This window comes from Macaca thibetana, chromosome 11, assembly GCF_024542745.1.
Source record: "Macaca thibetana thibetana isolate TM-01 chromosome 11, ASM2454274v1, whole genome shotgun sequence".
In the NCBI taxonomy this organism is placed as follows: domain Eukaryota; kingdom Metazoa; phylum Chordata; class Mammalia; order Primates; family Cercopithecidae; genus Macaca; species Macaca thibetana.
The window spans coordinates 99,100,852-99,245,030 of NC_065588.1; the positions used below are offsets into that span (position 1 = coordinate 99,100,852).

Below are 144,179 nucleotides of genomic sequence, written 5' to 3' on the forward strand. Positions count from 1 at the left end.
ATTAACAGTCTGTTATGATTTCTTTAGTAATGTTTTCTTTTCTTGGAAACTTAAGAATCCCATCTCTCAGAGAAGCACATCTTTTTAAAAGGAAGTTTTAAAATTCACACATACAAATTACATATATTTATGGTGTATAATGTAGTGTGTGTATATATATGTGCAATACATATATGCATATATACATATGCATATACATATATGTGCACACACATTGTGAAATGATTAAATCAAGGTAATTGGCATATCCATCACCTAACATACTTATATTTTTGGAGGGTGAGAACATTAAAATCTACTCTTAGCAACTTTCAAGTTTCAAGCAATTTTACTTTTGAAACTTCACAGGAAATCTATTAAAAGGCAGTGACCATCTGTGTGTGTGTGTGTTTGTGTGTGTGGAGGGGGCACGCACACTTTACTGGGAAGAGTACTTTAAACACATTTTTAATCTTTCCTTTGCCAAATACATTTTTATTTCTTTCTTAATTTTGTTTCCTTGATTTTTTTTTTTTTTTTTTTTTACAAATGTTAGGGAAGTCACTCAATGCTTTCTGAGCATTTCAGCCTGACTATGGACAACAGTGAAGTTTTGCTGGTGCAATTTTTTATCTTTATTTATCAACAAACATTTATTAAGCACTTACCATAGTGCAGTTATTATCCAAGCAGCATAAATACAAACTATCCATAATCTAGTCTAAACTGGATATAAGGGGTAATATCTTTCTTTTTAAAAAATCGCAGTTTTGTCTGGGTACGGTGGCTCATGCTTGTAATCCCAGCACTTTGGAAGGCCAAGGTGAGTGGATCACTTGAGCTCAGGAGTTCAAGACCAGCCTAGTCAAAATGGTGAAACCCGTCTCTACTAAAAATACAAAAATTAGCCAGGTATGGTGGTGCGTGCCTGAAATCCCAGCTACTTGGGAGGCTGAGGCAGGAGAATTGCTTAAGCCCAGGAGGCTGAGGTTGCAGTGAGCCGAGATCATGCCACTGCACTCCAGCCTGGGCAACAGAGCAAGACTCCGTCTCAAAAAAAAAAAATCACAATTTTGACTAATTTATAAATTTTCTTTTTTTAATTATACTTTATGTTCTAGGGTACATGTGTACAATGTGCAGGTTTGTTACATATGTATACATGTGCCATGTTAGTGTGCTGCACCTGTTAACTCGTCATTTACATTAGGTATATCTCCTAATGCTATCCCTCCCCTGTCCCCCCACCCCACAACAGGCCCCGGTGTGTGATGTTCCCCTTCCTGTGTCCAAGTGTTCTCATTGCTCAATTCCCACCTGTAAGTGAGAACATGCGGTGTTTGGTTTTCTGTTCTTGCAATAGTTGCTGAGAATGATGGTTTCCAGCTGCATCCATGTCCCTACAAAGGACATGAACTCATCCTTTTATATGGCTGCATAGTATTCCATGGTGTATATGTGCCACATTTTCTTAATCCAGTATGTCATTGATGGACATTTGGGTTGGTTCCAAGTCTTTGCTATTGTGAATAGTGCCACAATAAACATACGTGTGCATGTGTCTTTATAGCAGCATGATTTATAATCCTTTGGGTATATACCCAGTAATGGGATGGCTGGGACAAATGGTATTTCTAGTTCTAGATCCTTGAGGAATTGCCACACTGTCTTCCACAATGGTTGAACTAGTTTACAGTCCCACCAACAGTGTAAAAGTGTTCCTATTTCTCCACATCCTCTCCAGCACCTGTTGTTTCCTGACTTTTTAATGATCACCATTCTAACTGGTGTGAGATGGTATCTCATTGTGGTTTTGATTTGCATTTCTCTGATGGCTAGTGATGATGAGCATTTTTTCATGCATCTGTTGGCTGCATAAATGTTTTCTTTTGAAAAGTGTCTGTTATATCCTTTGCCCACTTTTTGATGGGGTAGTTTGTTTGTTTTTTCTTGTAAATTTGTTTGAGTTCTTTGTAGGTTCTGGATATTAGCCCTTTGTCAGATGAGTAGATTGCAAAAATTTTCTCCCATTCTGTAGGTTACCTGTTCACTCTGATGGTAGTTTCTTTTCCTGTGCAGAAGCTCTTTAGTTTAATTAGATCCTATTTGTCAAGTTTGGCTTTTGTTGCCATTGCTTTTGGTGTTTTAGACATGAAGTCCTCGCCCATGCCTATGTCCTGAATGGTATTGCCCAGGTTTTCTTCTAGGGTTATTGTGGTTTTAGGTCTAACATTTAAGTCTCTAATCTATCTTGAATTAACAAATTTAGTTGTTTCTAAATTTTCTTACACAATAGTTTGTTTGTGATCAACAATCTTTGCTACCTTCTTTGTGATGCAGCTCACTCAGCAATTGTTTTAAAATAAATTATTGAGCATCTATTATGTGCTAAGTGCTAATGGTTTCAGAGGTGAAAATAAAGTCAAGGTTTCTGTTTTTATAAAGCTGATATTTTATTAGTGGATTTTTTGAAACACAACTAAATTATATAACTTAGAAACCTACAATTAAAATTCAGATTCCTACTTTCAGAAACTTATTAAACATCAACGCCTCACACTTGGAATTTTTTATGTATTTCTCTGGATTGCACTCAGCAAGATCATCTGTCAGTAAAGACTGATACTGTTTCTAAAATATTGCTCATTTACTAGAAATTAAACAAATAAAAACACATATTGGAAATTTATTAAATCCCATTGCTATAGACTGGGCTTTTATATCTGGATAAAAAAGAGTTAAGAACTGAGTAGCACATTACCAAAAGTACAAACATTATATTTCATTCAGTATGTAACTTCCTGTGAAAATCCTAACTTAACCAAAACTTTACCTTCAAGCTCATTAAAACATCTTTACTGGACTAAAACTCACTCTTCAATATTGTCAAAAATATTATCTAAGTTCCAGAGTCAACAATTAACTTTTCATGTGAAATAAAGAAACATCAGAATAATCCCTTTGCAGGGATTGTTTGGTGTTTAGAGTAACACCAGAGAAAAAAGTCCATTTTCACTTTTAAAATCAGTGGGTTTTACAAAGGCATGAACATAGATACAGGCATAAAATTCCAACTTCTAAACAATGAAATTTCAGACACATTCAGTAAATTCCTCCTTCCTTCCAGCTGTCTTATGTAAGCAGGTATTGTAACACCCTATTAGTGGATCAGGGATAGCTATATAAAGACACATGTGAAAACTTGAATCATATTTCAAGGCTGCAATGGACCTTGGTTTATAAAGTTTAACTCCCTCATTGTTAGAGTGACACTGAGGTCTGAAGAAGGGAAACAGCTTATCTACATTGGCATCATTGGCAGTGGCAGACTGACCAGCACAAGTCAGGTTTTCTCAAACTGAATGTACCTGATAGAATTTGGCTATGAATAATGAAAATAATAATTTTGGGGTACTTAAAATACAGGTATCTGGGCCTTATCTTTAGAGATTCAAATTGGGTGGAGCTGGGAAGGTACCCAGAATTTACTGTTGATGATACTACAGCTGATCTGAGAACTACACTTGAAGAAACACTATGGAAATTCTTTAAGACTTAACAATTTCCAAAATAAAATGTAAAGTAGTGTGAGAATTTCAAATTCAGAGCTTTAAAGACATTGTTTTTCTCCCCATTGCTTCTAAGATATTCATGTGTTCATGGCAAACACACAATCAACAAAAGTCAAAGTCTGCTGCCTGTCCAGGCATGACTTTGAATGTCACAAGGAGCCCCTGCAAAGGGTTGGAAATATAAGCCTCTGGCCATTTTCTCATGTTACAAAATTATCTAGCTAATGTATTTCTAAGGCAGTGAGAAGAATATTTCATTCCAGGAAATATCTGAAACAGCAAAATTGCTTAAACTACTAATGTTTTATTTCTAATACAAATAAAATTTTCACATGTATAGAGATTTGCTTTTCAATAATGTATTTACTTATTTATTCAATGAACATTTCCTAAATATCTACCAAGCAAGCCTTTAGTCAACATCTGCTGCATAATAAATGTCTTCAAAATGTCTCCCAAAACAGACTTGATAATTAATTGGAAAATGAAACTGGAAGTTATGGGGATTAGGTGCACAGTTTTATTACCTTATACAGCAGTATTTGTAATTACAACAAAACATACAAAAATGTTTTATATTAATATAATACTAAAGAAGTTCAATGCTTATAAATATTTTAATGGGCTTCTGAATTAAGGAAAATTTACTTAGGTACAATAACAAAGCAGTAATTGGAATCATAGTTAACTCCAACAGAAAATAAACTTCATAGGTTACGATTTATAGGAAGCCCACTAATTCAATTATAATGACAGTCTTGTGTTTTACATTTAGCCTTATATGCTCCTTTATGAATTCTCTACAAAGCATATATGAAGCTTGAATGAAACAGGTCCCAAATTTTAATTAACCTTGATGAAATGCGACAGATTACTGATTTAACTCAATTGAGAGTATGGAATTATCATGTCTAAAGCAAAGATGACCCCAAAAGATTTACCATTATGCGTTTGAGTATGTACTCATATCCTGTCATTTCAGATTATTTTGACTTATTTGTTGTTTCTCCATCTTGTTCTATAAAGGATTTAAGGCTCTTATTTCAAATTAAGGTTTGCTTTTCAGACTTTTTCTGATGAAAGAAATAGTTGGATCTCCATCAATAGATTCACAGTTGACAGACCAAGTTCTGTCCATGGCTTTACTTTATTTTCTGGAGGGCACTGCAAAGGATTCCAATTTCACCTACAAAGAAAAACACCCTCAAAATGGGCCACTCATATAATAAACAAACACTCTTCAAGTATCCACAGTGCAAAGCACTGGGGGATAAGTGGGCTTCTTGGATAAGCTGGATACCACCCCAACTTTCAAGGAGCTTTCATTATGGTATAAGTACTTGCATGTTTTAGAAAATGCCAGAGCCATTAATGTAATCAGCATCCCTTTTCCATAGGTCACTTCCCAGGGAAGGACTTAACAGGTCTCTCCCCAGGCAAATTATTAGCCGTTCCATTCCTCTTTTACATTACCATCTACAGATGCTTCAGGAAGCAAAATCATTGAACCTAATAGTATGGTTCACACAAAACTCGAGTGTCAGAATCACCTGAGGTCTATAAACTCCCAAGAGTTATCACAGATTTGGTAAATTTAGCCTTGGCTATGACTCAAAGCTATTAATTTTTAGCTAGCTTTTCATTTGATTCTGATGCACATTCAAAGTTTAGAATCCATGGTTTAAGCAGATAACTCAATTTAGATGGCAAGATCACTGGATGAAGGTGTGAGGCAGCCTTCCATTTATGCCATGTTCTCACATACCAAGTAAATGAGAATGGAAAGGAGAATATTTTAAACATAAAGAACTGCATGGGCAAGAGTTAAGAGTCAGGAAAGAGCATGAGAACTAAAAATTGATCACTGTTGCTGGAAGAGAATGTGAAGCGCTAGAGAGATAATCAGGTGATAAATGAAGTAACCCTGTGACATTCTTAAGAGCAATTATTATAATATTCTCATTACGAAAGAAGAGTGGAAGGTCAACAGATGAGCCACTGGACAGCTTATAAAGTGGATAGAACCAGGAAGAGTGATACCAACTGGTCACTTTGAGTAGAAGGGATGGAGAGGTGAAGGAGAAAAAGGAACATGGCGGTGACAGGCTAAGTGTGGAAAGGTAGAATGATGGTGGGAGGTGGAGTGGAATCTAGGAAGGTCAAAGGAAAAAGGACACAAAGGTAATTCCTATCTTTTTGTCAAGCTCTCCTCCATCAGTGAACCCATGGCTTAAATGGAGATGCTTTTCTCCTTAATTAAATATTTCAATAAATTTCTTATTTTTCCTATGGCAATGGTAAGGAAACACAGTCTTCTATTACTGAGAAACAGAGTGGCCTTGTAAGGTGTAAATTACTTACTGTTAATGGAATCAGCCAAAATCTTAAGCTGCTGGGTATTGTCCAAGACCTCAATCCTTTGGGTGTATGGGTCATAGCGAACTGAGAAGGGCCGAGGGATTGTGGCAGCAAAGTTCCTAAAACCAAAACCACAGGCTTGAGTGAAGGGCACCATTTGGAGAAAGGTAACCTTAAGAGAATTCTCAGTGACATTTTACTTCTCTTTTAGGAATACGGACACCTCCCTAGAACATGGTCTTCAACAGCCAGGGCTGAGGAGGGGAATGGAGTTTTAGTGAGTCTTCTTAGGAAGCCTTCTTGTGTGTATGCGTATGTACAAACACGTATATACACATATTTAGTCACTTAGCTCCAAGAAGACAGAGGTAGCTTACAGTGAAAGCACTGAATACAATAAAGCCACAAACTCCTATCATTAAATAAAATCAAGAGTGAGTAAAATCTAGCTAAAGAATGCTATATATAGAAAAAAAAAAAAAAAAAAAAAAAACCTCTGAAATGCTTGACAGTCAATGCAGAGGGAAATGGCTCTCAAGTGGTGAAGAAAGCACCTTCTATGTACCAAGAACTATGTTAAGTTCTAACTGCCCAATGCTCTTTACAAATATCCTTCTTATTTAAGCTTCACAAAAACCTTAGCAGAAAGGCACCATTACCATACCCATTTTATGGATGAGGAAACAGGCTTGGGAAGGCTACGTGACTACTAAGGCAATACCGTCAGTAAGTTAACTAACTGGGAAGGAACCCAGGTAGTCTGACTCTGGCCTGGACCCTTTGCTTTCTTGCCTTCCCAATACCTTACTCCTGGATCTGGGAGAAATCCACCATGAGGGCCTCTATGAGGGACATCATGCAATACCAATAACAAGATGTTCCAAAGTAATCACAAATTTCTAAGTTGGCCTCTGGTGAACATATAAGCTGCCGTACTGAAAATACAGTGTTACAGGAGACAGTAGGGACCTCCAAGTTTGGCAAGAGTGGCTCCCCAAGTTCCAAGTCAAGCTGCCTAGGCTGAAACCCTGCCTCTGTCTATTACAGCCCTTGTGACCGTGGGCACAGGGGACCACTCTTCTGTACCCCAATTTCCTCTGTAAAATCGGGGCAAGAGTAATAGCTGCCCCGGGGGTTGCAGCAAGTGCTGTTATACTATGGAGTAAGTGCCCCATCAGTGTTAGTTGCTACCTTTAATGAAGAACAAATGGCCAGGTATGTATTTCCACCTCTTCTTCTCTGAAAAGAGCGGTCTCAGTCCAGCTAGTGGCATGAGCCATGTGTTACACATCTGTAATTTTGCCTGCTCTGCACCTCTTCCTCCTTCTTCCCATAAAGCAGCTCATTTTTTGCTTTGGGTGATTTACTCCTACCCTACTAGGTGTGTATCAGTCCAGAAGTCAGTATTTGGTGCCAGCCATCCTCTGGCGAAGAGGTAGCACGTGAACCCTGCTCAGCCAATCACATCTCTGCCTACAATTTGAATCTTGAAATTCCAAGTGGTTAGAATTGGTTGCTCTTGGCTGGGACGCTCTGAGAGAATCCAAAGGGATGCACAGATTCCTTGTTTTGAAGCCTGTCCTTTAGCATTCTCTTTGACTCTCTGAACCACTTCTCAGCAGAATGGAGTTTTCATGGTTGTTTCCCTTGAGGCCTTGGTACTCACAGGCCTGTGTCCTGGCAAGCTCTTCCCTGCTGGTCTGGGACCGATCACATGCTGATTAGAGAGCTGTGTCCAGGAGGGCTCATCCAAATATTATCTTGGTATGACAGGGTGCTCATCAGCACTGCCTCTAAGCCCCAATGCCTGGGTCCAAACCTTGGGCCTTGGAGGAAGAGGAGGATGGTGCTGGAAAGTGTCTAGGCTTCCAGTTTAGGAGAGAACTAAGAAAGCAGAGCAGGAAGGACCTGAGAGCTCTGGACAGAGCTGGAGACATAGTCATTTTAGGCCAAACCAAGTAGATTTGTGGGCCAGCATTTTACCTTTAATTATCTAAAGATAGAAGTAGACATAATTTAAGGAATATCTATTTTAAAAGAAAGAAACTTAGTCCTCTTTAAGGTCTCTTTATTCCAAAGGATTCTCAAACAAATGTTAGCTGGACCTGTCTTATCCCACAATCTTACCTTGCAAATATAAGGTAAGTGAGTGAGTTGTGTCAAAGGGATAATTTTCATCTTTCCTTGTGAGGGGCCTGGGGAGGATGGAATTTGGATTTAGAAAGGAAGAACTAAGATGTATGTTCATTTGTGACTTTGAGTTTCTCCCTCATGTCTCTCTTTTCAAAAGTGTGAATTTCTTTGAGAAGTCATTAATTCTACCACCACTCCCCGCCATTCCTCCAACCTCTCAGAGTCCATAGATAGGGTTGAAAGCTAACACACTCAGCTTCATAGACTCCCAAAGGCCCGTATGTCCCATGCCTGTCATCCATCACTGATGAGATTTTTTTAAGTGTTAACATACAATGAGTATTAGGATATCCATGTCCAGGTTGACCCTCTGCCCAGTCTGTCTCCTGCTTGGGTGCAGGAACTGTGCACTCAGAGGGCCAGTAGTCTCAGAGTCCCAGCACTGCTCCATCAGCCTCTTGCTGAACTGCCTCTGAGATTAATGCCTCCACCAATTATTTATTGAGTGCTTACTCTGTGTCAGGTATTGTTCTAGGGGCCGGAGGAAAAACAGAAAATAGAAAGAACAAAATTTCTACCCTCATAGAGCTTACCTTATGTAATATATTACAAGTTAATAAGTATTACAGAAGCACTGTAATACTTGGCAGGGATGAGTAGAAATAAGTTGGTTAGAGAAAGACATACGGAGATTAAATTTGGGTAAAGATACAAAGGAGGAAGCACGTTTTGTAGGTGTTTGGGAGAAGGAAGTGATGAAAGGACTTCCTAGGTTATAAGACTTCTTTGATTTTGTGGGGAGACTTCTGTGGCCTCTCTGTATGCAGGAGGGTTCAGTATCTGGACTTGGTGGTTGCGTTGAACAGGGACCAGGTGGCAGGGGTGTGTGCAAAGGTCAGCACGCCCAACCTTCCAACGGAGAACGGAAAAAAAGGAGGGAGGATGGAGAACATGGGAGAGAAACTGTCTATGGTACAAAGTTGCAGTAGGCATTGGAGTCCACTCTCCTGGCCAACCACCCACAGATGAGTGCCACCAGCCAGGAGGCCCCCAGAGCTAGTGGCTCACCTTTGTCACCACCTCACCTTACTTTCTCCTTGGCATCATTAAAACTCTCCGCCACATAATACAGGGGCTGGAACTCCGTAACAGTGTACTTTTGGATGGCTGTCTTCTCCAGCTCCAGGGGAAGGAGCTTTGGCTTGTCTGATAAGCAGTGCTGTAGACCCCAAGTGACAAGTTATTATCACTGTTAAATAAGGATCAGTATTCCCTACTGCATCCCAGAGGCCATTTGTGCCCCTTCTCTCATCTCACCCCGATTCCTTCTATATCACGGCCCAAATGCAGTGAGCCAAATTACTTTGCACATACTAGGTTCTACCCTTCATAGCTCATCTAAAACCTACAGCCAAGGGAGAAAGGAGTAATTCATTCCAATTACTTTCAAGTAAGGTGGTCAATAGATGATGTGGGAGCCAACCACACTTTCTGGCATGTGTTTGCATACTCACAAGGCTGCATGCATAGGTCAGTCTTGGAATCAGGAGGCCCTTTCTCCCCAGAGATACGTGTACTTGCAATTCCATTTCTATCTGTAACACCCACAGCCATAATCAAATCATAGCTGCTAAGGTACCAATCACTGAATGAGTACCCAGGTTGCATGTCAAAATGGATACAAATAGGGTTTCAACAATATCGAAAGCACAATAATGGTTTTCTGTACCCACCACTTTTAAATCCATCCACCACTTTTAACCACTGTTAAGGTCATACCTGTAATTCACCAAAGGATGACAGGAGCCCAGCACCATATGCCTTTATGGAGTCTCCTTGTTTGCAGAGCCCAAATTCCACAGTAAACCAGTAAATCTGGAATAGAAAGTCAATCTGAGAGCACACTGTGATGGTTAATTTTATGTGTCACCTTGAATGAATGAAGGGATACCTGGATAGCTAGTAAAGCATTATTTTGGGGTGTGTCTATGAGGGTGTTTCTGGAGGGGATTGGCATCGAGCCAGTGTAATGAGTGGGGAAGATCTTTCCTCAATGTGGGTGGGAACCACCCAATGGGTTGGAATCCCAGATGGAAGAAAAAGGCAGAGGAAAGCCACATTCATATTCTATCCCTCTTAGAACCAGGATACCCTGTTTCTCCTGCCCTTGGACATCAGAACTCCAGGCTCTCTGGTCTGTGGACTCTGGGACTCGCACCTCATCACCACCCAGGAGTTCTCAGGCCTTTGGTCTCAGACTGAGAGTTATACCATCAACTTCCATGAGTCTGAGGCTTTTGAACTTTGAATAATCTACGCCACTGACTTTTCAAGTTCTACAGCTTGCAGCCAGCATATTGTGGGACCTCTCAGTCTCGATAACTGTGTAAGCCAGTTTCCCTAATAAGTCCCGTCTCAGATTCCCCTCTCTCTCTTTATCTCTCTCTCTATACATCTCACTGGTTCTTTTTCTCTGGAGATCCTTGACTAGTACACATCCCAAAGAAGGAGAAGGCAGCAACTGCCCCAGTGCCACGGACAAGATTGCCCACGTAGGAGCCTGTGCAGGTTTGTTCTCTAAATCAGCATGACCTGTGATCATGTCTGTGTGTCCTGTGTCTCACTCTATCCAGTCACCTGTTGAATCGAATGTTGGCTGAATGTAAAGAGTGATGGAAAATATCAGGTGGTACTAAGAAGCCCCAAAAGGAGACCTCCAACAATTTGTTCTCCATATGACAGGAACTCTTCTATCTCTTTTGTCTGTGGTGTCAACTAGATGGAGATGTTCCTCAGATGCTCTGAAGCTAGTAGAGCTCATCAGGCACAACAGTGGGAGGTAGCAGATTAGGTAGTGATAGAATCAATGAGGAGAATCTCCCATCATCTATGCTAAAACTTCGGGGTGTTTCTGAAGTCAACTACTGCATTTATCTCCCCAAATAACCAAGTATTTTTCTTTCAATAACCCACAGGCCAATATGTCCTAGAGAGTTGGCCTGAAAAAAAGAATATGGGAGTTCTGGGACTAAGAGGAACCCAGAGCTCAGTTAGCTGCTAGAGACAGTCACAGTTTTGGAGAATTAGGGGTAGGTTATTAGTTACATCTGTTTATTGGACTAGAATATGTTAAACCTGGGAGGGCTGTCAGAGCTCAGTCAGTCTGACCTCCTCACATACAGGTGAGGAGTCTTCAGCCCAGGAAGGTAAGGCAACATGCATGTAGTTACACAGCAAATTAAGGGCAGCAAGAATCCAGAACTGTTCCCCAACCAACCAGTAACATTTTTCCAATCAGTAACAATATTTTAGAGAAGTCGAATTGGTGATAAGTCATTTTAATATTGTTATGGTAGATAACATGATGCTTTGAGTTCCAAATTTATTTTCTTTGTAGAAATGAGAAATTCTATCCAGCTCTGTAGCTTCTTTGAAAGCCGCTCCTTGTATCTCTGAAGCCTCTGGCATTTAAAAACCCATGTTCACAAAAATTTAAATAATTAAATTTAAATAGTTAAATTTTTAGTTGCTTTTGAGATGGGCAAGATATGAGCTATTGCATTTCATTTTTAGAGATAAGGAAGAAAAAGCCACTTGTCCAGGGCCTAAAAGCAGCTGTCAGTGAGAAAATAACCTTCTGGGAGTTTTTAGCCTTTCTGACGGAACGAGTTCATAAGCTTCTAAAACTGATATATCTTAATAATAGATTTGCACTCATTGGCAGTCCATAATTCAATTATAAACGTTTATTTTTCAACTTCCAGCACAGGCAATGTGGCTAGTGGCTGGGGTGGGATGTAGTAAAATTAGAAATGAGTATGAAGGAAGGAAATCACCTGCTATGCAGAATTGCTGCTTCTATAGCCCCAGTGGACAAGTGTCATCAAATATACTCAGGAGAGGAAAGTGTTCAGCAATAACGGGAAAGCCCACCCCTGTTTCTCCCTCGTATCTGAGAAAGAAAAAATCCTAATGCATGCTCTGGTGTGAAAGTAGAGATGTAAACATTCCCTCTTCAAAGTTCTGGATCCAGATTACTTCATACACACACTTTATGCCAAAGGTTTTCAAGGGCTACTGTTATAGCCTGTTGGTGGGTTCAAGATACCGCTTAAAATTTAAGAGATGTAAACATCTGCAGGTAGCTGATTTCAAAATCAAATTATTAAGGAGAAATCAATCAAAATGTGAAGTTTCACTTGTGCAAATGTAATCCACCACATTCTGATTTTTTTTCCCCAGATAACCTGGCTTCCAGGGGAGTAGCAAAGCTTCAAAGACCTGAGGGCCATAGCCTATAGCACTCCCACCATCCACCCAGGGAGAGAAGGGACTTACTGTAGCGAGCTTTTCAATGTACTCATCAGGTGCACCCAGAGAGGCAAGGCCAATTTCCTGTAATTGGGGGAAAACAGAGTCACTGGAGTAGCTGGTGTCTGGCTGTCTTTAACATTCACCCATAGAGCCAACCTGGTACTTGGCCATAAAAAGGTGATGGGTGGCCAGATGCCTTCAGAACGGCCCACATGGACCCTGAGTGTGGTGTCAAGTCTTTCCTGCCCACATGTTATAGAATCACAGATCTCCAGGGCAGGGAGACCCTTTCACCCTCACTTAGTCCTTTGTTTTCACTTTATAAGTGAGGAAACTGAGGCACAGAGACGGGAAGTGACTTGCTCATGGTCACAGGGTTGGTTAGTATCTAAAGCTTCTTCTCTTGACTCCAGCTCAGTGATTATTCATCAGCAGAACATTCCTGGAGTGTTAAATTAGTCTTAATCATGTACCCTGGAAACTTCACAGGAGAACTGCAGATAAGTGGTGACATCGGTCCAGGCATACATATAACTGGAGAGTCTAACACGTCATCGATTAATTCTCACCACAGCTTCTGTTGCAGAATTCCTCTATTGGTCTCTTTGTCTCTTTTACAGCACTTACTGCAGCCTGCCTTGTGCGTATGTGTCTTTCTTACTGTATACACTAATGCATTCTTGAAATATTAAGTTCATTCGATGTGCCAGGCAGTGTATAAAATCAGTAAAGGCATCTTGTGAATTCTAGTGGAGACAGACAATAAATAATGAACGTATACATAACTATGTTAGAAGAATACAAGTTCTTTGGAAAGAAGAAACAAAAGAAGAAATAAACAAGAGGGACTAAGAGCTCCAGGGGATTGAGAGGAGGCTTCGATTTTAAATAGGGTTCCAGGGTAAGCATTGTTGAGAAGGTGATATTTGTGCACAGACTTGAAGGAAGTGGGGTTGTTGGTTATACTGACATCTGAGGGAAGAACATTGTAGGCCAAGCATATAGCCAATGCAAAAGCTTGCATTTCTTTCCCAAGAAAAGGAAGTGTTGTTTGGGTCAAGAAACAGGGAGGAGCCAATGTGGCTAGAGCAGGATTAGTGAGGGGGCAGTGGCAGGTGATATCAAAGAGGGGTCCAAAGCCAGATCATGTAGAATATTTTTAGACATTTTAGGGCTTGAGCTTTTCCTTTCAGTGAAACAGGAGCCATTGCATGGTAATGAGCAGATAGAAGGTCATGATCTCACTTGTGTTATCAAGTACTCCTTCTGGCTGCTATGTGAGAATAGATGGTAGGAGTTGAGGGTAGAGGCAGGACACCAGGAGACTGGATGGTAGACAGGGAACCAGGAGACTGAAGGGGCTGAGGGTAGACAGGACACCAGGAGACTGGAGATGTGGAGGGTAGACAGGGCACCAGGACACTGGAGAGGTGGTGGGTAGACAAGACACCAGGAGACTGGAGAGGCTGAGTGTAGACAGGACACCAGGACACTGGAGAGGTTGAGGGTAAACAGGACACCAGGCCACTGGAGACATGGAAGGTAGACAGGAACCAGGAGACTGGAGAGGTGGAGGGTAGACAGGACACCAGGACACTGGAGAGGCAGAGGGTAGACAGGACACCAGGACACTGGAGAGGTTGAGGGTAGACAGGAACCAGGACACTGGAGAGGCTGAGTATAGACAGGACACCAGGAGACTTGAGAGGTGGAGGGTAAACAGGACATCAGGAGACTGGAGAGGTGGATGGTAAACAGGACACCAGGAGACTGGAGAGGCTGAGTGTAGATGGGACACCAGGACACTGGAGAGGTTGAGGGTAAATGGGACACCAGGAGACTGGAGGAGGCCAGGGTAGAGACCACTAGATGGGGCCAATGAGGAGGCTACTGCAGTCACCAGGATGAGAAATGATAGTGGCTGAGACCAAGTTGGTAGCAGTAGACATAATTGAAATGGTCAGACTCTACACATATTTTGAAGGTAGAACACACAGGATTTTCTGAAAGATTTGTTGTGGGGTTAAGAGAGAAAGGAGCTGGTAATGTCCCAAAGTACTTATGGTTTGATCAGCTGGAAGGGTGGAGTTCCTGTGAACTGATAGAGAAAAAGCTATCCTGGAGAAGGTTTGCGAAGGAAGATCCATAACTCAGTTTTGGACAGTATGATACAGATTTCTTATAGACATCCAAGGGGAGATGTTGAATAGGCAGTTCAATATGTAAGTCTGAATTTTGGGATGGAAGTCCTGGCTGGAGATATAAATGTGTCCATCATCAGAGTAGAGATGGTATTTAAAGCAATGAAATTGAGTGAGATCACCAGAGGAGTGGGTGTAGACAGAGATGAAGACTATGATTAGACTCACTTTGAAGCAAGAAGCTACATGGTCTATATCTGTATCACTCCCTGGGCCAAGTCCAGAGCCTGGTTTGGATTAGGCTTATAAAATGCTTTCTGATTTAGAGTGAACCGAATTCAAATTGTTAGCCTGGATCTGCTCTGCTGACCCTCAGCCATCTCCAATCCATCTACCCGCCCAGACATACCACAGTCTCAATTCAGCTAGAAACCACTGATAAATCCAAGACCAAAATGGCGCCTTGTTCTCTTAGTCACCATTCTTTGTGAGCCTAGAGCTTGCCTACAACAAGGGGCCCAACATCCCTGTGCTTCAGTTCCACTCCATCCTGTACTGTAGTGGGAAGCAAGTCCTTCCTCTGTTTAACAAGGAATGTTCTCAGGAAACTTTCAACACGTCTCACTGCCTTGGGACCATCCAGATCAAAATTGGAACCATGTGACACTGATGCCCCCAGGAGCTCCTGTTTGTTGACTTGAGTAACCATCCACTCTTCTGTGGGGTTCCCCAAGTGGAAATGGCTTAAGAAGGACTGCCACTTAGCCTCTGACTTCATAAACTAGCTTCTGGTGGTAAGAATAAAAGTTTCCTATTCTTCAAGGAAAAACTGATTGTTTTGGGGCCATAGTAACAAATCCAGATTTTAAAACTGTCCCAAGCAATCAAAGATATCTTGGCAGCCTAACCACACTTCTGAATGTCATTGGTGATCCTTCTACAGTTAAAGTTCAACTAATCCCTAAACACTCCCACTTCCAAAAGTCCAACAATCTTTGAACTCCATAATTCCTCAAACCTCACATAAAAGTAATTTTTCCTTTTGTTTAGAGAGGCTGCATCTTACAAGTACAGTTTTCCTTCACTTAGCAAGCAATAAATTCCAGTTTTTTGTTTGTTTGTTTCAAATATTTACTGGTAGCTTCCTTATTTGACCGTGGGAATGTTTATTTCTTTCAGCTAAGGGAAAATGCCCATTAAATTCACACATGATCCCATTATTCTGAAATCCCAATACTTGGCTCAGCATTTGCTCATAGGTCATTCCATTTGATCCTCATGCTTCTTTGTGAGGAAGCTGGCTGGTGCAGAGGGCTTTTGACTGATCCACATTTATTAAAAAGGAGGCACAGGGTGGCTGATAATGTAACTCCAGGTCATACAACTGGTTAGTGGCAAGGTTGGAGCCTTGGTACATCAGAACACCATTCAACCTTCTCATGATCCCAGCTACCAAACCATGGTTTTAGGCTGCCTCTCAGTGCCTGGAGAGAATTAGTAGAATTATTTTACTGAGCCCAAAACTTTCTTTTTTGGCCAGGTGTGGTGACTCTTGCCTGTAATCTTCTCACTTTGGGAGGCTGAGGTGGGAGGATTGAGGTCAAGAGTTTGAGGTCAGCCTGGGCAACATAGTGAGACTCTGTCTCTACAAAAATTTAAAAATTCAGCCAGGCATGAAAGCACGTGCTTGTAGTCCCAGTCACTCAGGAGGCTGAGGTGGGAGGACTGCTTGAGCCCAGAAGACTGAGGCTGCAGTGAACCATGATTACTCCACTGCACTCTAATCCAGCCTGGGTGACAGAGTGAGACCCTGCCATAAAAATAAAAAATTTTTTTTAAAAAAAGCTTTTTTTTTTTTGAGCTTGTTAACCACTGTGAAAGATGAATGAAATTCTAGGTTGCAGGGTTGCAGCTTTGATGATGGTGATAAGATATTCAGCTCATTTTTATTTCTTTGTTAACTGTAAGTCAGGGTTTCAGCATTGAATTCTTGGCAATGTCATCTCACTTAATTCAAGCATATACACAAATAACTGCCTGACAAGGCAGAAAGTTACAATGGCCCTGAAAAGGTGAGGGGAATGCACTAAGAGATTGGAAGAAGGTGAGGTAGTTCCTGCATGGGCATCAGGGAGGCTTTCATGCATGAAAGGCTCTAGCAGGAAAAATGAGATTAGTATATTGAAGAACACACATATGATTCAGAGGATGAGTGATGCACCAACACCATGCTTGATCTCTGAAATGGGTATTTAGCTTCCCAGAACCACTCACCCATTTCAGGTGGGATCATAGAACTGTACCTGGTTTCCACTCTTGCAGAGGGCATGAGGGCCCCTCCCTGGGCTCAACTCATTTGAGAAATTCAGGTCACAGACCTATAATTAGAAGGCTAAAAAATCCATTCCTTACCTGGGAAAACTGGGCAAAGCTGCGATCTGAAAACAAGGGCACGTGTCCCAACAGCTCATGGCAGATGTCACTGAAAGACAGAAAGCACAGAGAGCTTGGAGGGGAGGAGGTTTAAGCCAAGCCAGACTCAGTCTTTCCATGTGAGGAATGGGTAGAAAGAATGGAAATAACTCTTTTAGGCTTATAATCTCTCTCCCAGGAATAACTGATATGCAGAGGTTGGGATCAGAAAAGGTAAGGTAAAAGATAAAAAGAAGAAAAGGAAGGAAAAATAAGAGACAGGTACAGGGCAGGGCACAGCAGCCAAGGGTCTTAGGAGTATGCCCAGTGGGGTACAGGGCAGAAGAGCTAATATTTCTGTGGACATGCTCCCATATACCTAAGCAAGCTATGAGTCATGAACACTTCTCATCCTGTCTTCTCCCTGGTATTGACTTCCCTGGGCAGATACAATATGCTCAGCTATTCCACTGGGAACTAAAACAAAAACAGTGCTGCTCTTCTCTTAGTCTGGAGGTGGACAGCAGTGAGGGAAGAAAACCTACCTTTACTTAATATTTTATGTGCTATGTCCATTTGGAACAGGTCTTTTTGGATTTGTAGCAATGAACTTTATGGGCAAGGAAAAATAATTTTGGATGTTCTACTGAATTTTTTATAAGTTGCATAAGTTTTATCAGACTAAGGGGATAACTAAACACCCAAGTAAGAAGCATAATGGCTGCCATTCTCTCCCTCTACCCAATACACAATCTAGGCAAAGAAAGATAAGAGTAATCTAGATGTATACTTAGGAGGTATTGAGATAGCTTGGCTGCCACTTGTTCCTGTTCTCATTTGCCATTTCATAGCTTTGACTTTGGAACTTGATTGGGATCTCTCATTCTCACTGCCAAGGGAGTTCTGAGTTATTGGATCACAGGATGCCCAAATCTCTAATCAGTCTGGTCTATCTACTTGGATGGAGAAAATCTCCAGAATAGATGAGTTGTTTTTAGTACTATCAGCAAACAGTCTAGACAACTAGTCCTATGGACCAGCCAGTAATGAACCCAAATCTCATTCTTGCAGCAGGAAAGGATGGTGCTCATTGTGCCTGGTAACTAGTAGCTGGAGGACAGTACTCACGGTTCGGGGGTGTACATGGGCTTGGATCCATGTCTGATGTACTGTGTGCAGTGGAAAACTCGGAAGGCCAGGCCACCCAAGAAATCCCGAGAGGAAAGCAGGCCAGCCACAGGTCGGAGGCGGAAACCAGTGCAAGCTGGGATGCAAAGAAGAAAGAAAACTCAAAGCTCTTCACCACTGAGCCAGAAGTACTAGGAGACCTTCAGGTAGTGGAGTAGCACACATAATTGCCCAGGGACATAGGCTTTGATGCTAGGCAAACTTGGCTTCAGATGTCTGCCTCGCTGCTTTCTAGCTAGGTGATCTGATCAAGTAAATTCACATTTCTGAGCCTCAGTTTCCTCATCTGCATAATGTAGACAGATACCTCTTAGAAATGTTTGAAGAATAAAAAGAGCTAATGAATACAAAGTACTTAGCACAGAGTCTAGCACATTGGAAACATGCGATAAATTTAGCTTTCATTACCATTTGTTAGGGTGGAACAATTATTCCCTACTTCTCCTGCTTCTAGAGTGAAAAGGGAATTTGTACCTCATTTCCCAGAAGGTAAGAGTATGGATAGAGTGCTTCCAGCTTCTGTCCTGCACCTCACACAGTCCACCCCATGAGTAGCAGTGACCTGTCTGACTGGAGCATTTGGGAAGAAAATATGAATATTATCAATTTAACTCTTTCTGTACTGCTCTTTCTCTTTTGATTGCTCACAGAGGACCTCATTCCAGTCTGCTCTTGGCCATGCAATGGACTGTGCTGCATGAATTGCCAGGTAAGTTTACCTAATTAAGGGGGTAAAATATTAGCAAGTCCATTTGTGTGCACATCTATATCACATTCTCTAAATCGCTCAATTTTAAAGTTGACCTCTGATCACCATCTCTATGGTTCCTGTATCTGTCTCTCAATTTGTTCCAAACTTTAAAGGATAAGGACAATGACAGTGATAATGGTAATAATAGCTAACACTATATATTACCTACTGTATGTAAGACACTCTTTTAAGCTACTTTATGTGTGCTACTAATCCCCACAATAGCCCTATGAAGTAGACACTCTTATTATGCCCACTTTACAGATGGGAAAGCTGAGACAGAGATAGGTTAAAGGTTTCATTCAAGGTCACAGCCATAGGTAGTCTAGCTTCAAAGTCTGTTCTCTTAATTACTATTATATAGCTTCCCAACTGCTAGTATTACTGTTTTATTACTCTTATTATTGGCCATGGCAATGGGAGTAATTAGCTAAAGAAGTCTTTGAGATCTCCTTGCCTCTTGCCCCCTGTTCTCTATGTCTTCAGGCTGAAGCACACTCTGCTTGGACCCTTACTCCACTCTTTATCTAAGAAGCAAAGACTTTCTAATGGAAGGGACCCAAAAGGTCATCTAGCTCACCCCCGATCTGTCCTGGCTACAACTTCCCTTCCTGCCAAGTAATTTCCCTGGCTCATTGTCCCCAGAGTGGCTCATCTCTGCACAGCTCTGATGTATAGAAACTTTTGTAACCTGTAGTCTGTCTCCCTACTTTTGCTTATTCTACCTGGCACACAGTAGGTGTTCAATATGTGTTAGTTCATTGTTTTGTTTTTGCTAAATTAACATCCTCTTAGCAGAAAGAATAACACCTATTTCCCCTGAACATATACTGTATGGAGAGGCCTGCGACTCAATGTATTTACCTATTGAGCTACTCAGGTTTCAATTCAGTCCAAATTCACTGAATACCTGCTGTGTATGCAAGACTGTGCTGAGTGTTTTCATATGCAGCATCTTACTTCATTCTCGTAATTTCCCTATGGGAAAAGCTAAAGCGTTGATACAGTGTCCATTTGACAGATGACAAAACTGAGGCAGGTTTACTCAGCTGGAGGGTGTCAAAGGCAGGATTCATACCAGATGCACAGACTCAGAGCTCAGGGCTCTTGGCACCATCCCCAAAAATAGCACATTTCTTACACAAACACACACTCCTAACTCATAACACAGCAGGAGCTACAGGGAAAAAACAAAAAACAAAAAACTCAGTGAAACAGCTTGGGCTTTAAGTGTGAAAGAAAATACTTTTCAGGGACATGTACACAGCAAAATCCACAGCCTCAGGTGTTTGACTGAATGAAAGTGGATAAACACAGTAGAGACTGGAGGGAAGGTAGAGCACAGTGAAACTGAGTTCTTCCTGGAGGAATCAACCTGCATGCATTTCTACAATCACATGCTTTCATACTCGCCTCCACATACGTCTTCCCCTTCCCTCTCCTCTGCTTCAATCCTGCCCCCACTTTCTGCAGGGTCATTGACCCTCATGTGGACCTACTCTGCAGAAATTGAGAAACGTCTTCCAGCTGGGGAATGTTATCTTCACGGAAGCCACAGTACTTTTCAAGAAGTGGAAAAATGTGATTGTACTCGTAGCAAGCATGGGTTTTATACAAGGACTTCAGAGTCTTGAACACGGTACCCCATGTTTTCTTTTCTTCCTCTGTGTATTCCACTCGAGGAATGGGCTGCCCACTAGAATACAGACAAAAATAGGTGTCTCAAGCAGGGCAAGGGCACAGCAGAATGCATGTTAGGTTAGCAGAGGGAGTCGGAGGCCAGAACCTGTGAGCTGCCATCACTTGCTCCAGTGAATTTCATACATTATTTGAAAGAGAAAAATTACACATCTTGATACAGGAAACATTACTGTTTTGATTTCCCACATGAAATTGGCTAAGCAATGGTTAACCACTTTGATTAAGCAATGATACAGGCTGCATTGAGGATTTGCTCTCACTTTCAGGAAATCACTTGGTTTTTCTACTCTTCCAATTCTCTAACTGCTTACCTAGGGTGGAAATTCACTTACCTGCATGGGCCAGTCAGGTATCACAAAGGTGTAAAGTTTCAGAAATAAGGCAATAAGGAGAATGGTGGCCAGCTGGAGAATGCATTGCCTTTCTAAACCAGGGCATCTAAGTCCAGTTAAAGCAAAATAGTGTATTTTTATGGTGTTAACTAAAGCAATTATACCAGTGGGCTGAACTGGATTTAATATGTAGGCCACGAATCTGAGATCCCCTTTGTTTGGTAGGCATGCACTTATTGGGTTTGATATTTCTTCTCCTGTGAAGTTATAAAGGTATTTAAATACAGGCTAAGTAAGAGTCCACATTGTATACATATATCAAAACATCATGTTGTACACCATAAATATACACAATTTTTATTTGTCAATTAAAAAAACTAAATAAATAAATAAGTTCTAGATCAAGGATAATAAATATTGGAACAAAGGAGAGAAAATTTTATAAATCCATGCTAAGGTATAAAATGCCTTACACCTTCTCTACACTGAGCTTGTTCAAGTACATATGCCAGGCCCCACAGATTCTGAATCTCTTGGGGAAGGGAAGGCTCACGTATCTGGAGTCTAGTAAGCTCCCCACGTGACTCTGATGCAAACTATAGTTTAAAAGTCATTCGTTGTAAAAGTCCTTTTGAAAACCACCTGGGAAGGAGCTGTGTTCTGAACAGCACAAACAGATGAAAACCAAACAAAGCCTGACTTCAAAGACCAGTGACTCTTCCCTAGGCTGCAGGCCTATTTCTCTAACAGGAACACAGAGTCTGGGACAAAGTGAGACTGTTTATCTCAGAATTATGGATCATGATTAGGCTCCAGATTAGGTCTTTCTTGCCCTTTCAGAATTGTACCTCATCTAAACGCATTAGAGCACAGTCTTCGTTATTGTCTACAGATGAGTGACAGGGATTAGGCAAAAAGATAGCATTTTGCTTAAGTATTGAAAGCCAGACAAGTTCAGAAGGTCTTGTGGTAACCAGCAGTGATGGTGAAAAAAAAAAAAAATCAGGTAAGCTCTTGCCCAAGAACGTGCCATTATCAAGACTAAGAACTGATACAGGAGACGAATAGACTTTGGAAACAGACAGAGACTGTTCAATCCTTGGCCCTGCCATTACCTAGCTGTATCAGCTCAGGCAATTCAGCAAAAATCTCTAAGCCTTAATCTGCAGCTGCTACATGGGCTAAACATAAGTAACTATTTAAATTTAAGTCTAATACTATGTATAAAGTACCTAGTATTAGTACTGACAAATCCTAACAATTGGATAATTGATCATTACCATTATTACTGATTCTAATTTTAAAAGAAAGGCATCTGTTATTCCTGGCACAAATTTCAAGAGATGGTAACATCCTGAGCACCAAGATGTTCTGCTGGTTGACACCTGCTGTTCTAGGGACTCAACATCTGTTCCCCATTCATCAGTAAAGCACCTTTCTGCCCTCTCAGTCTGTGAGGTTCGGGTGAGGAGAGACTCCATTCCTACCTTCAGAAGTGGGCATGTGACCAGGCTAAGCAAATTGAAATCCCTCATTCCCCTGCATTGTGCCTGGCTGACAGATGGGCCTATGTCCTAATCAGAGTCAGTGGACTCAATGCTAGAACTGTGATTGACCTTGTTGGAAATAGACAGGACCTCTAACTGAGTTGAGGTATCAGCCTAGAGGTGCTAGGTTCCCTCTCCAAGAGAAATGAGGCCAAAGTCTGAAAGCAAGGCCAAAGCAAAGGACACCAGAGTCAGAGAGGCAAATAATGAGACACTGAATCCTGGACCTGCCTGAGCCTAAACGACCCCCCTTAAACTCTTCATTTATAGTATCCAGTAGAGCTTTCCTTTATGTTTGAATTGTTTTGCAGCTGAAAAATATAAGCTCCTATGATCCATTTTATCTATTCCTAGATAAAACTTAAAAGCCCAACCTCCACTCCAGTAATATCATCAAAACCTGCTGTAGCAGTCTTCCATATGGTTCTAGACACAATTCCTGGCTCTGCCTCCAATTCACCATTTTGAATCTTTACTCTTATATGGTCTCTTGGATTAATTCATTCGTTCAACAAATGTTAATTGAGCACTGTGACAAAACAGTCAATTACCCCTGCCCTCATGAAGTCCACATTTCCAGTAGAGGGAGACGGAAAGCCAACACAACTCCATTAGATGGTGAGAAATGCTACAGAGAAAAAAAGGACAAAGGTATAAAGAGTTTCAGAATGGGTTTTCACTTTTACATAGGGTGTAGAGAGGGGCATGGCTGAGAAGGTGACATCTAAATGAAAACCTGAGGAGATGAGGCCTTGGTGCTTCACTCTGGAGTCTTCCATTTAGCTTGAACATAACTATTTGAGATTCTGATTCCACTTTTCTGCAGGTTAATCTGGTTAGCACCAGTCCCTGAAGTCTAAAGCAGTGACAGCTGTATCCCCTTCATGCAGGTATTGGGGCTGCTCATCCCAAGCTTGATAGCAGTGGCTCAGCACTCCCTGCTTTCCTGGGAAAAGCAGGAGAATCTCAACTCTAACTCTGCTGCTTCCTAACTGAGTGAGACCTTGGTCAATTGTTAAAAAGCAAATCACAAACGAAAGCACAAAAATGTTAAAAATGTGACACTAAACAGACCATGTAAAGGACACAGGTTGACAAAATGAGGGTAGAAACAGAAAGGTAGAGTGTTGCCTTGTTTGACCTCAGTTGGAGATATACACCTCAGTAGAATCAAATTTTTTCTCCTGCTCTGTGCAAGTCCGAGAATGACTGTGAAAGTATACAATTTTGGGGTCACAAATACACTTAAGTAGGCAAATTCACAAAGTAGAATCTGCAAAAAAAAAAAAAAAAAAAAAAAAAAAAAAAAAAAAAAAAGGATGAACTATATCAGACCCTGAAGTAAGACTATTTACTATTTTGAGACTAATAGACTCTAGTAAGACTAGAGACTATTTTGAAGAAGAAAGACATAGTAAAAACAGCATCAAAAGCTTAAATGACATGAGATAAAGTAAGATCTGAAATAGGCTTTGAATTTTTTAAAAGGCGAACCCTTAACTAGCTACATGACCTTTGGCACATCAGTTAATCATCTGGGATTCATCTATAAAACGTGAGAAATTGACTAAAAAATTTTAACGTACTTCTGAGAGTCCAGCCATCTATAGATGATTTTCAATAACCAATGCAAATGATTAACATGCAGGATTGTGAGGTGATTCACCAATTTCACTCTTCTTCATAAGGTTTCACATTTCTATGAGAAGGAGGTTGAGGAGGATCTGTCTTCGCTCTCCCCAAGTCCCAGCAACCCAGAAGTAAGTGAATGTACTTTCTAAGCACCTCCTCCTTGATTATATGAAGTGCAGTTTCTAGACTCTAGGAGTCCCCAGACACTCAGAAGAGTGGCTAAAAATACCCTTAGAATTCAACAAACCTGAGTTTAAAACCTGATTATGTCACATACTAGCTACATGATGTTGGCAACTTACTGAACCTTTGTAAGCTTTGATTTCCCCATCTGAAAAATGAGAAGTTATTATTATTAAGGCTGAACAAAATGATATATACAAAGCATGTACCAAAGCCCCCAGACACATAGCAAGAAGATAACAAGTATGATCTGTTATTGCTGACTATCTGAAGGACTCTTGCCTGCACCCGCTTTGATGGTGTCCACCTGACTGTGCTGGGGCAAAGGTGGGGTCAGGAGAGGGAGGTCACCATCTTCTGTGAATCCTGCTCAGCAGGATCCAAGGCCCAGATGGGCTTAGATCTGACCAAAGACAGCACATTTTTTAATCCTTCCACTACCAAAAGTCATTCAGAAAAAAACTTTCCCTCTCTTTTTCTGGAGGTTTTTCCATGTTGAAAGTAACTTTGTATTCAGTATAGAAAGGCCCATCATCTTCTCCATCTCCCTGAGATTCTATCAAAGCTGTCAAAGTACTATGCCATGAGCATTCTGGACAACTTTTACGTTTCTTCTTGTGTATGTCTTTTCTTAATCCCTTAACTCAATAACGGCACTTGTCAAAACAATGTTTCCCATGGTGGCATTTCTGTAGTTCCTTAAGACTCAAAAGAGCAAAGCTGTTGTCTTCTCAAACATGTTTGATACTTGCATTTTCTTTTGGCTAAAATAGGGTAGGAGAGGAACACAGAACCTCAGACAGAAACAAAACAAAACAAAACAAATCCTAAAATTGTCCTTCACAGCTGGGTCAGACCAGATAAAAGTAGAAAGCTGAAGTTTGGCTGGCCTGAAATCTTGAATGATTCATTATTTCAGTAAAGCAGCCAGCTCCTTCTTGAATGTAAATGATTCTCTTTCCTTCTTCCCTGTTTAATGTGCAGAAGACCGGAGGCTGTTTTATTCAGGACTGAGGCCTTTTCTAATTACTGCAGACACCACTGAGTAATTAGACAACAAAGCTTGGGAGAGAGCAGGGCCCCAGCACAGTGGGTAATTTTGTTTTGTCTAGCAGCAATCGTTTTTTATCGTATGTTATTAAAGGGAGGGTTTAAACACACCCCCACACACATACACGCATGCACGTGAACACATGCACACACAGAAGGCAGGACTCTTCAAGCTGGTATTTTCCATTCTCAACTGGGTGAGGGCAAGGGAGAAACAGGCTAGGGGTGTGTTTTTCTCTCTTCCCTGCAACAAGCAAGGCAGACTTACTGGCGGTAATTGTAGGCAGTGTCAGCAAACTGCTTCCGTCTTGCACGGTACACAGGATCTTTAAAACCCTAGGAGAAAAGAGACACCTGATTTTCAAGGCTTCATAGAAAGAGGTCTGGTACCTTTGTGAATGCTTTGAACGGGGGCTCTTGAGCCATGACAGTGCATGTCTCCTTCCCTTGTTTATACCCTAAAACTAAAGTCTTGGTTAAACTTAGGATAAGCTCTCCTGCCAGATATTGTGAGTGACACCTGGTTAGTAACTCCTTTGATTTAGCATGAGCCTCCTTGCTGTGGATTCCAATGTGCATGCTCCGTTCTTAAAGAAACCTCATCTACAGCATATCTGACTGACACACTTGCTAAATTAGGCAAAGTTCATAGGATGGATGTCTATGATGAAGATATACAATATCCATTTAATTCCTGATTGAGGTATGTGTCTAGCTCTACCTTTTAATTTCTTGATAGAAAAAGGTACATGCTTATTGCTCTTGCAATTTTTAAAAATACGATTTATTAAATATATACTATGTGCCCATCTGTGAGTACTAGGAACTGATTTTACATATAATTCTCACAACAAACTTGCAAGTTCGACGAGTATGATTATCCTGTTCTTTCCAGAATAAATGGTGGTTCGGAGAAGTGGAGCCATAGTGGAGGTGAGGCTGGGATTTAGATCACCATCAGTAATTGTCAGCCTTTACAACCTGGCAGGGGCCTAGCTAACTGAGAGTCTGTCTCAGGACCTAAAAAGGATGATAATGGCTTCTCCTCTGAAGCTGACTCACAGGCAGCCTTTTCCCAGTGATTTGTAAGCTCATTTCTTTTCACTCATTTCTGAGTGAAAAGAGGCTAAGTGTGTCTTTGAGTGTTTGGGGTGGAAGTGGGATTCCAACTGATTGAAAGACAATTTTCCAAAAAAAGTTGATTGCAGTCTAAATTTCAGTAAGACAAGAGACTGATGTCATTGCTGTAGAACTCTGCTGTGGTTCTTCCAAGCCTTTCCCAGTAAGCCATGCCATCCACCACTTTAGCTCACAATTTCTCTGCTCCACTCTCCCTCCAAACCAAGGCAGTAGTGAATTCAAAACAAAAGCTTATATCACAGAGTGTAATGTTTAAAGGAGCTTTTAAAAAGAGAAATATTCCCTGATTTTTAGATATTGTTTTTTGTTTTGGTTGCTTGATTGGTTGAATTTTTATTTTGGCAGAGTTTCTCTCTCTCTCTCTCTCTCTCTCTCTCTCTCTCTCTCTGATATATATATATATCAGGGCCTACCAGTAATTGTAAAGACACAGAGGGCAATGTAATATAATGTAATTTCTTCTGAGAATCTGCAGCATTGATTTTGGCACACAGAAAAAACTACAGACACTTGTTGGAAGAAAGGAAGGGAGGAAGGGAGGGAGGAAAGGAGTTAATTAGTTTATTTCCTGGAATATATTTTGAAAAATAGAAATATCCAAATGTTTCACACTTGAAAAGTGAAGTAAAACTACTACACATTTTTTTTTCACTCCAAAGCTAAATCCCAGATAAATAATGTGATTACTCTGTTTAGAAAAGATTTTATGACGCGGTTATTACAAAGTATAACTCTTCCTTTCCCTAGAGCACTGAATGGTTTTTAATCATTAATTACAGATTAGAAAGCTTAGGAATCTGAGGACTTAAAACTACTGTTGTGCCTCATTTCTACTGGGTGAAGATAAGTTGGTTTGAGATGATGTGGTTAAAAAAAAAAAAAAAAAAAAAAAACAAAAAAAACTGGGCAGCATGATTTACTTTCCAAGCATCAATAACACACCATTTTAGAAACCTGTCTACTGGACTAATCAAAGAACATTTATTTGTCCACATCTCTATACTTGGGGCTCAAAATAAAAATGTAATATTGGTCAGTCATTAAGGTTTGATTGTTACAGTCATTCTCACTTGCCATTCTTATTGAATAGTTAGTAATGAATAGCCTTCTTCAGGCCCTGAGGATAATAGGTAGACTTCTGACCCTGTAAGGCACCTTGGAGAAAGGTCCATTTCTATATTTTGGTGTCGAATTGAAGAATATAAAGCCCATGGAGCCGTTTGCCTAAAGGCCCTAAACTACAGAACTAGCACCTCCATTTGGATTTTGTGGCCCTGCCTAGGCTGGCAAGCTGAGATTTGAGCACTGAAGTAGGAAGCCAGGAAGAAAAGAGAATTCCTTCAATCCATGGATTTCCACTTCATCATGCTGCTTCTAGGAATGAGATGTCCATGAACAATTCTTACCCCCATTTGCCTTTATTGTTTATCTTTCATGTACCTTGCCTAGGTGGTTTAAAGATTTTCCACTTGTGAAAATAAAAGCTAATGTAATATTGTATATCCAGTTGATATTATCAGTTATGTCATATATCAATTAGGTCAGAGGAAATATGTAAGTATATAAATGAAATGACTAAAGAAATACACCAAACTCTAACAAATGTTACCTCCAGGTAGTGGGAAAAATAAGTAACACTAACAGTTGTATTCTTGAAAACTATTTATGCTTTTCAAGTTTTCTAATGTGAGAATGGGTTTCTTTTAGAATAAGAAAAAAAGAAAATAGTATTAAATATCCATCTCAAATCATTTTAGTGAAGTAGCAGGAGATTCACATGAGAATGTGAGAATGGGTTTCTTTTAGAATAAGAAATAAAGAAAATAGTATCAACATCCATCTCAAATCATGTTAGTGAAGTAGCAGGAGATTCACACACTGGTATACAGGAACACACACACAGATAATGCACTATACAGATCTTCCATGTGGGAAGGCTTCTAACCATGACCCTTTCCAGCTCCTTGTTTCTAAGAAGTTCATTATCAGCCTGCAAGGGGCCCCCACCAACCAGGTTGCAAGGAGTTTTGCTTTCTCAGTTACCAGTGGTCAGACATCTCTGTGGCCTGAAGCCCAGCCTCTTGGGGATTTGGCCTCGCATCCCTTGGGCTACCAGATGATCACAGGGCCTCTGTAGCTGTCCATGTGGAGTACATTCTGAATCAAATCACAGTTGGTGATGACTGATCACCCTGTCTCAATTTAGACTAATAGCAGCAATTTCAGTAGCACTGCATGTAATTTATTTATAATCACCCTGTCTCAATTAAACTAATAGCGGCAATTTTGGTTGCACTGCATGTAACCAAATATGTTTTGACAGGAAAATATATTGTTGGTGAAGGAGTGGTGAAGGGGAGGGAGAGGGGATAGGAAAAGACGGGAGAAAGTCGAGAGAGTTCTACAGGACGCAAGTCATGACATCAACTGGAGTCTGCATGTATTCAGAGGTATAATTTGTGTGTGTGTCGGTTTAGCGGAGAGGGTAACTACATATATGGAAAAGTGTTGAGTACTCTTGTAGACAGATATTTATCCCATCATTTCCTAATATCATAGTTAAGGTTAAACCTCAGAAGTGCTCTCTTTAGGCTAGTGAGAACACGGGTTTTAAAGTCAGAAAAGCTGTGTTGGAATACTAATTCATTTATTCATTAGGAGCATGGCCTGGGGGCGGCCAGGTTATCTCTCAGCCTTAGTTTCCTCATCAGTAAAATGAGACTGTCAATCCTACCTGCTTCACAGTGTTGTATAGTTTAAGTCAGGTAATGTCAGCAGCACATTAAGTAAAATTCGGAGCACATCGTAGGCGCTCAAAGAATGATGCATTTGTGCAAAATGGCGGGAAATCCAAAGACAGAGAAGTCTGGCTCAGAACATAAAAATGATATACTCTGGAATGGGTCAGTGATCCCCACCAGCCACATGGGGCTGTTAAACCAACATCTACAGAATTCTTACCTTGCTGTGTATATTGGCTAGGCCAATAACAAGAGGCATTTTGCATTTTCCATAATGTTTCATGACAACTGGGGGAAGGATGGAACACAGAAGACAAAAGGTTCAAACTAACTGGCATTTATTAAGTAGCTGCCATTCCCATCCTAGAGATACTGGTCAAGGAGGACTTGCAAACAGTAGACTAGGGGACTACCGACTGTTCCTAATTCCTTTGCTCACCCTACAATTGGCCAAGAAGCCTATTTTGGAAAAATGTATGTACCTAGTTGCCCAAGCCCATAAGCTAGGAGTTATTGTTTTACTTCCCCCTTTTCTCTTCCTTCATATCCAGCAACCAATTTCTGCCCATTCTACCATTCAAACATCTGAGTCTGTCCTTCCAACTTCATTCTCACTGCTGCACCTGCATTCGACCACCACCATTTCTTGCCTGACTATTGTAGCTGCTGTGTAAGTGGCCTCTCAACCCCGCCACTTCAGCCCAAATTAGATTTATAAAGCTCAAGTCTGGTGAGGCCACTCACCTCCTCAAAAGTCCTTCAATGGCTTCTCATTGCTGTTAGACTATTGTCCAAAATATTTAGCATGGTCCACAAGGCTTTACATGATCCAGCTCTGTCTATGTGTCCAGCCCTGTGCTGACTTACTCTGGCCTTCCTAGGATGCTCCAGAGTAGGACCCTCTTCCCCACTTGTTTAGACCAATAAGTCACTACCTGTTCTTTCTGTCTTCCTGGATTTTTCCAAAATTTATTGGTTTCCCTCAGTGTGCTGTATATTTCTCTTTTCAGATGGTCTCACATGTGTTAATAATGATTAAACTCAGGAAACTCTCTTACATATCACTGGATTTTTGGGGCATAGCACATTCAGCATACCCCCAAGCAGAAGCTGTTGAAAAAATTATGCAAAACAGGCCAGGTGTGGTGGTTCATGCCTGTAATCCCAGCACTTTGGGAGGCCAAGGTGGGCAGATCACCTGAGGTCAGGAGTTCGAAACAAGCCTGGCCAACATAGTGAAATCCTGTCTCTACTAAAAATACAAAATTAGCCAGGCGTGGTGGCGCATGCCTGCATTCCCAGCTACTCGGAAGGCTGAGGCAGGAGAAAACCTGGGAGGCAGAGGTTGCAGTGAGCCAAGATCGTGCCACTGCACTCCAGCCTGGGTGACAAGAGCAAAACTCCGTCTCAAAACAAACAAACAAACAAACAAACAAAAATATATATATATGCAAAACCTAGGAAAAAGGGCAAACAAATTACTGTGTGCCTTTTAAATGTCATATGAGATCATTGTCTCACAAGCTCACTCTGTGCTCTAAGGGGACATATATTTACTACTTATAAAGTTACAACCACTTCAAAGTAGATACTGGCTTCCTAGAAGACCAATAAGTTGTAAAATATTCATTTGATGATCAAATTGTAAGTTGTTTCTGTCTAGTAGAAAGGATAAGACACATGATTATGGCTTTATTGCCTTATGGAACATTAATCACTTGTGCATCCATCTTTGTGATCTTATTCTGGCTTTCTATTTTCCAACGACCACATGCACTTTGGTCTCTTGTATCTTTTCTGCACTATCTTTGTCATCTTGCTGGTTCCCTCAATAATGAGCTAAATGGATCTTTGACAGGTGTTCACTATATACCTGCATGACAGTTAGGTTTTTAACTTTTTGCAAATTATGCTTGGATAGAGAAACTTAGTAAGAATGCAACAAGTCTTTGATGACTCAACTAGCTGACTGACTCTTAGAATTAATTCTGACAAGGTCTCAGGTGGAGAAAACTAGGTGGGCAAAAGGAAAAGAAAAGGAGAAAAGTATTGAAAAACATAGTCTTGTTCTTGGACAATTTGCTGGAGAACAAATTTCCTACGGGAGAGCAGGAAAACTTGATGTCCACACCTTGAAAGATTAAAAAGCAGTTTCAGGCCTGGCGCGGTGGCTCATGCCTATAATCCCAGCAGTTTGGGAGGCCGAGGCAAGCGGATCACCTGAGGACAGGAGTTTGAGACCAGTCTGGTCAACATGACGAAACCCCCTCTCTACTAAAAATACAAAAATTAGCTGGATGTGGTGGCACAGACCTGTAATCCTAGCTATGCGGGAGGCTGAGGCAGGAGAATCACTTGAACCCAGGAGGTGGAGGTTGCAGTGAGCTAAGATCGCACCATTGTACTCCAGCCTGGGCAGCAAGAGTGAAACTCCATAAAACAAACAAACACACAAACAAACAAACAAACAAAAACAGTTTCAAAGACTTGGGTCAAGAAGTAGAAATATACACAGAAGGACAGTTGTGTTGGCTGATATTTTCTTCACTAAGAAGCCCCCGCTATTGCAGATCTGTAGCCTAGACTCCAGTGCAGCTGCCAGGTAAACTGGAATAGGTAGCTCTGGAGTTGGGGTCTATGTGGCAGAGGCTGCTAGTGCTCCCCAAGATCTGTCCTCTCTCCTTTGTTCAGAGAACATTGCTAAACTATTTTCCCCCATCTCCTTTGCAGTTAGTAATGGGCATGTGACTGAGCTCTACTCAATGGAATTTGATTGAAGGGATGTGAGTCATCTCCAGACATGGCCCATGAAAACTTCCCAGAAGCAATTCTCACTCTTTCTTCTCCCATCCACTGGCAGAATGAGTGGGCTCCAAGGAGTTGAAGGAGGGTACAGCCATCGGTGGAAGGAGCCTTGGTTCTGAAAGACCGTGTGGAGCAGTTTCCTTACTGACCCACATTGGAAGTGAACTTTTATTGGGTTAGCCATGGAGATCTGGGGATTGTTTGCTGAGCAGTTAGCTTGCTCTGGTTGCTGGAGGGCTAGACTCAGATCTTCCTCTTTCTAGAAGACCTCCCTAACCATTCCAGTCCACAGTGACCTTAGAAATGATAGCACATGCTATCTGACTCACGAAACCTGGCATTTATGCACTTTTTAAAGTTATTATTTGACTAATTATTATCCAAACTGTATTCCATGGAAAACTACCACTCAAGATAATGTTGCTAGGCATTTCATTAAAAAGAGTTCCATGGGTAAATACGTTTAAGGAAACATTACATTGACTGGGTTTCATTTTTGCAGGACTTTCCAAAGTTTCTGATGAGATCATGGAATTTGCATATTTGAAGTAGGGTTATAGAATACAGAGTTTCTCTCTTTGATCATGGGATATTTTTCATAAACTATAGTTTGGGAAACATGCATATGGCCCTTTCACTTGCATAGAGTATCTTGTGCCTCCCATGAGGTTGTAAGTCATAAAGAAGTAAACTTACTGTGATCTGATACTCTATACCCAAAGCATAAAGCACAATGTGATAGTTGCCATCTCTGCGATAGTAACAGAGTAACAGTGTGAAAAACTTAAGTCTGGGAAGAGACAGGAAGAAGGCTTTAGGGAGGCAACATATGTGATTTAGACCTTAGATGAATACAGGTTTTCAAGTGGGGAAAGAACAGGTACGTTGACACGAGAAAACTTCTTAGGTAAAGGGAACAACATGGACAGAAAGGGGAGTACGTTTTGGAAATGGAAATTAAGTAGAACCGGTTAGATTCTGCCTGCCAAGTTTACAGTTGCTATTCCAGCTCCCTCCTGCACTGCTTTGAGAACAATCAACACCCCTTCTCCCTCTACTGTACAACTGCAGGCCCCTGGGGGGCAGGGATCATGTCTTATCCGTCACTTCAACCCCCTGTCTTTTATATGGCCTGAGACATAGTTCACGTACAGGTGATGCTACACGGCCCTCTCCCTCTGAGATTTCTCATCTGAAAATGAGGTGTACAGCCCTCGTAGGGCGGTGAGAATATTCAAACTTAAAAAGGAATGCCAAGCATTTAGCATTGTGCCTGGCACATAGACCATGCTGAAGAAGCATTAGCTCCTAATATCATTAGCTAAATAAAAGCTTGTGGAAAAAAGCAAGCAAGGTGGGAAAGGGGAAAGGAAGGAGACTGGGAAAGAACGGGAAAGGAGGCAAGCTGGTCACTGGGGAATCTCGCTTTCCTATTTCATTTTCTCACTTAGCTAAAACTGAAAGGCAGAGGCCGTTTTCCCTCTATCTTGGAAACAATCCTTCCTTTACTTCATTTTTCAAAGCAGGACCTGATGAGAGATATTGGGTCACACATCCATGCATACTGCCAAGGGCCGGGTTCAGGGACGAAGAGATTACACAGGATGCAACGGGACAGAGAGAACAGAGGGTCCTTTGGAGAAGAACACCCGCTGCCTGCGCCACTCCTTGTGCTGGTTTCTGTTTGCAGTCACACACTGAGGCCAGGCGTGTGGGCCCCGGGGTCTCTGGGAAAGCACGCTGGAGGGTTTGCTTTGTCCTTGGCCCACCTCCCTGGGATCTGATGAGAAACCAAAGGAACAGAGAGAGCCTGGCGCCTCGTCTTCAGGGAACTGTGTACCTGATATGTTGTATTTTTACAATAAAATTCATAACATTGAGAGGGCAGGGAGTCAAAGACGTGGCTTTTAAAGCCCAATGAATTCCAGAGACTTTTAAAGCCAGTGCCAGCAGCTTTGGAGGGGACATGAGGATACAGGGAGAAAAATGTCAATCTCTTTGTGCTGGCGTCTTCCACTGCCCCAAATGAAAAGGGAGTGAGACCAATGGGAAAAATGCCCGTTTGGGGCAGGAAGACAGGAGTTTGGTAAGAGGAGAATAACGCCCTGCTGGACAGACCCCTTGGATGGGGTCAGAGGTGAACAGATAGCTTTTCTGAGAACCGGTATCTTTGGAGATGCTTTGTGGACAGAGTTGATGGCTAAGAGGCCCCAGACAGAGACCTGTTGAACAGGTACACAAAGCAGAGTCCCACGTGAGCAACCTTGGCACCCCAGGGCTCCTGGGAGTAGGCTACATGGTATACAGGAGGATGGAATGGGGGCCAAAAGTCCCCAAATTTACCTTTAGTTTTCAGAGAGGGAGAGTATTTAAGTAATATATACTAAGAGCCTTAAATGTAATTCCTATCCTTAGTTTAAATATAACTTAGTTTAATTTCACAGCTAATATTCAAGGAAGCCATTGGAAGTTCACATGAACATGCACAGGCGAGACTCAAACTTCCTATACGTTTGCAATTGGGTGCTGGTTAGTAAGTTGTGGCACGTATACACACACACACACACAAAATTGTGTGCATATATACATATATATATATATATATATATTTAGAGAGAGAGAGAGAGAGAGAGACAGAGAGAAAGAGGAAGGATGGAGGCACACCCAAATATTAATATTGATTTATTGATTATTTTAGAATAGTGTGATAATGGGTGATTTTTTTTTTTTCTGTTTTGAAGTCTGGGAGATGGGAGGAAATTCACCTTTGTTTCTGTTTATATATGCTTTCTCATTATTTAAAAAATGCAGAATAGGCCAGAGAGAAAAACAGAAATAACTAAAATTATGGTTGCTTTTCATTTTCCTCCTCATGTTCTTCTGTGTTTTCAAGCCCACTATAATGGGTTTTACAATTTGAATTAGAAGAAGCATCAATCATTCATATTTCAAAAGGCCAGCCTGCCTCTGAAATAGTTCGCCTTTGGCCTCTGTAAAAGAGCCTGAATTTCTGCCACTAGCCAGGCCTTTGTCTCCAGGCACCATGAGCTCTCAGGATTCACAGTATAGCACAGGGCCTTAGAAAAGTCATCAGGCTCCTCAGGCCTCACTAGTTCTGTAAGATGGAAGCATCTGCTTTGCCTCCTGAAAAAGGCCTTTGCGAACATCCTTTGCTGATTGTAAAGACCCACATAAATGTGAGGAGAAAACAAACTCCTGTGGAAGTGTAGACGCTTCCTCTGGGTTCTGCTAAACCTTCACCAATGTAAATGGCTGCAAGTCATTTAAAGATCAAGGAGTCATTTGCCTGGCAGAGAATAAAGGGCAGGCAACAGGATGGTGGCCCTTCCCACCAAAGGAGGCTGTGAGACCTGGCCCCGAGCCACCGCAGCCTGGGCTGTTCCTTCCCAGACCCTCTGCCCCAGAGTAGAGGGAACGATGAAATTTCCCCTACCCAGTCCTCTACTCAAAAACCATTAAAGGACCTGCCTCCATGGCTGCAAGACACAGGCCCAGTCCGTGTTCCTCTTTCTGGTCCATCAGACCTTTTACAATCTGATCCCAACCCACTGCCCCAACCGCATCTCTCATTCTCATACTTAATGCACCAACCAGTCATTCCCACAATATTGTGGATGCTTCCAGGACTCTTGGTATCTCATACACTGTTCTTTCAGCCATAAGCCCTCTCTGTTCCTTATCTGACCAACATCTCCCACTCAGTTTTTAAGATCCAGTTTCAATGTTGCCACTCCCCCCTGCCCCCTGCAGTTGGCAGAGTTGTTAGTACAGGTTGCTGTTTACCAAGCACTTGATTTAAACCTCCATAGATGTACACAGGCAGAAGCAATGATGATTTGCATCTATGTGTGTGTTTGTGCATACACAGATCTAGTATATAGAGACAATAGTTTCTGGACAGTGATTTATATTTGCTCCTACAATAATAATGGCCATGATAATGATGATGACAATAATGTCTTGCTAATTTTTCCCAGCCCTCGTGTAAATAGGAACACAATAAGTGTTTGTCGAACAAGTGAACAAGCACATTGCTCCAGGTGGAGGAGGTAGGAGGAGGGGAGGGAAGTGGAGGAGAGGCACTGAAAGAATCTCATCCTATGGGCCATGGACTCACAGGGTGGTCAGCATCCAGTTCCGCTCCATAGCTGAGAATCTGATTGGCAAATCTGTCCAGTTCTTGAATGGTTCTTGGGAACCAGGGCACTGAAACACAGAGAAGGCAAAGTCCTGAGTGCAGATTGGCAGGACATGGCCAAAGGCCTCGCTGAGATCAGAAGCGGGAATCCCAGTCAATGGTGATGGCAAGTGGGCTGGCTTTCAGATAACCCCCAAATTACTATCATTTAAAAGTTAAACTCCGTTTTCCTTAGAAACCAGTTTTAAAACCCATTCCCAAATACATTATCTTTCATGGAGATGTTCTCTGAATTATCTCAAAATTCATCTCCCTCCCACCCGTCATGGTAGTTTTCTTTGATGGTTTTCTTTAGTAGCAGAATTTTTTTTCCCCTCTGTCACCCAGGCTGGAGTACAGTGGCACGTGATCTCCGCTCACCGCAACCTCTGCCTCCTGGGTTCAAGCGACTCTCCTGCCTCAACCTCCCGAATAGCTGGGATTACAGGTGCGTGCCATCACGCCTGGCTAATTTTTATAGTTTTGGTAGAGGCAGAGTTTCACCATGTTGGCTGGTCTGGTCTCGAACTTTTGACCTCAGGTGACCCACCCCCTTGGACTTCCAAAGTGCTGGGATTACAGGCATGAGCCACTGTGTCCGGCCTTCGCAGCAGAATATTACATATAGGCTCAAAATATAAATTATATAAAACCAGACTGTTCTACTGTAAACAAGTTCATGAGATCCCATCTTCCCATTATGTGTTTCCCTCCCAAAGGCCCCAGGCACTGCAGCAAAATCTTTTGATTGCAAAGCCAGTTAGAAAGCCATTGCGAAGCAGAGCGAACGGAGTCAGGTAGTTGGGATCTGAAGATGCCTTGCAGCACCTAAAGGATTTCAGACTTGCTTCTGAGCCAGTGTAGTGGGGAAGGGGTTGGGCTTGAGTAGGGTGAACTACAACACCTGGGTCTTGCAGAGAGAGGGGCCCAGGAAGAAGGGCAGGTGGCAGCACCGACGTCCCTGTAGGTTACAGGAAACAAGACACATTGCAGGTGAAAATTTCCCAGGAATGAACAGAGACAAGGGCATTTTGGACTGTAAGTTTCATGAGGGCAGAAACCATGGGTACTTTGTTGTACCAGGCATAAAGAGAAAAAGAAGGAAGGAAGAGGGAAGAGAGGGAGGGAAGAAAAGGATAGAAAGGAGGGAGAAAACAAGATAAGGAAGGAAGGAAGAAACGGAGGGAAGAAAGGAGTGAAGGAAGGAACTAATGGATTCACCCTGGTTATGTTAACATTTAAGGTATTGACAGCAGTAACCACCATCCAGAGGGCCTGCTTTGGTACAGTTGCTATTTCTGAGGTACCTCCAAAATAAGGAAGGCATGATAACCCCTCTTGCGCGGGTAAGAAACTGAGGCTCTAAAATTTTAAATAGCTGGTTTAAGATCACACCAGGACTAAGAAAATGGTAGATTCAAAAAGAATCCAGAAAGCCAAAATAGATGTGGTGGGAACCCTGAAGTGAGCACAAGGCTTCCAAACTTCCCCTGAAATGAGGTTGAGGGGAAGATGCTGAACTTCCAATCAGCATCCGGTCTGGCTTAGAACCCGGGCTCCATCTGCCTACTTATCTTCTCTGTGTCTCAGTTCCTCCTCCAGGAGGAGGAGGAATAAAACAGCTGGGATACACAACTATAGGAAGAACCGCAAATGTGTTTTTGAAGCCTTCCCATGTGCCAGGCACTTCTGGTGTAGCATTTCTGGTGGAGTAGCTCTTTGAATCTGAGGACTGCTGTGGGCAGTGATGAGAAAACAGGCAAAGGGCGCCGCTCCGCGTCTGGCACATAAAACACGACTTTCCATCTGATACCCATTATTCATGATTCTGACCTACTTAGATGGGACAGGAAAGAGCATGCGTGCCATCTAGTGGCCAATCTGGGGAAATTCCATCCATGATCTAAACAGGAGCCTCAGGAGGAGCAGCAGCTGCATTACAGCAAAACAAGGAGAGCTGATTCCAGCAGTTCATCAAGGTCCATTTAGACCCTGGTTTCTGCAGAGCTGAGGAGCCTAGGCTCTCTACCACCCATGTTAGCAATAAAACTAACACAGAATGGTGTTCTAAATATTTTACCTGTGAGCTGGGTACTATTAATATTCCTATTTTAAAGACGAGGACATTGAGGTACAGAGAGGTTTAGTGCAAACCCAAATACACACACTGCTAAGAAACAGTGGAGTCAGGATTCAAATACAGGTCCAGCTGACTCTCTGGCTTCTGGTCTTGATCGCCAATCCATCCTGCCACTCATGGGAAGGTGGCAGAGCATACTGATAAGGAGGGTTGGCTCTGAAGCCAGATTTCCTGCCCAGAGGTTTCCATGGCCCTAAAGCCCAGCCCTCTTTTCCAGATTGGCTCCCTATGGACAGCAAGAACAGAAGCAGATGCTGCAGCCATCGTTCCAGGTAACACTTCTGTAGTACTTGCTGTGTATCAGACACTGCCCTAAACATCTCACATATGCTACCCCCTTCAATTTCTGCAACAGTCCTTTGAGGTAGGTATTATTATTATCCCATTCTACAGATGAAGAAACTGAGGAACAGTGAGGGCAAGTCTCTTGATAGACCTCCTTGGTCCCAACTGTTGAAACTTTGGAGTCTCGGGTGACTCAATACCATGCTCTGCTCACTTGGTGAGGAACGTGGCTTCCCACCTTGTCACCTACACTCCTCCCCAAGCTCTCCTTCCTCTGTGGGTCCAGCATTTGTATTGCACACTGAACCTCTGTTGTCAGTGCCAAGAATGGGGGTTTTTCCCACCCAGGTTTGCAAGGCCTTGAGAAAGGAATCAGCATTTCAGAGTCATCCAGGGCTCAGGATCTTCTTTAAGATCTTTCTTGTTTCTCCAGGACATTTCCACTGCGGGGTTTCAATGACTGGCACCCACCTGGACAAGGGGGCCTAACTTCTCTCCTCGGTGTTCAGCACCACGGATAACCCCATCCCCGCACTGTGGAGGTAGCCTGTCTCCATTCATTCATCATTTCTCTTTTGCCTGGGAATCATTCATAATTCTGTCAGTAACTGCTGGCCCCAGAAATAAGGCAGGCCAAGTCCTTTCTTGCTGCACCCCCTTCTTACTTAGGCGACCCTTAGAATCACCAAAGGAGATTCCACAAATATGTACTGAGTACCTCCTGCATACTAAGCACAAAGCACTGGGGGGTGCATACAAGGGAGTCTTCATCCTTGTGGTGCTTACGTTCTGGCAGGGGCAACACGAAATAAGTAAATATCAATACGTGACGATGTAAGGAAATTCTTGAAGAAGAAGAATAAAGAAGCATAAGGAAATGGAAAGTTATGGGGATGCTCTTTTTTAAATTCTTTTTTAGTCCCAAAAGGCTGAGGCAGGAGAATGGCGTGAACCCGGGAGGCGGAGCTTGCAGTGAGCCGAGATTCCATCTTTATTGGGGTCTATGGAAAATGGAACAATTCTTTTTTAAAAATTCCATCTTTATTGGGGTATAATGGAACAATAAAAAATGGATATATTTTTATAATATAAAATTACAATTGTATACAATTGCATACAATTGTAAAATTTACATGTATACACACAATTATATTTGTATATATTGCATATATTTTAGTATTTATTTATTTGAAACGGAGTCTTCCTCTGTCGCCCAGGCTGGAGTGCAGTGGCACAGTCTCGGCTCACTGCAACCTACGCCTCCCGGGTTCAAGCAATTTTCCTGCCTCAGCCTCCCAAGTAGCTGGGACTACAGGCACGTGCCACCACACCCTGCTAATTTTTGTATTTTTAGTAGAGACAGGATTTCACCACGTTGGCCAGGCTGGTCTGGAACTCCTGACCTCATGATCCGCCCGCCTCGGCCTCCCAAAGTTCTGGGATTACAGGTGTGAGTCACCGCACCTGGCCTATTGCATATATTTTATGTAACACTTATATATATATTTATATTATAAAATTATAAATACAATGTAATTATTTAATACATACATGCATCATGGTTACCATGATCAAGTTAATGAACATATTAATCATCTCATGTAGTCATTTTTCCTGTGTGGGGATGGAGTGGGACCAGGACACTTCAGATCTCTCTGAGCAAATTTCAAGTACACAGTAAAGTGTGATTAACAATAGTCACCATGCCATACATTTGACCCCCAGCACTTGCTCATCTTATGACTGAAACTTTGTACCCTTGACCATCTCCCAATTTCTCTCATCACCCTACCCCCTGGCAACCAACATTCTACTCTCTGCTTCTATAAATTCAACACGTTTTGAATTGGATATGTGTGGTATCATGCAGTATTTGTCTTTCTGTGTCTGGCTTATTTCACTGGCATAACACCCTTCGGGTTCACCCATGTTGTCCCAAATGACAAGATTTCTTTTTTATGGCTGAATAATATTCCATTGTGTGTGTGTGTGTGTGTGTGTGTGTGTGTGTGTTTGGGGGTATCACATTTTCTTCATTAATCCACCTTGATAGATACATATTGATAGATATGTAGGTTGTTTCCCTTGGCTGTTGTGAATAATACTGCAATGAATAAGGGGTGCAGACATCTCTTCGACATACTGATTTCATTTCCTTTGAATATATACTCAGACGTGGGATTTCTGGAAAGTATGGTATTTATATTTTACATTTGTGAGGGACTTTCATGATGTTTTCCATAATAGCTGTGCCAACTTACATCCCCACCAGCAGAGTACAAGGGTTCCCTCTTCTCCACACCCTTGCCAACACTTATCTCTTGTCTTTTTGATGTTAAAGGCAACATGCTATTTACTATGACATCCTCTGCCTCTAGACCCCAGAGGGAAGACCCTGGTGACTTGACATTGCCTTGGCATGGCTCAATGGAGTCTGGGATAGTCAGGATCTGGCCCTAGTCCAGAGTTGGTTTCCTATTTGTGTCATGAATAGTCAGTCCAGCAATGGTTAAGAGTCTTACAACAGCCAGACAGCCCAGGTTTGAATCTTATCTCTGCGTTTACTATCTATGAGCCCAGGAAAAGTTATTAAATCTCTTTGTGCCTCACTCTTCCTATCTTTGAAATGGTGATAATAGTAGTACTAGAAAATATTGCTTTATAAGAACAACACGATGTCAAATGAGTTAATATGCATGATTCATGGAAAACAATACCGGCACATAGTAGATAGTATTACTGCTCAGCTGTGAGTTACATATGTGTGTGTATGTATATAAACACACACACATATCACACATACTATATATGTATGTGTATATATATGCACATACATATATATACACACACACACACACATATATATATATATATAATTTTTTCTACTCTGTCCTTAGCTTATCATAGCAGAGAGCAGAGTGGAAAGTTTTCCAGCAAGCCTCGAAAGTCTCTGCCACTTATTTTGTTGTGCAACTGGCCAGTGTCTTATCTCCTGGAGTCTTAGTTTCCCTATTCACAAAATGAATTAAAATGCTCTTTCCGTATTATTGGATGAATTAAATGCTGCAGCAATACGACACATCTTAGCACAGTGGCCCATAATAAGTGCTTTGTCAGTGTTAACCATTAATATGACAACGATTTTAATGATGATGATTAAAGGAGGAGGAGGGAGGAGGAAAGAACAGAGATTGGGATCAGGAAGCTGGTTCTCTGTCCAGCTTTGATATTAAGAGGTTTCTAATCTCGGGCTTCAGTTTCTGTGACATGTGGGTATTAGATTCATCTGCGCGTCACGCCCTTTTGAGTTTCTTATTCCGAGACCCGTGGGATCCTCTGAAGGGCTGAGACTGGCCAGAGGATACTTGAAAAGTCAGCTTCACTTCAGTCAATGTGTCAACCTCATTTATTTTTCAGAAATACAGTCACCACATTTGTTCGGTTCCCAAATGCACTGCCTCATTTCCCTTTCTCCTCCCACCAGAGAAACAACATTCTTCCCCATAAACCTAAGCTAGGGTGCACCACCTTGACTTGGGGCTGTGTGGGCTGGCTGGCGCCCAGTGAACGCCAGAGGGCAGCAGAACCAGCGTATTTCCAGCTCTGGGTGACTTTTTTTTTTTTTTTTTTTTTTCCCTTATCCAAAGGAAAATTCTTCCTGGGCTACCTGGCTTCGTTCAGCTCTCTTGGTCGGAGCAATAAAACAAAATAAAACAAAACAAAAACAAAAAATTTGAAGAACTTGAGAAAATTTGCCAAGACTCAGATGATTCAAGTCTCTGTAAAAAGAAGACAAAGATCAAAACAGCTCGCCACATCCCAGACCTTTGAGCTCTGCACCTTGTCACAGAGGTCTGTGAGGGACCCCAAGGTAGCACTGCAAAGCTGCAGGGTGCTCACCTGAGTCCAGGGGCCTTTGGTGGCTTTGGGACCCCACCATCTTCAAAAAAAGGTCCAAAACACAGCCAGGCTGGAGAAGTGGCAAAGCCTGGGGGCTCTTCATACACACTTTGCAGCCAGACCGCCTAGCTCCAATCTAGCTCCAATCTCAACTTTGGAACTTTGGAACTTTGTGCAAATTACTTAATCCCTCTGTTCCCTAGTTTCCCATTTACGAAATAGCTATAATAATAGTACGTCCTTCAGAGGGTTGATGGGAGGATTAAAATGAACTCATGTATGGAGAGTGCTTAGAATGCTGTCTGGCACACAGCAAGTGCTTATAAGTATCTGGTAGTGGTATTATTATCATTATAGAAGGGCAAGTGAGAAAGGGTGAGAAGGCCTGGTGCTCACTTCCTCCAGGCAGCAGCCCAGCCCCATCTTTGATCTATTCCCTCACGTGAAGTTAATGCCCTTGGGTACAGTCTATGTGTCTTCTATGGTAGGATGAGGACCCAGGTCAGGCCTAACCATTAAGAGAAATTCACCAGCTATCATGTTGGAGAGCAGGGACAAAGCCTGAGGAATGAGACCGGGGAGAGGCACCTGGGTGCTGGGTGTTGGGGACTGGGGATCGATCCCTGATGTGGCTCACTTCCCATCTTGCAGAGTTGTGAAACAGGCAGTGCAAAGACCTCAGGAGAGACCACGGAGGACCCCAGACAAACTCAGTGCCAAGCCTTGACACATGTACTGACTCTCTACATTGTGTGAAGGGTGTGCACATCCTGGGCTTGAAGCCAGCAGGTCTGAGTTCAGGTCTCATCTTTCCCACCCACACAACATGGGAGTCTGAGCAAACTACTTAATTCCTGAGTCTCTGGCTTTGCATCTGTGAAATGGGCAAGGTGCTGAGCCCTTGCCCGCCTCCTTCTTTGGAGTGGGAAGAAACTGACCCAAAACAGGTGCACCTGTGACATCAGTCCTTGCACCTGAGCCTCATAATAAACTCCAGAGTTGCTTGTCTGACTAAGATAGTGGTCTCAGAGGCCACTAGAGGCCAAGCCAGTCTGTACTTGTGTCTGTAACCTCTGCACCTGGGCTTTTCTGATTTTTCTCAGGCAAAAAGGTAGGGCTACCCTTTTTCCTCTAAAGTTACATTTTCTTGAGAGCTTATTATGCACCAGATACTGTGCTAAGTGCCTTACTTTCATCATCTCCTTTAATTCTCAAAACAGTCCTAGGTGGTAGACATTATTGCTGTTCACTGATGAGCAAACAGGCTCAAAGAGATAAAGTGATTTGCTCAAGATCACTGAGCTAGCTGAGCTGAAAGAACAATTCTGCAGCCAATGCACTTCACCAAAAAGCAATGCTGGGCTTTGAATAAAGGTGTGGTGGTGGTGAAGGAGTGCTTTTAAATTTTAGATTCATTTTCTCCCACCTTGAGAAGGAAAGGAAGTGTGACAAACTAAAGTAGATCTCTAAAGGTGCTTGAAGAAGATCCCTAGGACAGCCTTGGGCCTGCCCCATCCTAAGCATCCCTGGATTTAGGGATAGTCTCTTTTTAACGTAAGTTCTCCTTCACATACCCCTTCTTTTCTTTACTGAAGGCTGCAGGTCCCTTCCCCCACCCAGTCTCTCTCACAAAGCTGGAAATAGAGACTGACCCCAGCGACCCAGACCTCTGTTTTGAAAAGTTAAATCAGATTAGCTCATTAATGGCCTTGCCAAATACCTCGGCCGGTGGGCTGGCCTCTGTGAGCCCCTCAACAGCCTCTCGGGTGGGCGGCTGGGCTTCACGGTTAATGAATGACTTGGGCAGGCTGGGGCAACAGAGGCCCTCTGTGGAGCGGAGGCACCCGGTGGGGGCAGATCATTAATAAATATTGATTTGGCTCCAAAGGAAGCAGCCCGCTGGAGAGCTGGCCCTGGACACCCACGTAGTGGTCCCATTAAGTCGGGGTCAAATGCTTAGCCAGGACGCCAAGGGGCGGCTGGCTCAGGAGCGTCACTGAGCAAAAGACCCCCCAGGCCTGGCCAGAACCTGCTTCCTGGCCAGTGGGTCAGAGGAGGCCCATTCAATTTACAGCAGCTCAAGGTGCAGGCTGAGTCCAATCTTACCCCCTCCCTCCACCCGACATTCACCAGCCCCAGGGGTTAGCCGGCAAGGCACCCAGGCTTGCCTCCAGCCTGTCTCAGAGAGAGCAATAAATCCTGGTTTCTTGGGTGTGAAATAGAAGGCTGTTTTCACCACCCCCTCCCAGGCTCCCGGATGTCTCCTTCTAGGCAGTGGCCTCCAGCTGCGCAGAGAAGCAGTTGCTGCGTGCTGATCTCCACAGCTCCCACAAAGGAAGAAGAGACGGCTTGCCAACATCCTGCAGGAGCAAGACTTGTAGGGGTTTTGTTTTTCTCTTTTAAGTAGCTTCTACTTTCTTTCTGGAGAAGGAATGCTCTTCAGGAAGCTCTTGGCAAGAATGATGAGCCAAAGGCTGGCTGATGGTGCCCAGCTATTACTCTCTGCCTCCTGGAGACAGCAGTGGTCAGAAGTCAGGAGTAGTGGTTTTAGGGCAAAGCATCTGTTCTCTCTGTTCACATGGAAAAATAAGAATCCCCGAACTAGACGACTAAAAGGGATCTCACACATGAAGGGTGAAATTGTGCTTAATAAGCAGAGGGAGTGAGTGAATGGATATGAGTGAAATTATGAATAAATAAAATAATAACCTGTAGGGCCATTTATTCCAACCACCCCCTAAATTACAACTACCCTCCCAATATCATTTTTAAGATACTATGTATCTCATAAACATTATCCATTGGCAGGTTGGCCCCTATATCCCCAAATATCCAATTCTGTCTTCTGAGAGCTCACCATTGCATTGAGATCTGGTTGCCTGTCACTGACAACTCTAGTTATGGTCAGCCAACATTGGGCCTAACAGAAGACACCTAAAGCCTCCTCCATGTATTGGCTGTGTCACTCCAGGGGCACTTATTTGGCCCTGCTCCCCTTCTTCTCATCAACTGAACCCACGCCTGGACTCAGTGCCTCAGTGCACCTCCTAAGACTACTCCTGAGGCATGCCACCTTCTCTATCACTGCCATGTATTATGCCATGTAGCCACAACCTACTAGATTATACAATGCATGGGTCTAGGCACCATGTCTGTCTTTTTCACTATTGCATCCTATCATGTGACTGACACCGAGTGGGCACTCAATCAATATCGGTAGCATAAATGATAACTGAATTAGGAGATAGATGTGAATGAGAGAGGAATTTGGCAACGCTGACTCTGTGCTGTTTGAGAAGGAGTAGTAAGAGAAGGAAGAAAATTCCAACAGTCAAGATTTTTAAAAGGTAAGGGCCACATAATTCATAAAATACTAAGGAAAGAGAGAATTCCTGGGGGGTATTTGTGTCAGATGCTACAAAAATGTCAAAGAGGATGAAAAATAAAAGAGGCTATTGGTTTTGAGTATTGTCAGAATGGTACAAGGAAAGGAAGAAGAGAAAAGAAAAGGGAAAGAAGAAAGAAGGAAGCAAGGAGGAAAGAGGATGGTGGAAGTAAGGAAGGAAAGAGGAAGAAAGAAGGGAAGGAGAAAGAAAAGCTGCATGAAAAGGTGACCTTCTATATCATATGCCAGTGCCATGTGCAATATAGCACCAAATGGATGATGTTAAGCACAAAAAGTATTTGGAAATGTGAGATCATTCACAGGGCCCATCATACAATCCCACACATGAAGTTGTCTCCGTGGCTGCTAGGTAAGCCTGGCTTCAATGAGGTGGTGGCTGCGACCAATTCCTTATATATTATTATTGGCCTGGTCAGTGTCTATGTCCATGGAACTGGTGGTGACAAGTAACCTGCTATTGGCTGGGGTTATAAATCATAGAGAACTCTCCCTATTGAAGCTTAAGGATGTCTAAGATCAAGGGCCTACTCAACTCAAGCAAGTTCAACTTGATCTTTAAGCACCCTAATGCACAGGGTACTCCACATAATCCCCTCAAGGAATCACACGAATTGGGAGAGTGGGTCTTTGCTCCGTTTCACAGATTAAGGACAAGGGGTCATCCATCTGGAAGGGTGTCAGATGGAATTCAAACCTAGCTGGTAGTGTATAAGATGGAGACCCAAATCCTGGCTCTTGACTCTAAATTCATGGCCCTTAGTGCGTCACGACAATACTCCCTCAATCCAGCATGATGGCAGTGACATTTAGTTACAGTCATTCCATATCCTTTTACTTCCTTCTTCAACTGAGAGAACACACCTGTCACACAGAGAAAATGTATTCCCTGTCTAATTTTTTTCTACCTTTCACTATCTTTTGGACTGACCCAAATAGCATTTTGCGGTTGCCTTTGTTTATCAGACATCAAGAGTTTTGGGAGTTTGGACTTGCTCAACCCTAAGATTCATTGTGTGTGTATCCTTATGAGAGACTTAAGGGTAAGTTTACTTGTAACCTTTTGCATGGGCCCTACATGCTAGGCACTTTATGCAAATTATATCATATAATCCACACAACCACACTGGTACCTGGATTTCTTCATTTGCAGATGAAAATATTGAGGCCTAAAGAGGGACAGCAACTTGGCCAAACAGCTAAAGTCCAGGAATTGAACTGCAAAATCCATGCAATCTTTTAATTATACCTTTCTGACTTGTTTTCTAATATTGAAAACAAGAATGTTTGCTTTAGCTATGTTTGCTTTAGCTGTCAGAGTTGGTTGTTGCAAAACTTAAATGAGACAACCTAATGTGAAAGAATTTGGAAAACACTGGATGTGGCATACCAGTGAGGGATTCCTCTTAGAATGAGAGCCTCCTTATAATTTTTTAATCTTCCTGAGCTTGAAGCTCTGTGACCTGGCAAACTAGATGGGCTACAGAAATAGCATTTGCTCAGGATCTTCCTTTGCCAATGAAGAGAGCTGCCTGTGACTGACCGCAGGGAGAAGACAGTCTACCAAGGATATGAAGAGACTCTGCTTCCCGCTCCTGGGTTTGTGTCAGCTCCCCCTGTATGGGCTGATCCTCTCAGCTGGAGTCTGCTTGTCTCAGTGAGGCAGTCTGCTGAAACGAGTGACCTCCCCAGCTGCCAGGACTTAGTGCTACATCAGCACATCCAGCAAGCATCCAGGTAAAGACTGAAAAAGGCAGTCAATCCTGTGTTTTTGCAAACATGCAGATACTTGGTCTCCTGCAGACAAAGAGCCACATATATCTACAGCTGTGAAAGGCACTCATGGAATGCACAAAGTGAAATGCATGGGAGCAGGTTTAGAACTGAGAAGAGGGCAGTGGGAAGGTGGAGACAGAAAAGCCAAGCAGACGAAAGGAGAGAGGAAAGAAACGCTCAGGTGGTGGGAGTGGAGAAAAACTCTAACCATATGGATTCCCTTCCAGCCCTAAGCAGCTTCTCTCTAAAAATTCTTAACTCTTTGGGAACCATAGCCCCTTTGAAAAATCTTGTCTCCTAAAAAATATGCATGCACACCCATGTACTATCTTGCCCACAATCCCAGGGGCTTTTCAGAGCCCTCTAAGGAATCCTATCCTCCCTTCAACCCCAATTGTTCTGAAATGTCAGCTTTATTCAGCACTGTTCTTCAGGTCAGAAATGTTGAAGCAGAAAAAACTCAAGAAGGCAAGGAGGGGCAATAAGAGGGAAGGAATGACTAAAATGATGTTGCTTTTGTCTTCTCATAGCAATCATAAGTGTCCCCAGGCAACGTAGATAGATAGATAGATAGATAGATAGATAGATAGATAGATAGATAGATACACAGATAGGTCTTTCTGCTTTCCACAGAACCAGTAGTTGTTCTGGTAATTTGAGTCCACTTTTCTTCCCCTTATAATCACCATAAATTAAACAAAACCCAACAGATATTTATCCGCTCTTGGAAAATAACTGCAAACATATTTCTCAAATGGTGATGTTCCTATAACTCTGTCTACCCAAGACATTGTGTCTGTCTGCTTCTCCTGGCTGCAATCTGTCTCCATATAGGAATTTTCTAACCCCCACTAAATGTAATGTCATGCAGTCGACTCAAAGGGAAAGGTAAAAGGATTAGTAGATTGATCGATGAAAGATATTAATGCTCTTTCATGTTGGGTTGAAGAAGGATTTGAAGTCATCAGGAAAGAGGGTAGCAGGAGAATAGACCTCAAGTATTCAAAAGACTCTCTGGATTAAAATCCTATTAAATTCACATCAGCTTCTCCAGGAGGCATTTGAGAAGGTTGGGGTTTCTTTACCATGTCGCCGTAATTAACCTTCTCTTAAGCTGTTTTGGGTGGGGAACTTTCGCAATTAAGAAACTAAAAAACTTTTATTTTCTATCACCCACATGGCTTTTTGAATGGTTTAAAAACTAGAGTGGAAAGTGGTTTAGCTTAATTGATTTCTCCTACTTGAACCTGCTGTCAGACTTGCCTCTGAGATCTGTGCCCCTCAATAAAAAGGGCATTTTGTCCGGAGAAAGAATCAAAGGTTCAGATCTACTACAATGCTTTTCTTCCTCTGACTGTTCTCCCACTGAGTCCTATAGAAAGGGCGATTTTGCAAAGAAATGGTTGTTCTCCTTAAAAAGACCTGTTTCTTGGCCCAGACCCCACTTCATGGAAACTGTCACAGAAACCCAAAGAGCCTTTCTTGGCAGATGCCAGGTTGTGGCATGTCAGCATCAGCTGTCTCATTACAGGTAAGTTAAGGTCAGGTGGGGGCAGCCACTATGGGATTGGGTGACCAATCATCTGAAGAAATAAGGGTCACAAAACACATGTTGTTTTAAAGGGTTGGTCTTAGCCAGTTTTTCTTCCCTAGGGAAAATGTCATCCCACTTCACATATCAACAACCTTGCCATTTTGAGCAAAGATGTGAGAATCCTTGCTAGGGAAATGAACCTGTGCTTCCTCCAGGTTCCAATAAGCCCAACTTTTATTACATGATGCCTCTATGTAAAAACATTAGCTTTTTAGGCTGGGCACTGTGGCTTACACTTGTAATCTCAGCACTTTGGGAGGCCGAGGTGGGCAGATCACCTGAGGTCAGGAGTGCAAGACCAGCCTGACCAACATGGCGAAACCCCGTCTCTACTAAAAATATAAAAATTAGCTGGGTGTGGTGGCATGCATCTGTAATCCCAGCTACTCAGTGAGGCTGAGGCAGGAGAATTGCTTGAACCCAGAAGGCGGAGGTTGTAGTGAGCAGAGATTGTGCTCCCGTGTACTCCAGCCTGGGCGACAGAGTGAGGCTCCATCTCAAAAAAAAAGATATCATTAGCTTTTTTTACTTTCATACTTCCTGGATTCTCAGAGCTAAACACAAGCAGGGAACAGGCCGAATTGCACCAACCTTGTCTTTCTCACAGCACCTGTTCCTCTATTCTACTTACCTGGGTGTGTCTTCTCCTTTGCCAGGCTGCGAGCTCCTTAAGAACAGGCAGTTTGACCCTTTCTCTCCTAGCACTGTGCCTGGCACAGAGCAGCTCTCAACACACCCTTGCCCGTGACCCCCTAGAACCCATTCTTTGCCTTAAGGCAAGTCCCAGCCTCTGTTTTTACAATGAAAAATGAAGGGGTCTGTAGGACTGCATGACCTCTCAGGTCACCTTCCAGTTGCCAGACTCTCTGAAAAAGGAGCTGTGTACAGGCTGCATTTCGGTAGCTCTTGTGCTCATGCCAGTGTTTATAACGATAATGATGATAATGGTAAGAATAGAGAATATCTTTAAGTCCTTAAACATGCTCTGCTCTGTTCCCAGTGCTTCACTTGTGTGATTTCACCAATCCTATAAGGCAGAGGCTGTTGTGACTCCCCTTTGATACAGTGGGAGACTGCAAGGGTGAATGATTTGCTCAAAGTCACACCAAGTGTGGTCAACGTGGTTCCTGAGTCTGCACTCCTAACTCCCCCTCTATGTCCCCGCTAAGAACCTCCTTTCTGAGCCTCCAGTTCAGGCTGCCGGCTCTCCAGCTGGTTTACTATATATTCTCTGGCTCCTCCAGGGGCTGGCTGTCTGCCTGTCAATTGCTTTGATTTCCTTCCTCATGGCCCCAGCTGGCCCAGCCTCCACCTGCTCCAACCAGAGGCTGAATTGCCCCAGGATCTGGCAGGCCCTTTGTCCAGAGGGTCTGCAGCTCCTGTTGAGAGCAGGTGGCCGGAAAAAAGCAAGAGAGGGCAGTCATTGGGGAAGCAGCTTGGGAGGCTGAAAAGGAAAGAAGGCAGATAGGAATGATCCAGGGAGGAATTCCCAGTGCCTGCCCTCCAGGGACCTGAGCCCATCTGCATGGCTGCCCACTCTCTGCAAAGCCAGAACACTGGGGTGGGCTTTCCTTACCTTGGTTATACCTACAGGAGAATGAAGGCAGAGATGAGTCTCCTAGAAAGACCACGGAGCTACCTTTTGAAAAATGTTTCAGTGGCCTATTTTACGGGGTGGATCTTGTCTCATTTTAAAGCATCTCTGCCTATTCAAATGCTTCTTTCAGCTATGGTGCCTGAATTCCTCTTGACCCAAAGTCTTTCCAAGTGTTTTGGAAAGAAACTTGATTTTACAGTAGAAAAAAATAATTTTTTAAAGAAGTTCATCTCTGCAATCACATTCTTAAGTATTTACTTGAATCAGTTGAAAACTTATCTTCACACAAAAACCTGCACATAAATGTTTATTCACAGCTTTATTCATAAGCATCAAAAATTGGAAGCAACCAAGATGTCCTTCAATAGGTGAATGCATAAGCAAACTGTGATACATCCTGACAATGGAATATTATTCAGGAACAAAGAGAAATGAGCTATCAAGTCACAAAAAGACATGGAGGATTTGTAAATATGTATTGCTAAATGGAGGAAGCCAGTCTGAAAAGGCTACATACTGTATGATTTCAACTATGTGGCATTCTTGAAAAAGCAAAACTATGGAGCTAGTAAAAAGATCAGTGGTTGCTGCAAGGAGTGTGTAAAGAAGGAATGAATAGCTGGAGCATGGGGCATTTTTAGGGCAATTAAACTATTCTGTATGACATTGAAATTGTAGATACATGACATTACGCATTTGTCAAAATCAATAAAACTACAAAACACAAAGCATGATCCCGAATGTAAGCTATGGACTTCAGTTAGAGATAATATATCAATATTGGCTCATCAATTCTAAAAAAAAAAAAAAAAAAAAAAAAAAAAAAAAAACCACACAAATGCAAGATGTCAATAGAAGAAACTGAGGTAGGGATGAAAGACCTGGGAACTCTCTGTACTTTCTGTGCAATTTTTCTGTAAGCCTAATATTGCTCTTTTAAAAAGCCTATTAAGGTCAGACGCAGAGGTTCACGCTTGTAATCCCAACACTTTGGGAGGCTGAGGCGGGTAGATCACCTGAGGTCAAGAGTTCGAGACCAGCTTGACAAACATGGTGACAGACCGTCTGTACAGAAAATACAAAAATTAGCCGGGCTTGGTGGCGAATGCCTATAATCCCAGCTACTCGAGAGTTTGAGGCGGGATAATGGCTTGAACCTGGGAGGCAGAGGTTGCAGTGAGCCGAGATCGCACCATTGCACTCCAGCCTGGGCAACAAGAGCAACACTCTGTCTAAAAAGAATAAAATAAAAATAAAAAATAAAATAAAACGTCTATTAAAAAATGGTTCACTTGAATATACTCGAGGCCCTAAAAAGCAGTCACTTGGCTCCTCTGTATTGCTTTCAGGCCAATCATAATCATAATAACAATCACATGGTATCATTTGTCCAGCCCTACAGTGCACCAGGCACTGTTCTAAGCACTGTTTATGTATGACTTCATTTAATCCTCACAAAAGCCCTATGAAAAATTGAGGTCAGGGCAGTTAAAGCAATTTGTCAGGGGTATCAAACTCAATAGGTGGAAGAAGCAGGACTTGAACCACAGGCTATTCAACTTCAAGCCCACACTTATAATTGCTACACTCCATCACCCTTCCCCGCCCCCACCCCCAATCCCGAGAGGATGGGTAGCATTTCAGTATGTAAATAATGGGACAATGCAAGTTTTGACAACTCCTTTATTAGTCATTCACTTGGAAATATGTGCAGAGCACCTGTGTACCAAGCAGTGTGCTAAACTCTGAGGATACAAATATAGGTAAGAGTGTACCTGCCCACAAGGAGCTTGTATGAGTAGAAGAGACAGATAAGAAGATGGAAAATGACAATGAAAGCCCTAGTAACAAGAAGCCAGGTAGCTCCAGCTCTGGAATTGGCATGTTATGAACTGGAGCTATATGGGGAGATCCCTCTGGTTGGAATGGAGAGATGCAAAAATCCATTCAACCATCTTGAGTTGATTTTTGTATATGGTAAAAGGCAGTGGTCCAGTTTCAATCTTCTGCATATGGCTTTCGAGTTATCCCAGCAGCATGTATTGACTAGGAACTCCTTTCCCCATTGCTTGTTTTCATGGGTTTTGTTGAAAACTAGATACTACTTATTGGGTATTACGCTGATTACGTGGGTCACAAAATTATCTGTACACCAAATTCCCATGACACACAATTCACCCATGTAAAAAACCTGTACCTATAACCCTGAATTTAAAATAAAAGTCAAAAGAAAAAAAAGAGAGAAAAATAAAAATAAATACAAATTAAAAGCTTATAAAGTTAAAGAGAGAGAGAGAGAGAAAAGAAAAGAGAAAAGAAATAGCTATCTTTAGGAAGGGGAAAAAGAACTAAAATTCATTATATGTCTAAAATATACCACGCACTTGCCCAGGTCCCCAACCTATATCCGCTCAATCCCCCAAACAGTCTTCCAAGGCATTATTTCCAATACATATATATTAAATATACATATATTTAAATATGCTGTTAAATATATATCTTGCTGTTATTTTATGAAGACAGTGTGGAGTTACTTATGTTGCAAAATTCCTCTAATTCTTACCTGTGTCTTTCTTCTTATCTCGTGAAAGCTCATGGACAGTGGCTCCAATGTCGTGCCTCAAGATCTTGATGATGTTTGTCAGAGCAGGCAGGCTACGTTTATCCAAATGGGTGAAAAATTCGTACTCATCTTTCTTTAAGCGAGAAGGTCTAGATTCAATGTGGGTCAGGTTTATATCATTCTCCTAGAAGAGAGAATGGGGAGGGTGAGGAGACAGTCACTGGAACTAACGCAGGTCAAAGATGCAGAACCAGTACAATAAAACCTAACACAACAAAATGGAGAGTTCATGAATACAATTGTTTTTATAAGAGTAGAAAAGAGTCCTTAAATTTGCAAATTTTTTTTGTTTACTTTTTCTTCTTTAAAACCAAGTACTAAGTGGCAGGAGGTGGGGCAGTTAGTTCACATGTCACAATTTAATCACATGAAAATCTGCTAAAGGCCTAGAGTTGCCACTGTAAGATTTTGATTTGGTTAAAATATTTAAGACAGTGGTTGCCAAAAATATTTACATAGGAAACCTCCCCACTTCCCAAGTGAAATTCTATGGAATTACAATAAATAAATAAGATAGAAGCAACATTGTTCTGCTTGAATAGGGGGATCAGACTTACTTGATTTATATCTAACATCTAAATTTATTGCTTGTGAGACAATGTACTTTCATGTTTCTAATCCTCAGTTTTTCCATCTGTAACTTGCTGGTCTTAATTATACCTGCTTCGTAAGTTCATTGGGAATGTTGATGATATGATACATACGCACCACTTGGCACATAGTAAAAATTATCTCATATAATTACCACTAATATGTTTATATAGGCCAGGTGCGGTGACTCATGCCTGTAATCCCAGCACTTTGCGGGGCGGAGGCAGGTGGATTGCCTGAGGTCAGGAGTTCGAGACCAATCTGGCCAACATAGTGAAACCCCATCTCTACTAAAAACACGAAAGAATTAGCCGTGCATGGTGGTGTGTGCCTGTAATCCCAATCCCAGCTACTTGGGAGGCTGAGACCGGGGAATTACTTGAACCAGGGAGGTGGAGGTTGCAGTGAGCCAAGATCGTGCCACTGCACTCCAACTTGGGCGACAAAGCGAGACTCTGTCTCAAAATTAAATAAATAAATAAATAAATAAAATAATATGTATATATATAATTACTTTCCATTCAAGCTATTCAATAAATATATACATTTGTAGCACCCAACAGTGGCCAATGATCCTTCTAGCAGCTTGGAATCCATCAGTGAACAAAATAAAGATGCTTTCCTTTATAAAGCTTACATTGAAGTTGAGGGGACACAAACAACACACAGAAACTCATTTGTGCATGTTATAATGAGAAGGTCTAAGGCAACAATGCAAGGCAGAGCAGGAGGAAGCAAATGGGCATTCCTGAGGCAGGGTGAGGGCAGATTGCAGGACTAAATAGGGCAGGCACATGGGGCCTCATTGGGATGGCACAGTTTATGTACAGTCCTAAAGGAGTTGAGGGAGATGAAGGCCGGAAGGTGGCAGCATGCCTGGCCTGTTGAAGAGACAGCCACAAGGTGGGTTGACGAGAGTGGAGGAGGTCAAGGGGAAAATAACAGGAGACAGTGTCAGAATAATCACAGGGCATTGCAGGCCATTTTAAGGACTATGGTTTTGATTCTGAAAGAAATAGGGGTCTTTGCAAAATTTTGAGCAGAGGAATAATATGATCTCATAGGCTTAAAAGGATCAGTCTAACTTCTATGTTGAGAACAAACTTTAAGGGATAAGATAGACCAAGCAAAGCCTGTCAAGAGGCTGGTGCTGAAATGCAGACAAGACGTGAATGTGGCTATGTCCACGTTGGTGGGAGTGGAAGTGGTAAGAAGACATTATATTCAGGAAATCTTCTATAATCTCCTCAAAAGGATCAAAATTATCGAAGGATATGAGAAAAGTTTGTGGGTAAGAAAACGGAAAAAAAGTTCATCATATTCCATGTCACCCTCAGATTTGACTATTACACTGATCACTATGTGGCTAAATAAAGAGAATTTCAGGAATCCAATGGGAAGAAAAGAGCACATCATATCTCCCTGAGGAATATCATCTTTATATCAAATATTATGGGCCAAGCTAGGTACTCGAACAATGCAAGGATGAATAAGATATTTCCCGCTTTTACATTAGCCATTCCTACCCTAATCAGACCATTTTTAATGGCTGCCTGATGATCTGCTGCATAGATGCAGTCATAAATTCTTTAACCAATACTATAGTGATGGATATATGTGCTGCTTCTTGTTTTTCTGCCACTAGAAATAATGGACAACATTATACATAAATTTTTGCCTACTTGTCTGATTTCTCAGAATAAATGCCTAGGGGTCAAATTGTTTAATCAGAAACTACCCTTTAAAGATTATTTATATATTGTCCCATTGCCTTCCAGAAAGACTATACTCATCTCTTCTATCTTTCCACTAGAAGATCCATGTTTCCCACCTGTACTAACTTTAAGAATTTTCAATATTCTTGACTTGACAGATGAAAACAGCAAATAACTCATTACTCAATTTTTTTATTTAATTGCTGATGACACTAAACATTTTTCCTAGGTTTAGTAGCCATTTGCATTTTTTTAATGAATTACCAGTTTATACCATTTTTTTTATCACAGAGATTTTTTACTGATTTGTAATAATTGTTTATATTTTCACATTAACTCTTGTGTGTGTGTGTGTGTATATATATATATAAAATTCAAACTGACATTTATTCTTGACTATTCTTAAACACCTCAGTGAAAAAACAATTTTTAAAATGCTCTCAAAAAGTGCTGGAACATCACAAGTATAAATAGTCTTAGAGTTTTTAAGGAATGTAGCTGTGATGTATTACCAGAAAAAGGCAATAACTTCTTTCTCAAAGGTAATAACTGCCTGCGTATCAGAGTTTGCTTGATGTCTGAAATGCTCCCTAATTGTAGAACCAAATTCCTTGGACTCTTTTGGATTACTATGGCATCTGCTGAGTGCTAGATGCAAAATCACCAGACATAGATAAGAGGCACAAGGTGGGTTGTATAATTTGTCCAAATGCATCCCCTAAAAAAATTAGGCTGGATGACTCAAGAGTTTTATTTATATCTGTCTTGTCCCTTTCTGAGAATAGGCTGTGGGGGACTGGAGCTCATTTGTAATTATGCCACAGTTTTCTTGCAAAACCTTCACTCTTTACACTGGTTCTGAAGCAGAAATGAACATAAAAAATGAATGTTGGTCAGCAGCAACACTTGGCAAAGTCTACTAAAATGCACTGAACCCCCAACACAAAGATGGCAACTTGCAGTCAGTGTTTTCCTGCTGGAAGCACTTACTAAGTATGGAAACACCCCACTCCCACATTCGTGCGAAGAGCTGGGAAGCTGCTTTCATTAAATGCCATAAAAACGTGAAAATAATGATTATTTACTACAGCTTCTCAATTTCAATGTCTTTAGATAGTGATATTTTAGTTCTTATGGTTATTACCAAAAAAGTCATTTATTTTAGTTGGTCCTCTAACATAAATGCCTAGCAAATTATCTGCTACTTAGTCAGAAAGTGTGTGATTTCCTTGGTAATGCTATTTATTATGGAGAAAAACAAGGAGTATCATATACACTTTATTAAAACAAACAGATAATAGGGGTTACTCCAATATTTAAATGCACAGAAAGTATCTGAAAATATAACTTAAATAACTCTAAAATGTCAAAAAATTAAAATTCACTGAACTTGTGGTTGAAGAGGTTTATCTATTGCCTGAATCGTTAATGGTATAAAGTTCAAAAGAACGGTAGTGATGCCTTTTCACACTTAAGTATCACTTTATAGTACAGAATTCTTTTCTATGACCATCCCAACAATCCTTTGAGAAGGTTAAAGGAGACATAAAAAGATAAAATCAGAGATGAAGGTGCTTTGCCTTAAGCAGCTAGAGAACAAGGCCCATTTTTTTTCCTAATCTCAGAGTCATTAGTTTTTTAACCACACTGCCTTTCCTGCCAGGCATATATACAGTGAGCACTCCACTAAAATACTAACTTTTATTATTATTACTACCATTATGTCAAACACAAATAATTAAAACCTCTGGATGTAGTAAATACAATAAGTAACCTCAAACAGGCTCATGGTGCAGCCATTATTTATGGCTTCAACTGCAGGCAACACACCCTTGAGGACTGTGGCTAGGGAAACCCACAGAGGGGCCCCCATTAGGGAGAGAGAGAATAGTGGGGAGGTAACGCCAGAGAGACAGCGGCAGGTCTGAAGCTTTCTCTGGCAAACACAGATTACTTGTTAAACAAAGCAAAGAGCAATGTCATCCTTCTTGGCTCAAGAAGAAAGAGAATGGGTAGGTTCCACCTACTATTTACCTAAGATGAAACTTCAAAAGAAGACATAACCAATTCCTGCCTTATGCAGAGCTGAGAGCACAGCAAATTCAAGAACCAAGAATGGACACACCTCTGGCATGCTTATTTGTGGGAGAGTTTGGGAAGGAAGGGGAGCAGGGAAGAAGTTCTGGGAAGCAGACCATAGGATATAGTGCTCTTCACTCATACCCCACCCCTGGAAGCATCCACTTCCACAGAGAAGCTTCTAGCTTTGAGGATAACAATAAAACAATTTATGTTTCATGACTCAGTTTTTCTAGTGTTAGAGATTTAACTTATGAGAAAATTCACATAGCATTTCACCAAAACTTCTAAGCTAACTAAACTCCCATAATAGAGGAATGATGAAGTGGACTGTGGTATAATCACACAATGGAAGATTAGGCAATCATTAAAAAGTGAGTAACAAAAACAACAACATGTATTAAAAAACGTGTCGGTAAGCACTTCAAGACCTGAGTGCGGTGGCGGTCTCCAGATGAAGGGCTTAGGGGTGATTTTGTTTCCTTCTTTCTCTTTTTTTAAAATCATAGTTCAACTTTTTTGTTTCCTTCTTTCTCTTTTTTTAAAATCATAGTTCAACTTTCCTAGAAACATTTATTGCTTTTTTTTTTTTTTTTTTTTTTTGAGACAGAGTCTCGCTCTGTTGCCCAGGCTGGAATGCAGTGGCACGATCTCGGCCCACTGCAAACTCCGCCTCCCGGGTTCATGTCATTCTCCTGCCTCAGGCTCCCGAGTAAGTGAGACTACAGGTGCTTGCCACCACGCCTGGCTAATTTTTCGTATTTTTAGTAGGAAAGAGGTTTCACCACTTTAACCAGGATGATCTCGATCTCCTGACCTCGTGATCCACCTGCCTTGACCTCCCAAAGTGCTGGGATTACAGGCGTGAGCCACTGTGCCCAGCCACATTTATTACTTTTATAATGAAACCTTAACTTTATTTGTTAAGTGGTTATAATGATAACCATTGGGGTAAATACTTATGATAGGTATAGGCATGTGATTATTAAAAAATGTTTAAAATATTATGCCCAGGCTAACAAATGGGGGGTGGGGCGTGGAAGTTATGATGAGATTATATGTAACTGCTACTTACTTGGCAGAAGTCTTACATGAGTGAAGTTTCTGGTTAATTACATACTGAACATAGAGCTGAATTGTTTAAATCATTTCTTTCCCATTGGAATCAATTTGTTAATAAACAACCCTCCAGTTTGGCATGTAATTTCCTTATTGGCGTCTTTCTAATTTACTAGTATGGATCCTTAGAAACCAATAATTTTGATTGCTAAGAGAGCCTCGAAAGTTAATTTACAAGCCTGATTAGGATCATACTTTTAACAAATGAATTTTTACTTTTCAACAAGTGTCTGTGTAGGTTTACAAATTGACCCATATACACTCACCACATCTTTGCTGAGGCATAAAGAAAGCACTCTTGATACTACTCCAAGTGGACATCTAGGGGAAGGCAATAAAGGCTTGAACTTTTCAAAAACAATTTCATGATTTGTCTAATATTTAATTTATGCATAAAAGATGGCAGCATAAAACCTTGCTTAATCAGGATTCAAACAGAAGATACAGGCAAGGTGAAATGAATCACCAATTTTTCTAAGTATTCACCAGAAACCCCTTTCTTCTCCTATCCTTTAACAAAGTCTTTCTAAAGGGGGATTGGTCACAAGTAAATAAAACTATAGAAACAGACTTCATAATGGTGAAAAGTTGGCTTGTCTTTCTGGATCTTCTCTTGACCAGAAACTGGGCACCCCGTCTCCTCCTCCTCCTCTATTTTATTCATTGAAAAGAGAGAACAGTATCTTGCAAGTATGTGGGCTATCTGAGTTCAAATTTTGGTTCTGCTACTCACTACCTTTGGCTATATTAATTGGCCATTCTGAAGTTGGTATTCTGTGTTTAAAATTAAGATGATAATATTACCTGGCAGCTTAATGAGAGTTTAAAAAAGCAAAAGCACCTAACAATTTTTGTCTGCACCTAACAATTTTTGTCTTCATTAATAGATATTCAGTAGGTATTCCTTACACTCTGCCTCCTCAACTTGGTATAGATGCTCATTTCACTGAAAGATGGAGCACATTACATTTTATGTGTCATTTTATTCTTCAATATTTGTTTCACCCTAAATTTTTCTCAGCTCTTTTTTTTTATTTTTATTTTGTTTTGAGAGCACACTTCGAAAAGAAGGAAGGCCTAGGCATCTTTTGAGATGAGAATAGACTGGCAAGGGAGAGCTTCTTGGACCACTATGTGCTACGTGCTGTTGTCTTGGAGTAAACCTAAGTGAAGTTATGTCCTGGCCTGTTTCAGAGGTTGCTGGGGACAATATCAAAGAAATTTACAAAAAAATGTCCTAAATCACCGGTCTTAGGTAAATAGACAGGAACGTTCAATAATTCATTCAGTTAAGCACCTTTTTTGTGTTAACCACTGTTCTAGGTGCTGGGGTGTAACAGTGGGAAAAGCAGAAAAAAAAAATCTCAGCCCTCGTGAAGCTTTATGTTCTCGAAGGAGGAGATAAATGGTAGGTATGGTAAAGAAGTAAAATATATAGTCTTCAGATGGTGGTCAGCATCACGGAGAAAGATGAAGCTGGAAAGGGACTGGCTACACCATTGTTCATGGAGGTGCTATTTTTAAACAATGTAGCGACAAAGTCATAAAAAAATAAACAGGTAATGTTTAAGCATGAACCTGAAATCAGTGAGGGAGAAAAACGTGAGGGAACAGCCAGTGCAAGGGTCCTGGAGTAAGAGAATGCACAACGTGAGGGCAGACCAACAAGGAGGCCGGTGTGACTGGGGCAGAGTGAGCAGGAAGTGGGGGTGTGAAAACACCAGGCAGAGAAGTTACCAGGAATAGATTATGGAGGGCCATTTTGGCCATTATAAGAAGCTATGCAAGGTAATTAGGCAGAAGAGAGATATCATTTGATTCATGTTTTAAAAGACGCATTCTGGCAGCTGTTTTAAGACTACACTGTAGTGGGACGAGACAGGAACTGTCTGGGGCAACAACAACATTTGGAGTGAGATATGGTAGTTGCAAAAGTTGGAGAAGTCGCAAGGAGATACTGATGGAAGTTCTTACATGTTTCACTGATTTCCTCTTCCGGGAGGGCCAACAATGCCCCAGTTGACCAACAATATGGAAATTAAACCCACTGGCATTTATAGGAAACTAGAAATATTCAAGAAAGAATGAGCAGCACAATTAAATTCTATAGGGAGCTCAAGATTATCCCCCACTCTAGTCTGGAGGAGGAGATCTTGGAGAGATTCAAGCTGGACCTTCCATGGGATTCTCACCCCAAAGACCATCTTTTGGGATCTCATTCCTGCTTCCTCTTGGCATGTCTCTGGTGTGATTCTTTGGACATTTTTTTCTTTCAGCCACCTCCCTCTTTATGAGATTATTTCTTCCTCCACTCTCCCTTCCAGGTAGTTTGGGCTGCCTAACTCAGAGGAGACTCCTTGCAGGAGAGAGCCAGGGCTGCAGCCAGTCTGAGGACAGACCTTTTGGAAGCAAAGGTCTGTCTACTGTAAAAATGGAGGGTAAATTCTGAAGCAGTTTTTGGCTCTAAGTGTCTAGTTCCTGGAAGCTTGTCTAGTCTGAGCGTAGGTGTCTTCATCAATTGAATGATGCTGTCTTTGAACCTACCCATATACGCCAGAGACGGCCTTGGAGCTCAGAGCTCTGTTTATCTGCTTGTTTGCTTGTTCCCTTCCCCAGAGAATACATGGTAAGGTGAACAGTGTACTTCCCCCAGAAGCCTGCTTCTCATTTTTTATCCCATTACTAAGCCACTTAGAGTAAAGATTCTCAGGAGACTATTTTCCTAAAAGGCACGGACATGAGCTAGCAGAGGCTAAAAATATAGAGCGCTACAGAAAATGTTTAAACCAATGCATAAATAATTGAAAAGAACAATCTACGGAGGTCAGTGGGATGTTTGTAGGTTAGCAGGTAAGGGTTTTGGTATACTCCTAATCATTTGGCCCCAATTCACTTGAACTTCTACTTCTTATCTTAATTTTTAGAATGAGGAAACCTAGCCACTAAAAAGTTAAATAATTTTCCTGAGGTCATCAAGCTTACAGGTTATGCAACTGGGTTCTGAATCTAAACAGTCTGATTCTAGATGATATATTCTTACTCCCAATGCCAGGTTAACCCCAAACCTAGGTTATCGCTGATAGTTTGGAGTTCATAACTGTAAAACAGCATAAGTTTAGTGGAACACTGGTGCCTGGAAGATATTAACAGATCTTCCCTAAACAAGGTCCCATGGTAAATACATATAGGAAATGCTGAGTGAGATTACACTGAACAGGTTTCCTCTCTGCAGAACTTCTCAGAATCTTTAATAAGTTCATGTGTACTATGGCTCTCTAAAACCTAGATGTGGAATTTTTCAGATATAATGACCCTTGGAATTCTTTTCTGATAAAACATCTACTATCATACCAATTTTGCCAAAAAAAATGTTTAGGAAACACTGCTCTAAAGTATAGTCTAGATTATTTCATTTGTTTTGCCACTTATTTCCTTTAATTTCATTTTGTAGGGTCCAGAAATGTGTTGTAAACTCCACAGCTTAAAGGTCTTGTCCGTATTTTCATATATGACTCACTTCTCCACCTCATTCACAAAGATGTTGGGAGAGGTGTAAATACACAAGCACACTATGTGCACCACAATCCCCCACTCTGCCAAGTTATTTTTCTTCTGGCAAATGGCTCCACACCAGCTATTATTGGCCATTGCCACTTTTCTATAAGTGTTCATGAACAATGCAAGTCATTCATTCTAGATTTTCATTAAAAAAAATAAAACTTTAAAATCAAGGTTTTCTACTCTCCCTAGTCTTCCAACATCTTTCTCATCTTCACGCTTTCTTGAAGATTCCTAATGGGGTTCATAGATCACACATGGAAGGGGTAAAGGAATAAAAATTGTGTGAGCATCTTCTGTGGCCTCAGAGTCACACCAGGCATAGCAAGATCAATAAGTTAATCACTGGCAGATCTGGGATTTAGATGCCCAATATCAAGCCTATATTCCTCCTACTCTTTATATCATAACATGGGGCTACTATAATGTTTGGTACCAAAGATATGAATTCATCTATGGGCAAATAGTGATCTCTTGATTCCTCATAAAACCTTGGCCCCAGATAGTTCCCTGATTCACCCCTTTGTAAGTAACAGATAGGTGATGGGGTGAAGTCACTAGTCCAAGGACAGAGTCCCAAGATCTACCAGCCATGCTTCTCTTGGCTCTCAATATTTTGTTTCAACATTCGCAGTTTAAAGATAATTCTCTTTACAACGAAAAGAGGTGCAAAATAACTGCTGTGTCCTTCTGCTTTCTCATAGCAATTGGTTTTTCTCTGATTAAAAAAATATATAAGCCCGGAGGTTTTAGCACAATAGACCTAGGTCAATTTCTGAAGTCCTACCACCTTCTCTACCTTAGACAAGCTACTGAGTCTCTGAGGTTTAGTTTCCTCCTCTCTAAAATGGGTATGGCATCTCTGACTCCCCATAGCACTGTGATGAGTATTAAATATGACTTAATTCCTGTGAAGTGATAACACAGTCTCTCATACACAGCAAGAACCCCTTCCCGGGCAACGGCTTAGAACAATGGTTCTCATTCCCGGCTGGGCATCAGAGTCACCAGTGGAGTTTAAAAAAAAATTCACAAACAAACAAAAATCTAAAACCATGAAAAAATGACTGAAAATGTTGATTATATCAGAATTTTAAATTTCAACATGACAAATTATACCATAAACCCAAGTAAAATGAGAAAGACTGGGAGAAAATCTTTGTAACACACATAACAGTATTCAGAGCATATAAAATGTCAAAAAATCAGTAAGAAAAAGGCACATTTGCCAAAAAAAACCATGTGTAGACAAATCACAATTTACAAAAAGACAAATCATTAATGTTATGAAATATGACCTACATCTCACTGATAATCAGAAAAATGAAAATTAAATAAATAAATTACTGCATTTCACTCATTATATTGTCCAAGATTAAAGGCAATAATAAGCATATATTCTTAAATCTATAGGGAAATCAGTATTCTCATGTCAAACCAGTGGGAGTATAAATTCTTACAGGACATTTGGAGAAAAACTTTGTAGTTCTGATTAAAACTAAAGATGTCCATATCCTAGGACCAGATTCCACTTATAGGTATCTACTCAAAATAAATGTTTGCATATTACTTACCAAAAAAATTGAACAAAATACTGCAGAATTGTCTGTGACTACAGAAAACAGAAAACACCATGGATGCCAAAAATAGAGGGATGATAAATAAAATATGATACACATATATTAAGAACTATACTTCAGAAGTTAAAAGTTATGAACCTGCTCTGTATGTGTCAACATGTATACATTTTTAAATGTTGCATTCAAGAAATATATATATAGTAATTCTTACTTAACAGTTAATAAACATTCTGAGGGTTTCACATGCATTGAGTGATTTAATCTTTAGAACTACCCTATGAAGCAGACACGATTACTGTTTCCATTTTACAGATGAGGAACTGAAGCACAGAGAAGACAAGTGACCCTTTCTAAGCCACAGCCCTACATACATGGAGTCCATCCTCTTGGCCACTCCATTGTGCTCACTGAAAGAGGTTGCAGACCAATGTGCACAGTATGACATTTGTTAATATCAACATACTTTTCCAAAGGCCTGGAAGGAAATATGCTAAACTCATAATGATGCTGTCTTGGCTAGAAAGTTTGTAGAATGATCAGGATAGAGGAGAGATCAGAGAAAACTGTAGCTTTATCTTCTATTTTTTTTTCTTAAGAAACAATATGTTAATTTGTAATTTTTGAAACTGCAATTATACAGGAAAAATTGAAAGTGATATGTCAAAATGTTAACAGCGGTTAATAGATGGAAGGAATATTAGTAGTTAATTTTCTTGCATTTAAATGCATTTTTCAATATGAAAGAAAAAATACCCAGAGACAGACACTCTTGCCCCCTTCCCCCAAGAATGGGAGACTGGGGCCAGGATATTTGCATTTTTTAAAAAACTCCAGAGTGATTCAGATGTTCAGGGATATCTGTATTTGGCAGAGGTGTGGGGTGTAATAGAAAGATCATGGGTTTTGGAATCTGAGATTCATAGTTCAATGCCATTTCCACTGCACATTAGCTGTGTGATCTTGAGCAAATTACTCAGCCACTCTGAACCTCAGCCCTCATCCATAAAGTGAGAGTACTACCTTCACTTAGTTTAATGCGGATTAAATCAACAGTCATATGTGCCCAGCTCATTGCATAACATGGTTCCACAAATACTAGAATTTGATTCTTTTAACGCAGCATCCTTTTTTTGGGGGGGGTGCAGGGGGACAGAGTTTCACTCTGTTGCCCAGGCTGGAGTGCAGTGGGGTGGTCTCAGCTAACTGCAACCTCTGTCTCCCGGGTTCAAGCAATTTTCATGTTTCAGCCACCTGAGTAGCTGGGATTACAGGAATGCGCCATCATGCCCAGATAATTTTTGTACTTTTAGTAGTGACAGGGATTCGCCATTTTGGCCAGGCTGGTTTGAATTCCTGGCCTCAAGTGATCTGCCTGCCTCGGCCTCCCAAAGTGCTGGGATTACAGGTTTGAGCCACCATGCCCAGCCTTAACTCAGCACTTTGAGTGATTGTAACATTTTGCCAGGCTGTTACTAAGGTGAGAAGCATACTGGCCTATACAATGTCTACAGCAACTTCTGAAGTATGCTTGGAAAAAAAATCAATACTCACTAACAACCCTTCTTCAGTCACCCACTATAGTGACCTCTGTTTCCTCTTCTGTAAAATGGGTGTAATAACATCACTTACTGACCTGTGTAGTTGAGATTCTGGATAACGCTTCAGAGAGTTCAACCAAAGTTCACACACATTCATGTGCCCCCCTTCCTGGCCCCCCCGCACCACCACCACCACATACACACACACACACACACACACACACACACACACACACGTCTTGAGTGCATTCCATCCAGTTCTGATAATTTAGTTACTTGTTGTTTATTTATTAGGTTGAAAACATTCTGTTCATTTACTATTATTTAATCTATTAACTCTGACTTAGGCCTAAGGGGCAACCTCTCAAGGAGAAAATGCTGATTATCTAATATAAAAGCTAAAAAGTTAGGTGCATTTTACAGATATATTCTTTCTCATGGACAGTTTGTTGCTCAGAAAACGCTGTCCCTCTTCTCTACCCTCATTGCTTGCTCTCACTCAGACATAAATTCTCCTCCCCCAGGTTTAATTTTTTAAGGCAATTTTTAAAGAATAATTTTGATTTATGAAAAAATAGAAACGATAGCACAGAGAGTTTCCACATAACCTGGACTCAGTCTCCCTCATTATGAACATGTTACATTAATGTGGAACACAGGTTACAATTAATGAACCAATATTGATGCACGTTGTAAACTAAAGACCATACTTTATTCAAATTTCTTTAGTTTATATCTAAAGTCCTTTGTCTGTTCTAGGATCTCATTCAAGATACCACATTACATTTAGTCCTCATGTCTCTTTTTTTTTTTTTTTTTTTTTTTTTTTTTTTGAGATGGAGTTTCACTCTTGTTGCCCAGGCTGGAGGGCAATGGTGCGATCTTGGCTTTCTGCAACCTCTGCCCCCCTGGTTCAAGCAATACTCTTGCCTCAGCCTCCCAAGTAGCTGGGATTACAGGTGCCCACCACCACCCCCAGCTAATTTTTTGTGTTTTTAGTAGAGACGGGGTTTCACCATGTTGGCCAGGCTGGTCTTAAACTCCTGACCTCAGGTGATCTGCCCGCCTCAGCCTCTCAAAGTGCTGGGATTACAGGCGTGAGCCACCATGCCTGGCCTGAATCTTCATGCCTCTTTAGGCTCCTCTCGGCTGTGAAAATCGCCCAGACAGTACTTGTTTTTGATGACCCTGAGAGTTTTCAGGAGTAATGGTCATGTATTTTGGATAATGTTCCCCATAGGATTCATTTGATTTTTTCTCTCATGGTTAGATGGAGGTTATGGATTGTGGGGAGGAAGACCACAGGGGTAATGAAACATTTTCATCCTACCAAGAATTCATACTATCAACATGACATCACTGATTATGTTAATTTAATTTTATTTTTTTACTATTAAGGAAAGGTTTATTTTAATACTCAGTTTCTTTTTGAATAATGTTGATTTTGGTCACATGGCTGAGGTGTCTTTGTCACATGTCACCACTGTAAAGAGACTTTTCTCCCCCTTCCATGTGGTACTTTTTGGGAAAAAAAGTCACTATAAAAACCCACTACTTAAATTGTTTGGAATTCTAAATAGGAGATCTCTTTTCTCTACTTATTCATATATTCAATCACAAGATTTAATTATATTTAAAAACTCAGGGTAAAAATTAACCAGCTCTGGCCAGGCCTGGTAGCTCATGCCTGTAATCCCAGCACTTTCGGAGGCCAAGGCAGGCAGATGACTCGAGTCCAGGAGTGCCAGATCAGGTTGGGCAACATGGTGAAATCCTGTCTCTACTAAAATTATAAAAATTAGCTGGGCATGATGTGCCTGTAGTCCCAACTACTCGGGAGGCTGGGGCATTAGAATCGCTTGAACCTGGGAGGCAGAGGTTGCAGTGAGCTGAGATCGCGCCACTGCACTCCAGCCTGGGTGACAGAGTAAGACCCTGTCTCAAAAATAATAATAATAATAATCATAATCATAATTGGTTCAAAAAGTGAAAAGATACTTTTAAAACATTTTTTAACTTAAAAAATGTATTAAGTTAAAAAAATTTTCTTTAGATTGAATTTCATTCTTAACTGAACACAACATATATAAAACTCAGATTCTGTTGAGGATATAAACATGACTCAAGGTTCCCTTCTTGAAGAAACCATCCTCAGGGCTAGACATAAATGTACACACTGAGCAAACAAGGAAGTGCTGCAGTTAAACATAAGAAGTGCTTTGGGAACACTGAGAAGATCGTAATTAATTCAAGGAAAGCTTCATAAAAGAGGTGTGAGGTCAGGGCCAGCTTCTGGGATGTGTAACCAGTGTCCAGTGTCGGCCCACAGGAATCACACTTGGGGTTTCATGTTCTTCATGTTCTTTGCAACCTTCTTGAAATTTGTTTGTGTTTTTTTGTTTTTTTGTTTTTTTGAGACAGAGTCTCACTCTGTAGTCCAGGGTGGAGTGCAGTGGCGCGATCTGGGCTCACTGCAAGCTCCACCTCCCGGGTTCACGCCATTCTCCTGCCTCAGCCTCCCGAGTAGCTGGGACTACAGGTGCCCACCGTCATGCCCGGCTAATTTTTTGTATTTTTGGTAGAGACGGGGTTTCACCGTGTTAGCCAGCATGGTCTCCATCTCCTGACCTCGTGATCCGCCTGCCTCGGCCTCCCAAAGTGCTGGGATTACAGGCGTGAGTTGAAATTCTTAATAACGACTTTTGAATTTGTGTTTGATAAGCAAAGTCCAATGGGACAATGAAGCACATGCTGGGTATTTGGAGACTCAGCTCATGTGTAATCACACCATTTGCCCTCTCCTTACCTTCTCAGCCATGGTTCTAAGGGCTTGCTTTCAAGCTTGTTGGACCTCTGGGCCCACGCAGCCTTCCCCTCCCTGGTCTTACCTCACCACCACTACTGCCGTTTGCCCAGCGTCATGACCAGGAGGCATGGCCTTTGCGGGGAAGCTCATATTCAGCTGCCACTCTCCCCCAACCCTGGGAGATCTGGCAGGGGATTTGGCGGGTGGTTTGGCTTTAGGCAAGCTTTGTTTCCATTCTCCATCCAGAGGTTACAATCTCTTGGGGGATAGCTTGTCACTGTGGGTTGGTGCAGCAGGCCCACGGAAATGAAACATGGATTTCCCCATCCTTGGTAGAGGCTTAACTGTCAGCCCAGCACTGGCTGCAGAGGGAACCCAGCAGTTAGAAGGCCACTGTGCCCAGGGAAGGAGAGCACAACTAAATGGCAAATCAAAAACACCATAACAGGACATGAGAGAGACCACAGAAGACAGGACAAAGTTATATATTCTAGTACTTTTAACAGCGTTGTTTCCCGTTTTTGAGGAAGAGACCCCACGTTTTCATTTTGCACTGGGCCCTGCAAACTATGAAGCCCATTCTGTCTGGGGCAGTACTGAATAGCAGTTAAGAGTGTCTGTAGGTTCTGGAGTCAGAATGCCTGGGTTTAAATGATGTCTTCAGTATTTACTAGCTGTTTGACCTTGGGTACATTTACCTAATCCCTCTAAGCCTCGGTTTCTACCTCTGAAAAATGGGAGCAGAAATAGCTCCTACCTCATGTTATTTTCATAAGACTGAATAAGATCATGTCTATAAAGTTACCTTTTACTGAGATAACTTCTCATGCTCTGCCTTCCCTCCCCAGCTACTCAGAATATTTGCTTCCCCTGATAGATCCTAAAGGAGGCAGTTTCTCTTCCTTACAATTTCTGTGTATCCCCCATCTTCCTCCCCACCCATAGTGCTGAGAACATCATAGGTTTTCACAAGATATCTAATCATATCCAGTCATGCCACAAAATGATTTGTTGATTGCATGCCCAAACACACTGAGCACTAACTATGTGCACAACCCTGACCAATGTGCTACCCCTGCCTCCCAATCAGCTAGAGAGGTCACAGGAATCTCAGTATAAAGCAATGCATTTTCAGGTGGGACAAAATCCCAGCAAAAATATTAGCATAGTACTTGGGAGGAATCTGGATGAGGAAACCTATTTGGAATTCTGTGAAGTTTGGCTGCCCAGCAAACACCCAAATCAATATTTCCTAAACTCTGTTCCAAGATGTTAATAAATGATCTTAAAATAAAAAAGGATCCACAGTCAAGTAAGTTTGGAAAATAATATATACATTTCTCTCTTTAAACGACTTAGTATAATTAGTTTTAGAGACTCTAAAAGTTCTATAATAAAGAAATCAGGTAAAATAATATGCCCAAGTTTCCCAAGTTTATTAATTATGGAACCACTTTAATCATAAAACATTTACCAATGTCTTGAAGAACATTAGCTATTTTCTAAAACATAGTTTTGCGTTAAGCTGCTTGAAGCAAGGAACAGTGTCTTGCATATTATTTTATACCTACACATAGAAGACAATCAATATTAATTTAGCGAATAAAAGAATTAATATGTATTTCTCGTTTTTGTCTAGTCTTTAACTGTAATCGTATGTGACACATGTGATTACATGTTATGTGAAATGTAATCACATGTGTCACATATGATTATAGTTAATCACACATGTGATTAGGCATTTTACAAAACACATTATTTCATCACAAAGTTCCTGTTGAAGCTGACAAGGCACATATTATCAGCACTATATTATGAATGGAAAACTGAAGCTCAGACAGATTGAATGACTTAGCTAAGGTCACACAGTTGGTTAATGTAAGAACCTGAGCTGAAATTCAAATCTGCCTGTTCCAGATCCTGTGTTCTTTTCATTGCATCTAACTAGAAAATAACATGGAAGTTTGCTACGACATTATCCAAGACAAACATGAATGTAGCACTGACCTCAAATAAGCGCAATACTTTGGCCAATGCACCAACTTCTTCTTTGAGTGAGAAGATCAGTGATATGGCACCATTTTGATTGGCGTTGTCTTCAGTATAGCTTGTTTCCTACAGGATAAGATGCATTTGGTTAAAACATTTTCCACAGTTTAGCAATTCATTCCTATTAAACCTCCATGGACAAAGCAAACATGAACTCTTTCTTCTAGTTAAATCTTGCAATACAACGAGCTATACATATTTCATACAGAAATATGTAGTGTGGTGGAAAATAAGTAAGTCCAAGGCAATTAAATGATCAATGATGCCACTGAGTCAGTTATCAACTTAAGGAAGCTTCAATTATTCATTGATGTAACCATTCAATCCTGTAAATTCGATACTTTTAATGAGCACCTACTAGGTTCCAGACACTATTTGGGCTCTGAGAAATTTAAAGATGAGTAAGACAATGCTCTATCTTTTAGGAGCTCACAATCTAATTTAATAGACACATATATAACAAACTGAAAGATCCTTAGAGGTGATATAATATGGTTTATAAAATGTCCCAGAAAGATATTGAGAAATACAGTGTGAAAAGTACTAAAAATGGAACATACACAGGCTTTTGAGTCCTAAGACCTGGATTGGAATCCTCTCTCTTTCATTTTCCAGGTGGACTACTTTGGGCAAATCACTCAGCTTTCTTCGTATTCTCATCTGTAAAAGCATGCTAATAACAAGCTCTGTCAAAACAGTATTCAGATGATGAAAAAAGGAAAAGAACAGTTTAAAAAGAATTTTGAGAAATATATAAAAATGATGAAAATATTATAAACACACAAAAATGACCTCTTGACCTTTGGCAAAGATCTCGGGATGCATTAACTTGCTCCCATATGCTGAGATCTGAGATATCCAATTGTTGAAAAAGAGCCACAAAATCCATGAAAGTATACAAATAATCCATTAGAAAATAAACTTAGTCTTAAACTAAATCTAAAAGAATGTCCAGGATCTAGCACTTACTATGTGCACGTGACAGAAAACCAAGGTTGGGGTTAGGACTGACATTCCAGAGTTTGCTAAAACATTAGCCTAAGTTTAAAAATAATACATAAAATTCTATGTGTGCCCACAATAAACAGCAGGTATCTAAAACTGAGAAGAAACAAATTTGCAGAACAATTACTCTCTTGTAAGCAAGTTAATGAAATTAATGGAATGGATGTTACATCATCTCAATGAGAGAAGGCTGTGTTAGGAAACTCTTAGTGACTCAGAATAACAAGCTCAGAATTCATGAATACTGATGACCCTTAGCAAAAAATTCTTTCAACTCAGAAAATGCAGAGTTTTGCCAAAACATCCCCATGAAACTGAGGTATGAGGGAAAAAACAAATTTATCAGCAAGAGTGATTATAGGGAGCTTCAAATGAAATGGAAGACTAAACCGTTAAATATCCCTATTTTGATCGTGATGTTATCTTTCTAAAAAACTGCTTAATACCCCATTTATTTAGAGCCTATAATTTCCGGGTATTATAATAATCACTTGATTTGGATTATCTCATGTAATTCTGGCAACAACCTAAGAGGTAGGTTTTATTAGGCACCAAGTGCCTCCTTTTATTGATGACAAAATTAAGGCTTAGAGAGGTTAAGTAACTTGCCTATATTACACAGTTAGCAGGGGAGCCAGGATCTGAAACCAGGTCATGTGATCTCTGCATACTGTCCATGAATCACAATCTCTTGCAGCCTCTATTCCCCTTCCCCCTTTTAAACCCTGCCAGAAAGGTACAGATGACTCTCTGACTTCAGTCTTCTTCCTACCAAAGAACACTGAGTCTTCTTTCCAGTGTCTGTGAAATGACAAAAGATATTCCTATTTCTAGTTCACTTGGCAACACTTTTCTCCTGTTGGCTTCCAAGAAAAGTAAGATATTTCTGATACACGTCAACAGGTGCTACCTTTGACTAGGGCAATTCAGACTTGAATGTACCTGGGCTAAAGCTGAGTCACCTCCCAATCCCCACCCCACTCCAGTGTGTGTTCAGCCAATCACAAGTCTGATCTCGTCTTCTCCAGAAATGCCTCTGGGCATCAGGTCCTTTCTTCGTTCCCACTGCCATCACCTGAATCCATTTCTTAGTGGCCTGCATGGATCCAGCCTGACATTTTTCCTCGTGTCCTTCTTCTACTTAGAATCCCTCAAACGCTCCCTCCCCATGGCTTCTTGCTGATGAGTTTCTGGGGTACCTTATATCTGGAGGCCTACTACAGAACCTCCTTTCCAGCCAAGCTGCTTTCTTTCTTGCCTTTTTAGCTCCTCATTAGAGTAATCACCAAATTTCCCTTTCCAAGATCTCACCTTCCTTAAAGGCTCTTTTGGATCTCACTTCTCTTGGGAAATGTTTGTGCCCCTCAGCCCAGGTGCACAATCACTTCTTTATCTATGCTTTCCACTTGACATTTGATGCCCGCATGGTACTTTATAATAATTAACCAACAGAAATTGATTTGTCCTTAGTGCTCATCTAGTTAAACTCCCTCACATTACAGGTGGGGAAAACTTAGAGCCAAAGGGAGAAAGTAACTCACCTGAAGCCACATAGGTAGTGGAGGCTGGTCAAGAACTCCAGCTCCAAATTATCAATTGTTCTATATAGTTCCCTTTGCTATGGACATAATATGGGAATTTAGTCCTCTGTTTCTTGCGAAGTAAAAGATTTACTCTGGTCCAGTCACCAGAGAGTTAGTCAATACCACTGCTAACAGCTTATAATGCAGTTCCCTGGGCTTTACCTCAACCTATTAAATCAGGTTGTCTTAGAAACTGCCATTTCAAAACCATCCCGGGTGATCCTTAACCATAGAAAATTTTAGAACCATTGATAAATATGCAGCCTATTTTTTTGAATCACAACTTTTCCCTAAATGTGTCTGCAAATTCACATTTACTATATAACAAGACACTATTTGTTTGTTATGAATACAATTTGTGGATTCTCAATCTTCTAAGTGCTCTATAAAGAACTTTAAAGCCCCATCCTTTCCTGATGAGATCGCTGCCCCTAACCGCTTCCTACAGTTGTGGGGACCCTATTGCCAGCAGCAACAAAACTGCGTGGAGGATGGTGCCAGGACCTGTTCTGGGATCACTCTGACTCTCACACTGTTCCTCTTTACAATAAGTTCTATCTCCTAAGAGCCATGCACCATTTTCATAAGAAGTTTTTTTTTTTAAAGATTCAAAAAAAAAAAAATCAGTCCAAAGTTGGGCAGTCTTTCTAGTTATATTAACGTTAACATCAACCATTCTTTTCTCTTCAGCCTCCCTGTTCTCTACTGACAACTCTTCTCCCTAATCCTACAGATGACAGAGCGCTGCAGACTCACATTACTTCCCGGGTCTAGCTTTATGACTGAATCTCAGAGTCCAGGAGTAGACTTCTTGCCATGGGTAGATATATAGGTCACATTAGAGAATGTATTCTGCAATTCTTCACCTCAAGAAAATGCCAACAAATCCTGGAGAATGGAATATACCTTGGGCATTATTTCCAAGTCACATTTAGGGTTCTTTCACATTCCATGCCCAGGGCTAACTCTTGGTCATTTTCCTCTCTGCTTAGTTTCTGCCTCCCTGGTCTGAGTAAGTTTCTGTCTGAATTCTCTTCATGCCTCATCTTCTTCCCATAATGAAAGGAGGATACTTACTCGCAATTTTGCCATTTTGACACCTGGCTGAGAGCCCTTTATAAATATTACAAAAGAAATCTAGAAGGACTCCACATCCCACCTCAGATCATTAGGGACCAGCCCCTTCAGTGTACAGAAAAGTAAACAGACAACAGAGAGGGACAGTAACTTGTCCAAAGACACACAACTAATTGGTGGCAGTTCTGGAGGCCAGATCCCCAACCCCCTAAAGCAATGGTCACTCATCCCTGTGAAAGTCACCCAGGACAGATGTTCTCCCACTTAGAAACAATTGTTGAGGACATTTGTCTGTTGACTTCCTGGACATTCCCATCAGCTTCCAAAGAATTCAGACTTCTTACTGAGCTTAGGAAACCAGGAAGCACCAGCAGTCTTCAGACCTCTTTCTCTGGAGGCCCAAATTCCCCTACCTGAGCAGCTCAGGCTGCCGTGGCTCACCTGTCCAAAGTCAGAGAATTTCCTGACCAAGCCTGGGTTTTCCAGGACCGCAGTGGACATGCTGGCTCCCCGGGAGTGAGGTCTCTGGCTTTTTAGGGCCTCAGGTACAGACAGGTTTGCAAACAGCACGTGGGGTTGAAGGTTTTAACCTCGCATTAGGGAGGAGACGAGAGTTACAAAGGGTGTCTCTTGCGCGGTGCATCTCCGCACAGCAACGCCCCTCGTGGGCGTTGTCCTGACGCAGGAGGCCAGGGCAGCCTGCCCGATGCTCCAGGTCACCTGCCCAGGACACGCCGGAGGGGAAGGGCTAAGGGAAAGTGTGGGGGATGCGGGAGGCACCACTTGGCTGCCCGCCCTGGGTAATGGGAAGACACCAGGCAGCGACCGGCCACCCAAGCCCCAGAAGGTTTAGGCACTTCCGGGACTCTCGGAAGCCTGGGAAGCGGGTTCTCTGCAATTGGAATAAGCTTGCGACCGTCTGGTATAACAATTATATGAATAATCCGCCCCCCTTACCCCCAGCTGAAACAGTCAGGATTCTCATTTAGATTTTTGTGGTTGTTTTCCCTTCTGTTAACCTCTAAGCACAGTGCCTTGCTGTGCGCTGACTTCAGAAAACTACAGCTAGAGGTCACGTGAACGCTGAGAACAGCAGGTAAAGAGCAAATGTAAGAGCCATCTGGGTTTAAATCCAGCCTGGTATTCTCCAGCTGTTCGCATAACTGCTCCTGAAGCTCAGAAAAGAGGGTGGTAGAGCCACCTTGCTGGAAAGTTTTAAGAATAGGAATAAAGAAATGCATTAAAATTTAGTGCAGTTCTTCCACATAAACACTCAGTAAATGGAAGATATTGTTTAAAAGCATGTCCACATAAATTTGACAACAAATAACTACTGAGACCTATACTGTGTGCTTGGTTGTGTTCTAGTCTTTGGGAATACAGCAATGAACAAAACAGACTCTGCCTCCCCAGCCATGCTGCCATTCTGGTGGGCAGAAAATAAACATATAAATAAGTTTAGGCAGGGCTAAGTCTTTTGAAGAAAGTAAAGTAGGGGAATAGTATATGAGTGAGCTGGTGGGTTTTGGCCAGTGGTCTTCAGATAGTCAGAAAGATGTCATTAACCACACTTTTAGAGGAGAAGACTGAGGTGAGGCATTAGTGACCAGCAGGTAAAACAAAGTATAAAAGAATACTGGAAAGCAGGTTCAGAGGTTCAGAAAGGATGTAAAAACTCAGTGGCCTCAAACCTTGAGTGCCTGCTTAATATTTTCCCAAGAGAAATTAATGGGCTGTAAGAAAGTAAGCCAATAATAAAGGTTGCTGGAAACCCGTCCCTCTCCTCCCACTGTTCTTTGACCAAGCATCTGACAAAATAAATAAATAAATAAATAAAAATAAACAAAAATAATAAAAATTCAGGTTTAGGATTCAAAACAAGTGGTTTAACTCTTGGTTCTACCACTGATTTGGTCAAGCCCATGCTTGTTTTTTCTTTCTTTCTTTCTTTTTTTTTTTTTTTTTTTTTTGGTCTTTAAAATGAGAATTTTAAGGGATATTTAGGATTCCTTAAGCCTCTATGATGTACCAGACTTTCTACTGTCTGCTAAGAATACAGATATAACAAGTGTAATTTCTGTCCAAAAGGAACACTTAGGGGCCTGATGAATATTTCCCATAGTAAGTTGGAAGATCAATGTTGTTAAATATTGAAGGCCAAGATCTTGATTTCCATCCTCAGGAGAATGTATTCTTTATCTGACTCCAGTATTTTTCAATGTAGAAGACATAAAACATGTTGTATTCCTCAGCCTCCGGGTTTTCTTACAAACTTCATTTCATCTCTTGATGCTACTTGAGGGCAATGAATGTGACAGCTCCAAAAATATTACAGGCATGCAATAAAGAAAAGCAAACAATGTTATCTACTTATTTGCATGCACACTCTGTCTTAGACACTGTGCCAGGCTCTCCACATGCATGGTTTCACTTCTTCCTCTCAACAATCCCATGAACTATGCACTCCCTCTTAATAGGCAAGAAACTGAGGCCCAGGAAGTTTAAACGAATGGCCCAAATTCAATCTATATTTCGCCCAACACCAAGCCACTGCACTGGCTCTCAAATACTTTTTCTTTCCTGTTTGAAATGAGGACAACATAATTTTTAGGGCAACAAAATGATAGCTTTTCTTTCTTCTCCCCATAACAGCTGAAAATGCAATTCTTTTTTCTGATTTTTAATTTTTGTGGGAACTTAGTAGATGTATGCATTTATGGGGTATGTGTGACATTTTGATACAGGCATGTAATGTGTAATAATCACATCATTGAAAATGGGGCATCCATCCCCTCAAGCATTTATCTTTTGTGTTGCAAACAACCCAATTATACTCTTTCAGGTATTTTTAAATGTATAATTCAATTATTTTCACTATATTCACCCTGTTGTACTACCAAATACTAGGTCTTATTCATTCTTTCTATATTTTTTTGTACCTGTTAACCATCTCCACCTCGCCTCCAGGCCCTCACTACCCTTCCCCACCTCTGGTAATTATCCCTCTACTCTCTAGCCCCATTAATCAAATTGTTTTGATTTTTAGACCCCACATATGAGTGAGAACATGCGATGTTTGGCTTTCTGTGCCTGGCTTATTTCATTTGACATAATGACCTCCAGTTCTGTGCATGTTATTACAAATGACAGGATCTCATTCTTTTTTATGGCTGAATAGTACTCCATTGTGTATAAAAGTACGTCATTTTTTTTAAACCCATGTTGATTGATACTTGGGTTGCTTCCAAATCTTGGCTATTGTGAATAGTGCTGCAACAAACATAAGAGAGCAGACATCTCCTCGATATACTGATTTCCCTTCTTATGGGTATATACCCAGGAGTGGAATCGCTGGATCATACAGTAGCTCTACTTTTAGTTTTTTTGAGGAACTGCCAAACTCTTCTCTAAATGGTTGTACAAAAATGGAATTTTTAATCCTATCTCACATAAAAATGCCCCAAATCTAGGTTGAGAGGAAATCACACTTAATCGTCTGCTAACTCAGAGAAGAAAATCTAATCACTTCTTTTAAAAAAATTATTCTGACAAAAAGGAAACATTTACTTATGCACTAAGATAAGAGATTGCTTGTGCAATAAACTTGCAGATGATTTTTAAGCTCTTTGTTCAATTTGGATGGAATGCAGTGTGTTGCTATAATGAGGGTAGGGCTGGATACTAAGGAAATTGAGAAAAAAAATGGCACATCTAGAAGAAGCATCCACAGTCAAATCAGTAGACCACTGAGGTATTTTTTTAAGACTGCATAGAGGTGGGCAACATGTCGCAAGATGAGAAGTTGTGTACTTGGCAAACTTAGAGCTGACCTTCACTGATTTGGAAGTTGAAGATTACCCAACCATTGCAGGTTTATCAGTTCTTTCTTGTTTATCTTCATGTGCAGAAGGTTGAGTTAATCATAATCCATGAGTTCATGGCACAGAAACAAAACCTACATGACCTATCTCTTGTTGTTTTATTCGTTCTCTTTTATCATAATTCCTCACTCTCATTGCCTTTCCCCAGAGGCAACTTCTCTAATATGACATTTGGCCTTGAACTTGTAAAATACATAGAAATGTTTGTGCATATCTTTCGTCTATTTTTCATGGATATGTGATGTGGCATTACAGATGTACTATAATCTATGGATGTACTGTAGATTTCATAGTTTCTTTTTTCTTTCAACTGTGTTCTTAGGATCTAGCCATGCTGCTGAATATTTATCTAGTTCTTTGCTTTTCTAATTGATTCAGAATATCCCAGTGTGTATCTGCCACATTTGACTTCTTTATTTTCCAGTTATGGATACCTAAGCCGTTTCTAATTTTTCACCACCCCAAACAATACTGTGATGCATTTCCTTATATTTCTTCCTTTATAGGCCTGGGGTAGAAGTTTTCTGGGATATAAGAGTGGGGTTATTATGAATCACAGGGAACATACACTCTTTCACGAAGTGCTGCCAGATTGCCCTTTAGAGTGACTTGGACCAGTCTCTATGTCCACCAGAAGGCAAAAGAGTTCCTATTGCTGGATATATCTAATATGTGGTGTTCTCCAAAGGTCAGAATTTTTGCCAACCTGATCAGCTAGAGCTGGTGTGTTTTTTTTTTAATTTTAATTTCTCTCATAACTAATGAGTCTGAGTATCCTTTATGTATTTATACCTCTTAGATTTCCCATGCTGTGAATAGTTTATCATCATATTCTCTGCCCATTTTCTACTAGGATTCCTGTCTTATAGATTTGCTGCAATAATTTCTATGGTCCAAATATTAGCTCAGTCACTGAACACATTGCCTCCCAATCACTGTCACTTAACTGTCAACTGGTGTCCTTCCGTGATTAAACAATAAAACAAGTAATTTTGAAATAATAAGTCCATCCTTTAAAAAACTGTTGTGGTTTGTAGTATAGAATATTGTTTAAGAAGTCCTTCCCCATCCCAAAGTTCCAAAGAGGTGCTCTTCTCCCTATCATCTAGATCTTTCATATCTAGATCTTTAATCTACCTGCATTGTAGATCTACCTGTACAAGCCTTGGGGATTGCTTAGAGGCTTTTCAACATGGTCCCACAGTCCAGGTAATACCACCTGACTTAAAGAGGTCCACCCTCAGTCAATTGTTTTTTGGGATTATCTCACCATGCAGCCTATTTTAACTTTCTGCTAGATATATAGGTCAAATTTCCTTTCTGTGATTTGAAAGTTATTCCTTGTATTTTTATTTTTTTGCTATATTTTTATTTTTTTACTCCAAGTTATATTATCTCCAAGTTATATAATTTCTTCCTTTTAGATATCATTTTTCTTTCATTTATTTTTGAGAAGGTGAGCACTCATATGGCTCAAACATCAAAATGTAAAACCTAGTGAAAATTATTTTACATTCCCCTGTTCATTAGGCACTTGATTCTCTTCTCCAAAAGTAAACAATGTTGTCAGTTTCTTCTAGAGATTTTTAAGCAAATAATTATGATAGTGTATGTGCATATATTCCTTCCCTCCTTTTCTTACACAAATAGTAGTGTACCATACATGATTCTAACTCCTGCCTTTTTTTTTTTTTTTTTTTTGAGATGAAGTCTCGCTCTGTCGGCAGGCTGGAATACAGTGGTGCGATCTCGGCTCACTGCAACCTCTGCCTCCCAAGTTCAAGTGATTCCCCCATCTCAGCATCCTTAGTAGCTGGGACTACAGGTGCACACCACCATGCCCAGCTAATTTTTTGTATTTTAGTAGAGACAGGGTTTCGCCATGTTGGCCAGGATGGTCTCAATCTCCTGAACTCATGATCCACCCACCTCGGCCTCCCAAAGTGCTGGGATTACAGGCGTGAGTCACTGTGCCCGGCTGTAAATCTTGCCATTTTAAACTTTAAACTTAATGATATATCTTGAGGTCACCCTGCTTACTACATGAAGACCTTCTTTATTCTTTTGTAATGGCTCCATTGTATTTTTATGTGGATTATCATAATTTATTTCATCAGTACTCTGTTGGTAAGTATTAACATTTATGTTGTTTCTAATCTTTCACATTACAAATAATGCTCTAATGAAGAACTTTGTATGTATCATTTTACATATATGTCAGAAGATATCTATGTGAAATAATACCTTAAGTTGAATTTATGTGTCAAAGGATATGAGAATTTATCATTTTAGTACATATTGACAAATTACCCTTTAAAGGATGACCATATAATTTATTATCCATGTGGGAATGTTTTGATAGTGAAATGAGGTACTAGTTATAATTACACTGAAAAAAAAAACAGATATAAATTGGACGTCTCCGTTAAACAGTTATGTATAGTCTATCAATCCATATGAGTTTTACCAACTTACACTTTACCAACATAATAAAAGAATGTCCACTTTCCCTATACTTTTCAACCCAATGTGACATTGTATACTTCACCACTGGGCAATGTCAAGAAGTAAGTTCAGATATACAGAAAGACCAGACATCACTTGATTAAATCAAGAGGTCTGCTGAGTCAAGATTCACAGCACAAAAGGTCATCAATATCACCTACGAACAAGCAGGATGTACGTTTACAGCCTGCAATCTTCAGCAGGGCATACACACTTGTGGATGACAATGCCTGCGTGAATGAGAGATGCTAGACCTTATGGAAGCTCAGCTTCCCCTTCACACACAGCCTGATGAGCATGAGACTAAATCAGTTCTGGACAGAGACTTGACTGTATACAACACACTTGGTTTCAGCATAACACATTAATCTTACTCACACATTGCACAGTTTGGTGAAGAGGATATAGCACAGGGTACCCTTATGGCTGAACAAACTTCTCATTAATCATATTCAAGCTCTTCATGCTAATGTAAACTGCTTGAACCAAGAACACTTATGAATTTATTGCTGTGGGACCAGAATAAATGTTAGGTACCCAGACATGTGGCCTATAGACCATCCATGAGAACTTACCAGAATTTTTGATTCTTACCATTCTGGAGAGGGAAAAACACATTATAGTTTAAATTAGAATGTACCTTATTTTGAGCAATGTTTGTACACATTTAAAAGTAATTTCTATTGTAATTTCTGTGAACTGTCTATACCTAAGATGGCTAAATTCTGATTATTTCTCTAATGGGGTATTTTATACATGTCTTGGGGATTTCCCAGAGGCTTTTCAACATGGTCTCACAGTCCAGGTAATGCTACCTGACTTAAAGAGGTCCATCCCACAATCAATTTTCTTTTGGGGTAATTTCCCTGTGCAGCCTATTTCAAGAAAAACATACCTTTGTCCTGCCAGTGGTGGAGTCCAGCTTCTTCTCTGTCTATGCTCAATATTCAAAGAAGTTATCCAGGTTTTTGCCTTTATACACGAGTTAGGCAGTTTCTACACCCCCAAAGTCCAGAGGACATAGGCCAAACTCTCTGGTAGGTTCTTTTTAACCTCCCTAACTTGGTATAAGGTGAAGAGGAGGGAACCCTTTTCCCCTTCCAGTGGAAGCAAAAGAAAAATGTCACAGCACACTGGTACATCTCTAGTGAAATTCTCTTTCCAGCCATTTGTTTTAGTCTTCTGGTTTGTCCTTATAAATCCTTACAGTGAGTATTGAGTCTAATCCCGCAAAATGGGATTCTTCATCTCTTAGCATGTCCTGTATAGAAAGTTTCCAACTCCAAAGCAGCAAAAACAAAACAATCACATTCAATGTACTATTAGCAGCAACTAGACTGATGGGTTTTTAAAGATTAAGCTATTTCCTTAAATATTTAACCAGTTTTATGCATTTGTACAGAATTTAGGAAATGGGGATGTTAGAGACAATTTCCATGGCATTTCCACATGTCTTGGACTACCTTTTCAAGGATACATGCACAGCAAAGACCTTTAGAGGCTAGAGATAGTTTGTCTCTTTGGGTCAGACAGCAGAATTATTTCTTGACACGTATAATAATTATAGAGAACATCTGCATCTCTGAAGACGTTCCATAATGATAAAATCTTCAACATCTCATCAGAAGAAAACTTGTTTCCATGCCAAGGTAAAGACAATGCCTGTCTTTGTAGAGGAGGATGAGGAATTTGCCATCAGCTTCTGTATGGATCAGAATGTCCCAAGCTCAGTGATTCTCGGCTGTGAAACTGTACGCTTGGCATCCACCTGGATCCACTCTGCATTACCCATGGACTTGGGAGACAAGGAGAATCAATGAAAACATGGACCTAATGTTGCTTATTGTGCCCTGAACAATAAACTGTGTGAATTCATTTGGGTCCCTGGTTTACTCATTTGCCAATGTTATGAAAGTGTGGAAAGTCTGCCTAGAAGTTACACTGATGTTTAGGAATTGCTTGGCAACTTGATATGAAAAAAAGGGAGCTGTGGCATATACAGCTAGGTTCTCCATTTTCTTTCCTTTTTTCTCATGGAAATAGAAACTCAAGGTTAGTTATCCCCAATCCTTTATAGACTAAAAACTGCCTTTCCCAGCCTTTCTTTCAGCTGAGTGTAACTCCAGGTCTAATATTTGACAAAAGAAATGCAAGGAGAAGTAGTCTGTGCAATGCCTAAGTATTGCCCATAGAGGAGGCATACCCTTCTCTTTCCATTTTCTCCTTCTTGCAGGCTGGAAAAATGCTGACTGGAGCAGGAGCAGCCATACTGAATTATAAGGTAAATTTAGGAATGGAGCCATGTTTTTCAGGGCAAAGGAGGAAAGGTTCAAGATAGAAGATGCATTAGTGGTTATTGATACCATAAAGCATCACTTCAGCAGCCTTAGACTGCTGACTTAGAATTTTATGAGAAAAATTAACTTCTACTTTGTTTAAACTCTTTTTTTTAGAGTTTCTGTCACTCACAACCAAATATAATCCCAACAATCTAAGAGACATGGAATGATATTTAAGATGGATTTACTTGTCCTAAAACTATTCTTTCTTCATCAGACTTCAGAGAAAAATGCAATGTCTCATTGCAAACACTAAGGGAACTTCCTAAAAAGTCAGCATGGCTCACGAACTTCTTCAGAACCTTGTTTCCATGGCATCCTTCTTTTTAGTCTAACTTTTCCCTCACAGACAACCCAGAAATCTAAAGAGCAGCCAAAGCCCACATAAATCCAATGCAATCAAGGTATGAAGTCATGGTTTTCATTAAAATAAGATTTCAGGCAGGCTATTCCAGGAATTCTTAGCAGAATTTAGCCTTTACGTTGAGTCATAATAAAGTCAATTAGTAAATCAAGTGCATTTGATCAAAGTTTAAGTACAAATCAATATATATATAATATACATTATATGTATGATCTCAAGACTCTGAAGCCATTGCATTATCATCCCTTCTCGGCAACATCAGAGTGAGATCACTGAGTGCTGTCATTCATGCACACATTTATTCAACAAATGTTTGTTGAAGATGTACTAAGTGCCAGACCCTGTTTGTGATGAACAGGACAGTCAAGGTTACTACTCAAAGTGATTTCACATCCTATTAGGAAACATGAACATTAAACAAATAGTCACAAAAGACAAGATAAACTCAATACTTACAGTGACCAAGAAGACATTGAGTTTTAAAAAGAGGTAAGAGACTATATGGGGATACTGGTTTAAGCTGGGTGCTGAGGGAAAATCTATTCAACAAGATGATATTTGAGCTGAGAACTGAGTGATAGAAAGGCTCCAAATGCAAAGAGCTGGGGGAAGGGATTTCTGGTAGAGGAAACACCTATACAAAATCTCTAATGTATGAGTAAATGGGACTTTTTTTGAGTAGCATACATAAGCCAGTTGTGGTGGGGGTAAAGAGAGTGAAAAGGAGAGAGATATAAACTGATTCTGGAGAAGTAGGCAGGACAAATTCATGTCACTGGTTCATAGCCAGTTGTGAGCTAAAAGTATTAGGTTGGTGCAAAAGTAATTGCGGTTTTTGCCATTAAAAAAATGCAAAAACCACAATTACTTTTGCACCAACCTGATAGTTCACATAGATGCTCCAGAGACTATTTTTCAAGAACTAATCAATAATTTTGTGAGCATATTTCTAAACAGAACCACAATTTAAAACTAAATTATGTAAATTTGTGATTAAATCAGTTATATTAAAAACAAAGGTAATAAATACTCCAAGAAGATTACTTCTAATTATTTTACTGCATTTTATTAGTATCTATGCTTTTAACATTATTTTATGCCCATTGTATCTATGTGGTAGAAATATGACATAATACGCTACTGCACGTCTCTTCCCAATTCTGTGTTCAGTGACATGATGTTGGTAACTTGAAGTCAGTCATAGAGTTAGTCTTTACATCATGAAAATTAGCAAAGACTGTTTGTTCGGGTGGGGGGTTGCTAAACCTTTACCGAAACCCCACTGACTATTACTATGGTAGCAAAGTCACAAATAGGACTGGATTGAAGTCTGATGGCTCAGAGGACAGAGCAACAATATGATTAGGAATAGAAGACACTTAGGGGCAGAGCAGGCTCAGCCATTGATAACAGGGAAAGGGACATCAAATCCAAGGTTACCAGGGTGTACTTGGTCTGAAGAAAAATTCAAGGTGAAAGCTAGGGGAAGCTGCCAAAATGGAAGGCTTAGGAGTAAGGATCAATACTCACCTGGTCAATTCGTACAGTACATCTTCAAAAACATTTTTTTTTTTTCTGACTCATTACTCCTAGTCAGAGGTGGGCACCCTTCCTTGACTCAGACAGTGCCTGGCAGTTTTCTCTGTAAACTCACACATTCTTCTTGTGATTTTGTTTCCACTCTTCTGTCTCCTCTCCTGGACTAAGAACTCTCAGGACAGAGATCAAATATTTGTATTTCTAAATTCTCAGGACTAAGCATGGTGCCTGGTGCACATTATGTGTTAAATGCTTACTAGTATAATCAGAAATGTAGAAAAAATATGCACAAGTATGTTCAAGATTATAAAAGTGTGATATTTTAAAATTTACACAATTAAACTATGAATAGTTACTGATAAAAGATATAAAGATTTGTATTCCTCATTATGTAGATACGTCAAGAAGCATACACCCCAACCTTATGCCAAAAAACAAACAAAAAACATAAAACATAAACCTAGAAAGAGGCAGTGTTTTGTTTAGATTGTGAAATCAGGAGTGATATTTTGTTTGTCACATTTATTCTTTCCCACTTACATGTACGTAAGGAAGTACAGTTGCAAGGGAAAGTATAGTTTGCCTAAAACTATATTGGATTTCTAGTTGAACATGAATGAAATATCCTTCAGCTTTATTTTTTCTATTTCATTCCTCCTGGGAAGAGAGAGAAAAAAAATTAATTCAGCACTTAGTTACTCAGTACCAGGTACATTGGAACCAAGTTATCTCACTTGATACTTTCTACAGTCCAATGAGATAGGCTTTTATTTTAAATTTTTTTAATGTTTAATATTTGCGGGTACATAGTAGTTTTATATGTTTGTGGGGTACATGAGATATTTTGATACAATCATACAATGTGTCATAATCACATCAGGATAAATGGGGTATCTGTCACCTCAAGCATTTATCCTTTCTTTGTGTTACAACAATCCAATTATACTTTTAGTTATTTTTAAATGTACAATAAATTACTGTTGACTGATAGGTTTTTAGTATTCTCATTGTGTGGATGAGGAATCTGAGATATTGTACTCTTCTGGGATAGAAAGGAAAATATCAGGTATGGTGATGTCACGGCTGAAGAAAGTCCCCATTATCTTTTCCCTCTGGTTCTCAAGAGAAGCAAAATGTTTAGTGGAAGGGGTGTGGTCTAAACACCCCGTCCACTTAGAGACCCCTGACCCTTGCAGGGACTTGGTAGGTTCGACCATTTGAAAGCTTAAGTTTTGGTGACTGCAGTCATTACTCATCTAATAAAAAAATTTGGAGGCACATATTCTGAGGTACACAGTGCATCAGGCCATATGGTGCTCAGTTTCCTGATAACACACAGACCTGATCGTGGATATGAATTCTTTCTCTAATTCCTCTGTGTCTGTCTCACCAGGGGAAAAAGCTGGCTGAGCTCTAAGGCTAAGGAGACACTTGGAGGACTAGATATGAGATTCATCCACCCAATCTAAAAGTATTTATTCAGCTTTTGCTGCAAGAGAGCCACTGTTCTAGGTTTCATGGTTACAACTGCCTTCCTAAGTTTATGCTTCTTGTAGGAAATGGAGATTGATACGGTTTGGCTGTGCCACCACCCAAATTGGGGCGTTCTCATGCCCCCATGCTTCTGTTCTCATGGTAATAAATGAGTTTTCAGGATATCTGATGGTTTTATAAGGGATTTTTTCTCTTTTGCTAGGCATTTTTCCTTCCTGCCACCATGTGAAGAAGGATGTGTTTGCCTCCCCTTCCACCATGATTGTCAGTTTCCTGAGGCCTCCTCAGCCCTGAAGAACTATGGATCAATTAAACCTCTTTCCTTTATAAATTACCCGGTCTTGGGTATGTCTTTATTAGCAGCATGAGAACAGACTAATACAGACATTAGTCAAATCACAGGAATAAATTCAAATTTGTAATCTTAACAAGAACCACGAAGGAGATGTACATAATACTCTGAGAACTTTTCCCTAGGAAGTTTTCACAATCTCAGAGAGCAAAGTTGAAATATCTAGATGAACAGGGAAGGGAAGAACCTGGAACCTTCCAGAACCTTCCAGGCAGAGGGAATAGCATGAGCAAAGGTCATGGTGTAGAAACAATGGGGAACTTGGTTGAAGATGTGAGTGGAAAGCTCCTTGGGGTAGACCATGTCAACCATGGCAAGGAACTTCTATCTTTATCCTGAGAGTTGGAGTGCCCTTGAAGTGTGTAATCAGAGGTGGCTCCATGATCTGTGCATTTTTACAAGACCACTCTGGTTGCAAGGCGGAGAGTGGAATGGAGGGGATCAAAGGCAGTTAATAGGTGATTGCACTTGTCCAGGTGAGAAATGGCCATGATGCCTTGGAATAAAGTGATACTGAGGGTGAAGATGAAGAAAATAGGATGGATTTGAGAAAAATTTAGAAATTTTAAAGAGGAGTCAGTTTAGATATGAGCCAGCATGAGAAACAGGTCAAAGATGACTCCTAGTCTGCTAAGTAGATGGAGGGAATGCCATTCTCAGAGATAGCTCCATCTCTAATTTTGAAGGAACAAAGAGATCCATTGAGTTGTGATCTTCAATCTAACCATTGAGAAGATCCCTGTGGACCTGGGACTCATTGAGATATTAAGTAGGAGACCTTCTATTATGTGTTGTTTCTACAAACTATTTTTCTATTTGTATTTTACATTTTGATTTACAGAGTATTTTCAAATACATTATCTGTAAGTTATAGATTGCTATCCCCATTTTGAAAATGAGGAAATAAAGTGAGTAGTTAAGTAACTTGTTCAAAGTCACACTGGCTATCTGAATCCAAATTCAATGCTCTTTATTTTATTTCTGCCATTCATTCATTCAGTACGTGTTTACCACCTACTCACAGGCAGCAGAGGCAGATTCATCATGGAGCTAATGAACTAAAGCTTTAGAGCCTCACATCTACATAAGCTCTGAGGCTCTTAGAGGAACCCTAGAAATGAGTTCGTCTGGTTACATATTTTCATCTTGTTTTTTTTTTTTTTAATTTGCCAAAGTAGGATAGTTAAACCACAGTCAGGTATGACTGCCATCTCTTCCCACATTAACATCCTCTCCATCATGCTTCTCCTCATGGCCAGTGGCCACAGACATCTTTGAGATCCAGATAAGAACAGGGTAGGATGAAAATTAATGTAGTGTATAGTGGTTATATTGACATCTTTTACACCTACTTTTATAAGAGTTGTTTTCCTGGCTAAGTGTAAGAAGAAATTCCAGGAATGCCCCTGCTGTCCACTATGCTGAGTTACTGGGTCTTAAGGTCTTGAGAAGAAGTTTGGAGAGCATGTAATATGGGGTCTAGTTCTCTCTAATCCCTGATCAAAACAGAATTTCTCTCCTTGTCAGGAATATACTTGATAGTAAAGCAAAAACACACACCTTTTCTTCCCCATTTCTGTTGAGAATTGTGTGAAATCAATTTACAATAATTCCTGTGTTTGTAAGGCACAAATCTATAGTAGTTCTACAACTACACATTTCAGTATATTTGTGTGAAGTGATATGTCTTAGGTATCTATAGTATCAATAATAAAAAAACAAAGTTCAATCATGTTATAGAAAAAATAAATTTTTTATTCTCTCTGAAGATAATAAGAGTAAAAATTACGAGATAATCAGAGTGTACACCAAAAATATAGAAACAATTACTACAGAGGTTGATTCAATAATTTTTAAATAAAAATATTATATAATTTACCTGGAATTTGTGGCATTTTGCCAGCCTTCAGTAATGTGGAATTTCCTTGGGTTTTTGTTCTAAAGACATATTTATTTTTCTATCAAATTTTATATTTAAAATTTTGTATTCCTTTCCTTAAATAGAGCCCCAAAGTTTTATTAGCCACAGGCTTCCAAAATTTGGATGTACTCCCACACAGGAACTATGTGAATCAAACAAAATATCCTTCTCCCCCAACAACTTAAAGCTTATGAGAGGGAAATGGCAGTGGGGTGGGTAGGTGTTAGAGCTTGGCTGTGTGGGGCCAAGTACTATGGGAAAGCACCACAGATGCCCCTGACTGCCTCGAGGGTTGATGGTGATGATTAGGAAAGGAAGATGATTCCCAAGCAGAAAGGAGAGGTAAGGATGTCTTCGGTAGAAAGACTAGCCAAAACCTCACATAGACATAGCTTTAATCCTCACTACTTGATCTAAGGTCCATGAATTGTTTCTTACGCAAAGCTCTGATGACTTCATTTTGGGAGCTCTCCTTTCATTGCTACTTCTCTCAATCTCCTTGCCTACCTTCCCTGGGGAGAGTCAGTTGCCCCTTGCATTGTTCTGGGTCAGCACCCTGTTGATATTCTGGTTTTGCATTCAGCCTTGTTCCTTGCCCTCTTGCAAAAAGGAATATTATGTTAACTCCCTCAATACAGAAACTAGGTCTTTTTTCAATTTTTGCATCCTAGAACCCACCACTTTGTTGGTACATAGTAGGTATCCAATAAATGTTGATGCAGTAATATTTATTGAGCTCCTATCATGTGGCAGCCCCTGTACTAGACACCAAAAAACCACTGGTAAATGAAGCAGACACAGCCCCTGCCATCCTGGGGCTTACATTCTAGTCTGTGTTGAAAGAATAAATGAATAAATGAATGGTGGTGTGTGTGCTGAACAAGCTCAGAAAAAGTGATGTCAGGAAAGGGGTGTGAGGCAGTCAGAGTCTGTCTCCTCCAATCCCTCTTCCATTGTTTCAGACTTATCATCCGTGTTACCTCTCTGCTTAAAAACCTCCCAGGCCATCCCAACCAAACCATTTGTCTGTCATTCAAGGCTTCCCAAAGTCAAGGCCACCCTGCTCAACTATCCCAAACCCTTAGGACCCAACAGTACAGAGCCTCTGCTCTTCCCACTGTGCAGTTCTTATACTTATAACTTATGAGAAGGAAATGGCACTAGACTTTGGCAAGTTAACAACCATGATTATATGATACCATCAATATCAACTACAATGAACATTTATTAAATGCCTGCTCTTCAGTAAATAAGCACCAGACTCTGTGGGCTCCTTGGAGAGAAGACCCAATTGCTCGAGGCTAGGAAGATATTCACATGACAAAATCGCTGGTGATCCTAGAGAGCCCATGCCAAGGGACAAATGAGGCTACAGAGATGACAACAGGAGAAGGACAGTTTTTCTGAGACCATTACATTAAGTGTTTTGCATGCCACTTCCTGTATTACATATACATATATCTTACATTATGTAAGCAGCTTTAGTTCCACCAACTCAATTCACTTCTTCAACAAGTATATATGGAACATCTGCCTTGTTCGAGACACCATGATGAGTGCTGAGTTCATGAAAGGCGGCAAAGCAGGTTTTTCACTCTTATGGAACTTCAAAGGCAGTGGGTTCTTATAAGAACGATGGGAGGCTTTTTCATTATTTTAATTTTTAATTTTTGTGAGTATGTAGTAGGTGTGTATTTATGGAGTACATGAGATATTTTCATACAAGCATGCAGTGCTTAATAGTCACATTACACATTGCATGCTTATACTCATGGAAAATAGGGTATCCTGTCCCTCAACCGTTTATTCTTTCTTTGTGTTACAAACAATCCAATTATGCTTTTTTATTTTAAAATGTACAAGAAATTACCATTGACTGTAGTCACCCTGATGTGCTGTCAAATACTAGAAGTTTTTCATTCTATATCATTATATTTTTGTACCATTAACCATCTACCCTTTCACCACAACACTATCCTTCCCAGCCTCTGGTACCCATTGTTCAATTCTCTGTCTCCAAAAATTCAATTGTTTAAATTTTCAGCCTCCATAAATAAGTGAGAACATGCAAAGTTTGTCTTTCTGTGCCTGGCTTATTTCACTTAACATAATGACCTCCAGTTCCATCCATGTTATTTCAAACAACAGGATCTCATTCTTGTTATGGCTGAATAGTACTCCATGTGTATACGTACCACATTTTGCATATCTATTCGTTTGTTAATAGGCACAGGTTTCTTGCCAAATTTGCCTATTATGAATAATGCTGCAATAAACATGGGGCATGAATATTTCTCTTCAACATAGTAACTTCGTTTATTTGGGGTATATACCCAGCAGTGGGATTGCTAGATCATATTGTTGCTCTATTTTCAATTTTTGAGGAACCTCCAAACTGTTCTCTTTCACTCGCGTCCATGTGAAGAGACCACCAAATAGGCTTTGTGTGAGCAACAAGGCTGTTTATTTCACCTGGGTGCAGGCGGGCTCAGTCCAAAAAGAGAGTCAGTGAAGGGAGATAGGGGTGGGGCCATTTTATAGAATTTGGATAGGTAAAGGAAAATTACAGGAAAAGGGGGTTGTTCTCTGACTGGCAAGGGTGGGGATCAGAAGGTGCTCAGTGGGGGAGCCTTTTAGCCAGGATGAGCCAGGAGAAGGAATTTCACAAGGTAATGTCATCAGTTAAGGCAGGGACAGGCCATTTTCACTTCTTTTGTGGTGGAAAGTCATCAGTTAAGGCAAGAACAGGCCATTTTCACTTCTTTTGTGATTCTTCAGTTACTTCAGGCCACAGGGGATATGATGACTTAGCTTGGGCTCAGAGACCTGACATTGTCCATAGTGGTTGTACTAATTTACATTCTCACTAACAGCATACAAGGGTTCCTCTTTGCCTGTCTTTTGGATATAAGCCATTTTAACCAGGGTGAGATGATATTTCATTGCAGTTTTGATTAGCATTTCTCTGATGATCAATGATATCAAGCATCTTTTCATATACCTGTTTTCCATTTATATGTTTTCTTTTCACAATGTTTATTCAGATTTTTTGCCCATTTTTCAATTGGATTATTAGAATTTTCCCCATACAGTTGTTTGACCTCTTTATATATTTTAGTTATTAATTGGTTGTCAGATGTAGAGTTTGCAAATATTTTCTCCCATTCCGTGGGTTGTCACTTCACTTTGTTGTTTCTTTTGTGGTGCAAAAGCATTTTTAACTTGATATAATCCCATTCATTCATTTTTGCTTTGGTTGACTGTGCTTGTGGGATATTACTCAAGAGATCTTCGCCCAGTTCAATGTTCTGAAGAGTTTCCCCAATGTTTTCTTACAGTATTTTCATAGTTTTAGGTCTTAAATTTTGATTTGATTTTTGTATATGATGAGAGAGAGGAATGTTGCTTCATTCCTCTGCATATGGGTTTCCAGTTTTCCCAGCATCATTGATTGAAAAGACTGTCCTTTCCCCAGTGTATGTTCTTGGCACCTTGGTAAAAAACGAGTTCACTGTAGATGTATGGATTTGTTTGTATGTTCTTTATTCTCTTCCATTGATCTATGTGTCTGTTTATGCCATTACCATCCTGTTTTGGTTACTATAGCTCTGTATTATAATTTGAAGCCAGGTAATGCAATTCCTCCAGTTTTGTTCTTTTGGATCAGAATAGCTTTGGATATTCTGGGTATTTCATGGTTCCTTAAATTTTAAGATTCTTTTTTTTTCTGTTTCTGTGAAGAACATCATTGATATTTTGATAGGGATTGCATTGAATCTATATATTGCTTTGGGTAGTATGTACATTTTAACAATATTATTTTTTCCAATCCATGAATATGGAAAATCTTTCTATTTTTTTGCATCCACTTCAATTTCTTTCATCAATGTTTTATAGTTTTCATTGTAGAGATCTTTCACTTCTTAGGTTAACTCCTAGGTATTTTATTTTATTTGTGGATATTGTAAATGGGATTACTTTCTTGATTTCTTTTTCAGATTGTTTGCTGCTGGCATATGGAAATGCTACTGATTTTCTATGTTAATTTTGTATACTGAAATTTACTGAATTTGTTTAACCAGTTCTATTATTTGGTTAAATACTTAGGTTTTTCCAAATATAAGAGCATATCATCGAAAAATAAAGATAATCTGACTTTCTCCTTTCCAAATTTGATGCCTTTTATTTCTTTCTCTTGTCTGATTGCTCTAACTAGAACTTCGGTGGTTAAAGTAGGCATCCTTGTTATTTTCCGTATCTTTGAGGAAAGGCTTTCAGTCTTTCCCCATTCAGCATGACCCTAGCTGTGGGTCTGTCATATATGGCTTTTATTGTGTTGAGGTATCCTCCTTCTATACCCAGTTTTTTGAGGGTTTTTATCATGAAGGGATGTTGAATTTTATCCAACGTTTTTTCAGCATCAGTTGAAATGATCACATGGTTTTTGTCCTCATTCTGTTGATATAATGTATCACTTTGATTGATATGTAAATGTTGAACCATCCTTGTACCCTGGGATAAATCTCACGTTGTCATGATGAATGATCTTTTAAACGTGATGTTGAATTTCTTTTGCTAGTATTTTGTTAAGGATTTTTGCATCAATGTTCATTAAGGATATTGGTCTGTAGTTTCCTTTATTCACTTGTCTTTGTCTGGTTTTGGTATCAGGGTAATATGGCCTTGTAGAATGAGTTTGGAAGTACTCCCTTCACCTCTATTTGTCAGAATAGTTTGAATAGCATTGGTATTATTTCTTCTTTAAGTGTTTGGTGAAATTCAGCAATGAACCCATCAGTATCAGGCTTTTCTTTGCTGGAAGACTTCATTATGGCTTAGGTCTTTTTACTTGTTATCTGTCTGTTCAGGTTTTGGATTTCTTCATGGTTCAATATTGGTAGGTTTTATGTGTCTAGGAATGTATCCATTTCTTCTAGGTTTTCCAATTTATTGGTATACAGTTGCTCATTGTAGCCTCTAATGTTCCTCTAAATTCCTGTGGTATTGGTTGTAATGTCTCCTTTTTCATATAAGATTTTATTTAATTCGGTCTTCTCTCTTTTTTTTCTTAGTCTGGCTAAAGGTTTGCTGATATTGTTTTATCTTTTCAAAAAAACACCTTTTCGTTATGTTGATCTGTTGTATTGTTTTCTTTGTTTCTTTCTTTCTGCCCTGATCTTTATTATTTTTTTCTTCTATTACTTTTGGGTTTTGTTTGCTCTTGTTTTTCTAGTTCCTTAAGATGCATTGTAAGCTTATTTATTTGAAGTTTTTTGTTTTTTAATGTGGATGCTTATAGGTATAAAATTTTCTTTTAGTACTGCTTTCACTGTAACCCAAAGGTTTTGCTTTGTTGTGTTTCCATTATCACTGGTTTCAGCAAATTTTTCCATTTCTTTTTTAATTTATTCATTTGACCCACTGGCCATTTAGGAGCATATTGCTTAATTTCCATGTGTTTGTATAGTTTCCAAAATTCTTCCTGTTATTGATTTCTAGTTTTCTTCCATAATGGTCAGAGAAGATACTTAATATAATCTCAATTTTTGAACTTTTTTTTTTTTTTTTTTTTTTTTTTTTTTTTTTTTTTTTTTTTTGAGACGGAGTCTCGCTCTGTCACCCAGGCTGGAGTGCAGTGGCCGGATCTCAGCTCACTGCAAGCTCCGCCTCCCGGGTTCACGCCATTCTCCTGCCTCAGCCTCCTGAGTAGCTGGGACTACAGGCGCCCGCCACCTCGCCCGGCTAGTTTTTTGTATTTTTTAGTAGAGACGGGGTTTCACCAGGTTAGCCAGGATGGTCTCGATCTCCTGACCTTGTGATCCACCCGTCTCGGCCTCCCAAAGTGCTGGGATTACAGGCTTGAGCCACCGCACCCGGCCCTAATTTTTGAATTTTTAAAGACTCTTTTGTCACCTAAAATATGGTCTATTCTTGAGAAGATCCATGAGCTGTGGAGAATAATGTATATTCTGCAGCCATTGAATGAAATGTTCTGTAAATATCTATTAGGTTCATTTGGTCTATAGTGCAGATTAAGTTGATGTTTCTTTGTTAAATTTCTGCATCAGTGATCTCCTCAATGCTGAAAGTGAGGTGTTGATGTCTCTAGTTATTATTGTATGGGAATCTACCTCTCTCTTTAACTCTAATAATATTTGCTTTGTATATCTGGGTGATCCAGCATTGGGTGCATATATATTTACAATTGTTATATTGTCTTGATGAATTTACCCCTTTATCATTATACAATGATCTTCTTTGTCTCTTTTAATAGTTTCTCTCTTGAAATATATTTTGTCTAAATGTAGCTACTCCTTCTCTTTTCTGGTTTCCGTTGACATGAAGTATGTTTTTCTGTTTCTTTATTTTTAGTCTATGTGTGTCTTTAGGAGAAGTGTGTTACTTGTAGGCAACAGATCATTGAGACTTACTTTTTCTTTCCATTTAGACAGCCTATGTCTTTTGACTGGAGAGTGATACGGTTTGGCTGAGTCCCCACTCAAATCTCATCTTGAATTGTAGTTCTCATAATCCCCACATGTTGTGGGAGGGACTTAGTGGGAGGTAATTTAATTATGGGGGAGCAGTAACCCTCATGCTGTTCTCGTGATAGAGTGAGTTCTCAGGAGATCTGATGGTTTTATAAGGGGCTTTTCCCTCTCTTGCTTGGCACTCCTTGCTGCCACCATGTGAAGAAGGACGTATTTGCTTGTCCTTCATTATTGTAAGTTCCGTGAGGCCTCCCCAGCCCTGCAGAACTGTGATTTAATTAAATCTCTTTCCTCTGTAAATTACCCAGTCTCGAGCATGTCTTTATTAGCAGTGTGAGAAAGAACTAATACTGAGAGTTTAGTCCTTTTATATTCAATGCTATTATTAAGTAAGGACTTACTCCTGCCATTTCTGTTGCTTATTTTTCTGGTTGTTTTGTGGTCTTTTTCTTCTTTCCCTCTTTTCTGTCTTCCTTTTAGTGAAAGCGGTTTTCTGTGGTGGTATGTTATAATTTCTTGCTTTTTACTTTTTTTTTTTGTATCTGTTGCATTGTTTTTTTAATTTAAGGGTACAAATGAGGCTGCCACATAATATCTTATAATCTATTAATTTAATCTGATGCCAACTTAACACTGATTGCATAAACAAACAAGCAAAGAGAAAACTAATTTTAAAACTCTACACTTTAACTTCGTTGCCCTGATTTTTAATGTTTTTTTATTTCTATTTATATATTGTTGTACTTTCAATGTATGGACAAGTTGTTGTAGTTATGATTTTTTATTTACTCATCTTTTCATCATTCCACTCACGATATGAATAGTTTATATACTATATTTACAATTTTATTATATTATGTTTTTCTCTGTGCTTAGTATTACCAGTAAGTTTTTCACCTTCAGATTATTTCTTATTGCTCATTAACATCATTTTCTTTCAGATTAAAAAACTCCATCAGCATTTCTTGTAGGATAAGTTTGGTGTTGATAAAATCCCTCAGGTTTTGTTTGCCTCGGAAAGTCTTTATTTCTCCTTCATGTTGAAGAACTTTTTGGCTGGATACACTACTCTAGGATAAACATTTTTTTCCAGAGGAGAGGTGCCAAGATGGCTGACTGGAAACAACTACTGTGCACTGCTCTCATGGAATGGAGATAAAGTTGTGAGTAAACACTATAAATTTTCCTTTTAGTACTGCTCTTCAACAAGATTGTACAGGAAGCCATGTTGGAATTCATCAAGGAAGCAACAGTGAACCAGAGAGAGCAGAGAAGAATGAGGCAGGACAGCTGCCCACCCAGGATTGGCATGGAAGCAAGGGAGTCTCCCCACCATGGGGAAAGGGTGAGTGAGCAAGAGGCCCCCTAGTGACCACACTTATGCCATAGATCTTTGCAATTCTGGGCACAGGAGATTCCCTATGACTCTCCCCGCAACCTCTCCCTCCCAGGCCTCCAAACTGACATGGACAGCTGCCTAGAATCTGGGCAGAGCTACCACTCAGACTCATATGGATCCCCAAGGATCTTGGATCCCTGAGCACCCTGACACCACCTGCTGTAGGGGTGTATTTCACCAATAAGGAATGCCAAGCTCTCTTGCTCACCCTCAGGATAGGGTTTGTGTCCACCATGTTGAGGAGTGGACAGACTGCAAGCCTCACCTCTGCTTCATATCTTCAGGCAAAGTCCACTGGCCCAGGACCCCGGAACAGCCACCCTATTCCCACCTAAGCACTTGGGCCAGTAGCAGCTCTGCATTTCTCTGGGACAGAACTCCCAGAGGTAGATGACAGACCCTCAGTTGCTGCTGCATGCTGTCTGCTGTCTTGGCCCTCACTTCTACTTCCCTCAGGCCAGGGAGGTAGTGAGGATCCCAAATACTGTCTCAAACCTCCAACATGCCATAGTAGATGTCATACAGAAAACGAGCCAGATTATTCTTAACACTGGTCCCTGCTCCTGTTACACTTCACTCAGCAGGGCCTCCCAACCTGAGCTCCCACCACAGCCACCTTCTTACTTCAGTTGGCGGTGGCTGTGCATTTCTGTGAGGTAGAATATCCAGAGATAACTAATGGGCTCTCTACCATTGCCATGGCAGCATATCAACTCTTTCTGCCCTTGGGCTGGGAACACACAAAGACCCTGATTGCTTTGCTCACATGTCCAACATGCCTCAGCCACCATACAGAGCGGAGCCCAGTCTCTCTTCCCTGTGAGCTCCTGACACCCTGCGCTTCATCAGGCAGAAACCCCCACTTGGGCCTGCAGAGTAAGTATCCCACCTCCAACTGAACATTTCCACTGACAGCCCTGTGTCTTTCTCAAGTAGAGTACACCCAAGCAACTGACAGCCTCTCTGCCATTGCCACTGCTGCCTTCTGGCTGAAAAAGGAACAACAAAGAACCTGAGTGCTTTACTCACATTTCCAGCACACCACAGAAGACCTATGGAAAAGAGGCCAGACTGTCTTCCCCAAGAGCCCTCTATACACCTTGCTCTTCACCCAGCAGGGTCCCCTGGCTTGGGCCTGCAACACAGCTGTCCCACCCTTAGCTAAATGTTCCCATTGGCAACAGCTCTGTGTTTCTCCAGGGCAGAGCTCCCAAAAGCAACTGACAACCCTTCTGGCACTACCACTGCCATGATACCTGCCGTTGCTGCTCTTGGGCTGGGGAGTGAACAAAGACCCTGATCGTTTTGCTCACAGCTCCATCATGCAGTTTCCATGCAGACAGGAGCCCAGTCTCTCTTCACTGTGAGACCCTGACTCCCTGCTGTTCTTCACCATGCAGGGCCCCCAATTTGGGACTACAAAGCAGCCACCCCACCTGTAAGTGATTATTCCAACTGGCAGTGGTTCTGCATTTCTCTGGGGTGGAGCTCCCAGATATAAGTGACAGGCCTGCCATTGCCACTGCCAAGGTCTTTGCCCCTGCAGACCTTAAGCTAGGGAGGAAACAAAAGCCCAAGCTTGCCCCAGGGCTGCAGTGTGCAACCTGGGAGTGCCAAGCCAAGATCTGTGGCCAGCATTTGACTGGAAGAGGAGCCCACACTGTCAGAGCACTGAGAGGGTGGAGGCAAGCAGGAGGAAATACAGAGGAGCCATGAAATTGAGTGAGAGCCTGTCTAATGGCCCTTATGTTTAAGTGCCATCTACTGAGTTGCAGCTGAAACTACAACAGCAAAAATAGTTTGCTAATACACCCCACTGTGAAACCATGGGAAAGAATTTAGCCACAAAGACAGACCCTGCACAAAGCCTGGCCCTCTGAAAACATCTAGAAATGAAGCCAACCGACTGCTCAAATGACACCACAGTTAAAGAACGTCATCACACACAGATGAGAAAGAACCAGCATGACAACTCTGACAATTCTAAAAGCCAAAGCTTCTCATCTTCAAAAGACCACATTAGCTTTCCAGTGATATTTCTTAAGGAGAATGAAATGGCTGAAATGACAGACATAGAATTCAGAATCTAGATGGCAATGAATATTGTAGAGATTCAAGAGAAAGCTGAAACCCAACTCAAGGAATTTTAAAAATTCAGTAAACTGATTCAAGAGATGAAAGGCAAAATTTTCATTTTAAGAAAGAACCAAACTGATCTAATAGAGCTGAATGACTCACTACAAGAATTTCATAACACAGTATTAACAGCAGAATCAAACGAGCTGAGGAAAGAATTCAGAGCTCAAAGACTTGTTCTTTGAATTAGTTCAGTGAGACAAAGACAAAGGAAAGCAAATTTTTTAAAATAAACAAAACCTCTGTGAAATGTGGGATTATGTAAAAAGACCTAACCTATGAGTCACTGGCATCACTGAAAGAGAGGAAGAGAGAGCAAGCAACTTGGGAAACGTATTTGAAAATACTGTCCACAAAAATTTTCCCAATCTTGCTAGAGAGGTAGACATTCATATTCAGAAAATTCAAAGAACCTCTGATATACTATACAAGATGACCACCCCAGGACACATAGTCATCAGAATCTCTAAGGTCAGTGTGGAAAAATATATATTAAAGCAGCTAGAGAAGAAAGGGCAGGTCACCTGCAAAGGAAACCCTATCAGGATAACAGCTGACATTTCAGCAGAAGCCCTACAAACCAGAAGAGATTGGGGACCTATATTCAGCATTCCTAATGAAAATAAATTCCAACAAAGAATTTTATATCCAGACAAACTAAGCTTCAAAAGTAAAGGAGAAATAAAACTCTTTTCAGACAAGCAAATGCTAATGAAATGCATTACCACCAAACCTGCCTTATAATAAATCTTTAACGAGTGCTAAACATGGAAACAAAAACCACTACTGGCCACAACAATAAGTACATAGGTCATTGACACTGTAAAGCAAATACACAATTTACATAACAACCAGCTAATAACACAGTGATAGGATCAAATCTGAATATTCCCATATTAAACTAGCATGTAAGTGGGATAAATCCTCCCAATTAAAAGACACAGAGTAGCAAGCTGGATACAGAAGCAAGACCAAACTATATGCTGTCTTCAAGAGAACCATCTGACATGAATGACATCCATAGGCTAAAAGTAAAAAGATGGAGAAAGATCTATCAAGCAAATGGAAAACAAAAAAATAGCAGGGGTTTCTATTGTTACTTCAGGCAAAACAGACTTTAAACCAACAATAATAAAAAATAATGAAGTAGAGCATCACATAATAATACAGAGTTCAATTCAATGAGAAGACTTAACTGTCCTAACTATATATGCACCCCACATTGGAGCACCCAGATTCATAAATTCTTAGAGGTCTACAAAAAGACTTAGAAAATCATACAAAAGTAGTGGGGAACTATCACAAAGCAAATCCACAGTGATCAAGTAAACTATATTTCTGGGATGCCATGTTGATTCAACATAGGAAAGTCAATAAATGTGATTTATCACAAAAACAGGACTAAAAACAAAAACCACATGATCTTCTCAATAGATGCAGAAAAGGCTTTTGATAAAACTCAACATCCCTTCATGTTAAAAACCCTCAACAAACTAGGCATCTAAGGAACGCACCTCAAAATAGTAAGAGCCATCTAGGACGAACCCTCAGCCAACATCATACTGAACAGCAAAAGATGGAAGCTTGAGAATTGGAATAAGACAAGGATGCCAACTCTCACCACTCCTATTCAACGTAGTACTAGAAGTCCTAGCCAGAGTAATCAGGCAAGAGAAAGAAATAAAAGGCATCCAAATAGGACAGGAAGTCAAACTATCTCTCTTCATAGATGTTATGATTCTATACCTAGAAAACCCCATTGTATCTGCCCTAAGGCTTCTAGATCTGATAAACAACTTCATCAAAGTTTCAGAATAAAAAAAAAATCAATGTATAAAAGTTAGTAGTATTTCTGTACACAGTAACATCCAAGCTGGGAGTCAAATTAAGAACACAATCGCATTTACAATAGTCACAAAAATAATAAAATACCTGAGAATACAGCTAACCAAGGAGGTGAAAGGGCTCTACAATGAGAATTACAAATCTCACTGCTGAAAGAAATCAGGCACAATGCAAGCAAATGGAAAAACATTCCATGCTCATGGGTAGGAATAATTAACATTGGTAAAATGGCCATACTACCCAAAACAGTTTATAAATTCATTGCTATTTCCATGAAACTACTAATGGCATTTTTTTTCACAGAATAAGAAGATACCATTCTAAAATTCATATGAAACCAAAAAACAGCCCAGGTATTCAAAACAATCCTAAGCAAAAAGAACAAATTCAGAGGCATCACACTATCCAACTTCAAACCACACTGCAAGGCTAAAGTAACCAAAACAGCATAGTACTGTTACAAAAACAGACACATAGACCAATGGAACAGATTAGAGAACTCAGAAATAAAGCTGCACACCTATAATTACCTGATTTTGAACAAAGTCGACAATAATAAGCAATTGGAAAAGGACTGCCTATTCAATAAATGGCGCTGGGATAGAGGACTAGCCATATGCTGAAGACTGAAACTGTACTTCCTTTCACCATATACAAAAGTCAACTCAAGATGATTGAAAGGCCTAAAACTTTAAAAACCTAAAACTTATAAAACCTAACGCTTTAAGAACCCTAGAAGAAAACCTAGGAAATACCAATCTGGACATCAGCCCTGGCAAAAATTTCATGAAGAAAATTCCAAAATCAATTATAACAAAAAGAAAAAATTGACAAGTGGGACTTAATTAAACTAAAGAGTTTCTGCACAGCAAAATAAACTATCAATAGAGAAAAGAGAAGACCTACAAAATGGGAGAAAATATTTGCAAACTATGCATCCAACAAAGGTCTAATATTAAGATTCTATGAGGAACTTAAACTAATAAACGAAAAACAAACAACCCCATTAAAAATGAGCAAATGACATGAACAGACATTTCTCGAGAGAAGACATACACACACCAAACAAGCGTATGAGAAAATGCTCAACATCACTAATCATTAGAGAAATGCAAATCAAAATCATAGTGAGATATCATCCACACTAATCAGAACAGCGATCATGGAAAAGTAAAAATGTAGCAGATGTTGGTGAGGTTGTGGAGAAAGGGAGATGTTTATACACTGCTGATGGGAAATTAAATTAGTTTAGCCACTGTGGAAAGCTGTTTGGAGATGTCTCAAAGGACTTAAAACAGAACTACGATTTGACCCAGCATTATATTATATACCCAAAGGAATATAAATCATTCTACCATAAAGATACACACATGCACATGTTTGCTGCAGCATTATTCACAATAGCAAAGACATGTAATCAACCTAGATGCCCATCAATGGTAGACTGGATAAAGAAAATGTAGGACATATACATCATGGAATACTATGCCATAAAAATGAATGAAATCATGTCATTTGTGGCAACATGGATAGAGCTGGAGGCCATTATTCTAAGTGAATTCATGCAAGAATAGAAAATCAAATAAACATTGAGTGAAGATAGACACACGCCAAAAAAACAGAAAAATAGATACTGAGTCCTACTTGAGGTTGGAGGGTGGGAGAAGGGTGAAGATTGAAAAATTACCTATCAGATACTATGTTCACTACCTGGGTGACAAAATAATTGGTACACCAAACCCCTGTGATATACAATTTACCCATGTAACAAACCTGTACATGTATTCCCTGAACCTAAAATAAAAGTTGGAAAGAAAAAACAGTTTTTTCCCTTCAGCACTTTAAATATGTCATACTACTCTCTCCATGCCTCCTATAAGGTTTCCACTGAAAAGTCTACTGTCAGATATATTGGAGATCCATTGTACATTATTTGTTTCTTTTCTTTTGCTGCTTTTAGAATCCTTCCTTTATCCTTGACCTTTTTTGATTATTAAATGTCTTCAGGTAGTCCTAACTGGGTTAAATCTGCTTAGTGTTCTATAATCTTCTTGTACTTGAATATCGATATTGTTCTTTAGGTTCAGCAAGTTCTGCTATTAAACTTTGAAAAACTTTCTACCGCCATCTCTCTCTCTCTACCTTCTCTTTAAGGTCAACAACTCTTAGGTTTGCTCTTTTAAGGCTATTTTCTAGATCTTGTAGGCATGCTTCATTCTTTTTTACTCTTCTGTCTCCTTTGTGTATTTTCAAATAGTCTGTCTTCAAGCTCACTAATTCTTTCCTCTGCTTTGTCAATTACCTTATGACTGTAATACATTCTTCAGTATGTCTATTGCACTTTTCAGCTTCAGAATTTCTGCTTAATTCTTTTTAATTATTTCAAATTCTGTTAAATTTAACCAATAAAATTCTGAATTCCTTCTCTATGTTATCTTGAATTATGTTGAGTTTCCTCAAAGCAGCTATTCTGACTTCCCTATCTGAAAGGTCACATATCTGTCTCTTCAGCATTGGTTCCTGGGTGTCTTATTTAGTTCATTTGGTGAGGTCATGTTTGTCTAGATGGTCTTGATACTTGACCATCTAGTTCATTGTTGTCTGGGCATTGAAGACTTAGGTGTTTCATATAGTTCTCATCATCTGGGCTTGTTTGTAGTAGTCCTTTTTGGAAAGGATTTCCAGATATTCTAATAAATTTGGATATGGTAATCTAAGTTTTTGGTCACTGCAGTTGTATTTGCAGTAGGGGAAACTCCAAACCAAGTAATACTGTGGAGCTTGCAAGCTTACAGAGGTACCACCTTGGTGGTGTTGGATAAGGTCTGGAAGAATTATCTGAATTACCAGGCAGAGACTCTTGTTATTTTTCCTTACTTCCTCCCAGACCAGTAGAGTCTCTCACTCTGTGCTGAGCTGTCTGGAGCTGGGGGAGCAGAGCAGTGACACAAGCACCCCTGTGGTCACCACCACTAGGACTTCATTGGGTCAGATCTGAAGCCAGCACAGCACTGGATCTAGCCCAAGACCTGTGGCAACTACTGCCTGGCTACTACCTATGTTCACTCAAGGCCCTAGGGCTCTACAATCAGTAGGTGGTAAAGCCAGCCAGAGTGATGACATGTTCTTCCCAGCCCCAGGCTTGTCCAGAGATGGAAGCCCATACTGCAAGAAGGATATTAAACAACTAACTCTTCAACATTCAAGTGCCAGACCCTGGAGTTTGGAAACCTTAGGAACCTACCTGGTGATCTCTTTTACTGTGGCTGAGCTGGCACCCAAGCCACAAGACAAAGTTCTTCCCATTCTTCCTTCCCCTTTCCACAAGCAGAGGGGTTTCTCACCCTGGCTACCACTGCCCCAGGCCCACAGGGAGTACTGCCAGGCTATCACTGATCTTCACTCAAGGGCTAAGGGCTCTTTGGGCAGCTTGTGGTGAATGCTACAAGGTCTGAGACTCTCTCTTTAGAGGAGTGGGCCCCCTCTGGCCCAGGGCAGTCCAGAAATGCCATCCAAGAGCTAAGGCCTGAAATTGGGAACCCAAGAGCCTGCCTGCTACTTTACCCCACTGCGGCCAACCTCATACCCAAGCTCCAAGACTAAGTCCCCTTTATTCTTCCCCCTCTGTTTCTCAAGCAGAGGGAGTCTCTCCTCATTGACACCACAGCTAGGAATATGCTGGGTCACACGTGAAGCCAGCATGTCTGAATCTAACCCAAGGACCATGGAATATACTACCTGGTTGCTGTTGCTCATTATTCAGGGCCCAGGGGTTCTTTCCATGACTGGGTCTTTCACTTCAAGGCAGTGGGGTCTCTTCTGTCCCAGGGTGTGTCTAGAAATGTTGTCTGGGAGCTAGAGCCTGGAATAGAGGCCTCAGGACTCTGCCCAGTACTCTATTCTACTGTGGCTGAGCTAATATTCAAGTTGCAAGACAAAGCCCTCTTTATTCCTCCCTCTCCTCAAACAGAGTGAAGGGGTCTCTCCTGGAGCTGTGAGCTGTGCTGCCAAGGGTTGCAGGATGGGTGAGACAAGCACTCGCTTGACCACTCTGGCTGGGGATTCACTAGGTCATGTGTCCTGCAAGTCCACTGGCTCTGAGCCCAGCATAGCATCAGGACTTGCCTGGGAATTGCAGTCTTTGTGGCCTAGACTGCCTTTCAAGTTTATTTAGTATCCAAGAGCTGTTTAGCCCATGTTACTGAGACTTATAGGAACTAAACTTTTGAACACTAGGATGGACAGTTCTCCTCTGGCTAGGCCCGGTCTAAATACTCCCTCTGTAGGTGCTGACTGAGTTCTGCCTGATGTTGCTTTCCACTGTGGCAGGGCAGAACTGAGTTCCAATGCCAAGTCCCACAATCCCTTTGCTGTCCCTTACCAAAGCACAGAGATTCTCTCTCCAAGCCATGCGGCCACTGCTGCTGGAGTGTTGGGGTGATGGGGGAGGAGTTGCATCCGCAATTCAAGACTGTCTTTTCTACCCTCTTTGGTGTCCCTTTCAGTGATATAAAACAAAAATCCTGTAATGTGATCGCTCACCTGATTTTTGGTTCTTATGAAGATGCTTTTTTTGTGTGGATAGTCACACAATCTGGTGTTCCTGTGGGGAGAATGATAGGTGAAGGCTTCTATTCAGCCATCCTTTTCTGAAAGGTTTTGTAGAGGAGCAATAGGGTATGTGATACTTTGTAAAGATCACTTTGTCTGGGGCTGTAATATAAAGGTCCATTTATTTACATTCTGATGCCTTTTATACGTGTGACTGTGACATTTAGTTAGATCATTCTGGTGGCAGTGAAGAAAAGGTATTTGAGGGAGATTAAACTAAAAGCATGATTACCAGCTGGGACAATACTGAAGTAAAGCAATGATATAGTAATAGGGAGGAAGAAAATGATTTAAATTCAGATGGAGTTTTCATTATGTACATTTGTTTATATTATATACATACTATGTGTCTGTGTATGTGTGTGTATATGTGTGTGTCTGTATCTGTGCATGTGTATAATTGTTAAGACTTGGTGGTTGTGGAGTGGCTGTGAGAGAGTGGTGAGAGTGTGGCATGACCCCAGGATTTTGGTTTGGCTGTGTGGGCAGGTGGTGCTAAGCCCTGAAATACAGAACACAAAAAGAGGGAACTAGTTGAGGGAGTAAGCATGATGAGCTCGGTTTCAAATATGTTGCCCTTGATACACCCATGGAATACTCCAGTAGCAATGTTGGTCACACTAGTTTCAGATCCCAGGGAGGTCAGTCCAGAACCAAGAATTTGAGAGTCATCAGCAGAAGAGGTGGAAGCTAAACTCTAAGGGCAGCATATGTCAATAAGAAACTTGACACTGGGGGTGAGAAACTAAAAAAAAACTAAGTACTGAGAAACAAAGGATCAGAAGGATGAGAACCATGGTAGTCAAAGGAGGAGAGAATCTCAAGAAGAGATGAGTGATCAACAGGGCCAGATGCATTGAGATGATCAAGTAAAGTAGGACCTGATGTATCCATTATATGTAGCAGAATAGAGTCAGGGGTGAGTGTATTAGTCTGGGTTCTCCAGAGAAACAGAACCAGTAAGAGATTAGATGTAGATGGACATGTATTTCAAGAAATTAGCTCAGGTGGTTATGGAGGCTGAGGAGTCCCAAGATCTGCAGTTGACAAACTGTGGACCCAGACTACAGTTCCAGTATGAGTCTGAGTCCAAAGTTAGGAGAAGACTGCTGCCCCACCTCTAAGACAGTCAGAGAGGGTAAGTTCTCCTTCACTCATCCTCAGTCCCTCAACAGATTGGATCAGGCCTACCCACAATCTTTACTCAGCCCACCTCATCCAGAAAGACTCCCACAGACACACTCTGGGCACTCCAGAGGGAAGAGCGGGAGATAAATGAAACTGTGGGTGTCGACTAATGTTCAAAAAATTTGGCAGAGAGCTAAAGGTGGTCACAAGGTCAAAGAGTGTATCAGCTTTCTTTTAGGATGGGAAGGTAAGCATTTTATAAGTTATAGGTTTATGAGTTAATCAATCAAGCTTGCCTGAGTTGGGGGTGACCAGATTGGGAAGAAATAGAGCTCAGGAAAGGAGGTTGGAGAGAGGCAGGGCAGAAGTGAGGATAAGGAAGAATCAGAGGATGAAGCTACACAGTCGGAATGGAAAGTTAAGATTTCCAAAGTGGGGCTCTTCTGAATAAAGGCAAAGCCCAAGATGCAGCCTTGAAAGGGGTGACTGAAGAGGAATGGAGGTTAAGGCTACTGGAGTGGAGAAAGCCAAGGAAGCGAAAGGCTCCGGGGCTGGGTACGTTGTTCCTGTGGCTCTTTTCTTCCCCCTGCAAGTTTCTGACCATTCTTCAGGGCCTGTATCAGAGGCCATCTTTGTAATAACTTACTGAGCCTCTCCTCCCATTCAAGTCACTAGGGCATCCTCTTACCCAAATAAAGTATTAATATATTTACATGACTAGTTTAACTTCTTTATCAGAAGATATTAGTTCTTCATGAGTCTGAGTAATGGAGACTGTCTTATCACCCCGAATACCTCTAGAGAAATAGTTCTTTATCTTTAGTATACAAAAGGACTACCAAGTAGCTTGTTAAAAGAGCCGATTTGCCAGATTCTGATTTGGTGGATCTGGGATAAAGCTTCAGAATCTGAATATTAACAAACATCTCAGATATCTCTAATGGGAGTATCAGGGGAGAACGTCATTCAGTCCGCACAATGCTCTATGGTTGCACCAAATTGTATGGAGAAGAATTAACAGAATAGAATCCAGTAGTCCTGAATGAATCAAGTTGCAAATGTTCACAGTCCCAGCTGCAGTTTGAGAAACAACCGGCAGGTGGCGAACGACCCACACAACTGGCAGAAATTACAGCTTCTCGGGATCCCAATTTCCAGACCCAAAACTGCCCAGGAGTAGAGGAGAAACCTATTTTCCAAGCAATGCTGTCGGCGACAATGGTGAGTTTCATCTGTTTGCATGTGCATCCTGATGTGTCGATGGCCGATCTCTTGCCCTGGTCCCTAGGGCTAAAGTCATGCTGACCCCATGACATTGCCTTCTGGCTACAAAAAGCCATAATCCTGGCACCAGCAAGGACTGGTCTCACTGATGACATCATTTGCCCCCTGAAGGTTCTTGTGGTGGAAGGGCAGTGGGAGAAGAACAGCAAAACAAGTTTGTCTGTTCAAAGAATGGTTGCCACTAGAGGATTATGTGGTCCACACCTGTATTCTCTATTTAGTCAGAGGGGAGGCATCTTACTCAACCCCCTCATTTTATAGAGCCTGAGAGAGGATGAGCAACTTTCCAGAGGTCACAGCGCTAGAAAGTTCCAGGATCTTCTGGGATTTGTCTCAAGTGACTTGCCTTTTCACTGCACCTAACAGTAACGTGTGGCAAAGGGTGTGCGTATGTTGAAATCATTAGTGTCTGCTCATGAATTGTTACATAGGAGAAGCTTGGGGTGACCATCTGGTTGGGCAAGAGGGGCTGGATGACATTAGGATGTGTTTGCATAACAAGTCCGGCACTTTTTCCTAGATTGTGTGTTTATTTGGGGGTAGTCTGGCAGATGCAGGAGGGTGGGAGTTCAAAAAGAAGGGAGCACGGGGAAGAACATTCTCCATGGCTGCCCCCACTGCATGTTTTAATGGACTTTCTTATACATCTCCTTTAATGTCTACTAAGTCACAAATTTATTGAAGGCACTCATTGAGTCTTATTCCCCTCTGATTATGTTTCATAGTTATTTGATGAATCAATGACCATGTCAACCTTGATCATTTTCAGATCTAAACAGTATTTTCTAACATCTTAGGTGATTAGCATATACCTCATGTTATCTATTCCTGTCTGTTTGTACTTGTTCAACACATATCCAGTGTTTACTATGTGCACCATTGTCAGCATTTTACAAACATCAACTTATTTAATCTTGTCTTTGTTGCTGTTTCCTAAACAGTCCATGACGGTGACTATCTACTATTAGAAATCCTTTTCTTCCTCTCTCTTCCTCTTCCTCTCCAAAGGACTGAAAATCAGTTACTGGTCCCTGCCCGTTTTGCAAATACTTGGCCTGGGGAAGAGTGGTGGGGAGGGATGAAATAGTTAACTAGCTGACCTGGGGCGCACAGTTTCCCTGGCAGATGCTGCGCTCGGGCTGCGGCTGCTTCCTCCTGAATCTGTTAGGAGTACACTTTCCCTTTGCCCTCGGGGCCAGCGTCCAGGTTTGCCCCGGTGGTGGAGACAGCTCCAGCCACGAAGCTGATTTATAGGCCAGAGCATTCCCAGGCCGCACCGCAAGGAGTCGGGCTGAGCTTGGACTTTGGGGAGGTGGTGATGGACACAGGACACGTGGCCACACAATGGGGACACACGACTGACCTCAGTCACTTCGGTAAACTGCCCTTGCTTTCCGGAGGCGGCAGGAACGTTTCAGGAGCTCCAAGGCTCTAGGCGCCTGCCTTCCTCGCCCAAGCAGGTAGTCCCCTCGCCCTGTTGAACGCAAGAGCATCCAAGGGCGCGCAAGCCCCCAAGAGCTCTCAGAGGTCCCTGACCCTGAGCGTTAAAGCCCTTCCTTGAGGATGAGACCCTTGGTGTGTTCCACCCGCTTGGGGGCTGAGACTGGCCAGGACGCGCTGAGAACGAACTTTCCGCGCAGGTCAGATATAGGCACTCAGGGGTTTTGTGACGTCACAGTGCCGTCGGGCCCGTTGAAAGGCAAAGGAAGGGTCAAAAACGGATAGTGTGTGTGTTGTGTGGCTGAAGTGGGGGCATGTGAGAAAAGGGAAGTCAGAGGAATGGGGGAAGGGATTTGGGGACATGAATTTGAGAAGGAGTAATCAAGTTTGTGCGTGGAGGGTAGGGGGAAGCAGGATTTTTTCTTTTTCCCTCCTATATGCAAACTGTCACTTCGGGTTAGCGTGAACCCTTATCTGGCTCATTAGCATGAGCTGTGGCTAACACGCTTAAACCCTCTAATTATTTATTATGCCGTCACGGAGCGGGTTGCAACTCCACCCCGGGGCTCACTTTCGGGAACCTGCAGAGCTGGGCACCGCACGGGGGCCGGGGCACAGCTCCTGGTCCGGCTGCGCGCTACCAGGGAGACCCCTCACGACTCAGGAGCCCCACGGGGCACTGTTCTGAGGGTCAACGAAGCAGAGTTGTTGGGGGTCTGTCTGGAATGGCTTCTCACCAACATTCATCCCCTAGTAGTACTGCACTCGCCTGGCGAATCTACATAGCACCCTAATTTCTCCATTGACAACTCCAAAGACCGAAGTTGGAGCCAAGAGGAACAGACTTTTTGCAAAAATAAAAACAGAGGCCAAACCCGTTGCAAAGGGCCTGGGAATTGGGTTGAGTAGCATGTTGAGTACACTTTCCAGAAGAACCCTGGGGAGAACCTAAAGTTTGCTGGAGCCTTCTTCCCCCACCCCCACGTTCCAAGAGGATCCACAAAGTGGGGGTAGGAGATTTGATGGGCTGAAATCCGGTCACTCACTACCACGGTTCTATTCAGAAAACAGTTTCAAAATAAGTTAACCTCTGTAGGGCGTTTTTTCCCCTCCCCTTCTAATTGTCCCCGCTTCCCCCTCCCCCTCCTCATTTGAGTCTGTTTTATGTTCCCCTGCGTTGTGCCAACTATTTTATCTTTATTCCTTCTCTTTCTCTCTTGCCATTCATTCCTTTTTTTGTGTGTGTGGCTTCTCTGGCTGATGTGCGGCTCGTTACCACCCACTGCACACTTGCTCCTGTAGCTGAGGTGTTTCTATACAAACTCCAGCGTCCAGTTGTCATATTAATTATTACACTGAGTAATGACTGAAATGGTCAAAATAAGGGGAGACTCAAGAGCGCTTTTTCTTGCAGCTCAAAGATTCAGCAAAGAAGCCGTGCAACAAAGCACTAATTGGTCCCCAGAAACACTCTGACAAGGCATGGAAGATAGGTTTCATAGAGCCCTTCGATTGTGAAGGGGGGAGAGCTCTGAATGGACTCCACGCTTCTTTTCTAAACTCTCTTGCTGAGCAAAAAATGGACCTCTGTTTGAATACTGCCCTGATCCTTGAATACTATACCCAGCAGAGAAAAAAATGCACCATTTATTGTAAGTTTTTTTTTCTTCTCCAGCTATTCAGAGGTTCTCTGTGAAGAATCAGCTGGTTTTGTTTACCGTGAAAGACCTTTACTTTATTTTCATTCTTGGAGGAGGTGGGGAGGAGGAGGGAAGGAAAGCCATGTGCCTAGACAGAGAGGAGCTGGCCTACTGTAACAAAATAGACTGTAACAAATCCTACAAAAGTTTAGAATGTATTGATTCTTTGGAGAGCTATATAGATTAACGACTTTCTTTATGCTCATCCAAGGAAGGTATTTAATCATAATGTAAATGGGGCTTTAGAAAAAAATAAAGACTTAGCGTTACTTCTCCTTATTTGGAGAACTTCAAAAGGACTTGTGAGGGTGGCTGCAAATTACCTCCTCACCCATCCCCACATTCCCTCCTTATCCCAAAAGCCACAATAAAATATAGTTTGTGCTTTTTTTGTTTTGTTTTTTCAAACTTTTTTTTTCTTTTTAAAGCATGTTGAAAAAGTGAATAGATTTGTTAGAAGGCTGAATTCCTCAATGCAGGTGCAAGCTTGGCTGCTGTGACCAGGAAGCTGAGCCAAGCCAAATACATGGTTTGTGCTATTCTGCCCCCTGAGCAGGCCCTCCAAAGCTGGTGCAGAGTCAACGCAGGCTAGGCAGCAATCCTTTCTGAAATTACCTTGGGTAGGGTATTCTTAGAGGCAGTAGATTGTGCAGTAACGTTCTTTTCTTTTCCCTGGATAGGGCAGTGTCTAGCACAGGCTTACAGCAGCACACAGCTCAGCAGGACAGAGGCCCTGTATTAATTATAGCTCCTGGAAGATGAATATTGGCTATGAATGCCAAGCACACTCACTTTTCTCAAAGCATCCATTGCTTCTGGAACTCAAGTCACCCCCAAATTCAAAGATTACACTTAAAATCCTGTAACAAAATCCAGAATCCAAGATTTGTGTTCATCCTTGTACCCCCTTTGCCCCTGATTCGGAATCTAACTAAAGTTAAAAATACAACTTTATTAAATTATTTGTCCAGTGGAAATCCTAGTTTCACTTGTAATAACAATCCCTCTCCCAAAAGAGAAAGCATAAATTGGTTTTCAAAGAGATGAGTCATATCTTCTTTTTACAGAGAGACAACACACAGTCAAGAGCACATACATAGTTCTTGAGCTTGAGTGAAGTTGGTATTGGCCTGGCCTTCAGCTGTGAATGGAAATTAAGGTGGCAGGAGACTCAAGGCACAGGGTCTCTGATCTCAGGGCAGCAGACCCCTGTGGCCACTAGGAAAGCCATCTCACCCTACAGATCCTGATGCTGAATGAAGATAAGGTCTAATCTGAAGTATGGTTCAGCTCCAGAGTGTTCTGATATAGGAAAGGGGCCTGAAGGTGCAGAAATTAAGTCCCCTATTGTATTGGAGGAGAAAAAGAAGCCTTCTCATCTTTCTGCAATGTCTGTACTCTGGTTGACACTCACCAAAGGGGATCAGTGCTTTGCTCTTCCCACTCCCCCACCCCCATGACAAGACAGAACACTGTTTGAATACTGCTATTTGAAAAAGCAAAAAGGCAATCTCTGATATATGGAGAAACTTGCAAAGCAAATCACCCAACAACATCTGATTTAATTCTCATAACACCCTTGACATACAGGCAAAGGGAGTACCACCACCTCATTTACAAATGAAGGTATCAAACCCTCCTTTTGTGAGTTATTTACTTCTCCTTTCATGTGAAGATAAATGCGACATTGTTCAAGTGTCTTAGCCAAGTAAAGTCCTAAGGACTTGCTCAGAATCAGGCCCACTGTGTGGCAAGGGAGCCACAGAAAGCAGAGCCCAGTGGCTCGGCTGAAGCCCCTTGCATGTGGAGGCCACAGAACATCTCTATAGTTTATCTCACTTGCTACTGTTCATGTCTAAAAATTGGGTTACTATCTCCATCACTTTAATATGCCAGCATCACCACCATTTCTCAAAAATGACAGGAATTACTCACCCCTAGGTGCTGGGGCAGTGAGACAGAGTGGCACTGGATCTCCATCGGCTGGAGTAATGATCACAAAGTGGTTCCAGGAAGCCAAGTGCTGAGGCTGCTCCTGCCATACACCCTTTCCTGGGTGTGTTGTGTGAGCGTGACTTCCTTATTAATCCTTTTCTCTCTAGACCTGGGCTAGAGTGCTCTACATACATATCATTGAAATCTCACAACTCTTCGAGGTAGGTACTATAATTATTGGCATAGGTGAAATAGAGACACCCAGAGTGTCTCAGGATCACACAGCTCTCAGGTAATGAGGCCTGGATACCAAGTCAAATCAGCCTGCTTTATCTGGAATTCCATGGGCCTAGGGGAGCAGAACATGTGGCCAGTTCTCTCAGGTTGGGAGGAGGGATTCTAATCTAGGCCACAGTGTCAGAGGCAGGATTCTAATTTTGGTTCCTGAGCCTCCCATCTTTTGCTTCGCACTGGTGAAAACAACCAGGAAGCCAATATCAATGGAAAACTCTCCTTGATAGAATCCCCAAGGATAGAAATGCAAACCTCTAAAGAAAAATTATAGACTGTTCTACCCTAGGGTTGGAGGAGAAAGTGGACATGACAGTGTTGAGGTGCAAATTCCAGGTTTACTTGAGTGGAGAAAGGAGAATGCCTGGGTTCTTGGAAGGCTTTGCAAAGCATGTAAGGAAGAAAAACTTAGCATACTAGGGTGAGAAGAGTGAGGACAGGCTCAGGGCTGGCATAGGGAGAATAATGACAAATGTTCTGGTGGTTTTGGCCAGAAGGATCCTAGCATCAACTGTCTTTTCTCCTGGCCTGAGGCCAATGAGTAAGGCCACTACAAGACAAGTCTTCTTCACTGCAATGCACTTCCATTTGGGCACCCATTTCATGGTGTGTGGGAGGGGAGAGGAGGTTCCATCCTCTACATCCCTGGTATTGAGATCCCTGTGTATGCATCCTGGAAAAGGAAACTGGGAACACGTGCTGGCTACCAGCAAATTTTCTAAGCTGTTAGATACAAGTTTCAAAATTAGCTGGTGTACATCCCTTCTGTGCAGATCAGAAAACTGAGGCCCGTAGAGGCAGAGGGACTTGTTCAAGGTTATAAGGCACCATTGTGGTAGAGCTCAGACTCCGGACCTTTGTGAAGTGAGTCCAAGTTGGTAGGGAGCTTGGGGTTCATGTTTCAGCTTAATGTAAAAGAAAACACATCTAGATGATTCCACGTTTGCAAGACTCCCTCTCACTCTCACCCCGGACACTCAACTATTTTGCTGAAATAGAGTGAATGGGGCATTCGGACACAGCTGGGTCATGTGGGAGGTGAGTAAGGAGTGCCTGAATAATTCCTATTTCTGCAAGTGATCTGAGGCTTACTGTGGCTGGGAGGCACAGGGTGCCCAGGCTGTGTTGTGACTCTGCTTTTGGGTGCTCACCTCCTATACTTCCAGAGATCTCTTAGCCTTTCCTGTGGTCAGGGATGTGGAGAAAGGCCCGAGGTGTGAATCCCACGGGGTTCAGCCAGTCCTGTGAGGCCAGCAAGTTACAGGTTACTATGGGGAGAAGAGGCTGTGTGGCTAGGAAAGGTTACAGAATTGACCTCTGTTGGCACGATTTGGTCCTATACCTCTCAAGCCTACCTATTCTGCAAAGAGGAAACTGAGGCAGAGAAGAGAGTTGATTCACTCCGGCAGCCGCCCGTCCTTACCGCCCACCATCATCAATATTGTTCCAGGAACACTCAGCCAGCCCACATACCAAGGGCAGCTCCCTGGGTCATCCCCGTTGGCCCTTTAGAAAGATCCATCTCCACAAAGGGGAGTTCAATTAGAACCAATTATCCGGATAATTCACCACAATCATTCTTGCATCCAGATCTCGGATTGTTTCTACTGGAAAATCAAACGGATGATTGCCCTCCACTTCGTTCTGCCTATGTAGACGCGACCTGATACGCGCCCCAGCCTCTCTCCGGACCAGAGCCTTAAAGAGATGGGGCCTGTTGCTCGGTCTGCTTTCTCTGCAGCGCCGCGTCCCCAGACGTCCTGAAGCTGGACAGGGTTCTGGCCAGAGAGCGCCAGGGCCGAGGGCCCAGGAAGGGCGCCTGGGCAGGCGCTGTCCAAGCGGTCGAACGACGGCTGCAAGCGCCTCCCCCTCCCTCGCGGCGCCAGCACGCGGCCCCGCCGGGCTCGGCTCCCAGTCGCCTGCCACCGGCCCGCCGGGCACACGCCTGGGGCGGGATGGGGGCTGCGCCAAGGCCGCCGAGGTGCCCGCGGCGGCGCCGAACAACCAGGAAGCTCCACCAGTGCCCTAAGCGCCATCACCCAACCCCCGCCCGGCGTCTTTCTTCTCCGAGGGTCTGGGAATATCCCAGAGCACTCCTTTCTTTATGATATCCCCCAAGCTGGTCCGGAAATAATCCTTATGGGGAGGGGATGGCGGTAGAGGGCGGCGGTAGGGGGTGATCCTACGGGGGCCAGAGGTCATCCTAGGGGGATGTCCCTGCCATATACACCCACCTATAGGACGGTTCACAACCACTCCTCAGTGGCGCTTCTCCTTGCCCCCCCATACACTTGCTCAGTTGTGGGGAACACATCCTAGGTTTTAGAGCTGAATGGGACTTTAGAGACCATATTCTGTGGCTGCAGACGAGGAAGCGAAGGCTTAGAGAGGATGCCACTTACGAGGAGCCACAGAGCATTGAGAGGACGCCTTGGGACTAGAACCCACGTTTTCACATAGTCCAGCACCGTTTTTCACTGTCCTGGACGGAGTTACCCCCTACCCATGTTTCTAAACCTCAATCATAATTTGCTCCAATTTCTAGGGTCACCGAAAAACCCGAAGAGAATAATAGTGAGGAGGGGGAGAAAACAGGAAAAGTCGAGCCCCACTCCATCCTCACCGCGACACCGCTCCTGTGCCAGTTTTTCTGCCCAAACCCTTCCCTGCGCTTTGCTTCAAGTTCTTAGCAGAATCCAAGGGAACTTCACCCCCAATCTTTCCACCTATACACCTCAATTCCTAGAGCCATTTGTCCGTCCTGTGACGCCCCCCACCCCCTTCCTAAAACTACCCCCGGCTGCAGCCCGCCCCGAGCGCGCCGCCTGTTTATTCAGCCGGGAGTCCGGCACGCGCCAGGCGCACGCACTGCAACAACAAACCCAGCTGAATGGAGAGTTTGCAAGGAGCGGGAGAAAGGAACGGGAGGGGGGAGAGGAGAGGAGGAGGGGGAGTTTAGGGAGTGGGTGGGAGGAGAAGATAAGAGGAGGGGGGAGTGGGGGCTGCAGCCGCTCGCTGCAGCAGCGGGGAGTGGGGGGCGAGGCGGGGCCAGGGCTGCGCGTGGGGCTGGGTGTCCCATTGAAAAGGCGGACGCACTCCGGCCGCCCAGCACTCTCTCACTTCTGGCCAGGGAACGTGGAAGGCGCACCGACAGGGATCCGGCCAGGGAGGGCGAGTGAAAGAAGGAAATCAGAAAGAAAGGGAGTTAACAAAATAATAAAAACAGCCTGAGCCACGGCTGGAGAGACCGAGACCCGGCGCAAGAGAGCGCAGCCTTAGTAGGAGAGGAACGCGAGACGCGGCAGAGCGCGCTCAGCACTGACTTTTGCTGCTGCTTCTGCTTTTTTTTTTTTTTTTTTTTTTTTTCTTAGAAACAAGAAGGCGCCAGCGGCAGCCTCACACGCGAGCGCCACGCGAGGCTCCCGAAGCCAACCCGCGAAGGGAGGAGGGGAGGGAGGAGGAGGCGACGTACAGGGAGGAGAAAAAGCATTTTCACCTTCTTTGCTCCCACTCTAAGAAGTCTCCCGGGGATTTTGTATATATTTTTTAACTTCCCTCAGGGCTCCCGCTTCATCTTTCCTCTTCTTTCCCTCTCTGTTCCTGCACCCAAGTCCTCTCTGTGTCCCCCTCGCGCGCCCCGCACCTCGCGTCCCCGCTCGCTCTGATTCCGCGACTCCTTGGCCGCCGCTGCGCATGGAAAGCTCTGCCAAGATGGAGAGCGGCGGCGCCGGCCAGCAGCCCCAGCCGCAGCCCCAGCCGCAGCCCCAGCAGCCCTTCCTGCCGCCCGCAGCCTGTTTCTTTGCCACCGCAGCAGCAGCGGCGGCCGCGGCAGCCGCAGCGGCCGCGCAGAGCGCGCAGCAGCAGCAGCAGCAGCAACAGCAGCAGGCGCCGCAGCTGAGACCGGCGGCCGACGGCCAGCCCTCAGGGGGCGGTCACAAGTCAGCGCCCAAGCAAGTCAAGCGACAGCGCTCGTCTTCGCCCGAACTGATGCGCTGCAAACGCCGGCTCAACTTCAGCGGCTTTGGCTACAGCCTGCCGCAGCAGCAGCCGGCCGCCGTGGCGCGCCGCAACGAGCGCGAGCGCAACCGCGTCAAGTTGGTTAACCTGGGCTTTGCCACCCTTCGGGAGCACGTCCCCAACGGCGCGGCCAACAAGAAGATGAGTAAGTGGAGACACTGCGCTCTGCCGTCGAGTACATTCGCGCGCTGCAGCAGCTGCTGGATGAGCATGACGCGGTGAGCGCCGCCTTCCAGGCTGGCGTCCTGTCGCCCACCATCTCCCCCAACTACTCCAACGACTTGAACTCCATGGCCGGCTCGCCGGTCTCATCCTACTCCTCGGACGAGGGCTCTTACGACCCGCTCAGCCCCGAGGAGCAGGAGCTGCTCGACTTCACCAACTGGTTCTGAGGAGCTCGGCCTGGTCAGGCCCTGGTGCGAAAGGACTTTGAAAGCAGGTAGGTTGCATTTTGGGGCGGGCGGGGGAGGGGTATTCTTGCCTTAGTCCTCCGTCTGAGTGTCTGTGGAAGTGCGGATGTCTCCAAGGAGATGGGGGAATTTTTATTTAAAGGATTTGTGAAAGCTGGTCGATTTCAAGTCCTAGTTTGTTAGTTTCAGCACTGGCCTCTGAAAATGGCTTTGCCCAGGTCTCCAAGGAGTGAAGGGTAGTAGTGAGGTGCAGAGATACTGGTGAACCGAATACTGGGACGTGTCAAAAGAGACGTCTACCTGACAGATTCTTTCCCCAGACCTCCATCTCCCCCTACCACTAACCTACACGTTCAAGTTAACCTCTCCTGTTATTTTCCTTATGTTATAGGGTGATCGCATAACCTGCATCTTTAGTGCTTTCTCGTCAGTGGCGTTGGGAGGGGGAGAAAAGAAAAAGAAGAAGAAAAGGGAAGAAGAAAAAAACGAAAACAGTCAACCAACCCCAACGCCAACCAAGCAAGGCATGCCTGAGAAACATGGCTTTCAGAAAAACGGGAAGCGCTCACAACAGTATCTTTGCACTCCAATCATTCACGGAGATATGAAGAGCAACTGGGACCTGAGTCAACGCGCAAAATGCAGCTTGTGTGCAAAAGCAGTGGGCTCCTGGCAGAAGGGAGCAGCACACGCATTATAGTAACTCCCACCACCTCTAACACGCACAGCTGAAAGCTCTTGCTCGGGTCCCTTCACCTCCCTGCCCTCTCTCAAAGTGCAGTTCTTAGCCCTCTAGAAACGAGTTGGTGTCTTTCGTCTCAGTAGCCCCCACCCCAATAAGCTGTAGACGTTGGTTTACAGTGAAACTATGCTATTCTCAGCCCTTTGAAACCCTGCTTCTCCTCCAGGGCCGGATTCCCAAACCCCATGGCTTCCCTCACACTGTCTTTTCTATCATTTTCATCATAGAATGCTTCCAATCTTTTGTGAATTTTTTTATTATAAAAAAATCTATTTGTATCTATCCTAACCAGTTTGGGGATATATTAAGATATTTTTGTACATAAGAGAGAAAGAGAGAGAAAAATTTATAGAAGTTTTGTACAAATGGTTTAAAATGTGTATATCTTGATACTTTAACATGTAATGCTATTACCTCTGCATATTTTAGATGTGTAGTTCACCTTACAACTGCCATTTTCCCTATGTGGTTTTGTAAAGAACTCTCCTCATAGGTGAGATCAAGAGGCCACCAGTTGTACTTCAGCACCAATGTGTCTTACTTTATAGAAATGTTGTTAATGTATTAATGATGTTATTAAATACTGTTCAAGAAGAACAAAGTTTATGCAGCTACTGTCCAAACTCAAAGTGGCAGCCAGTTGGTTTTGATAGGTTGCCTTTTGGAGATTCCTCTTACTGCCTTTTTTTTTCCTTACTGTTTTATTACAAACTTACAAAAATATGTATAACCCTGTTTTATACAAACTAGTTTCGTAATAAAACCTTTTTCCTTTTTTAAAAATGAAAATAATCAGCTGCCTCTAATCTTTCTTTGACTCTGGTGCCCCTAGTTCAGTTTTATGAAAATGTCAAAGGGAAGAGTGGGTGGAGAAGAAAATGTTGCAAAACATGCTAAGTGGCAGAAATGACAATGATAAGTGCCACGGCCAGTCCCATCCAAATGGTGACTTTATGATGAATGTGTGTGTGTGTGTGTGTGTGTGTACATGTATATACGTTTTCTTTCTATCCTGTGCGCAAATGTACATGCCCACCAAAAGAATAGATGATGATTGATGGCTGCATTATCCTTTGATCAAAATTTAAAATCCCCAAAAAGTGAACCAGAAAGAGAGGGTCCTCTACCGTTTTCCAATTCTCAACTCCATTCTGAGTTTCTCCATGTGAAACTATGGTAGGACTGGATGAAATAATGGAGACTAGGTCTGGGTGGGGAGAATGGTGGTTCTGGGATGGGGGTTGGAGAGGTATCCCTCTCCACATTCAAGCTCCTAGTGGTGAGTATGTTTCTCTTCCCTCACTTCCAGGCACACATTTTCTACTCATTTTCTCCAGTACACATACTTGCCACATTGATTTTAAGTAAAAGGCACCTATGATATGAATTCATTCCAAACGGATTGAGATTTTAATAAAAAAACGCATTAGAAATGTGTGGTCGCTTTGAGACACTGGTCTATCTAAGCTTGTGACTCTATCCGAATAGCGTGAGCTGCGTATAAAAGTACCCAATTACCAAGATTCAAAAAGAAATTGGTGGGTTTTTGGCTGGCTTGCTTCTTGTCAGTTAGCAAGGACGTGATTAGAATCCTACTCGGCCTCTCGCCGGCTCCTCGCTCGCCGCCTGCATTACTTGCAGATTCAGTTTGCGTGTCTCCAGCCAAGCGGAAAGCCGAGCGCAAAATGCATCTTACAAAACCCAACAAAGAACGGGTAGCCAGCACGTCTTCCAGAGTTAAAAATCTAGTCTGTGTTGGTACATCTATACCATTTAGTGGCACAGAATAATCATTTTTTAAAGCCACGATGCGCGGAGCACGCCACAGCGTCTGATGTCATTTTGCTAAATGACCCTCTATAGAATGCACATTGAGGCTTCAGTCCCTTTCAAAGAGATGAGCGTAATTAAGGAAAAAAAATCAGTAAATTCCTCATCGCCATAAATAATCGGACTTTCTGCCAGCAGTGGGCCAATTTAGAGCTTACTTGAGAGAAGTAATGCTTTTGTGATGCCTGCTTTTATTTTTATCTTCTCATTTGGAGGACCAGAGATGGGCTCCACCCCCACTCTCCATTTCTCTTTCCTTTAATTTATCTCCTTTGCAAGTTTCCAGATAAGGTATGCAAAGAAAGTGTAGCAAGTCACTTATGGCTATGAATATAACATTAGGATAATGTTTCAGCCCGCACAAAAGGGGATTTTTTTTCCTTCTCCTGTGGAGACAGGTGTTCTTTTACTCACTTCTGAATGGGAAATATCCAGTCTCGTTAAACTCGAGGCAAAGTTAGTCGTTGTTTGCCACAATGTGAAGGCAAACTCGAAAAATTCACAAAAACACACACACACAATTTTGCCGAAGCTAGGAAAGGGCAAAGCGAGGATTGGGCAAAATCTCATTACATCTGCTCTAATCGCTTAGCAACACAAAGCCGGGGCTTGTGCGGCGAAGGGAAGCCATTCACAGCGCTCTGACAGGCCGCATTCAGCGCGCGTTAGTCAGCTCCATAAATCACCGCTGCCCATTGGCTGCGCGGCGGGCTTTGGAGCGGCCCTGGGCTGTCAGCGAAATACAAAATGTAGACCCCAGAGGCTAGCAATAGCAGCCTCTTCCCGGTCTTAGCCCCCACCTATCTTTCTTTCTTTCTTTCTTTCTTTCTTTCTTTCTTTCTTTCTTTCTTTCTTTCTTTCTTTCTTTCTTTCTTTCTTTCTTTCTTTCTTTCTTTCTTTCTTTCTTTCCTTCCTTCCTTCTTTCTTTCTTTCTTTCTCTCTTTTCGTTTCGTTTCGTTTAGTTTCTTTTTTTTTTTTTTTTAAGAGAGAGGAGGGGAATGCTGGGGTAGAAAACTGCATTGACTTTATTGACTGACAAATCTTACCTATTCAACAATGGCCTGGAGACCACCGAGTTAAGACTGAAGACACGCTGAAATCGATGAGGAGGAGTGGGGAGTGCGGGAGAGAAAGAAAATACAGACCTGCCGCGGGCTGCAGAGCTGTTGAATGGCACACATCATCAGAGGATGGGAGAGAGCTATTGGTGCACAGGTTTCACCTCCCTGACACAGTTCTTTTAACATTTTAAATTGAGAGTAGAAGGGGATGCATCAAGAAGAATCTATCTCAAGTTCACATCAGGCAGGACCCACTAAGGAAGAGAGAAGAAACCATTCTGTGGTTTGCAGAGAACTTCAAAGGAGTAGGACTGAGATGTCTTAAGAAAGAGGGATAGAACGTGCCTTTCCACTTCGCTGTTCTTGCAGTGCTGGCGATGTTTAAACACAGAAGTAGCAGCCCAATTCGTTGATATACACAGCAGCTGGGTGAAGCCACGTAAAGGAGTTAAGAAATGGCTTGGTGGCAGAGATTACAAGCTATATGTAAATGTTAACCCCTGTTGCTGTTGCTATTCTTATCTTCCGGTCTTGTATCTCATTTTCCTGGGGACTGGTCAGGTGCATCTAGATCACAACCCAAATTGGATTCTTACCCACAAACCACGTAGAAAAAGTCTGATAATAGATGTGGTATCAAGGGAGATTTTTCTAAGATGCCCAAGTTGCTTTACCTCAAATGCCACCTCCTCCAAGAAGCTTTCCCTGACTACCCTCTTTAAAGGAGCTCTCCATTGCTATAAGCGCTGTCCATTAATCCTATTTTTCCTTCCTGGCATTTACCACTATCTGAAAATGCTGTATCTTTGTTTGGTTATATGATTATTGTCAATTATCCCCCACTACACGGTAACCTCCCTGAAGCTAGGGACCTTACTTGTCGTGTTCACCATTATCTCTCCCGCCCCTGGGAAGAAAAGGTATTTATTGACTACATGGACACATGGGGATGGTCTTCTCTGCTCCACGGAAAGTTGTGTTTCTCATTCTTCCTTTCCCCTCCACTTGCACTCTCCACCCTTCTCTGCTCTTCTCTCTGTCTCAGGAGGCAGGCTTATCTTTATGGAATTCATCACAAGAGTTGTGTGTCCTTCTGGCTTCCTCTTGGGTTTGGCCAGTGGGAGACACCAGCAGGAGGTGGCAAAGTAGAAGGGGAGATAGGTTGGGATATTTTTATCCCTGCTCCATCCCTGCCTAGGCCCTATTGCTTTGACAGTATCTCTACTCCTTGTCCTAAGTCCAGGGCTCTTGTCAGGAGGCTTCTCTCCCACCAATACAGCTCTTACTGAAGTCTAGTAACAACTCCCTCCTCTTGCCCCTTAATTAAGGCCCAGAGCTGGTAACAGCTCTCCCTTGTTCCTAGTCTCTGGATGCAGCATCATTTTAGTTAACCTCACCAACATCTCTGTGTTTCTGTTAAACTTTTTCATTTACCCTTGTGCCATCATCTCTCTTGCCAACTCTGTCTGCTACACAGGCCATTTCCCCACAGGATCTCATGGATATATTAGTTTTGTGTAAGATTTTTCAGGGACTCTTGGGGTTATGAGTAAGAAAAATCCTAGAGTATGGATGAACCCAACTCCATACAACATGTAACTCTAGAAACATCAGTTCATCTTCTTCAAGCAGGAGTGAAGTCAATTACAGTTTTCTCTTCTGGAAAATGAGGAAAATAATACCTTCCTTTGCATAGATCACCAGGTGAACAGAAAATGGAAGGGCTTTAGAGCATCCAATGACTATATCAATGCAAGAGATATGTGCTTCTTACGATCTTTCTGAACCAGGTAGTGGAGTGGTACTGGGGACTTGCCATTAGGATCAGCAAAGCTGTTGCTGCTGTTGGAAGCCACCCCCACTTTCTTTCACCCATTCATTCGCCCTGCAATTTATGCACTCACTTCAAAGGGGAGGGACAAATTATTAAATCTGGTCAACATTTCTAGAACTTAATTGTGTTAATTTGTGTTTTCTCTCCAAGAAGCATCTGTTATTGCAACTTCTTAAAACAACACCACCACCACCACCACCACCACCACCACCACTGTGGATGCTTCTGTGGTGTAATAATTGTCCGCAACCTCAGGTCCTTTTATTTATTGCTGAAAAGCCTCTGAACTTCTTTCTCCCTCTCTCCACTCCTGAGCCAAGACATAGTTCTTTTCGGACTTCCAGAGAAACTCCTGGTTATCCGGAGACAACGGTAAGGAGGGAAGCGGATTCGCTGACACTAAGGTTCTTTATCTACTGCGAAAGCGAATGACTTGGATCTAGCGCAGGTCGAAGTTATATTCCTTCTTCCTTTGTATGCAAGATTAGGTTGTTACAAAAGAGGGTGTGTAGGTTAATGGCAGGAGGCAAGTTGCAGCGCGGAGCGCGGGCCCTGAGCGCGTGTCAGGCTTAATGATTTATTCAAGCTGCAGCGCATCCGGGCGTTGATTGGCTGCAGGCATGCGTCCGCTGTCAGCTGCGCGCGCCGGGAACTCTCCAGGCTACCTGAAGCTGGGGGGAGGAAGAGGAGGCGTGGGGACCCGAGGGGAGAGGTGTGAAAAGGAGGAACAGGTAGGAGTAGGGGGTGAGAGAGAGGAACAGAGAGAGAGAAACAGAGAGGAAGAGAGACATAGAGGAGATGGGAAAAGAAAAAGTAGAGAGAAACTGAGTGAGAGGAGGAGAGAAGGGAAGGAAGGAGGGAGAACAGAGAAGGGAAGAGAAACTCAAGCCTAGGTTGCTGGGGTAGGAGAGAGGGGAGAGGAAAAGATGGAGAAAGCAGACGAGAAAAACAAGAGGGAGAAAGAGAAAATGAAGGAGAGGCGAGGATAGGAGAATAAATGAGAGAGAGCATAGACAGAGATCGGAGACAGGAGTGGGACGCGCTCCCAGAACGTCCCGCGTGCGCCCCCCCTCCAGGCAGCCAGCGGGCGGCCGCTTACAAAGCCGCCTTTGATGCGCTGGCTACCAGGGCTATTTTGGGGACGAGATGGGGGAAAGCCGCCAACCCACACTCCTTGGAGGGAGTCACTTTCTGTAAAGTGCATTGGAGAGGACTGGGCCCTGGATCCGTGCTGTCGAAGCAGGAAGTGGATGTAGGGGACAAAAGCTCCGCACCTGCCAAATGGGAGACCTTAGAGAGAGCCTCCCACTCGCCGCTCCCTGCTCCCCCGCCGGCCCGGGAAGCCTGCACTACCAGGCTCAGCGCAGCCAGCCCCACCGCCTCCGGACTCGACCCCAGCACAGCCCCGCCCTGCACATCCTCTCTGAACCAAACTGCTTCTGCCTGCCTTTCTTTGGATCTGTCTTTCTCGGTCATCTGAGTCACTTTCTCTCTCGCCTCTCTTTTCTTTCTTCCTTTTCTTCTTCCTTCCCCTCTTCTTTCGCACTCATTTGTTCTTTGTTTTTTTGTTATCATTATTTACAATTAACAAAACCCCAGACACTTCTAGATTGGAGCTCTGCTCAGCCGGTGGACTCTTTGGAAAGAGGGAAGACAGAGGGGAGAAAAAGCAGAAGAAAGGTATTGCTGGGGGAAGAGAGTGACATTTGAAAATCGAATGAGAAAATCAGCCCACTGTGTGCATTTGCCCGGATGAAGTTGTTGAGCCTGCAGGGTCAGCAGTCAGAGAGCGGCTGCTTGTGTTGGGGGAGTTGGAAATTCTATCAATAACCACCCCTCTCCTGAAGACCAGACAGAAGTAAAGCTGGCGTGTCCTTCCCCCAGCCACCCCCCTCCAGTACACACAGCTTTTGGGTTCCTCCAGCTATCTCTCTTTACTAGGAAAAACAGTCTGTCTCCATTGTCCAGGTGCCAGCAGGGCCTTTGGCGAAAGGGAGGCCGGCCAGCCTTCTGATCAAACTCAAAGGTTAGTTAAAAGACAAAAACAGCTGAAAGTCTTCATGAATAATGTTGGGCCAGTGCCCCCCTCCTCCACTCCACCATCCCAACCCCCCCCCCAACTCAGTGTAGTGCAAGCCATGCTGAATGCCCTACCACTTGGTTATGCTGCTCGCCTAAGTCAGAATTTCACAGAAAGCCCGAGAAGAAAAGCTCCCACAATTAGGGGTCGCCTGTCAGAAAACATTAACGCCTTCCTCTCCCAGCCTGTCAGGCTTGCTGCAGATACAAACCGCCATGGCGAATTGGCCCTCCACCCCATGAAGTGCCTGCCAGCCAAAGGAGCAGGGATTTGCAAGCCACTGGAGATGGAGCCTGCCCTAGTGCAGTTTCTGCAGTGTCCTGATGCACCGAGATGCCCCCAGTTTCTGCTTTCTAAGGCTTGGCTGTGTTGGATGCCTGGAAGAGGTCATACAAGATAGTACTGCAGATGGGCAGATGAATGACCTCCCAGACCAGGGCAGTATAGCAAGACCTTTTCCTACAATGGAAATGGGTAAAATATATACACATGACTACATCCTTATCTCCTGTTTGCTGAGCATTTTTCAAGTGCCGGGGATCTTATATTGTTAATGATCAGAGCAATCCTTCAAGGTGGTGTATTATTATATTTATCTTATAGGTGAATAAAGCTGACAGTCTGTAACAGCTAAGTAGTGGCAGATAGGATTGGACCTCAGATTTGCTTGACTCCAAATTTCATTCCCCTTCCACCATAATCCATCCCTTAGTTTCTCCAATAAGATCCAGACACCAACTCTATGCTTGCTTGCTTCTGAAAGCATTGCCAATACTTGAGTGTGTTCTTTGCCATCTTCCTTGTATTATCGAGAATATTCTCCACTTTTAGAACAGTATCTGGCATGTCCTTGACACTCATAAACTTGTGGATGGAAGGGAAGAGGAAGATACAAAGAAAAGAAAAAAGGGAGGAAGGGAGGAATTCCTTAGAAAAGTCCTTTTGGTTTTCTTTGAACATTATTTTGTTCTGGAAGATATTTGACTTTGCATGAAGAGATCTGGTTGGGATTCTTATGTACCATCAGTTAGTTTGGGAGTGGAACCTTTGTTTTCTCATCTGCATAAGTGGAGATAATAATAACTACCTTCTACGGTAATGATAAAGATAGAATAAGATTAACTTTGTGAAAGTTCCTAGCATGATATCCAACACATGCTCAAGAAAATCCAGTTGAAAATGAAATAGGTCTTAGTTTTTTATTTTTGTGTATCAAGAGAATATATATCACACATGCATTATATCTGTGAAACAAAAATGCTGTGTTATAGCTAAGTCCTCAGAAAATTTTTAATACTGTTGTTCTGTGGTGTTCATGCCACCAAGATGGAATGAGGTAAAGTAGAAATGATGTTCACAGGTCTAAACCTGCGGAAGGAAGGAAAGAGGAAAGACCGTCTAGTGTTGTGGAAGAGTTTCAGGGCTTCAAAGAAGTGAGCCGTCATCTTCCAGCAAGAGCAGAATGATGCGGGTGTTACTTCTCCATGATGAAGCAGGTAGGAAATTATCAGCCCATTTTGTGGAACAGAGAAATGAAGCCCCAAGATGTGATTACTTTCCTAGGAGAAATTAAACACTGGAAGTTAAAATTGGCCACTGTGGTTCCTTCCAGGAGACATATCTTCTGAGCTTTCTGGAGTGATTCAGAACTTTGGTCTTCTCAGGCCTTAGAAGGAACATTTTCACAAAACCATTCATAGCGATTCAAGGGATAGCCATTATTTCCATTGCATGGGACACTAGTGAAATTATTAAAATTTGCTTCAGTTTTCAAATTTCCAAGATTGCTGTCACTGTCTGTCTTTGATTCTACCCACCAATCAGCTCTTTCAGTTCCAAAACACCAATTTTTTAAAAATGGAGAACAAAGCAAGAAAAACTACTGTTGATAATCCCGGAAATGTTTGATAATCCTGCAAAAGTTGGTCAGCTTCTTGGTCATTAGTTTTTCACGGAGTCCTTGTATGATGTTTTCATTTCTGGAGAGCAGGAATGATCTTCAACATGTCCCTCTTTGTCTTTCCCACATTTCTGGGTTTTTTTTCCTTCTCTGGTTAACCTTCTTTATCTTCCAGAAGACAGATTATGTTTTTGAGATATAATAATTACCTCATGCACTGTTGGCCAAAAATAAGAGGCCAAAAAAGTAAACACAAGGTCTACTTTTCAGATATTTTATGGAAATATTACATTGTCTAAATATGTTCAGAATGCAGTAGTGTTTGATACATAGGGCAGATTTAGAAACAACCATAAGCCTGCCCCACATAAGCACATAATATAGGACTGCTGAAATAAAAATGGTAGAGTTGGTATAACCATAGCGATGTAGCAATAGTGGTTCATGTAAACTAATGATGATATTTTTTCCCTTGAAAATCCATGAAAATATAATAACCAAATATCTCAGCCTTGGGAGGATGATCTGGCTAGACTAGTCCAGGTTCAGCATTCAGACCACTCATGTGTCCACTTCCTGAGGACAGGGAAGCTGTGTTTGGAAGAGAGAGCAACACGTGTAGGGCATGTTTTTTTCTCCTGTTGGGGTGGCCAAGAAGAGGCCTGCTTTATATCCATCTACTCCTTCTCAGGAATGTCCCTGCTTCACCAGGACACAGAAATGAGGGGGATTTATTTTGTGGCATCTAAATAGGGTATACATTTCAATGAACAGCTAATTTGTTGCTGGAGATCCTCTATAGATGAAAGTAGACACGATATTCTAATTCTAGGGACTTTTTGTAAGGCAAAAAACAAAACAAAGAAAACAAAACAAAACAAAAAAAACCCAGACAAGTTGAAAAGATACATAGCCAGGGGTGTTTGTTGTAGTATTTTTTTTTTTTTTAAAGATAATGGTGAAAAACCCAAAACAACCTGAAACTTTAATCTTGAGTATTCGTTCAAATAAATATTTTATTTGCAGGCAGGTCACAGCAGCTCATATCTGAGATCTCAGCGCTTCAGGAGGCTGAGGCAGGAGGGTTGCTTTTGAGTGTGGGAGTTTGAGACTAGCCTGGGCAAGATGGAGAGACCCTGTCTCTACAAAAATTAGCTGAGTGTGCTGGCGCACACCGGTGGTCTCAGCTACTCAGGAAGCTGAGGTGGGAGGATCATTTAAGCCTGGGAGGCTGAGGCTACAGTGAACCACTGTAGTGCTACTGAACTCCAGGTTGGGTGGCAGAGCTAGAGACCCTGTCTCAATAAATGTATAAAGAGATAAATCGATTAATATTTACAAGCTCATATAATAGTATATTGTGCAGAATTTTAAATGGTCATGCAGATTTATGTTTATTACCATAGAAATATATCTGTGTTATACATAAATGAAAAGAAGAAAATAGCCATCACCTATAATTCTACCAGAGAATATTAGACAATATTTAATTATCTATCAATCTATTATCTATCTTTCATCTATTTATTTTTATAAAATAGCATCAGATCTTTCACTTTTCTACTTAAAATATAAACATCAATTAGTTTAGTTATTTATTCAACAAATGTTTTCCCAGGTCCTGTTGTAAGCCCTCAAGATACAGTAGTGAAAAAGACCAATAGTGGTCCAGACCTTACAGTTTACGTAACCCCATAAGACAGAAACTCAAACATATAATAGTTACATGTTTCTGTATCACTAGTCTTCTACAACATGGTTTAAATGTTAAAATGTTGATTGAAGGTATAATAACATCTTAAATCTGTGTATTTTTAAACAAGGAATTTCTTTTTTTAAAATATGTTGCTCTTAGTGAATAAAACTATGATGAAAAACATTATAACCAAACAATTACACACTTCCATGATTATATCCTCAGGACAGATCTACAGAAGGAGACTTTCTTTGCCCAAGGAAATGTGTCTTTTGGAGGCTTTTTGATTCATATTTCTTAATTATCTTCAGAAAGATTCAATCAGTTATGATTCCATTGTCAGCGATATGAGTATGAATTTCCTCATGGTCTCACTAAGTTTTATTATATTTTAAACCAACAAATTTACCAATTAGTAAGTTTTCTTAAAAGTGATTTCTCATTTTAAAAATTCTGCTTATTTTATATCACTAGTGACACTCAATTTTTCTTTTCTTAGTATTTGTAGCAGTGATTATCATACGCTGGACTAAAATTGGCAGCATTATAATAAATGGGGAGAGGTTTGCTTAAAATACCTATTTCTGGAGATTCTAAATTAACTGAGGTTGCTCTGATATAAGGCTAGTTTGTAGACAATTGTTTTTAATTTTAGCCTTTCTGGGGAGATAAATCAGATAGAAAACTTTAGAAATAACAATTGTGGATAAGATAAAGCCTCTAATTCCATAAAGAGGGCTTATTCTAAATTTACTTCTCCCAAGTTACATGGGTTGAATGTCCCCAGTGGTAATCTATTGGAGGCGAATGCAGAGGATTACTTTGGACTCTGATTCCCCCAGTGGTCCTGCTTCTCCTTTCCAGTCTCTTCCCGTTTGTGCTGACCTCTCAGCCCTGCCCCCCACCTGCTGCTAGCCTGGAGAAGAAAGCCATTTCCATTGGCCTTGGCTGCCTGGGGAGATCTATATTACTCTGGGGAAGACAAGAGCTGCCCCCATCTTGGTAAAGTGTGAAATTCGGTTTTGATTGCAAAGGGAAGCCATTTCAACGGGATTACACCGTGACCATGTAGATTAAACTCAGCCATATGGCCTAGGGACACTTCTTCCTACAGTCAGGTAACAGTGCATTGCTAATGACATGACAATGACATTTTCAAATGAAAAATAAAGCCACCTGGACGGGAATAAAGGAGGCAAATAAATGACAAGATGTTGGTAAGCATTAACAGAACTCTGGACTCTGCTGGTTTTGAAAAGGGGATGTAATGTGCTTAATTTATAAGTAAAACTTGTAAGCGTGATGTTATAAAAGGACTTTCGCCTGCTTGGCATAGTGGAAAGAGATTCCTTGTTTTCATCAAAAGAGATTCCAGTGTTGACCCAACGAGATTGCTTAACCTCACTTAACCTCAGTTTCTTCACCTGTTAAGTGGGCGTAAACACACTTCACAGAGTTGTCACAAGACAAAAACAGTTATATGAAGGTGATTTGTAAACTGCTAACTGATGTACAAATGGAAAAAAAAATAGGTGGTTTTATCAGTCAGAGCTCTCAGTTACAAGCAACAGAAATAGACTTTGGTCAATTTAAACTAAAAAGAAAGTTACAGAAGGAGCTTTGGGTAGTTCATAAAATTACTAAAAAGGCTAATTCCAGAATCAGAACAGGGACTAGAAAATGTGCAGCTGAAAAGCAGCCAAAACCATCATTAAAACCACTTCCCAGAATAGTTAGATAAGGCTGCAACCACCACTGCTTCTGATCTCTGTTTCCCACTGTTTGTACTGATGCCATCCCCAGGTCTAGACACTGAATGTCCTGCTGGTGCAGATGGTGCCACAGCCTGGAAATTTGTTAGCCCCAGGTACTGCTGGGACACAAACAGACTCTCCTCTGTCCCTGCTTCTCTGTGCTAGTAATCATTAGGTCCACATCTGTGGTGAGAGCTTCAGAATGGTTGAGCCATAGATGCAAGGGAGGCCAGGAAAGTGAGTGGCCTTGTCCGCTTTTATACTTTTCTCAAAATGCTTAAGAATACCCAAGGGAGGCCGGGCGCGGTGGCTCAAGCCTGTAATCCCAGCACTTTGGGAGGCCGAGACGGGCGGATCAGGAGGTCAGGAGATCGAGACCATCCTGGCTAACACGGTGAAACCCCGTCTCTACTAAAAAATACAAAAAAAAAAAAACTAGCCGGGCGAGGTGGCGGGCGCCTGTAGTCCCAGCTACTCGGGAGGCTGAGGCAGGAGAATGGCGGGAACCCGGGAGGCGGAGCTTGCAGTGAGCTGAGATCCGGCCACAGCACTCCAGCCTGGGCGACAGAGCGAGACTCTGTCTCAAAAAAAAAAAAAAAAAAAAAAAAAAGAATACCCAAGGGAAGGGTACTCAGACACCGGGCAGCCAAAAATAAAGCAAAACAACAAACAAGAAAATACAACTATCTTTTAGATCAGGAGTCTGCAAATTATTTTGTAAAGGGTGACATAGTAAATATTTTCAGCTTCATGAGCAACTACTCAGTTCTGCAATTGTAGTGCAAGAGCAGCAAGGAGCAATATATAAATGAATGAGTGTGGCTATGCGCCAATAAAATTTTACTTACAACAACAGGATTTGATTCTCAGATTGTACTTTGCTGGTCCTTGCTCTAGAGTGATGATGATGGTGACAACTAGGTGAACTTTAAAACTGTCCTTCCAGGACTGGCTGGAAATGGATGCTGGCAGAGATAGTAGCAATTCACTCAACTGTGCACTAGAAAGATGTTTTCTCTCATTTGGTTGTGTTGCCCCCAGTAACTGTTGGTTTCATTGTGAAAACTGTTTCCCAGTTAGAAGGTTAACAATATGTAAACTATTTGCATTTAAACATAATTTCAGTTCAGATCTGGGCATTAGTCGAGGACTGTAGCAGAACGAAGGAGGCAGAAGAAGTGCCTTCTCCTACCTTATACCTTCCTGTGTGACCACCCAGGCTTTGTTCTGAGGCTCCCAAGTGCTCCTCTTCTCAGCCCTGATGCATTATTACACCTTTTGGAGCATGTTTCATAATTCCTTGCCATGGATGGTATCGCAAGGGCACTTCACCTACCCCAGGAACCTGGGTATTACGTTCTTCCTAAGGACATGTCAGCCACATTGGTGAAATTCAGCAGAAACTTCTTATGGTTTCCATGTGATGTTCCCATAGACTGGTTTAGTTGACCTGGGAAGGAGGAAGAATCAATCTAATGATGAATCGTCACATGTAAATGTTTGCTGTCAAAATGATGGAATAACTCTTTGATGGAAAAAGGACTCTTTCCTTCTCTCCATCATTTATTTAACGCATAGGAATTGTGGTCCTAAAGTATGTCATGTCTACATTGGGCAATAGGGCTAGAGATGAATAAAATGTGGCCTCTGTCCTGGAAGACATACAATTAGTTTTGTTCTTCTTTGTAGTCAAGATTTCTTACCGGAAGCAGTCATTTATTATATCTGTAACTCCCAAGCATACTAAGTGTTGCAGAGAAACGACCTTATTCATCACTATACGAAAGAGGCCAGTCATCATATTTATCAGAAATAGGTTGATGGTGCAGAAAACCCAACCTATGATAGCAAAACCAAATGACGGATGCACCCCTTCCTTCCTTCCTTCCTTCCTTCCTTCCTTCCTTCCTTCCTTCCTTCCTTCCTTCCTTCCTCATGCCTTTCTTTTCTTCTTTTCTCTCTTCCTTTGTTCCTTCCTTCCTTCCTCCCCTCTCTTCCTCCCCCTGCCTCCCTCTTTTCCTTCCTTCTTTCTTCTTTCATTCCTTTCCTCCCTCCTTCCTCTCTCTTCCTTCCTCAATGTCTCCCTCCTCTCCCTTCTTTCTTTCTTCCTTCCATCCTTCCCTCTCCCTCTTTCCCTGCCTTCATTCCTTTTTCAGTGCCTCCTCTCTCTACTTTCTGCCCCCCTTTCTCTGTTCTCTCCCTCTCTCCAGCTTCCTTCCTTCCCTCTCTCTTTCCCTCCCTTTTTCCTTCCTTCTTTCCTTTGTTCCTTTCCTCCCTCTCTTCTTTCTCTCCTTCTCTCTCTCTTCTCCTCCCTTTGTCTGTCTCTCTTATTCTTTTCCTCTCTCCTTCACTTCCTTCCACTCTTCCTCCCTCCTGCCTTTCCTTTCTTCCTTTTTCTCTGAGCAAGAAGTCTGGGTGTAGGAATGCACTGGGGTTACTATCATGGCTCTCAGTGCTTTCAGGGTCACAGGTGCTGACTAGCTTTCCACTCAGCCATCCTTAGTGTTTAACCTGTTGCCTTGTGGTCCTAGGATGACTGCCCCATCTCCAGATAATGTCTGCTTTCAAGGCAAGAAGGGGAAGGATACAGGGAAAAAGAGTGTGCCAGTTGAAAGCTGCTCTCTTCTAAAATGTGGCTAGAGTTTTACTTTTTAAGTCAGGAGTGTCATTGCTTAAAATGCAAGGGGGATTCTGTGAGTAAGGAAGAGGGGGACAGCGGGTATGGGGTTTCAGAGAGACTCAGGCTCTGTCTACTATAGATTTTACTCCGAGGGCCACTTTGAACAAATTTGTGGGTCCCACCCACGAGCTGGCATTTGCTCCCCATCCTTTTCATCCTCCTTAATTGTCTGAACTTAAAGTTTTCTGAACAGTAGGGTCAGATTTCCCTACATAGAATCCCTGAATGTTTAAGGTAGAAGTACCTTAGAGGTCTCCTTCTTCAACCCTCTGAGCTACAGATGGTGGAAACAGAGGCCCAGAAATATTAAATGACTTAGGCCGGGCGCGATGGCTCACGCCTGTAATCCCGGCACTTTGGGGGGCCAAGGTGGGCGAATGACGAGGTAAGGAGTTCGAGACTAGTCTGGCCAAAATGGTGAAACCCCATCTCTACTAAAAATACAAACAATTATCTGGGCGTGGTGGTGGATGCCTTAATCCAAGCCACTGAGGAGGCTGAGGCAGGAGAATCACATGAACCCAGGAGGCAGAGGTTGCAGTAAGCCCAGATCGTGCCACTGCACTCCAGCCTGGGTGACAGAGTGAGACTATCTGAAAAAACAAAAAATAAATAAAAACTAAAAATAAATAAATAAATAAACAAACAAACAAAAAATTAAATGACTTGCCCAAGATGATACCACTCGTAACTGGGAGATTCAAGATTAAAAGACATGGAGAGAATAGCAAATATGTTCCCTCAAAAGGCCATTTTCTCAATTAGATTTCAAGATTGCAAAAATTTCAAACCATCAAGGCCAGGAAGAATCTTCTCTGTCTAGTTCCTTTCATTACTGGGATCTACGTTTTAGCTGATAGCACTGGCATTGGTGTTTGAACTGCATTTCCAGCCTTTCCTATGTTTTTCCATTCCTAGAACCTCTAAGGTCCTTAGTCTAGCTCTCATGAAGTGCTTCTCAGGCTCTGAAAAAAATGTTGGTTGAAAGAACATGCCGAACTTGTTTTCCAAATCTTGGTTTGTGATATTGCCACCCCCCTAATATTTTCAACCAGAAACCCATGAGTAGTTTGTATCCTTTCTCATCCTCTTCTACCAGACCCCAGTGAGCATCAATAAATCTAGAAGATTCTGTATGAGGTCTTAAAAGTCTAGAAAATGGGGATATATTAAAATTATTTGTTGAACTATTTCCCCCAATTAATGATTAGACCCATAAAGCTTTAAATTTAGAGATATTTTGCCTGTAAATATGTCCTGAGGATGGAGGAAACTTCTGAGCATGTTATTTGAAAATGTAACTGATGCACAATTTAGACATATTTTTTTCTGTTTCCAAACCTTTTATATGACCTTTTCAATTCAGCTGCTGCCTTCTCAACTCCATGGTTTTTGCCTTTGTTCAGGACCTGATCATTTCTCCCTGGACCTTCGCCTCTTAAACACTTTTCTTATTCTTGTCGCTCCAATCCATCCTCCACCCTATGGCCACTAGAGTACTTTTAAAATAGCACACAGACCACACCACTGCCACCAAAGTGATCTTTTAAAAGTATGATTGTATATCTCTTATTTAGAACACTTTCACGGTTTCCCCCATTGTCCGTGACAGTAGTTACTTTTTTCACTCCACAAATATTCATGGAGCTCTTACAATGTGCCAGAGCTATGCTAGGTAAAGTTGATGTGATGCTGAATAAGGCAGATGTGCTGGCTACTCACCTGGAACTTCTGTTCTAATGGATGCTTGATAAGAGATTTGATGACCTGGCCTCTGTCTTCAGCCCCACCCAGATCTCCAGTCACCCTGTTGACCTTTATCCCCCAGCAATGCCAAACTGCTTGTCCTCTCTGCACACATTTGGCTTTGTCTCATCTTGGTATCTTTGTGTATGACCTCTTTGTTTCTCTGGTGTTTCAATCATCACTTCCTCCAGGAGGCCTTCCTTGATCCCACTTTACACAGATTAATCACTTTTCTCTGGAACTTTTGCACACAATTGGCCCTCCATATCCATGAGTTCTACATCTGTGAATTCAACCAATTTCAGATTGAACATATCCCCCAAAAAATTACATCTGTACTGAACATGGACAGATTTTTTCTTGTCATTATTCCCTGAATGATATAACAACTATTTATATATCATTTACCTTGTATTAAGTATTATAAGTAATCTACAGATGATTTAAAGTAGAAGGGGGGATGTATATAGGTTATACGCAAATACTATGCCATTTTATATCAGGGATTGTAGTATATCAGCACTCGTGGACTTTGGTGTCCCAGGGGTTCCTGGAACCAATCCACCACAGACACCAAGGGATGAACGTATTCTATTGTTATGTAGTTGCCCTCATCACAATATTCTCTTATTTGTGTATAGTCCTAACTTTTTTTCCCCCCCAGAGTGAAAAAGCTTATCAAAATAAAAGAACTTTGAATTGTGTTTAGAATTCAGAAAAACTCCTGGAATCACTTTTATTAAGTAGACTCTGCTGTATCAAAAAGAGAAAGGATGAAAATTTTCATATTGACCACCAGGAGTTACAATGAGCATTCTGTAGCTCTGAGAACAATAGCTCTAAAGAAAAGGAGCCAGGAAACTCCGTGATGCTTTATCTCACTCAGCTATAACAATTTGTGAATCCTCATTAATTGTCTAACAATGTTTCGAGAATCTTGAAAGTAACCGAAATAAAAGAGTTCATTAGTGTGTGCTTCATAATGGGAGAAACTCAATTTTCAGAACACCAGAAGGAACTATTCTTTTTTTCTCTTTAGGTGTCAGGAGGTCTAGGGAACAGAAAGAACAGTCTGTAGCAAAATGCAGACGGATTTGGGACTTTTTTTTCTCAGTCTAAAAAATCTTGGTGGCAAGAAAATGGGGGTGGAGAGAGAACAATCTAAGCAAAACTGATTCATGTGGGAAAGGAGAAACTTGTGTGTCTACTCTCATGTTTTGTTCTCCATATGAGGGAACTTTCATGTTTTATTTTCACACAAGATTGTTGGGGTTTTGGGAACAGTACTGTGTTTAATATTCCCAATGCCTAGGGCAGAAACATAGTAGGTGCTCAATAAATGTAGATTTCAATTAAATCATTGTATGGTTGATGAAGGTTTTTGGGGAAAAATTGTGTAGCGTAATTGTATAGTTGATGACTGGTTTTGATGGGAAGCAATCTAAAATCTAAGAGAGGTGACAGACATGATAGGAAAAAATACTTTGGTTATGTAAAACAACAGGTCTTAGGGTGTTGCTGAGTTTTACATTTTTGGGCATGCAGGACAAAGGCCCAGCAATGGGGAATATGAGTATATGTGCACATGTACAGCACCACGCAGATAAGTCATATATATCCCAAGCTTTGGCCTGGCAACTCCTAGACTCTATAGCTTAAGTGCTGTTTTTCTCTGGTAGTCTCAGCACCCCCATTCTCTTTTGTTGCCTTTGCCAGCGACATGGAACTTTATTCCTGCATTTTATTTTCAACTTTTCTTTTCAAACAACCTCAGGGAGTCCAGGTATAAAAAAAAAAAGGAGGGCCCTAAGAGCTGTTCTGGCCCACTGGGAGCAGGATTTTAACTTCCCTTCTTTCTGGCCCCAATTCATAACTTTTTATTTTTGTTCTTGGCGCCCCCTTCTTTATAAACCCATTCAGCAATTTTTTTAAAAAAATTATACAAATTCAATGTGTGTGTGGATTTTGGGTGGGCTGTGGAAATTGATTTACGAGTCAACCACTTTTCTCTTTTCTTGCCATCTCCCGCTTGAGTGGTTTGTCGGCCCTGGGGCCTTTCTTTCACTCGAGGAGAATAAGGTTGTCTATGGAAGAGGTCAGCATTTCAAATTGGTGGAGTTCAACTGCACAAATGACATAGAACTGACAAGAAAAGACAGGGGGTTTGGAGGTCACAGACTGCATAGGTCTCGCTTAGGGTTTTTGCTTTGTGATGAACCCTGGCACCAAAATGAATTAAATAACAGGCTTAAGGACTATTGAGGGAGGACTGAATGCAAATCAAAGATAAGTAGAAGTTTTCTTTCCTAAAAGGAGAATGATTTTTTTCCTTCCCTCTCCCCTTCCATATCTGTGCCGGCAAGAGCTGCATGTTAAACATGATTTCGCTGGCATTATGCTGGGCGCTTTCACTCCAGGCCGCTGCAATGGCCTATCTTGGCCTATGATTAATGACCTGCTAGGCAATTTGGAAACCATAATAACTCCACGGTTCACACACAAACTATATAGTCGCATTCCTTTTGCAGATTTGCCAAGCTGTTACCAAGGGGCCCACAGAGGAGCCGGATTGCTGGAGAGATAGGGAGGCATTTCTGCAAATGCCATTTGGGCCTTATCTTGCTGAAAAGTGCAATGAGCGGCAGGCTCATTTACAAAATTCAAAGCCTAGATCTTGCGGCTTCTTTATTTAAGCCCAGATTAGGGAAAACAAAACAAAACAAACAAAAATGGCTCCAAAAAAAATGGGCTGGTAAAAATCAATCTTTCGATATGGTCTCTAGACTCTGAGTGATTCCAGAGACAGCACAGTGATATTCCCAAATTTTGAATTGGATTCATCAAGGTCTAATGATAGTAACGCCTCTCAAAACAAAGAGTGGAGTTTTGAAAATCCTAGGCAGAGACAAAGGCTCCTCTTCAAGTTTTGCTCTTGGAACTATTTGCGCACACGCTTCTAAACAGTAAACTTGTTTATTAGAGTGGAAGGGCATTGCACTGGGAGTCATAGAGTCGGGGTCTAGTGCTGGGTCAGTCGCTGCTCTGCTCTGTGACCCCGGATGCATTTCTTCTCCTCTCTGGGCTGCAGTTTTCACACCAGTTCAATGAGAATGTTGGATTTAGAAACAACCTGGCAAGCTTTTTCTGGCTCAGATTTTTATTTATGTTGCGGATATTTATTGAGCACTCACCATATAGTTAGCACTCTTCTAGGCTCTTGAGATATTTAGAGAAGAAAGCAGACAAAGATCGTCCTGTGCCCAAGGAGCTCACATTCTAGAGGGGTGAGACAATCATTGACAATAACAATAATTTAATAAGGAAATTATATATGTTAGAGGATAATAAGCACTATGGAAAAGAAAATAGTAGGACAGAATAAGGGGAAATAGGAATTGTATTGGGTAGAGGTTGGGGACAGAGCACAGTCAGAAATATGGTGGTCAGTGAGATTTGGCAGTGACCTGAAGGAGATGAGGGAGTCAGCCAAGCATATATCTGAAGGCGAAGCATTCAGGCAAGGAGAACATGTCTAGAGCCACGGCCCTAATGGTCTGTAAGACCACTGATGCTGTCGTTTTCTGTGACTAACTGTCTCTCAGTCACTTAGCTAGCTGATGGTGACTTTATCACCCAGCTCTGTGGTTTTCAATCTTGGCTGCATGTTGAAAGCACCCAGATAATTAGAAAAATAAAACTCCTGGGTTCCACTTCCAGAGATTCTGATTCAATTGGTGTGAGATGTAGTCTGGGCGTGGAGGGCTTTCAAAGCTCCCAGGTGTTTCTTCTATGCAGTCAAGGATGAGAAACACTCAACCTTGAGAGCAGTGGGTCAGCTTCACCATAACCTTTCCGGGAGCTGTTTGTCACTAAGAAGGCTGACCTTACAATGCACACAGTCAAGCCAAGTAACTGTCATCAAGTTTCCAGGCGTCATCTCATGAAGAACCTTCTATGCACTAGGTTCTATGCACAGTACTCATCATGCAAGATAATCCATGCCAAAATATGGAGAAGATGGACATGGGAAAAACATTTTTCACAAAGAAAAATGTTTGGTACGGAGCACCAAAACTTGTAAGATACTAACAGCCAGTTTCTGTCACGCATAACTCATTGAAATAACACTTCCTTATGTTTGTCATATTCATGTAATACTTTTTGTTTAGTTGCTTACTTTACTCTTGTCCTAGTCAATAGTACCTGTAAAATTACTTGTTTGATATGCTATATGTCACAAATTTGATATATACTTTATATAATATATGTCGTTGCATGTATATGTATATAATTGAAAAAATAACAATTGTTCATCCAAACACTATCTAAAATCATCTCCAGGATAACTACCAGAAGAAAATGAGCTACATTTTTGGAAATAGAACTGAATGACATGAGGTGGTGACAACAAAGAGAGAAAGAGAACATTTGAGGCTGACGGACCCATGGCTTCCATTTTATTTACATACATAAACGGTCAATGCTGGACAAAGAGAGTCAAAGTCAGATAGTTGAAGTAGGCTTTGTGGTTATAACCCTTTGATCAGGTTTTTGCCATTTGGATGATTAGTGGATGAATTTTTCTTTGAAATTCCTAAACATCAAAAATCACTTGTTTTTCACCGTGTGGCCAGACTTCACTTTTCTCTCTTTGTGTCAAAGCATTGTGACTGGGAGTCAAGGTCATGCCACATGAACTCAGGGGAGTCCAAGGCATAAACACTAGTATGTTTAGAAAAAACATTAAAATGGTAATTTTTGGTCTGATGATTGTATCATTCTGGAGAGCTTACCTTTGAGAGAAAAACATGTAAAAACATTTTTTAAAAAATTAGGCTTTGGCTACTGGATGAGGCAAATTTCCAAATTTCTATGTTTTTCAGGTTTATATTTGCTTTGAAAATTCTTTTTTCTTTCCCTACTTATTCTAATTAGAAGGCAGCAACATACTTTTGGAATCTGTACAATACTCAATAGACACATGGTACTGGTGTCCTCTTTTCTAAAAATATTTTTATTTTTTAACTTCCAAGTAATAAATAAATTAATTCCCACTGCAAAATATTTAGGCATTGTAGAGAATAGTTATAACTTCCTATCTTTATTCCAGAGGGAATCATTGTCACCAGCTAGGATTGAACCTTGCTGGCCCTTTTTTTTTTTTTTCTTTTTAAGGTATTTACACACATGAAGCTTTGAAACTAATTTCTGTGTGTATCTGTTTCATAGAAGTATGTATGATGTTATACTTTACATGTCATTCTGCAACATTTTTTTCACTGAACAATATGTCTCATGCATGTATGTCTTGTACTAGGTCAGTACAAATGAGTCCACCTCATTAAAAAAATAGGTGCACGAAGTTTCAAAGTATGCATTTACATACTAGAGATAGTCACTGTGCTACAAAACCAATGTTGCCTGATGACTATCCATACAAATGCCTTCCTCTTTTATAAAACCTCGTCTTACACCTATGAGTCTGTCTGTAGGGTAGGTACTGAAAATTGAAATTGATGGATTATAGGGCATAAGCGTTATTAACTTTAATATATTCCACCAAAATGTCCTCCAAAATAGCTTAACCAACTTTCACTATGTTGTAGGACCACGTGCCATTTCTTAGGTGTGTCTTTTATGTAATTCCACTGTTTGTAGGTGGTATGTTCACTAAAATCTTCTCATGTATGATGGTGGGAATATATATACCCAGATCTATCCATATTCTCATTTGCAGCCCAGAGTAGTAAGAGTTGGTTGAAAACAGTATGGAATTATCTGTCCCAGGCAGGGGTGATGGTCCTCATCTTAAACTGTGTTTTGATCAACTGAACTAAACAGTGGCCCAGAGTCTTCACAACACCTTGGCATATCTATGTTGCATTAATTACATGCAGGATATTAGGCTTTGGAACAGACACACAAAATAATAGTGGTTAAAATAAGTTTAGAAAATTAATTGTCTCACAAAACTGTTCAAGTGTGATAAGCTCAAGGCTGGTACTGAAGATCCACAGTGGTAGGAATCTAGGTCCCTTTTCTTCTTCCAATTTCCTTAGGGTCAACACCTATTTCATCTAGTCAAAGATGGTGTACAACCACATCCACATTCCAGCCAGGAGAAAGAGGATTACACACTCAGAAGCCACATCCAATCTGCCCATATGCAGAATTTAGACACAAGGCAATATCTATCTGCAAAGGGGTCTTGGAAATGTACTCTCTCTATATATATATATAGATAGATAGAGAGAGAGAGAGAGAGAGAGAGAGAGAGATAGATAGAGAGAGAGAGAGAGAGTGAGAGAGACAGTCTTGCTTAGTCTCTAGGCTGAAGTACAGTGGCACAATCTCAGGTCATTGCAGCCTCTGCCTCCTGGCTTCAAGAGATTCCCCTGCCTCAGCCTCCCAAGTAGCTGGGACTACAGGTGCATGCCACCACCCCAGCTAATTCTTTTTATTTTTTTCATTTTAGTAGTGACAGGGTTTCACCATGTTGACCACAATAGTCTCAATCTCCTGACCTTGTGATCCACCACCTCCGGCCTATTTACTTATATTTTTTATTGCCATGAACTTAGCCAACAATCAGGAGTTCTATTACCATGAAAAGGAAGGTAAGAGCAGATATTGTAAGCATTAGCAATCTTGCTACAAATGTCCAAAGGACCATTATGTGGTATCTCAACAGGAAGAAGACTAACAGCAAGTTATTTGTCTAGAGTTTACATTTTACAAAACATTTTGATATATATTATCTCATTTTGCACTCACATAATCCTGTAAATTAGAGAAGTGAAGTGGGGAAGGATGAACTCAAGCAACAGGCAGAATTGACAGTTTAGAAAAGTACACTCTGGCCGGGCGCAGTGACTCAAGCCTGTAATCCCAGCACTTTGGGAGGTCGAGACGGGCAGATCACGAGGTCCGGAGATCGAGACCATCCTGGCTAACATGGTGAAACCCTGTCTCTACTAAAAAAATACAAAAAAAAAAAAAAAAAACTAACCGGGCATGGTGGCGGGCGCCTATAGTCCCAGCTACTCGGGAGGCTGAGGCAGGAGAATGGTGTGAACCCGGGAGGCGGAGCTTGCAGTGAGCTGAGATCGCGCCACTGCACTCCAGCCTGGGTGACAGAGCGAGACTCCATCTCAAAAAAAAAAAAAAAAAAAGAAAGAAAAAAAAAGAAAAGAAAAGTGCACTCTGAACAACCATTGTCAGCAGCTTAATTTAAAAGCCTTGTTTGGTCATTATATATGTCATTGATGGAACATGCTTCAATTGTTCTAGATATCTAATTCTGCAGGAGGAGATATTTCTGAAAGAAGTGGAGGTCTTTCCTTTACACATGAAGAAGTGAAATCTAGTTGGGATAAATATGTAAAGAGGAAAGGCGGAGAATGCAGGGAGACAGGCTCTGAGGAGCCAAGCAGACAGGACCACAGGCATGAATGGCATTTGAAGGGGACACACTCGATTATATGAGACGATTTCTACAATGCTCATGGCGTTTTGCTGGGGATCTCCTCATCACTGATGGAGGTCAAGTTTGGCACAGATGGTTGCCGTTAAGTGTACATCAAAGGATAAGATTTCAGTGTTTGTGTCATTTCTCACTTCAGCCTTCTTGTTAAGCTTGAGGCATCAAAGTAAGAAGAGATAAGCTCTTCCAGTTCCCATGGACCACATACAGAAGGAATGCAGCTCAAATTTATTGAGCACATACTATGTGCTTGGCACTGCTAACAGCACTTGGATTATTTCATTTTCATTCCCTAAACAACGCTATGAGGTGGAAATGATACTTGCAGTTTTGCAAATGAGGAAATAGGCTTGAAGGAGTTGTAGCCATGTGACACAAAGCAAAATGGCTTATAACTGTGTGAGCTTTCAGACATTGAGTCCAATCAGTACTTGCTGACTACCTATGTTCCAAGTTCTATTATCAAAGGCAAGAATGATTGTCACGAGGTGCATGTCCCTTTCTCTGGCCAGAGCAGCCTATGCCTATGCTATATCACTATGTGGGTGAAGAAATTTGCAGACTCATTCATTGGTTTTGCTTTCCCATTTTCCATTTCTGAATGAAAAATCAATTTCTGAAACTCTCTCCAAGTCTTCTGAATGTTTCTATTTCTTTCTTGAATGTTCAGTATTCATTCAAGGTGAAGACCAGGTAATGAAAGATTCCTATAACTGTGAGGACATATAGCTGGTATATCAGTTCAAAGAGGAAGATGAGCATGAAATCTAGACTTGCTTAGATTGATATTAAAGGCTTTTCATGGTCTGGCCTTAATCTGCCTCTCCAGACTTGTTTCCTGCGACATCCCACAAGGATTTTATTCCATGACTATTTAATTATTTATAGAATGTTCCATGCATGGTTTTAGGGATAGGGGATTTAAGCAGTGAACAAGACAGAAGTCTGCTATCCATGGGGCTTACATTCTATTAATCAAATGTATAATAACATAATTTCAGGCCATGGTAAGTGCAATGAAGACAATTAAGATGGAATCATATGATAAAAATGGAGCATATGCGGGTTGCTTTAGCAAGGGTATCTGGGAGGTGTCTCTGAGGAGCTGGCATGGTGCTGAGACCTGAATGATGAGGAAGTGTCAGCCAGGTGGAGATGGGAAGAAGTATGACACTGGTAGTGGGAACAAAGATGCAAAGGCTCTGAGACAGGAATGAGCTCCAGGAGCAGCAGAAAGGCGCTGGAGCACAGGAAAGAGGAGGAGAGTAGTGGGAGATGTGGCTGGAGAGAAGTCAGAGGTACTGCATGGAGGTGTGAAGGTTATTGTAGTTGGTTAGGATTTTAAGTTCAATGGGAAGCTAGTGGATGATTATAAGCAGGGAAATGATCTGGTTCACGGTTAAGAGAATGGATTTGGCTTCTCTTTGGGAGAAAAGACTGCAGGGAGCAAAAGTGGAAGTAGGAAAGGCAGCTAGGAGATCACAGTTATCTTCAGGGGAGATATGATGGTTTACGCTGGGGTGGTGGGGCGTGAAGAATTGGAATGGTCAGAATTTATATTGAAAGTGGAATCAACAGCAGAGCTAATGGATTGGCTGGGCAGGATTGGGTCGGGGATCAAAGTAAAAGAGACCCTGAAGATACCATGTTGAGTTTTATTGTTGTTGTTGTTTGCTTTTGTTCACTCTGGAATGCACTCAGAGTGCCCTTCTTCCTATCTCCTCAATTCAACCCATTCTTTGAGTCTCAGCATAAAGGTCACCTCTTGCTGGAAGCCTCCAACCTGTGACCGGAATGATTCTCTCCCTGTCTCTCTATTCCTTATTCAAGACTTCTCATACTTGATATTTTATTGAAGAAATTTGTAATGCATTAGTGCCTCCACCATATGCCAGGAACCATATTACAGTGCCTCCTGAGTAAACACAGTGCCTGAATCATAGCTGATGCTCACCCCTTGCTGGACTGAGACAGCCCAATGCTGCATTTTGCTAAGACCTAGGAAAAGGAAGAAAAAAAAAAAGTAAGGTTTGGAAAGTGCTCAAGACTAGCTGCAGAGGCCTGGGTTGAAGTTCTAGCACTGTTTCTAGGGAGCA

General features: G+C 41.7%; 2 protein-coding genes and 1 long non-coding RNA gene across 3 annotated transcripts; 1 reads left to right on the forward strand and 2 right to left on the reverse strand.

Moving 5' to 3' along the window:
• Positions 1 to 3,839: 3,839 nt before the first annotated feature.
• Positions 3,840 to 75,156, reverse strand: PAH (phenylalanine hydroxylase). Its single transcript, XM_050750224.1, has 13 exons — positions 74,637 to 75,156; positions 70,489 to 70,596; positions 53,436 to 53,619; positions 36,118 to 36,206; positions 25,562 to 25,629; positions 20,348 to 20,544; positions 18,038 to 18,173; positions 16,910 to 16,979; positions 12,381 to 12,437; positions 9,822 to 9,917; positions 9,128 to 9,261; positions 5,913 to 6,028; positions 3,840 to 4,737 (listed from the first exon to the last, which is right to left on the reverse strand). Exons 1-13 carry the CDS (start codon positions 74,694 to 74,696, stop codon positions 4,694 to 4,696), a joined length of 1,359 nt encoding a protein of 452 aa, XP_050606181.1. The 5' UTR covers positions 74,697 to 75,156; the 3' UTR covers positions 3,840 to 4,693.
• Positions 75,157 to 79,952: 4,796 nt separating this feature from the next.
• LOC126931785 (uncharacterized) lies at positions 79,953 to 84,999 on the reverse strand. The gene is made up of 3 exons (XR_007717922.1): positions 84,815 to 84,999; positions 81,477 to 82,376; positions 79,953 to 81,179 (listed from the first exon to the last, which is right to left on the reverse strand). It is a non-coding gene; the product is annotated as an uncharacterized LOC126931785 (long non-coding RNA).
• Positions 85,000 to 115,932: 30,933 nt separating this feature from the next.
• Positions 115,933 to 117,739, forward strand: ASCL1 (achaete-scute family bHLH transcription factor 1). Its single transcript, XM_050746821.1, is given in 3 exon segments — positions 115,933 to 117,015; positions 117,018 to 117,306; positions 117,669 to 117,739. Coding segments are annotated over 2 exon segments (714 nt in total). The 5' UTR covers positions 115,933 to 116,543; the 3' UTR covers positions 117,260 to 117,306; positions 117,669 to 117,739.
• The last annotated feature ends 26,440 nt before the right edge of the window (positions 117,740 to 144,179 follow it).

Coding starts and splice junctions, on each gene's coding strand:
- PAH (XM_050750224.1), bottom strand. CDS start 74,696: ATGTCCACTGCGGTCCTGGAAAACCCAGGCTTGGTCAGGAAATTCTCT. Junction 25,630..36,117: donor AACTGGATGCTGACCACCCT/GTGAGTCCATGG, acceptor CTTTTCTCCTAG/GGTTTTAAAGATCCTGTGTA. Junction 20,545..25,561: donor ACTGCCTACAATTACCGCCA/GTAAGTCTGCCT, acceptor TCTGTATTCTAG/TGGGCAGCCCATTCCTCGAG.